This window comes from Mobula hypostoma, chromosome 6 (genome assembly GCF_963921235.1).
Source record: "Mobula hypostoma chromosome 6, sMobHyp1.1, whole genome shotgun sequence".
NCBI lineage: Eukaryota > Metazoa > Chordata > Chondrichthyes > Myliobatiformes > Myliobatidae > Mobula > Mobula hypostoma.
Window position 1 is genome coordinate 167,428,747 of NC_086102.1, and position 121,896 is coordinate 167,550,642.

At 41.0% G+C, this 121,896-nt stretch overlaps 1 protein-coding gene across 1 annotated transcript; it reads left to right on the top strand.

Annotated features, from left to right (window-relative positions):
* Nucleotides 1–17,998: 17,998 nt before the first annotated feature.
* Nucleotides 17,999–121,427, top strand: col28a2a (collagen, type XXVIII, alpha 2a). Its single transcript, XM_063052594.1, has 34 exons — nucleotides 17,999–18,146; nucleotides 18,522–19,090; nucleotides 26,130–26,150; nucleotides 29,464–29,523; nucleotides 32,348–32,401; nucleotides 32,526–32,570; nucleotides 38,503–38,529; nucleotides 39,706–39,750; nucleotides 40,715–40,759; nucleotides 43,928–43,981; nucleotides 53,013–53,081; nucleotides 54,060–54,128; nucleotides 63,505–63,573; nucleotides 68,196–68,264; nucleotides 71,189–71,257; nucleotides 72,770–72,838; nucleotides 77,263–77,331; nucleotides 78,565–78,636; nucleotides 83,345–83,413; nucleotides 89,634–89,705; nucleotides 93,611–93,679; nucleotides 95,586–95,654; nucleotides 98,681–98,749; nucleotides 100,496–100,564; nucleotides 101,885–101,953; nucleotides 103,275–103,343; nucleotides 103,492–103,560; nucleotides 106,117–106,197; nucleotides 110,400–110,435; nucleotides 112,080–112,116; nucleotides 113,937–114,494; nucleotides 117,067–117,326; nucleotides 117,572–117,770; nucleotides 121,231–121,427. Exons 1-34 carry the CDS (start codon nucleotides 17,999–18,001, stop codon nucleotides 121,425–121,427), a joined length of 3,615 nt encoding a protein of 1,204 aa, XP_062908664.1.
* The last annotated feature ends 469 nt before the right edge of the window (nucleotides 121,428–121,896 follow it).

The window sequence follows — 121,896 nt, forward strand, 5'->3', positions numbered from 1 at the left end:
ACAATGAAACAATATTACAAAAAAAAGAGACATTTTGGGAATCAAAGTTGGTGGTGAAAACATCAATAATTTCAGATATGCGGATAACACTGTGTTAATTGCAAGTACTGGGGAAGAACTACAAAACTTAATTGATATGATTGTTGAAGAAAGTGCAAAAATGGGTCTATCTATCAATTGTAAAAAGACAGAATGTATGGTGATATCCAAAAAAAAAGGAGAATCCTATCTGTGGGCTGAGAATAAATGGGGAAGACAGACAAGTAAAGAACTTTTGCTACTTAGGAAGTTGGGTGACATCAGATGGCAGGTGCAACTTGGACATCAAAAGAAGAATAGGGATGGCAAAAGATACCTTTACGAGAATGAAGAGTATACTGACCAATACTAAACTAGGTATGACAACCCACCTCAGAGTACTGAAATGTTATGTTTATACAGTTATGTTATATGGCTCAGAATGTTGGACAATATCTAGTAACATGAGGAAACGTATTGAAGCAGCAGAGATGTGGTTTTTGAGGAGGATGCAAAGAATATCATGGACGAAACGAATATCTAACGAGGATTTCATGAACAGAGCAAACACAAAAAGAGAAATAATGTATGAGATCATGAAAAGGCAACATAACTTCATTGGACATGTGATTAGGAAAGAGGAATTAGGATGCACGGTATTATGGGAAAGATTGAAGGGAAGAAAACAGAAGGACGACAAAGACAAATGATGACGGAGACAGCAGCCAGAAAACTGGAAATGAATACCAATGAATTGGTCCACTTGACCTGAAACAGGAGTGTGTGGGCCATGGCAGTCAAAGCTCAAACTGGGCACGGCACCTGATGACGATGAGGATGTTAGGAGGGGATCTGTGGAGGAACGTTTTCACCCAGAGGGTGATTGGAATCTGGAACTCACTGCCTGAGCAGATGGGATGTTGGAATTCTCACAACATTTACAAAGTAACCAGATGAGTACTTGAACTGCCAGTGCATAGAAGGTTATGGAGCAAATGCTGGTTAATAGGATTAGTACATACTGGTTGGCTTCTACCTGTACCATTAGGTCGTTCTGTTCCAAATCACTTTCCAGAGCCCTAAAGTACATTGTGAGCCATATCGTGGCTTAACTCACTGAAATATAACAACTTTGTTCCATCTGTCATTACTCAGCCTACTTCCCCACTTCAGCTGGATCTTGTTGTAATCCTAGGTAACCTTCTTCACTGTTCACTACACCTCCAATGTTGTTGTCATTTACAAACTTACTAATGATGTTAACAATACCATTATCCAAGTAATTACTATAGATGATAAACAACAGTGGTCCCTGCAGCACACATTAGTTCAGCCATAAGTACTGTGGAGTGCTGTGTCACTGCAGATAGGGAGGATGAGATTGCACTGAGGGGGACGCAGAGAAGATTCATCAAGATGTTGCCTGAGAATGTCACAACTATGGATTGGGCAGCGCAGCAGACACGGCAATCGCGCTTGTGAATTTGCACGTGTCAGCTAATTATTATTTACTCGTGATAGTAATCAACTACATTCTTGTGGTCGTTGTGCTTGTCGAGACTTGGACAGAGCACAGCAAAGCTTCGCTGCTGTTTTGTATTCGGCCTTCCCTGAGCCATTGGACTTTCAAAGTCAACTGACTCTGAAGACTAGCAGTATTCGTTTAATGTTTAGATTTTTTTCAGCCGTAATGTAGGCTTCATTTCCCTTTTGAGAGTTTTAGTTAACAGCCCTATTTGGCCTAGCGTTTATTGTTTTATTTCCCCTTTTTCGAATTAAAGTTTGTGAACCATCGACCTGCTTCAGCGTCTCTCACTCCACACTTGGGCCATATCCGAACCGTGGTGACAGGGAAGGAATGTTTCAGCCATGTGGATCGGCTTAGTCGGATAAACTGTTTGTTTTCCTCAGAGCAGAGAAGGCTGAGGAGGGACTGACTGAGGTATATGAATTTGAGAGCACAGGTCAAGTGGATAATGAGAAGCTTTTCACCTTTACAGTGGTGTGTTTACAGAAAACAATGACTCATACGAATATGTCAATGAAAATACTGTTAATATTGCCATTGCAAGATTTTTCAGATCATTAAAAGTTTCGGCAATGGAATTCCTGAATTTCAGAACCTCATTGTCTGTATTTTTATGCTTTGATCCAGTCACTGACCCGTCCCTTTCAATATTTTCTAGTTCAGCTCTTAAGTCGACAAATTTTTTGCCTCCAAATTGAACTGCTTTGTAAATCAATCAATTACATTTCAAAATTGTCCAAATCAATCCATCGCAACACAATATTTCCGAAATCAGTTTATCTAATGTTATATTCTCCGCACATTTTAAGAATTTTGCAGTTTCTTCAAATGACCCGAATTTCCAATTCAGGATTGTTGGTTGTCCAACACATTATGCAGACAGATTGACGAAACCTGTAACATCCAACGTCATGTGCTCTCACAACTGTGCAGCTGACATTTCCTGTGAAAACTCCCAACGCTCTCGGGTTGTCACAAACCTTTGGCTGCTTCATTTGACAGTAAAGGATCGCTATGTATCTTTTCGTCACGGACAGGATTAAAGAATCAAGGGGCGGCACTGCGTGCCATGTGCCAACAAAAACTTTGCACAGCAACACACATTCCGTTTTGCACGTGCCATTTTGGGCACACGTGCAATAGGCTCGCCACCCCTGACATAGAAAGTTATATGGCAAGTGCTGAAAAATAGGGTTATTATTGACAGGTACAGGATAGATGGGATGGCTAGCACAAAGTGGTGTGCTGAAAGGCCTCTTTCATGTTGCATGATTCTATAACTCTTAAAATGGCGAAGTATTCTTGTACCTTTGGGTCCTGGTTCATTCATTATCATTATCATTATGTGCCATGTCTTTGACCATGATTGCTTTTGGCAATATGTTCTACAGAAGTGGATTACCATTGCCTTCCTCTGGGCAGCGTCTTTACAAGATGGGTGACCCCAGTCATTATCAGTACTCTCCATAGATTGTCTGCCTGGCGTCAACGATTGCAAAATCAGGACTTGTGATATGCACCAGCTGCTCCCATGGCTTCACATAACCCCGATCCAGGGGGTGGGGGTGGTGGGGGGGGTGCTAAGCAGGTGCTACACCTTGCCCAAGGGTGACTTGCCGGCTAATGAAGGCATGGAGTGCCTTACACCTCCTTTAGTAGAGATCTTGCCACCAGACTGGTTCATTAGGAAGATTTTTAAAAATTCTCCTCATGTGTCACTTGTTTTGTATGGTACAGTAAGAATTTGGATTAGTCCACAGATACAAATAAAAGGTTACACGAGGACACAATAATTCTAAAAAGAACTCATTCACGTGTGACACAGCAAAATGACATCTCTCCGAGTTTTCACCTGAATCGCCATGACAGGACAGCCTGCACACTGAAGGCTGCAGACAGCTGCAAGCTATAATGACAAGCATACCACAGCCTGTAGCAACAGGTAATTACAGTCAGTATCACTGACAAAAGAATACAACAGAATAGGCAATACAATTCAGAAAGGAGAGATGCAAGATTATGCTGATAAGTATCATTCGCCTCTTCATATAGTGCTTTGCTTGGTAAAGAAATGAAAATTGATGTGACTAAACATTATTTGATCAATATTGGTGTATGTGGTATTTTTTTCTTTGACTGGAGATTTTACTTGCTCCTCACTTTCAGGCTTTGGATTTTGAAAAAATTATTTATTGGCGTACAGCGAGGAGTAGGTCCTTCACACCCTTTGAGCTGCACCTCCCGGCAATCCGCAGATTTAATGCCAGCCTACTCACAGGACAATTTACAATGACCAATTAACCTACCAACCGGTAGCTCCTTGGACTGGAAACTGGAGCATACAGACTCTTTACAGGCATTGGTGGGAATTGAACCTGGGTCAGTGGTACTGTAAAGCATTGTGCTAGCCACTATGTGACCGTACACACATCAGTTTGCTCAGTTACCTTGCGAGATACCTGCAGGGATGGTTTCCAGTTAATTAATGCCCACCTACAGAATCAAGAACAAGAAAGGCGACTGTCACACTGATTTGAGCAACAGACACAAAATGCTGGAGGAACTCAGGAAGTCAGGCAGCATCTATGGAAAGGATTGAACAATCGAGACCCGTCATTGCGACTGGAAAGGAAGAGGGGGAAGAAGCCAGAATAAGAAGGTGGAAGGAGAGGAAGGAGTACAAGCTGGCAAGTGACAGTTGAAAGCAGGTTGGAAGCTTCAATGTACATTTATTATCAAAGTATGTATGCAGTATACAACCCTCCTGCAGGTGGCCACGAAACACAGAACCATGGAATCAACCCAGTCAAAGAAAAACGTCAAACATCAAACCCCCCTACCCACAAAAAAATGATCGAAAGCACAGAATATAAAACATAGAAGGCATATTTCAGTACAGGTGAGGGGGAAAGAGTGTGCATGGGGGGGTGGGGGATGAAGAAAGAAGTGGAGAGGTGATAGATGAAAAGGGCAAGGAGCTGAAGAAGAAGGAATTTTATAGAAGAGGACAGTGGACCATGGGAGAAAGGAAAGTAGCGATGATTTTGTTCTTTGTTGAAATTAAAATGTAAATAGCTGCAACACACATAAAAAACGCTGGTGAACACAGCAGGCCAGGCAGCATCTATAGGAAGAGGTACAGTCGACGTTTCGGGTCGAGACCCTTCATCAGGACTAACTGAAAGAAGAAATAGTAAGAGATTTGAAAGTGGGAGGGGGAGGGGGAGATCCAAAATGATAGGAGAAGACAGGAGGGGGAGGGATGGAGCTAAGAGCTGGAAAGTTGATTGGCAAAAGGGATATGAGGCTGGAGAAGGGAGAGGATCATGGGATGGGGAGGCCTAGGGAGAAAGAAAGGGGGAGGGGAGCCCAGAGGAAGATGGAGATCAGGCAAGGAGTTATAGTGAAAGGGACAGAGGGAGAAAAATGATAGACAGAGAAAAAATAATAATAAATACATAAGGGATGGGGTACGAAGGGGAGGTGGGGCATTAATGGAAGTTAGACAAGTCAATGTTCATGCCATCAGGTTGGAGGCTACCCAGACAGAATATAAGGTGTTGTTCCTCTAACCTGAGTGTGGCTTCATCTTGACAGTAGAGGAGGCCGTGGATAGACATATCAGAATGGGAATGGGACGTGGAATTAAAATGTGTGGCCACTGGGAGATAGCTGGGCAGTTTTCTGATAAAATGCTCCAAACAGCAATTCCAGTCTGATGACATGTTGAATCTTGCACCGCTTAGCCTTTCAGAGAGTTCCAGGCTTGTAGGCAGTACAGCAGGAACAGTCCTCGACTGAAGGGGATTGGAGAATGGCGTAGAGGGAAGGTCCTCGTCTGAAGGGGATTGGAGAATGGAGTAGAGGATAGGTCCTCGTCTGAAGGGGATTGGAGAATGGAGTAGAGGGTAGCTAAGCTTTAGCAGCTGAAAAAGGAGGGGAATAAGAACACCTAGCAGTAATAGATGTGAAGGATGAGAAAAGAACTCAGTGATTCCAAACACCTGCTCATTCCTTTGCTGTAAAAACTTGCATCAAAATTCCTCTGCATTAATGGACATTGTTACATCCATCAATACATTCATCAAATGCACAAAAGGAATGAGCAACACACACAAGGTGCTGCCTGACCTGCTGAGTTCCTACAGCTTTTTGTGTGTGTTGCTCAAAATTTCCAGCATCTGCAGAATCTTTTGTTTTCATAGAATAATGAAACTGTTTGGCCAAAATCAATAGCGAGGCACTCTAGTGATATAGGCTCAATGCCCCTCATAAATCTCACTGTGAACCAGAATGGCAGATATGATAAAATAACTGAATTTCATTCCCAACAATTTAATTCTCTTCCAAGAGTCAACCCAAAGCACTTCATAAGTAAATTTTCCAACACTATCACTTGTATGATGGCCTCAGCTAATTGGGAAGCTGTTGTTCTTTATGGAAAAAGCCATGAAAAACTCAGTGATTCCTGTAATTACTGAGGATTAACAACCAACGTTAACAATCAACACAACCTAAGGATGTGTTAGAAGCAGCCCACAAGTGTCGTCACGTATGATGGTGCCAACATAACATACCCAGTATGTTCAATAAAACAGCATCAACAAAACAACAGCAAAACAAGCCCCTTTCCCTTTCCCCCTCCCATCCCCCTATCCATTCACACCTGCAATCAGCCTTCCAACCTGGGACAGGCAGACAGGACACCTCTCGGCCTCCAACCTCCATTGGGCTGACAAGACACCCCTGGGCCTCCAACCTCCATTGGACTCACAAACTCACAGTCATTGGGCCTCTGACTTCTCCAGTGGACTTGAAGACTTGCAGACGCAGGGCATCGGCCATTGGGCCTCATCTTCTGGACTTCCAATCAATCTTCAGGCTTCAGTCTTTAATATCAACCCCTGGACTCACCAATGACATGACACCAAACCCCAAGCCTCGAACTCCAGACTCGCTGATAACTGGAACCCAAGCTCTTGGCCTCAAGCTCTGGACCTGCTGACTCACATACCTAGGGGCCCGTCCATCCTTGTGACTCACTGACCTGGGGGGAGGGGTCTCTATCCATTGTCCTCACTACTCTTCATCATCAGTATTTGCTGGGTGAACATCCATCCATGGACTGTCTTTTGTCCATGTTGTCACTGGTTCTTCAAATGCAGATCTTCAAATGGAGGCCTAGACTCTGACCTAACCTCCAACTCCCCACATCCCTATCTCTAAAGTCTAACCCCAAAATCAGAAGAAAAATCAGGTTTATTATCAAGTATGTGTTGTTAAATTTGTTAACTTAGCAGCAGCAGTTCAATGCAATACATAGTATAGAAGAAGAAAAAAAAAGAAATAAATAAATAAATAAATAACACAAAAATAAATAAATAAGAAAATCAATTACAGTTTACGTGTGGTGAATAGATTAAACATTGTGCAAAAACAGAAATAATATATATTAAAAATGAGATAGTGTTCACAGGATCAATGACCATTTAGGAGTCAGATGCAGAGGAGAAGAAGCTGTTCTTGAATCATTGAATGTGTGCCTTCAGGCTTCTGTACCTCCTGCCTGATGGTAACAGTGAGAAAAGGGCATGCCCTGGGTGCTGGAGGTTCTTAATAATGGACGCTGCCTTTCTGAGACACCGCTCCCTGAAGATATCCTGTGTACTTTGTAGGCTAATACCAAAGATGGAGCCAACTAAATTTACAACCCTATGTAGCTTCCTTTGATCATGTGCAGTAGCCCACCCACTCCCACCACCCCCCCATAGCAGACAGCGATGAAGCCTGTCAGCATGCTCTCCGCGGCGCATCTATAGAAATTTTTGAGTGTTTTTGTTGACATACCAATTCTCTTCATACCCCTAATGAAGTATAGACACTGTCTTGCCTTCTTTATAGCTGCATCAATATGTTGGGACCAGGTTAGCTCCTCAGAGATCTGGACACCCAGAAACTTGAAACTGCTCACTCTCTCTACTTCTGATCCCTCTGTGAGGAATGGTATGTGTTCCTTCGTCTTACCCATCCTGAAGTCCACAATCAGGTCTTTTGTCTCACTGACGCTGAGTGCCAGGTTGTTGCTACTACACCACTCCACTAGTTGGCATACCTGATCTCTAACTCCCCAAAGCCTCCCCTATAAACTTAAAAAGCCTAAATCCAAGACACAACCCTGACAGAGACCTCAGCTGAAAGATGCAGCATGTTATAGAGTAGTTGGAAATATGGACAGTGAAATGGAAGATGGTGTTTAACCCAGACCAAAGTGATGTCATATTGTGGTACAGCACAGAAAAAGGCCTTTTGAACCAATGTCAACCAAACTGGCAGTGACATGCTTTCAAAGGTCAGATCCAACAGGAAAGTATTCAGTAAATGGCAGGGCTTTTATACACAGGGTTGATGGGGTACAAGTCTATAGCTCCCTGAAATTGGGCAACAGGAGTGGATACGACAGTAAAGAGTAAAGGAGTAAAGAGGGCTTAAAACATGACTACCTTCATCCAGTAGGGAATTGAGTATAGATGTTGGCAGGTCATGATGAAACTGTATAAAACTTTGGTTAGGCCACATTTGAAGTATTGTTTGCAGTTCTGATTGCCACACTATTGGAACGATGTGGAGGTGCAGAAGATGTGGAGGTTCACTAGGATGATGATTGGATTAGGACGCTCCGTTAACAGGAGAGGTTGTATAAACTATGTCTGTATTTCTACATACTCAGCAAAACATTCAACATCCCAGTTCATAAATGCCTTTTTGGCCAATTTCCAGTATTAATGTTTTCAGTTTCTCTTCACTGAATGGAACTTCTCCAAACATTCTGCTCCGTTAACGAGCCTGGCAAAGAAAACAGAAAGCTGCCTCCTATTGTTCAATTGATGGAAGGATCTGCATTACGTGCAGGCAGAACTCATCAGATGTCAATTGTAGTCAACAGCACAACATTGTGGGCCACAGTGTCTGTTCCCGTGCTATACTGTTTTATGTTTAATGCTGCAGCCACTGAGGCTAATTTCCTTATTGTATGCACTCCAGCTCCTTACCATTCATCAAAACTAGGCAATTTAAGCCGCCCTGCAGACAGAAAAAAAATTATAAAGGCAGATAATTTAAACTGTGTACATTGTGTATTCCAGTGATGACTTCCAGTAAGATGGAGGCACACTCAGCATAATGGCTTCTATGGGGCCTACCAAAGGAGTCCTGCCGAAGAGTTTCAGCCTGAAACGTCAACTGTATACTTTTCCATAGATGTTGCCTGGCCTGCTGAGTTCCTCCAACATCTTGTGTATGTTGCTCGGATTTCCAGCATCTGCAGATTTTCTCGCTTGTCAAAGGTCTTATTGACTTTTTATTAACATATTTTTTTATAAGCACAAGACCCTGGTGGACATTAAGAACTTAAGGTACTGCAGGTCTTTCCCATCAGCAAGTTGCTCATTGACAGAGAAACAGAAGGAGCTGGACTTGGTGTGGATCGTGCTGCTGACTGCGCTAGCGAGGCGTCGGAGGAGTCAGTACGTGAAGGCAGTCTGCAGTCTAACAGCGGAGTGATTGTCTTGGTCACTTTTCTTGTGATCGCAAGGCCATGTTTGGATATTGTTAATGTGGAATTCTGCCAGTCCTATTCACTGGCTTATGGTGGGCAGCAGGGGAACTGTGTGGCCTCGGTTGTAGCGGGGCCATAAGCCGAGGCATCGCCATAGTAGCTGGAGCCCCTGGGGTCGGTGCACTTCACCAGAGTGTGGCGCAGCGTCCATGCTGGAGTCGGTGCTGACCCCTAGTATTCACTCTGCAGAAGACAAGCTGTGTTGAGTTTGACTGCAGACTGCTGCAACATTCAGGAACTCAGGGACTTGGGCTGTATTCTTTTTGTGTGACAGTATTTTATTGTTATCTTATATGTGCTACATGTGCCTTGCGCAGTGTATGACTGATGGTACTGTGTTTTGCACTGTTGCCCTGAAGTAACATTGTTTCATTTGGTTGCATTCATGGGTATTCATATATGGTTGAATAACAATTAAACTTGAACTTGAGCTTGAATTTGCAAACAGACTACCTCTGAGTATGCAGTTAAACATTATTTGGAAAGCATATGACTACCTTCATAAGTCTTTGTTCCCATACTAACCCTCAAGCATGGCCAATGGAAATATGACATTTATAAATTACAGGTTAAAACTGAACTCATGTCCTTGTACCTCGATTCCATTCTGTCTCCCATGGAGCAGTCTATTCCCACTTACATCCACAATACTTCTCATGTTCTCAATCTCCTCAGTAACTTTCAATTCCCACCTCATTTTCACATGTATGTTTAATCCCCAAATACTTCTATCCCCCATCAAGAAGGCCTCAAGGCTCTCCGCTTCTCTCTTAACAAAAGAACCAACCAGTGCCCCTTCAACATCACCCTCCTCCCTCTGCCGGAGCTGGTCCTCACCCTCAACATTTTTCCTTTGGCTCCTCCCACCTTCTCCAGACCCAAGGGACAGCCATGAGCACCCACACGGCCCCAACAATTGCTGCCTCTTTGTTGGCTACGTAAAACAGTCCATGTTGAAGCCTTTCCCAGTAATACTCCCCAACTCTTCCTCCATTACACCGAGGACTGCATTGGTGCTGCTTCATGCACCCATGCTGAACTCATCAATTTCATCAAGTTTCCCTCTAACTTCCACCTTGCCCTTAAATTCACTTGGTCCATTTCTGACATCTCCCTTCCCTTTCTCAATCTCTCGGTCTCTATCTATGGAGCCAAATTACCTACAATGTTAAATATGTTTTGAAGGTGACTTATTAAAAACATGGTGACAATTAATCACTGACAATTCTGTGAATCGTTTCTAATGGAATTTTGTTCAGAGTTCGATCCCAGGTCAAATAACAACCCTGGGGTTATTATAATCTACATACCTCAGATAATTCCAGTTGAAAAAAAATGTGAGAGAAAACGAAAGGAATGCTAGAGACTTTCTGTTGGCATCAATGGTAACAGAAGGACATATGCTTTATCAGTCACACTGGTCTTAGAAGTAAAATTATTAATTCTAATTTCTGCTTGGTAAGAGTCAGATAACAAATATGCTTAACTGCAGAAATATTTTCAAATTTAATTTAAAATATTCCTTCTTGTGCACAGCCTTGTGCTCTGCTACAGTTATTCACCTCGTCTACTCCAACAGCAACTTCCAAACCAGGACTTCAGTCATTGGAAGAACAAAGATAGATGGTGCATGGAAACATATGTGCCTACAGGTTCCCACAATATCCTGACTTGGAAACATCACTAGTCCTTTATTATTGCTGCATCTAAATCTTGGAAGACCCTGTTAGCCACACTGGTGGGTGTACCTTGATCAGAAGTGCTGCAATGGTTGAGGGTGGCAACTCAAAGCCACCTTCTCAAGGACAAAGTCTCCCAAAGTGCAGCTAAAGTTCACAGAATTTGGTATTAATGACCTAATCCCCGTTCTCTGCTGGCAATAATTTTCTGGTACATTCTCAGAATAATCTATAGCCAAAGAAAAGAAGAGGCATGCAGTGAGAAAAATACCCTATTCATAAAAGTATTATTTGACCAATGGAGGCCAAATTCTCCACAATATTATCATGCAGACTATTGCTTAAAACTGCAACCAAGCCCCAATGACCTTCATTACCCAATCAGAAGGATCAATCCAAATGATGCAGATGTCCCTCTTGTCCGTTTGCTGAGTAGGTCAAAGGGTAAATCTATACAATGACAGTCGTATCTTCAACAGATAAGTTGTAATGTTTGCACAGGTAGGGAAGATTAAAATGATCTCTAGATTTTTTTTCATAATTAGTGACGCTGGAGTTGATTAAGTTGCCTTTGAATTAGTATTTCAGTGCAGTGTTGAGGCAATGCCACACACCCAGAGGAGCCATCCATCATGTTAGATGTGGCTGCCTTTGCAGGTGATATTTTGAACAAGTACGAGGTAGTTACTCCTGAAGTCCTGACATTTATCCCTGAATCAATGTCAGAAAAAATCTGCTCAAACAATATCTGTGTGTGGGAATTTGCTGTTTGCAAACTAATTGCTACATTTATATTGGTGACAGCACTTCAAAAGGGCTTATTGACAGTAAGGTACTTTGGGATGACCTGAAGCTATGAAAGCTAACAATAAAATCCAATCTTTCCTTTTTACTTAATACCCTACAATTTTCTTGTCTATTAAAATTAATAATTAGTAAAATCATGTGCTAAAAAGCAAAATTTACAGTGAGTAAATAACCAAAATAAATTCGATCTTAATATTAGAAAATAGACTAAACATTGTGAGGATTGGTCTAAAATGTTTAACTATTGATAAATAATGTTCCTGGAACTTATCCTGAGGGAAAAAATACACTAATTGTGGATGGGATTGCAGCACAGCTCGAGTTATTTGGGTTACTGACATCTGGTGGTGCCTGTGAGGGATTTGCATGATCTCCCTGTGACCACATGGGTTTTCTCTGTATATTGCATGCCTCCCATGACCCAAAGTCATGAAGATTGCAAGCTGATTGGTCATCGTAAGTTACCTGTAATAAGTAGGTGAAGGGTGAGGTCTAAGGGGAGAATAGTTTACAGGGAATAATAATGGGGAATGGGATTGTTCTATAAGATACTATAGATGATGGCTCAAAAGGCAGTCCCTCTATGTCATAAGGAAATATCACATTTTGGTAAAACTACAGAAAATAAATTCCTTTCTTCTTTGTTTTATCCTCTATGCACTTCTTTCAAAGTCTCAGAGCGTAATGTGGTGGGTCCTACCTAACTGGAACTAATACTTACACAACAGGGGCAAGTCGTCACATCTTCCAGCTGCCAATATATATCATGTTTCTTCAGTTAAATGCTTCAACGACTGGAAGGATTAAAACCATTTATTATTACGTCATATTGTTAACGAAGTAGTAACATGAAATTCAGAAAACAGTACAATGTAATAGGATTTATGAAAAGGAAACCATCTTAAAAAATATAATTTTTTAAAGGTTGTAACTCGTAAAATAGATAAAGATTAATCAAATGTGGTGGAGTCTTTGGACTTACAGAAGACTTTGATAAGGAAACAAGAGATTATTTAACAAATATTGGGAGTAATTTGCTGGTATGGATTGAGGGTGTTGAATGGACAGAAAACAGAGAGTAAGGATAAATAGTCCTTTTCCAGATTGAGAGGAGTTGAGTAGTGGTGTGCTGCAGAATTCACTGCAGGGCCTCAGCTATTCAATGATTTGGATAATGAGATCAAATGTAAATTATTTCACAATATAAGGTTAGGGTTTACAGTGGAAGGATGAAAAGGGGCCTCAGCAATATATAGGTTAAACGATCAGGTGAGGTCAGAGCATAAGGGGATATATTGTGGGGAAAAACATGAAGTCATCCAGTTTATTAGAAAAATATAGAGAGATGAAGTATTTTTAAGTGATGTTGGTGTTCAGAGGGACCCAGATGTCCTAGAACATGAATCACTGAAGTGAGTAACAGACAGGTGTGTGAGCAATCAGAAAGGCAAATGGTACGTTGGCTCTTATTGCAAGAAGGTTTGATCAGAATTACTGTATATGGGCCCCCCCCCACCCCGTGACCATAAATGGAATATTAAATTTTGATCTTGTCTCACTTACTAAACAAGGATATTCTTGCAACTGATGTAGTGCAGCACAGGTTCATAGAAACATAGAAAAACTACGGCATAATACAGGCCCTTTGGCCCACAAAGCTGTGCCGAACATGTCCTTACCTGAGAAATTACCTAGGGTTACCCATAGCCCTCTATTTTTCTGAGCTCCATGTACCTGTCCAGGAGTCTCTTAAAAGACTCTATCGCATCTGCCTCTACCATCATCGCTGGCAGCCCATTCCACACACTCTCTGCGTAAAAAAACTTGCCCCAATAGCCCCTCTGTACTTGCTTCCAAGCACCTTAAAACTGTGCCCTTTCATGCTAGCCATTCCAGCCCTGGAAAAAAGCCTCTGACTATCCACACCGTCAATGCCTCTCATCATCTTATATACCTCTATCAGGTCATCTCTCATCCTCCGTCGCTCCAAGGAGAAAAGGCTGTGTTCACTTAACCTGCTTTCATAAGGCATGCTCCTCAATCCTTGTAAATCTCCTCTGCACCCTTTCTATAGGTTCCACATCCTTCCTATAGTGAGGCGATCAGAATTGAGCACAGTACTCCAAGTAGGGTCTGACCAAGGTCATATATAACTGCAACATTACCTCTTGGCCTCTAAACTCAATCCCAGGATTGATGAAAGCCAATTGATGAAGCACTGTATGCACAGAATCAACCTGTGCAGCAGCTTTGAGTGTCCTATGAACTTGGACCCTAAGATCCCTCTGATCCTCCACACTGCCAAGAGTCTTACCATTCTGTCATCATATTTGACCTACCAAAATGAACCACCTCACACTTACCTAGCTTGAACTCCATCTGCCACTTCTCAGCCCAGTTTTGCATCCTATCAATGTCCTGCTGTAACCTCTGACAGCCCTCCACACTATCCACAACACCCCATCAGCAAATTTACTAACCCATCCCTCTACTTCTTCATCCAAATAATTTATAAAAATCATGAAGAGCAACGGTCCCAGAACAGATCCCTGAGGCACACCACTGGTGACCGACCTCCTTGCAGAATATGGCCCATCTACAACCACTCATTGCCTTCTGTGGGCAAGCCACTTCTGGATCCACAAAGCAATGTCCCTTTGGATCCCATGCCTCCTCACCTTCTCAATAAGCCTTGCATGGGGTACCTTGTCAAATACCTTGCTGAAATCTATATACACTGCACCTACTGCTCTATCTTCACCAATGTGTTTAGTTACATCCTCTTTTGAGGATTTGAGGTTCAGTAGATTGATTCCAGGGATTATGGGTCTGTTGTATGAACAGATGCTCAGCAGACTGCTCCAATATTCCCTTGAGTTGGGAGAAATGAGGAAGTAATTGTTGGCAAGGGAGATATTTCCTTGGTTGGTGTGCCTAGAACAGATGTCATAGTATCTGAAAAAGGGTTCAGCCACCTAAGGGTGAGGTAAGATGAAATTTCTTCGCACACCATTTGGTTTGGCTTTAATATTCTCAACCCAAGAGATCCATGGAGGCAGAGCGATTCAGTATGTTCAAGAAAGAGATGAATGGAATGTTTAGATATTAGTTCAAAGATCAAAGCAAACTTATTGTCAAAGTACATATAGGTCACCATATACAACCCAGAGATGCATTTTCCTGTGGAATACTCATTAAATCCATAATAGAATCAATGAAAGATCACACCTACTTGGACATTCAACCAGTGTGCAAAAGACAAAATAATCAATAATAGGCAAAATAATCAAAGTATCTGAGCTTTCAGAAAGACTGCCCACCCTTCAATTTCCTTTAGCTAATATGCACAGCAAGATGTCTCTTCACTCTTACGAACTTGAAGTGCTAAAGTTTACAACTTCCCAACCCCAACAGATGAGTATTGTTTGATACTGGATCTCCTTCATTCAATCACTGTACCAGTGCAGGATTTCTGACAATGGTGTAACCATGCCTGTCATTACACTAAAATTGTTTTAACATTGGTGAACCCTCACAATTGTCCTAAGGTGGATAATTTATGAGACAATATTGTAACAGTGGGTCCTGAGAATCAATACTGTTCCCTCTGGCATATGAAGCTGTCTTCAACACTCCCAATGAATAAATAGTTAGGTGATACTTACAGAATATATCAGCAGAGGCTTTGGATAAATGCCATCATTTGAACGGCTGTTGACAAGTAAATGTTATAAGCAAGTCCACTTCTTATACACAGTAAATTGACCAGAAAATATTGGAAATTATTAGATTTGAAAGGATTGAAAGCAGAAACTGAGTTTCAATCATATCTCTTCAGTTGATCATTCCCATCTGACAACTCCATTACCCTGATTGTTTCAGGCCCATGGGAGGTATTGAAGCTTCACAGATCAGAACACAGCAGTCACAGGCAATAACGATTATCAGGTCTCTGTCAGACAGACAGTAACATTCCAACCATCCTATCATACATATGGCAACAGCCTATATTCAGCTCAACCTCCGACCTAGCAGATGTTCGCTTTAAACAAAATTGCAACCTACTAGCCAGAGCACAGTGCTAAATTCCATGCAGTAAATGGTTTCAGGTAACTGGTTAATAACAACCTCAATTAGAACTGCCTTTTTCAAGTTTAAAGAAGCAAAAGGTGCTGTTAGTGCAGTGAAAGAACAATTGCAATGAAAAATTAGTCTCTATTTTCTCCAGATATACAATTGAGAAAACGTTCTAGGAAGGGTATATTACTTTCTTTGGATCATTTCTTTAATAGAGGTTGAAATTAATCATTTTATAAAATAGGAAAATAAACATCAAGCATCTCAAATTTTACAAGGAAATGAATGTGCTGAAAGAGGCCAAAAACTTCTGAGGAAGTGATGTCTTAAGAAAAGCAAATCATTACAAGTTGCTGGCCGAAAGCATCATCCACCCAGTTGCTCCTCAAGAAGAATTATCATTTCCCAGACTTGCACAAATTTGCAATAGCAGCTCATGAGTTACACTTCAAACTTGTCACAGAAAATTTATTCTAGCAATCCGCAAGTTGGTGCTTGTGATCGTCATTAAAGATTGTCAATCAGCCCCTCTGGTTCGGGCAGAAAACAATTATAAGCCTGATATCTCATTCATCAAGTTACAGTTCAATCTAGGAGACTGTAAAAGCATGCTGTCACATTTTCTTACTCCGGTATTTAATCCCACTCTACATATTTCATTTGATTCGTCCTCTGTTTAAATCCTTTCTCAAATTACTTTTAACTACATAAATCTTACAGCTGAAGGAAACAAACTATGTGCATGGTTGGTCACCAATGACGAACGGCAGGTTGTCCCTCTTCAACCTAAATTTTATAGAAAACATTAACGTTTTAAAAAATAATTGTGCAGGAGCAAGTGTAACAGTGGACTGCGCTACGACTTCTTGCTCTCACACTGTATCTTGTCTCAGCTCAGCTTATCTCACCTGCTGCGTCTGCTTGCTTTTCTCTTCGGAGGCAAGGTAGCATTTGTTATTCATCGATATTTACCCTCCAGAAAGTGGCTGGGAACCACTTCACGTACTTTGGTATACTCTCCAGTGTAGTGGCTAGAAGATCAAAATTAACTTGCATATTACTTACATGCAGTTTGGAGTTCCGGGTAGAACTGCGGTTATTGGGTACCCAAGTACTTAAGGTTCAAAGATTTAACCACTTATTTGTAACAAGAAATGTTGGTTCCTTTGGATGGATGATCTAAAGTAAAAGCCCTTAAGATTCCGATATTGGTATCCATCTTTTTTAATGTCCCGCCAATCAAGCATTGCTTTTTTTTTGGAAAGAGGCACTGGATTTGTACTCTTATTTATAGAGCGCTTTTGCATTTCATGTTGGGACTTTGCTCGTTAATTTGCAGCTGGGCAATAATTTTATTCATTGACTGGGGTTATGCAGGTACCACAAATTCACTTTCACGATACCTACATCTTTTATATTTCAAACATCCAGAACCTTTCCTCTTTTTTACCAAATTAGATTGCAGTTCCTTGCTGTAGCCAATTGTCTTTGCCATTCCGGGACCATCCTCGGGCTGTCCCGCCTACGTTTATGAAGCGAGTTTAAATATTTGAATTGAAAAGCGGCAGAATTCCCAGAGAATAAATTGGACGACCCTCGACACTCGGCGGAACTTACTCGGTTGGTGTTTGCTTTGCATTTCAATCCAGTGGAGACGAAAGTTAATTTGAGGATACTGCCGTGGCAGGTGCTTGCAGCAGAATCTTCCATCTGGTAATATGTAAATCCAACTTTTTGATGTCAAATTTGCAGCAACCCTTCCCACCCACCTGGCTTCAGCTACCACCTTCCAGCTTGCCCTCCTTTGCCTCTCCCCACCTTTTTATTCTGGCATCTTCCCCCTTCCTTTCCTGACTGGGTGAAGCGTCTCGGCCCGAAACATTTCCGTAGATGCTGCCTGACCCGCTGAGCTCCTCCAGCATTTTGTGCGTGTTAACCACTTAGGTTGTCCACTTTCTAAAACTATTGTTCTGCCAGCGTGTTTTCATCAGTCTGTATATTCTATCGTTCCATTTAATATCAGAGAAATGTATGCGATATACATCCTGAAATTCTTGTTCTTCGCAATAATTTTGTTCGTTGTATCAGCTTGATAAAACTCTGTACCCAAAGCAGACAAAGTTTACCTCAGATGTTTAATCCATTATTGTGGCAAACTGTAAATTACCAAAAAAAAAGCCACCATTTTATAAATACTCTGGCAGACATGTGTTCATGAAAATTGTCTATAGTTGTTATAACACGCTTAAATAGAGATATATTCTGACAGGAAGAATGAAAGCGTTCTATCAACTCTGGTGGCTACTAGGCTGGGCAGGATACGTTTTGTCACAAGACTACGAAGAACGTGGCGACGGAAATTTAATCAGAAAACAGAAAATTAAATATCTCTCGGCTAATCCACCTGGCGAAAATGAACAAGGTAATGTTTGATTTTTGTTTTAACTTTGTGCCAATTTGACACATACTTGCTGCTTGTTACCCAACTTTCCTCGTTAGTAACTCCTACTTTATAAGTTTGCCTGTGAAGTAGGTATGGGGTAAATAATGATCAGAGAATTTTGCTTCACAAACCCGCTCCCGACGCAATGCAGACACTAAGCGTGGTTTTCATTATCTGAGGCACTTCAGAATAGAACAACCTGCTGGTGATGCTTTGTCTTAACCTTGCGCACTTTTGTGAGGGAAAATCTTTGGTCGTTGTATCTCTTCACCGCACGCTTATACTTTGTAAATCCAAGAATATGATAACAGCTTTCAAAAATCAATGACTGTCTTCCTCTCCCACCTCATTCAGAGGAGGACTGTACTCTGGAGATCGCGTTTCTTCTGGACAGTTCGGAGAGCGCCAAGGACTATAACCACAACCGCGAGAAGAGCTTCGTGTTGGACTTCGTGGACCGGCTGCAGCAGCTGCGGGTGTCGAGCGGCCGGCGGCTGGTGCCCAGAGTGGCGCTTCTGCAGTACTCCAGCACGGTGCTGATTGAACAGACCTTCCGCGACTGGAGCGGCGCGGCCGCCTTCAGAGCCCGCGTCGTGCCCATTGGGTACATCGGCCATGGCACGTACACCACATATGCCATCACCAACCTGACCCAGCTCTACCTGAACGAGGCAGTCCCGGGCAGCGTCAGGGTGGCCGTGCTTATGACCGACGGCGTGGACCACCCCAGGAACCCCGACATCTACGCAGCCACGGCAGAGGCCAAGAACCAAGGCATAAAGTTCTTCACGGTGGGCATGTCGCCCGTGGCCACCGAGCTGCCCAACGCGGCCAAGCTGCGTCTGCTGGCCAGCGCGCCCGCTTCCCGCTTCGTTCACAACCTGCAAGACCAGAGCGCCTTGGGGAAACTCTTATTGGAAGTGGTAAGGGCGCTGGACTCTAACATATAGCATCTCCATGTCAATCTTACAACTCGATCTCACACACTCGTTTGAATTCAATGTATAAGGATCTTCACTTTTACTCTCCTTCCAATTTCACTGTCTGCTGCCTTCAAATGGAAGCAATACCGTGTCATCCCGAGTGTTTACTATTGGGAGCACTGCGTTGACATTATCCCACGGGTTTAATGGCAACAGCTTGTTACAAAGAATTTTTTTTACCTGGGGTTGAACTCTTACAAAATGGTTCACATTCCTGCTTCCATTTCCAATAGTGGAACGGAGAGCAGTGTCCATCCTGATGTGGTAGGAAGAGTTGTTACACTGTTTCAGACAGGCATTTAAACATAGAAACATAGAAAATAGGTGCAGGAGTAGGCCATTTGGCCCTTCAAGCCTGCACCACCATTCAGTATGATCATGGCTGATCATCCAACTCAGAACCCTGTACCTGCTTTCTCTCCATTCCCCCTGATCCCTTTAATCACAAGGGCCATATCTAACTCCCTCTTAAATATAGCCAATGAACTGGCCTCAACTGTTTCCTGTAGCAGAGAATTCCACAGATTCACCACTCTCTGTGTGAAGAAGTTTTTCCTCATCTGGTCCTAAAAGCCTTCCCCTTTATCCTTAACCTGTGACCCCTCATTCAGGACTTCCCCAACATCGGGAACAATCTTCCTGCATCTAGCCTATCCAATCTCTTTAGAATTTTATACATTTCAATAAGATCCCCCCTCAATCTTCTAAATTCCAGTGAGTATAAGCCTAGTCAATCCAGTCTTTCTTCATATGAAAGTCCTGCCATCCCAGGAATCAATCTGGTGAACCTTCTTTGTACTCCCTCTATGTCAAGAATGTCTTTCCTCAGATTAGGGGACCAAAACTGCACACAATACTCCAGGTGTGGTCTCACCAAGGCCTTGTACAACTGCAGTAGAACCTCCCTGCTCCTGTACTCGAATCCTCTTGCTATCATTGCCAACATACCATTCGCCTTTTTCACCACCTGCCGTACCTGCATGCCCACTTTCAATGACTGGTGTACAATGACACCCAGGTCTTGTTGCACATCCCCTTTTCCTAATCGGCCACCATTCAGATAATAATCTGTTTTCCTGTTCTTGCCACCAAAGTGGATAACCTCACAGCAGTTATAATGGGTGACTTCAATCTACATATAGATTGGGTGAACCAAATTGGTAAGGGTGCTGACGAAGAGGATTTCTTGGAATGTATGCGGGATGGTTTTCTGAACCAACATGTCGAGGAACCAACTAGAGAGCAGGCCATTCTAGACTGGGTATTGAGCAATGAGGAAGGGTTAGTTAGCAATCTTGTCGTGTGAGGCCCCTTGGGTAAGAGTGACCATAATATGGTGGAATTCTTCATTAAGATGGAGAGTGACACAGTTCATTCAGAAACAAAGGTTCTGAACTTAAAGAAGGGTAACTTTGAAGGTATGAGACGTAAATTAGATAAGATAGACTGGCAAATGATACTTAAAGGGTTGATGGTGGATATGCAATGGCAAGCATTTAAAGATCGCGTGGATGAACTACAACAATTGTTCATCCCAGTTTGGCAAACGAATAAACCAGGGAAGGTAGTGCACCCATGGCTGACAAGGGAAATTAGGGATAGCATCAATTCCAAAGAAGAAACATACAAACTAGCCAGAAAAAGCAGCACACCTGAGGACTGGGAGAAATTCAGAGTCCAGCAGAGGAGGACAAAGGGCTTAATTAGGAAAGGGGAAAAAGATTATGAGAGAAAGCTGGTAGGGAACATAAAAACTGACTGTAAAAGCTTTTATAGATATGTGAAAAGATAAAGATTGGTTAAGACAAATGTAGGTCCCTTACAGTCAGAAACAGGTGAATTGATCATGGGGAACAAGGACATGGCAGACCAATTGAATAACTTCTTTGGTTCTGTCGTCACCAAGGAGGACATAACTAATCTTCCAGAAATAGTAGGGGACCGAGTGTCTAGTGAGATGGAGGAACTGAGGAAAATACATGTTAGTAGGGAGGTGGTGTTAGGTAAATTGAAGGGATTAAAGGCAGATAAATCCCCAGGGCCAGATGGACTGCATCCTAGAGTGCTTAAGGAAGTAGCCCAAGAAATAGTGGATGCATTAGTGATAATTTTTCAAAACTCGTTAGATTCCTGAGGATTGGAGGGTGGCTAATGTAACCCCACTTTTTAAAAAAGGAGGGAGAGAGAAACCGGGGAATTATAGACCGGTTAGCCTAACGTCGGTGGTGGGGAAACTGCTAGAGTCAGTTATCAAGGATGTGATAACAGCATATTTGGAAAGCGGTGAAATCATCGGACAAAGTCAGCATGGGTTTGTGAAAGGAAAATCATGTCTGACGAATCTCATAGAATTTTTTGAGGATGTAACTAGTAGAGTGGATAGGGGAGAACCAGTGGATGTGGTATATTTGGATTGTCAAAAGGCTCTTGACAAGGTCCCACACAGGAGATTAGTGTGCAAACTTAAAGCACACGGTATTGGGGGTAAGGTATTGATATGGATAGAGAATCGGTTGGCAGACAGGAAGAAAAAACTGAGAATAAAAGGGACCTTTCCAGAATGGCAGGCAGTGACTAGTGGGGTACCGCAAGGCTCAGTGCTGGGATCCCAATTGTTTACAATATATATTAATGATTTAGACGAGGGAATTAAATGCAGCATCTCCAAGCCTGCGGATGACGCGAAGCTGGGCGGCAGTGTTAGCTGTGAGGAGGATGCTAAGAGGATGCAGGGTGACTTGGATAGGTTGGATGAGTGGGCAAATTTGCATTTAAACTTATTTAGGCTCCCATTCATATATGTTTCCCTGACATGTACAAATCACTTCCTTTGATTTTTAATTTCATTTTGGAAACATTTTGAGATTCCGCGTATCGCCTTTTTAAATATTTTACGTGTGTGTTGGTTTGCAATTTAAGCAATCAGGCTTCGAAATTTTAACATCGCCCAGAAATACATTGCAATTGGGTTAGAGTTCTTTAACGAGGGTGGAGTGCTGTGGGAGGGATGTAGGATAGGTGTCAGAGAAGGAGTGCCAGGGAGAGGGGGTGGAATGGTGTGGGGACAGATGCATCCATCCCTGAAACACCGGACAAAGCCATTTGATACCAAACAATACATTTATTGATCATTACAGAATGTCTCTTTGGTGCTTCCCACTCCATCCTCTTTCCCTTCCACTTTTCCCAACCACGATTCATTTCCCTGCCCCCTTCCCACTCTCAGTACACAATAGACATCCATATCAGAATCAGATTTATCATCATTCATCTATGTTATGAATTGTTTTTGTAGTAGCAGTACAGTGCAATACATAAAATTACTACAGTACTGTGCAGAAGTCTTAGGCACCCTAGCTATATAAATGACTTTTGCACAGTACTGTATCTTGCATCAATCTTCACTGTGGAAGACACTAATAGTATGCTGGAAGTTCAGGAGTGTCGGGGGCAAACGTGAGTGCAGTTACTATTACTAGGGAAAAGCTGCTTGGGAAGCTGAAAGGTTTGAAGGTAGATAAGTCACCTGGATCAGATGGACTACACCCTAGTGTTCTGAAGGAGTACTTGAAGAGATTGTGGGAGCATTAGTAAAGACCTTTCAAGAATCACTAGATTCTGGGAAGGTTCCAGAGGACTGGAAAATTGGAAATGTCACTCCACTCTTCAAGAAGGGAGAGAGGCAGAAGAAAAGAAACTATAGGCCAGTTAATCTGACCTCAGTGGTTGGGAAGATGTTGGAGTCGATTATTAAGGATGAGGTCTCAGGGTACTTGGAGGCACATGATAAACTAGGCCGTAGTCAGCATGGTTTCTTCAAGGGAAAATCTTTACTGACAAACCTGTTGGAATTCTTTGAAGAAATAACAAGCAGGATAGACAAAGGAGAATCAGTGGATGTTGTGTGCTTGGAATTTCAGAAGGCCTTTGACAAGATGCCACGCGTGAGCCTGCGTAGCCAGATAAGAGCCCATGGAATTACTGGAAAGATATTAGCATGGATAGATCATTGGCTGATTGACAGGAGGCAAAGAGTGGGAATAGAGGGAGCCTTTTCTCATTTGCTGCCGGTGAATAGTGGTGTTCCGCAGGGACCAGTGATAGGACCTCTTTTTTTTATGCTGTATGTTGATGATTTGGATGACAGATTTAATGACTTTGTGGCCAAGTTTGCAGATGATACAAAGATAGGTGGAAGGGGCGGATGGTGTTGCGAAAGTGGAACGGCAGATGGTGTTGCGAAGCAGGGAGGTTGCAAAAGGACTTGGACAGATGAGGAGAATTGGCAAAGAAGTGGCAGATGGAATACAGTTTCAGGAAGTGTATGGTCTTGCACTTTGGTAGAAGGAATAAGAGTGCATATTTCCTAAAAGTGGATAAAATTCAAAAATCTGAAATTCTAAGAGACTTGGGAGTCCTTATGCAGAATTTCCTAAAGTTTAACTTTGAGGGTGAGTTGGTGGTGAGGAAGGCAAATGCAATGTTAGCATTCATTTCAAGGGGACTTGAGTCTAAAAGCAAGGGTGTAGTGTTGAGACTTTATAAAGCACTGGAGAGGCATCACTTGGAGTATTGTGAGCAGTTTTGGGCCCCTTGTTAAGTAAGGATGTGCTGACGTTGGAGAGAGTTCAAAAGAAGTTCACAAAAATGCTTCCAGGAATGAAAAGTTTATTTGTATGAGGAGCTTCTGATGGTTCTGGGCTGGTACTAGATGGAGTTTAGAAGAATGACGGGGATCTCATTGAACCTATCGAATGTCATAAGGCCTAGACAGAGTAGATGTGGAGATAGAGAGGATGTTTCCTACAGTGAGAGAGTCTAGATCTAGAGGGCACAATCTCAAAAAAGAGGGATGTTTATTTAGAACAGACATGAGGAAGAATTTCTTTAGCCAGAGCATGGTACGTTTGTGGAATTCATTGTCACAGGTGGCTGTGGAGGAGGCCAGGTCATTGGATATATCTAAAGCGGAGTTGGATAGATTCTTGTTAAGTCAGGGAGTGAAAGGCTATGGAGAGAAGGCAGGAGAATGGGATTGAGAGGGAAATGGATCAGCCTTGATCAAATAGCAGAGAAGACATGATGGGCCAAATGGCCTAATTCTGCACCTATGTCTTGTGGTCTTATACTTAAAGCAGAGGTTTTTGATTAGTAAGGGTACCAAAGGCTATTAGGTAAATACCGAACAGGGTTGAGAGCTAAAAATAAAGTAGCCAAGATTAGATGGTGGAGGAGACTTGATGGGCAGAATAGCCTAATTCTGCTCCTGTGCCTTGTGGTCTAATATTTTCCTTGAAGGGTCAGCAGAGTGGCACTATAAATCAGAAAATTTGAGAAAAATTCCTTCTTAGTCAACATTTCATGCAAAATTATGGCTGCATTCATTTCAATCTGTAGTCTTATTACTGTTCCTCCAACTGGAAGGTCCAAAACTTGAATGGTTGCATAACCAGTACAAGGCATCCTCTTTTTTGGACTCTTCAGTCACTTGCTAATGGCATAGTTTGGAAATACAGTTGGTAAAGATGAAAACAGACATTAGCGCTAGAAGCCATTATCATTACTTAGTAACACTATCTCTATTTCCTCGTCTTCATTTCATTGTACAGAACCGTCAGCAAGATGCCTGTGACATATTGCAACAAATGTTTACAGATTATCCACAGTCCATCAGTAATTGGTCCTCCAAATTGGGGCTTTCAAGTACAAGATAAAATAGGCATGAAACACAGATCATAACAAATAATTCCAAGAGACAGGAGAGAGGTAGGCCCAATTTTCCAGATATTGTCAGTCAGGAATCCATCACAGATTTATTTCCTAAAATGCAATAAATTATTTCATGAATCCTTCCCCTTATATCGTCCAGAATTTTTAAATTTTTATTCTCAGAGAGGACAGTGACCATTTGAAATACAGTCAAGGTTTTAAAATAAAAGCCAGATTAATCTGAGACATTGTTGCTTGATTCAGTCCAGGACTGGTAGGACTGATACCTAGATTTAGAGGCCATAGTCTCCGGGTTTAGGGATTAGCCACTTAGGGGAGAAAAGGAGGAATATCTCCAAGCTGAAGGTACAAAACTTTGGAATTATTTATTTCAATTATTCCACAGGTTTTAAGGTAATGACTTTTTAAATTACACCAAAAACAAGTTTATTCAGTGGGAAGCTCAGATTCGAATGATCTTTAATTGCAGTTTTAGCTATTGGGTTAATTGAGAAGTTTGTTTTAGGCTGAGACTTTATACAAAGTTGCATTAAAATGGAACTACTGTTCTCTTATTTTATTAACAAACGTATAAAAATCCAGACCATCATTCTTGATTCTGAGGATTGATCATATTTTATTGATTGACACTAGTTTACAGTTCCAATCTCCAGTGACACTCTGCTAGCAGTATGTGTTAAATTACATGATGAGAAGTTATGGCAAGTCACAGTGATAATACCCATCACTTTAGAAAAAGTAATGGAATTTATTTTGATTTGGGGTAATAATATTACATTGTAAAATTGAATCAGTTGTCCCTGAAATCAAATGCATTTGTCAAGCAAATCAAAGGAAATGTTGTTTTCTCCTTTCATATTTGTGGGCTCCATAAAGTAAGTTGCTACTAGGCAATGGTTGTGCAGCAAAGTTTAAATCAAGACTAAACCGAATGGGCAGATTAGATCTGGATCTAATGGAAGTTTTCACTGGTGTTACAGACCCTAGCACCTGTCTCACATTCTGCCCACCTGAACCTGCATTCTGGTAAAGGATTGAGAAAAATGCAATGAAAAGTGAAATAAAACATTACAAGCCCAAGAGCCCACTTGTATACAGAGGGAGGACTGATCAGAGATGGAGATACAACATCATAACCTCAATTTGAGCCCCTTAAGCATACCTGCCCACTAGGAGCCAAAGATCTCATGGTAATGTCCTTTGATCCAATACTGTTTAAGAAAGCTAATCTTGTGCTTTATCTTTTCAGGGAGAGCTGATCAACGAAGGGGTAAGTATGATTTATTTCCTAAAGAAGCTTATTTGTGGATGCTGTCAGTAGTATGGTTATGGTTTGGAAAATTGTTTACCAATAGAGAATCTCAAATTAGTCATCCAATTACATCTTTTCATAAGATTTAAATTAGTGTAGGTTGAACTACTGTAATTTTTTCTTCAGTCCTAATTGTACAAGGATTGAAGAAATAATCAATTCAATTTACAGTGATTTAAATAGGGGTGAAAAATGGTCAATGGTACCAGTTCTTACTCTACTCATTCTGCATCCCTCAACCTTTCATGTACCCTATTTTTCTGTTAGAGTCATAGAAAATTACAGCACAGAAATAGGTCCTTTGGCCCATCAAGTCCATGCCAAACCAATTAAACTGCCCACTCCTGTCTACCTGCACCTGGACTATAGCCCTCCGTACCCCTCCCATCCATGTACCTATCCAAACTTCTCCCACATATTGAAATTGAAATTGCATCCACCACTTGCACTGGCAGCTCGCCCCGCACTCTGAGTGAAGAAGTATCCCCTTAAGTATCTCACCTTTCACCCTTAACCCATGACCTCTGGTTGTAGTCTCACCCAACCTCAGTGGAAACAACCTGCTTACATTTACCCCATCTATACCCCTCATAACTTTGTATATCTCCATCAAATCTCCCCTCCATCTTCTACATTCTAGGGAATAAAGTTTTAACTTGTACAATCTTTCCTTATAACTCCGGTCCCCCAGTCCCGGCAACATCCTTGTAAATTTTCTTTGTACTCTTTCAACCTTATATGCATCCTATTCTTTGTTATTTCTGGATTTAATGTAATAATAATAATAATTTAATTTAATAATTCTGGTCACCGAATTATAGGAAAGATGTCAATAAAATTGAGAGAGTACAGAGGAGGTTTGCTAAAATGTTGCCTGGGTTTTATCTCCTAAGTTACAGAGAAAGGTTGAACAAGTTAGGTCTTTATTCTTTGGAGCGTAGAAGGTTGAGGGGGGACTTGATAGAGGTGTTTAAAATTATGAGGGGGATTGATAGAGTTGACGTGGATAGGCTTTTTCCATTGAGAGTGGGGAAGATTCAAACAAGAGGACATGAGTTGAGAGTTAAAGGACAAAAGTTTAGGGGTAACATGAGGGGGAACTTCTTTACTCAGAGAGTGGTAGCTGTGTGGAACGAGCTTCCAGCAGAAGTGGTCGAGGCAGGTTCGATGTTGTCGTTTAAAGTTAAATTGGATAGATATATGGACAGGAAAGGAATAGAGGGTTATGGGCTGAGTGCAGGTCGGTGGGACTAGGTAAGAGTAAGAGTTCAGCACGGACTAGAAGGGCCGAGATGGCCTGTTTCCGTGCTGTAATTGTTATATGGTTATATGGTTATTTCCAGGCCTACCATCTGAAAAATGACAAATAGGAAATCCAGAAACAAATAAAAATTTACTATTGAAATTCCTTGCTGGCCCTACAACGACAATTAGAGTAAGCCTCAAAAAGCTGACACTTTCGGTTCTTAATCAAAACATAATTTTTCCCAAAATATATGTGATGCCTATTTGAACTCTGAAATATTTTTCTAATTAATTTGTTACATTTGGACTTGTCATGCAACTTTGCTTCTATTGATCCTCACCTGAACTAGATTATGAGTGATGATGATAATATCATAAGGTCATACAGCATAGAAACAAGTCCTTCTGCCCAATAACTCACTGCCAACCACCAAGCACCATTTACACTAATCCTACAGTAATCCTATTCTATTATCCCCACATTCCCATTGGCAGGCTGTACCACTTAGGGGTAATAAATAAAGGCTCCAGAATCTATCAACCCATATGTTTGTGATGTGAGAGGTCACCAGAGCACCTAAAGGAAATCGGTGCAGTTACAGGAGGATATGCACACTCACCAGAATTCAGGAATGAGCCTATGTCTCTGGAGCTGTGTGTCGGCCTCTCCACTAGCTACAATTGTACCTATGGGAGGTTGTAAAAAAAATCCTGACAGCTGATTTCTATGATTGATTTCAACAGTTTCTGTTATGCCAAGTCAACCAGGTGCATGTTCAGTGGGTGGATTTCTCAGCTGAGAGCTTGGAAGTATGCGGAAGTTCAGCCTGCCTTGTTAAATTCCTGAACCATGCAGAATTCCTATGGCCAGCTACAGGAAGGTTTCACTACAGACTCTCTTCAGGAATTGCCAATCTATGGGCAACTGTTACAAAGAGGTTATCAGGAATATTTGTCCCAGTATCTTTTGTTGAAGAAAAATCTGTGAATATTAGATACGAATCGGGCATTAGCTGTCACATATATTTGTCTCTTCGCTTTGCTAGCCTTTGAGATATACAAGATACAAATCTAGCATTAGCTGTCACATATATTTGTCTCTTCGCTTTGCTAGCCTTTGAGATATACAAGTGTTTCCTTACATTGCTCCTGAAAGGATTAACTCAAAAATATTTGATTCTTTCTATCACCCCAATCAGCAGAAATATTTTCTCTCCTGATGAAGGGTCTTGGCCAGAAATGTTGACTATTTTTCCCCATCCATAGATGCTGCCTGACCTGCTGAGCTCCTCCAGCACATTGTGTGTATTGCTCTTGAGTTCCAACGTCTACCGTACCTCTTATGTCTATATTTTCTCTCGTTATGTTTGTCAGTTCCCTTAATGTTTTGAAACCTTTAAGCTCACACCCTAACCTAAATTATAGTGAATACAACTCTAGATGTATAATCACCCCTTGCAACTCAACCAATGAATTTTTTTTTAACAAAAATATTTTTGGAATCTGATGCTTCTGGCAAGGCTAGCATTTATTGCTCATCCCTAAAGGTCCAGTTTATGATGCTAATAAATCTATGCAGCATTCTTTTAAAAGGGCAATACATCTTCCCTGAGGCATAGCAGCAAGAACTGCTTGTTGTATTCCAGCTTAGTCTGCCTGTTCAGTTAACCTGGTTGTAAGGTAATGCTTCTATTTACATCTCTTACTATGGTCGCAATCTTTGGGTCATCAGTGCTTGTCCATCTAATTAATTAACTGGTGTATAAAATTCTTGATGTTCCAAAATCGATCCCGTGTAATAGAACTTGTCACTCCCTGCCATACAGAGTTTTTAACTTCAGTAAGAGATTCATAGTTGCCTTCTGGAATTCCATCCATAATACACAAGTTTAGCCACTTCTTCAGAAAGTACATTCTGCATTTATGTTCTTGAATCTTAAATTGATTTTTTTTCTTCATGGATTTCTTTTCTTTTTGCAGGCAGTTACATTGTATCTAATTTACTGATGTCTTTTACTTCTTTCAGTGCCCCAAAACACCAAAATGTTTTTGTGAAAAAGGAGAAAGAGGTCCACCTGGTGCTGCTGTAAGTTTGTTACAATGTATCTTCTAACTTGCTCTGACTTCAATTTTAAAGATTGTTCCCATATCCCTCCCTCTTCTCCTCAGTAAGTTTAACTAATTCCCTTTTTGATTAATTTTTTTTGTAAGTTTCTACAATGCAACAACAAAAAAACAGTAAAAAAAAGTTTATACAGTGTAAAACAAACTTATCAAATGTACAGTTCATAACAGTTAAGGAAAAGCACCCATAGTAGAATCATATAAAGTTAGTTACCACCCCACCCTCCCACTACCCAACTCCAAGCCAACCTTACAATATATAGAAAAGTTGATCAGAACTTTTATCACCACAGAGCTGTATTTATGAAAAGAAGGTATATTGCCTACTATCTGAGCTATAATATGTTTACACACTTTAAAAAAAAACGTAAATCTTAACTGAAAGAAGCTGGAAGTAAGGGATTTAAATGCAAAAGAAAAAAAAGGAGGGATGAACCCTTAATCTAAACGGGAATTATGAAAATATTCAAGAAAAGGTCCCCACACCTTTTGGAACTTTATGTCCGAATTAAGAAGTGAATAATGAATCTTTTCAAGGTCTAAGTAGGACATAATGTCTCTGAGCCATTGAGCATGAGTGGGTGGGGCAACATCTCTCCACCCAAGAAGGACTGCACGTCTGGCCAAAAGAGAGGCAAAAGGCAATGTACAACGTTTAGTCAGACTCAGGTGCGCGTCAGCTTCTCCTGAGGTGCCGAAAAGAGCAATCAGTGGGTTAGGTTCCAAATAGCAATTAAGTATATGGGATAAAGTTAAAAAGACATCTCTCCAGAATTTCTCCAAGCTAGGACAAGCCCAGTACATATGAATAAGGGAAGCCTCGCCCCCTTTACACTTGTCACAACAGGGACTAATATCAGGATAGAACCGCGATAATTTAGTTTTAGACATATGAGCCCTGTATACAACCTTAAACTGTAAAAGGCAGTGGCGAGCACAGAAAGAAGTTGAATTAACTGACTTGAGAATTGAATCCCAAACCTCGTCGGACAGAGGAAAATTTAAATCATGCTCCCAGGCAGTTTTAATTTTGTCAAAGGGGGCTCGCCTCTAAATCGCTAACATATCTCGAATAGTGGATATTAAACCTTTACCCAATGGGTTCATACGAAGAAACAAGTCCACAACATTTCTATCGGGTACCTCAGGAAAGTTTGGTATTTAAATTAATTCCCTTTTTGAAAGTTACCATTGAATCTTTATCTGCCAGAGTGAAATGCAGCTCAAATCCTAATAGTTCAGATATTCTATTCTCCCATCATGTCTTTTTGCTTTTATTACCATCTGTCTGAGTACCAACCTTTTGTCCATTGGAAAATGTTTCTCTTTATTTACTCTAAGCATTTCATTTTTTAAAAATATCTCTGGAAAATCTTCTAATGGTCTTCTACATTGTAAAGAAAACTTCTGCTTCTCCGTTTAGTTCAAGTAGTCTTGAATTGCTGGAACTATTGTCATCTTTTTATAACCTCTTAAAGCTTGTGATTAGTTGTAAGCACCAGACTTGATTGTTTTATATGGATTGTTAAACTAGCATATTCACCTTCCCTTCTCAGAAGTTTTAAACTGAGCACTCCCTTTCAGGAATTTTTGTTAACTATTGGGAATCCCCCTCACAGTATTCCTTCTCTGGAGTTTAACCTCAAAGCCTGAAGTGACTTTTTCCCATGTTTCACTGGTTCCTGATGGAAACGTCTCATTCCTGATCTCTTTCTTTTCTCATCTTTTTATGCTGTCTTTCACTTTCAGGGCAAACTACTCATTTACCCTCCCCCCCTTTGGCTTGCTTTGTACTTCCCCATTCTGGTTCCCGATTAGTCTCACTGCCCAACTGGCCAATATTATTTGAAATTGCCAAGAAATAGTACCCATTCAGTGGGATGTTAATCTGAGATTTATTTTAACTCGTGAAAAAATGTTCTTTTTATTGTTAACTAATTGTGCCTAAAATGTAATTGTAAGGGTAATTGTGGAAACCTCATGTTTCATTGATCTGAGTAATGACAGCAGTTACTCAGTTTGCAACATAATTAAATAATTGACACAAAAGCTGCTCCCTGGCAGCCCTATGAACTCAGGCTGAGACTTGCAGTTTCTTTGAACAATAAATACCGATGTTTCAATTACAAGTCATTCAATAGCTTTGAGTTGACCGATGTTTATGGAGTTAGGCAGCTGCAGTGCCACAAACACGTGCAGAAAGTCAGATTCCTGGCATTCTCTCTGCTGCAATTTAAAAGTTTTTACAAATTCAATATTATGAGCTTTGCAAGGCAGAAAACCAGCAACCACTGCAGAGCACTTCAATCCAGGTTTTTTATTCTTTTTTTTAGTTGTTATTTCATAGTGATGTATGATAGTTCAAGTAGTAAAGCAAAAACCACAGTAGATTCACATTGTGGGTACCATAACAAGCTGCTTCTGTCTAACTGGCCTCCCCCCCCCGGCAAAAAAATGGGACTTACAATGCTGAGGAGTACTTCCTACTAAAGGGGATACAGTTCAAATTTTCATGATTAAAAATAATGACAAGAGTAATCAAAAAGTATTGTAATCTGTCCTCAACTGTTCACCACACAATGAATCATATGGAGGTGTGTACGGTATACGATGCTAGATGATTATTGAATCACCTCACTCAGAAGTAAAAGTTGTGTTACATATTCAGTATTAACAATGTCCCTTTGTTATTCATCTTTATTATTCAGTAATTCTCTTTTATTTATTAGTTGTCACTCACCTATCTGAAACACAATTTGCTTTTTTTAAATGCCTGTGCTTTTCAGGGGAAAAAAGGACGCTCTGGTGATGATGGTGCTCCGGGTCTAAAAGGAAATAAGGTAGCGCTGTTTTAAGTAATTGTTTTAAGCAAATAAATGAATAGTTAGCCTATCACAATGTATTTTATTGTTTTATTCCCTCAGCAACTTCTTAGCTGATAACTTTTAATATTTTGTTCATCAGGGTGAACCAGGTCTGAGTGGAATTCCCGGACGGGATGGACTGGAGGTACCATTTAATTCTGAGAACTTACACCTTGCTGTCTTTTCATAATCTGTCAAGTTTTTGAGTATGAACATAAATTGTTGGGAATAAGCTATTCTTATGTAAAATGCACATCAAAGTGCTTCAGAGATCTATAATCTGCCTGTATGAGGGGAGAGAGTGAGGTGCAGTCATAACAAATTCATCACAAAAGCATGATTTTTAGAGAATGTGAAAGTGGATTTAAATGATAGCACAAGCTTGACAGGTTCATACACTGGGCATGCAAAGTCCCATGCTGGGAGTACAAATTCTTCTGAATCAGCCAATAATTAGATTTCCAACACAGTAATATGAAATATTTCCTTAAATTTCAGTTAAACTTGATGCAATGTTTTATTCATCTAACTTCATCTAAATTGGGAAGGTAAAACCCTCCCAACCATTGAGCACATCTGTGTGAAATGTTGTCATAGAAAAGCAGCATCCATCATCAAAGATCCTCACCACCCAGGCCATGCTCTTTTCTCGTTGCTGCCGTCAGGTAGAAGGTACAGGTGCCTCAGGACTTGGACCACCAGGTTCAAGAACAGTTACTACCCCTCAACCATCAGGCTCTTGAACAAAAGGACATAACTACACTCATTTAAGGACTCTTTTATCTTGTTTTTTTCATATTAGTTATTTATTGCTTTTTATTTATTTTCTGTATTTGCATTGTTCGTTTACAGTTTACAGTTCCTGATGTTTACAGTTTACTGATCCTGTTTACAGTTACAGTTCTATAGATTTGCTAAGTAGGCCCACAGGAAAAGAATCTCAGCGCTGTATGTAGCGACATATATGTACTCCAAAAATAGATTTTTCTTTGACTTTGACATCACTGTTAAATAATAATCTGTCCAAATTTGGGGAAACTGTACAACAAGCATAGAATGGTTAGGAGGTCATTTGTCACATCACATTTATGTCAGATCTACCAAACCAGCTTTCCAGTTCCGCACAATGGTTATTTCTCCACAGTCTCAAAAACAGTTCTCTGCTCTATACTGTATTTATCAAGTTCTTTCTTGACGATCACAACCAATGCTCCCTCAAGTACAGCTTCGAGATTAACCAATTTCCCCCGGGATTAATAAAGTATGACTATGACTATTACAACACACTGCTAAATTTGTTTTACCTCATGTCGCTCTCAATTCCGTTTCCCTTTTAATTTGTATCAGTGACCTCTAATCCTTGACCCCTCCACCAAGGGGAACAGCCTTCCACAATATTCTTGTCCTGAACTCCCATCATGTTATATATTCCCTTCATTCACCTCCTTAGCTTTGCCATAGAGTGATACGGCACAGAAATATGACTTTCAAACCAACCAGTCACAACCAACTAAGACACTCATCCAAGCTCATCCCGTTTGCTTATGTCTAGTCTAGAACCTTCCAAACCTTTCAAATCCATGTACCTGCCCAAGTGTGTTGTACCTACTGTCCATCAACCACTTCCTCTGGCAGGTCTTCCAACAAAGTACCAGCATTTATGTTAAAAAGGTTGCCACTCAAGTTCCTGTTAAATCTTTCCCTTCTAACCATGAACCAATACACTCTAATCCTTGATTCCCCAACCCTGGGAAAAAGACCTAGTGCATTCAGCCTACCTATGCCCCTCATGATTTTATACACCTCTGTAAGATCATCTTGCTATCTCCTATGGTCCAGGGAAGAAGGTCCCAGCCTGCCAAATCTCTTCCTATAATTCAGTCCCTTGTGTCCTGGCAACATCCTCGTAAATCATTTCTGCATTAGTTCAATAACATCTTTCCAACAGGATGGTGACCAAAACTGAACAGTGCTGCCTCACGAATGTCCTGTACAACTGCAGCATCATCTCCCTGCTTCACTATTCACTGTACCACCTGTTTTAGTGTCATCTGCAAGTACACTCACTATGTCTTATACATTCTTATCCATATCACTAAAATAGATGGTGAACGACAGTGGGCTCAGTACTGACACCTGTTAGTAATAGGCCTCCAGACCAAGAAACAATTTTCCACCATCACCCTCTGCTTCTTAATGTTAAGTCAATGTGTACCCAATTTTCCAGCTTTCCCTGGTTTCCATGCAATCTAATCTAGCCTGTGGAATCTTATCAAAGGCCCTACCGAAGCCCATATGGGTCATGCCCTCTTTTACCCTCTTCGTCGCATCATCAAGTTCAGAACTCAGTCAAGTTCAGAAGACGTGATCTCCCACACACAATCCCATGCTGACTATCTCAAATGAACCCCCGTCTCTCCAGATGCTTGTCCTTCAGAATGCTCTCCAGTAACTTACCTACCACAGATATTAGGCTTACTTGTCTGTATTCCACAGGTATTTCTTTGCAGTCCTAATGAAAAGATTCACTCTAATGTAAACAATCTCCATGCTCTCTAATCTCACCTCATAAATCTCATCCCTGATCCTAGTAATCATACTTCTAGCGTTTTCACATACTTCCTATAACATACTAAGCGGAATTGAACTTAATACTCCAAGTAAGTCAGACCAGAGCTTCCTAAAGACTCTGTACACTCTCTGCCTTTGTAAACACAAATTATGTGTGGCCTTTTAAACCACTTTCTCATCCAGCTCCATTCAGTAACTTGTGTGTGCGTAGCTCTGATCCTAATGCCGCCTGGACCCCATTTAGAAATCTGTCCTGTCCTATATTGCTTCCCCTCATTCTTCCAAACAAGTGAAGTACCTCATATTTTTCTGCACTAAGCTTCATCCACCAAGCATCTTCCATTCCACCACCCAACATATGTTGCTACAATTGATTATCGAAACAAAGAAAACCTACAGCACAATACAGGCCCTTCGGCCCACAACGCTGTGCCGAATATGTCCTTACCTTAGAACTACCTAGGCTTACCCATAGCCTGCTATTTTTCGAACCTCCATGTATCCATCCAGGAGCCTCTTAAAAGACCCTATCATTTCCGCCTCCACCACTGCTGCCGGCAGCCCATTCCATGCACTCACCACTCTCTGCGTAAAAAAACTTACCCCTGACATCTCCTCTGTACCTACTTCCAAGCATCTTAAAACTATGCCCTCTTGTGCTAGCCATTTCAGCCCTGGGAAAAAACCTCTGACTATCCACACGATCAATGCCTCTCATCATCCACAGATCCCTGAAAGTTGCCTCACTGGTGGATAGGGTAGTTAAGAAAGCTTATGGGGTGTTAGCTTTCATAAGTCGAGGGACAGAGTTTAAGAGTCACGATGTAACGATGCAGCTCTATAAAACTCTGGTTAGGCCACACTTGGAGTACTGTGTCCAGTTCTGGTCACCGCACTATAGGAAGGATGTTGAAGCATTGGAAAGGGTACAGAGGAGATTTACCAGGATGCTGCCTAGTTTAGAAAGTATGCATTATGATCAGAGATTAAGGGAGCTAGGGCTTTACTCTTTGGAGAGAAGAAGGATGAGAGGAGACATGATAGAGGTGTACAAGATAATAAGAGGAATAGATAGAGTGGATAGCCAGCGCCTCTTCCCCAGGGCACCACTGCTCAATACATGAGGACATGGCTTTAAGGTAAGGGGTGGGAAGTTCAAGGGGGATATTAGAGGAAGGTTTTTTACTCAGAGAGTGGTTGGTGCGTGGAATGCACTGCCTGAGTCAGTGGTGGAGGCAGATACACTAGTGAAGTTTAAGAGACTACTAGACAGGTATATGGAGGAATTTAAGGTGGGGGCTTATATGGGAGGCAGGATTTGAGGGTCGGCACAACATTGTGGGCCGAAGGGCCTGTACTGTGCTGTACTATTCTATGTTCTATGTTCTATTATCTTGTACATTATCAGGTTACCTCTCATCCTCCATCGCTCCAAGGAGAAGAGGCTGAGTTCACTCAACCTGTTTTCATAAGGCATGCTCCCCAATCCAGGCAACATCCTTGTAAATCTCCTCTGCACCCTTTCTATGGTTTCCACATCCTTCCTGTAGTGAGGTGACCAGAATTGACCACAGTACTCCATTATCTGCCTTTTTTTGTTGTTCACATTGCTGCTAAATATAATGTTTTTTTGCATTTTTTAAGGAAATTGTGACCTGCACCCCTGTGTCTAGGTAGTTATCCTTGATCAAATAAAACAATGCTCCAACACAGAGCATTAGCAAGTATCACTATTCTTTTTCCCCAGTGTAGAAGCCAATCATTCACCACAGCCCTCTATTGCCTGTTATTTGACCAACTTCGTCTCCATGCTAATAACGTCCCTCTACTTTGCGGTTTTGTGGCACCTTCTCAAAACTCTTCTGGAAGTCCATGTGTATTGACTTCAACACTGACTGCAATTCTCACCTAAACTCTGTTTCTTAATTGAAAGATTCCATTGAATTAATTAAATATGATTTGCCATTAAATAACTGCAGATGAGGGGTGATTTACCTGTGTGTATTGACACAATAGGTGTTGAGATGTTTCTAACAATTGCAGTGTCAATGGAGAGGCATTAGTATTACTACAGAGAGGATTAACTTTCGAGGTTCCCCTCCCAATTAGCCTTAACTCTGTCTGCAGAGCCTCATCTCCCTGTCTACCCATATTGCTAGTAATAATTTGGGCCACATTTTCTGGCTGTTTACCCTCCCACTTTGAGGTTTTCTGCAGCCATTCAGTGAAATCGTCAACTCTGGTACCAATGAGGTAACATCCTCCAGTCACAGCACAGAAACACCTGTCTGTCCCCCCATAACTAGTGAATCCCTTATCACTATTGCTCCTTGCTTTTTCCTTTGTCCCTTCTTGTGCAGTTGAATCACTTCAAAGTCATTTTAAAAATGCAAACGACAGGAATTCTGCAGATGCTGGAAATTCAAGCAACACACATCAAAGTTGCTGGTGAACGCAGCAGGCCAGGCAGCATCTCTAGGAAGAGGTACAGTCGACGTTTCAGGCCAAGACCCTTCGTCAGTCCTGATGTCAACTTTCATGTGTGTTGCTCAAAGTCATTTTGTTGTTTTTGTTTAAGCATCTGGAAAGTGGGATGGAAGATGCATCTGATTTAGAATATTGCTGAGTTTTTTTTATCCATCAACGAGGTTCAGTCATTTGTGAAATTCAGTACCTGTAAGCTCAAAATACTGAGAGTTGCCCTTGACACAATCAGGTGAAGTATCTGCTGAAGAAAATTGCTGTATGTCAAAATGTGGCTGGTGAATAAAATACTACTGTAGAGGATAGGACTCCATCCCACCTCAACCCTATCCTACAGATATCCTGAAGAATATGAAGCACATGCCTCTAAAAACAAGGTCTCACAACCTTCTTTATGCAATGGATCCTTACCATTACCCAAGGGATCCGTGGACCCCAGGCCAGAAACTCCTGTTCTAAAAGATAGATCTTCACTTGGACAAAGAAAGTTTTATCCAATTGAAGATCTGGAGTGAAGTCAAGTATTTCATATGTTCTCTGCCATGTTGTGCCGGTACAATGTAAAGAATTCCTCAACAATTTTGCAGTTAAGATCAGAATATCTTGTGTCACTGAGATTTTATCTTCTATATGTTGTATTATACTTTTTAATACCAGAGCTCTATTACATTCTTCCTCACTCTCAAATAACACACATTGCATCATGCATCCTGGATTGTGAAAATGCCCCTGACATTTTTTGCTTCAATTTGAACATTATGTAACTGAATAAATTGGGAGCAAGTAAATGCATCCATTATTAAATGATGCAAAATTGCAAGCATAACAAAATGTGCCATTAATATACAATACACTTGTTACAGAAAGCCCAAAACGAATGCAAGTCAACCTACTCATTCCCATCACCCTGGATGACTACACATAACAAGTTTTGACCATTCTGGGGTCATTTTTATTTGATGTAATTTGGTGCTAAGTAATTACATTGCTAAAGATATTGTGTATTTTAATTTTACTTCCAGGGTAGAGCTGGTTACAAAGGTGAACAGGTACGTAAAACAACTGAAACAATTTATTGATGAGGCCTTGGTCCATTTTGCTAGGCAGCGCCACATTGGAAGTTATAAAAGATCAAGGCAAAATCAAGAAATAAAAATATATGTTGTTAAATTCGGGCTACAAAGTTAACTTTTTTAAAACATGGGATATCAGTGTTGTAAGTATGGTTTAAAATATGTTTATTTTCATGGGAGATGGGTGTTAATGGCACAAGTAGCATTGAATATCAATATAATGAAAGCAAATTATGATCATAATAGCAATCATGTTTAATTTCATATATTTGAGAGACTAAATTGGACAGAAAGATGAAGCTTTGTCATAACAGGTGGCAATGTAAGTCTGCTGCTTCTGTCTGATGTCTGTCTAAATTCCCTTCCTTATTTAGACATGAAAATTATTCAATGTAATAACATACATTTATTCATGACAGGGAAAACTGTGATAGCTTACCCTTAAAACACTGCAGTTGTGTTCTGATAATTTTGTTTCATCTTTAAAATACTAATTTTGGTTAAAAAAAAACCAGCAAGAGCTGTCATTTGTCAGATTTAACAGGTGGCGATTCATCAAATATATTAGCTTATCTGATGTCAATCCAGTCATTCCTTCAGCGTTGCCCCAATCTTGACCCTGCCTCTCCCTCAGTAATAAACCTCTACGGGCTCAGTGCTCCTTCTCAAGTGCTGGTTACTGGAGAGTGCCACATGTTTCATGAAAGACGCAAAAATAACCATCTGAAACCTAGAAAAAAAAACAAGCTTGTTAATAAGCTGCTGGTAATTATGCCCAACTTTATTAGAAATAATATTTATCACAATAAATGGAATTTTGGACTATGTAATCAAAGGGTGTAAATAAGAAAGTTAGTGGAATGTTACTTTAAATTTTACAAGTAAATATTTAGAAAAAAATAATAAAAATGTAATAGTCTTCTGAGTGGTGAAGGTAACTTTTTGAAACACGAGAAAAAATTGAGTTGGGACAACTGAATGAATGAATTAAAAGGAGAATTTCTGTAACTTGCAAAACCGTAGTTATCAGGAGAGAAATGTATTTAGTAACTTTATGATTCTGCATTTATTGTAGGAAGTCTGGATAATTGAATAATCCATATTTCTTAAAGTAACAAATACTTTAAATTTAACTTTGCTTTTAATTCTAAGGGGGAAAGAGGTGAATGTGGCCTTCCAGGAACCAAAGGTGACAGGGTATGTACCCTTATTGGTTCTATTTGAAGCTGTTTATAGCAAGATATCACCCCGTGGTGTAAAGTATACAGTATTTCAATGTGGTTGAGGTGAATATTTCCAAGTTTGTTAATGAAGTAGAATGAAGTAGGATTATGAGTAGGAAGAGGGATGTAAAGCAGCCACAGCAAAGTTGAATAAATGAACAAGAACATGGCAGATGTAATGTAATGGGGGAATTGTAAAGTTACCCTCTTTGGTGCACAAAACAGAACACCAAAATTCTGTTCTGCACAAAAAACAGACCTTACAGTGGGTAACATCGATGTTCAAAGGACTTATCGTTGTGCCCAAGTCACTGAAAGTAAACGTGGAGGTGCAGCAAGTGATTCGAAAGCCATATGGCATGCTGACCTTTAATACAAGAGGATTTGGGTACAAAAGTAACGCTGTCTTTCTCAGTGAAACATCCTGTAAACCTTGTCAGGCTAGAAACAGGGAAGATGTTTCTTTTAGCTGAAGAATCTAGAGCTAACATCACTGTGTCAAAATAAGAGTTAGGCTTTTGGAACTGAGATGAGGAGAAATTTGTTCAGGCAGGTATTAATGAATCTTTTAAATTTTATGTCACGGAGGGCTGTGAAAGGACAGTCATGGATTTCAATCAAAAGAGATTGATTAATTTCCAGATATTGATTGATTAAAGGAATATGGGGATAGTGGAAGGAAATGTAATTGAGTTAGAAGATCAGTAATGATTTAAATTTTCTTGAATGGAGAAGTTCAAAGAAATGTATGGCTTATCTGTGCTCCCTGTTTTTTTGTTTTTACAAACGTTTGTAGATAATTGTGTAAAATATTCCTTTTGCCCAATATATTTTAATACATTTTACCACAAAAGTTGAAATATAGGTTATTTATTTGTAGATATAGTATAAATCAGAATGTATATGCCAGAATTTAAAAGTTTTTTTTTCTTGAACAGGGTCCAGAAGGTCCACCAGGCCCCAGGGGGCTAAGAGGAGTACAGGTTAAAAGAAATATTAATCATAATATATAAAGAGTATCTTCATGTGTAGAAATGTTTGGATAAATCTGAGTGACATAAAGAAACTATACACTTAACTGACTGTTCTGAATCTTATCTCAGTGGTATGGGGATAATTCAATAATTCTAGCATTTTGGTTGCATGAATTGCCAATTTGGCTGATACGACCTGTTCACAGTTGCCTTCTTAAGCAGTAGAGAAGAAAACTACCAGAATTACACAAAAGGATGAAAGTGATATAGAAGTTAATAATAAAAAAATCACAAAGCCAAATTTAATCTTGTGGAAATCATTGCAACAAAATCAGTGTCACAGGTATTCTCATTTGCTCTTGTATGTTATGTGGTTACAAACATTCAGCACAGTTAAATGTGCAGTGCTTTCTATTTTTATAATAGTTATCAACTTTTAGGAATCCATGTTTGCCAATTGAAAGTATGTAGCAATCCATTCCTATGATGCAGGTAACTTAATATCTGGAACAAGATGTTTATAGCTATTATTTTCTTTTGATGTTATTTTTGAATGAAAGACCATCTTATTTTGTCATTACATAATTTTTTAGCGTGAGATACCCTAATTATTTGGTTTCATAAATGCCTGAATAGAGGGACATCCTTTTAGAACAACGATGAGGAGGAATTTCTTTGGCCAGAGAATGGTGAATCTGTGGGATTCTGTGCCACAGGCAGCTGTGGAGGCCAAGTCTTTACAGTATGTATATTTAAGGCAGAGGTTGACAGATTCTTGATTGGTCAGGGCATGAAGGGATACAGGGAGAAAGCAGGAGATTGGAACTAAGAGGAAAATTAGATCAACTGTGATGGAATGGTAGAGCACACGATGGGCCAAATGGCTTAATTGTGCTCCTATATTCTATGGTCTTATGGTCTTATAATACAGTGGATTCCAGTTAATTGGACATCTCTTAAAGAACAAAAACTTGAGTGAGAAACTAGCTGGGATTCCCTTCATTTACTTGGGACACAATGTGGCTTAATCACTTAATCAGGCAGGAGTCTGTTGTCAAGCAGTTTCTAACCATGCCTGGCTGTTAGACACTACACTGCAATTAGAGCAAACAGTTTTTAAATACCATCAGTTGTGTTTGTTTGTGTTCTAATGCAGGGAGTTTTGTCACCGATAGCTGGTGAGAAATAAACAATAAGACAATTTGGGTCTGCATTGCTCACTACCGTTTCAAGCATTCAGGCTTAGAGATGCCAGAAACAGCTGGGAGTGAAAATGAAATGATTTGAATAAGTTAGGAATTACGAAGAATTTGAAGGCATTGACAATCATCTTGAACGTTACAATGAAAATGAGTATTTGGAGGATGCAATCACATGAAGGCAGTCCATTATCTGTACTCAGTGTCTGCTGATTTTGTTCATTCCTAGTCAATCTGAAGAGCACAACAGCTGAATTCCCTGCATCGATAACTATTAGGAACCAATATACAAAAAGGGGGGGTGGGACCTACCTTCTCTTAGAGATTACTATTTTGCTGAGCAGTTGAGAGCTGTGATATGCTGGTGCAATCCATTAAATGACGCTCAATGGAAAAACATTGAGGAGAGCATACTTTCCATCCCCATACAGGCAATTTTGGTTGATAACCTACAAAGTTACAGAAATACTATTGCTAACCCATGGGTGAAATGGACTCTTAAAATATGGAGAACTATTATAAAAGAATAAAAACTAGGGAGAGACATTTCAATTCTTAAATGGTGTGCATATGACTCGGATTTTACGCCGAACAAACTGGATGCTAGATTTAAGTACTGGACAGCTAAAGGAATAACAGCTATTTGCAATATAATGAAAGAAGGAACACTGTTCAGTTTTGAAATGCTCAAAGAGAAACACTTATTAGAAAAACAAGACTTTTATTGATATTTACAGATGCACAGTATGTTAATAGGACGGTTAAAAATGTAACCAAGGCAAGTACATATTTGATAGAGCTATTTAGAAAAGCATATAATTCAGACAACGGTAGTAGAACAATTTCAAGCATATATAAGGGTTTGTCAAAGCTTAAAACACATTGGACTTCATACATTAAAACAAATTGGGAGAAGGAAGGAGGGATAATAATATCTGAGGAAGAATGGACAATAATATGGAGGTATCAATAGAAGAGTACAAGTTCACAGAAAAACTTGATAAGATATTTTATTGCACCCTCTCAGAAATCCCATTATGATAGTAACCTCCCAGTTTGCTGGAGAAATTGTGGAAATCAAAATGCAAATCATTATCATATTTTCTGGGTATACCCCCTTATCAAAGACTGTTGGAGTGGGATACACAATGCCCTACAAGACATCTTTAAATGTGAAATACCCTTAGAAAGTAAGAACATATATTTTGGGTATATACCACAAGAATGGTTGAAAAGAGATAAATATTTAATGAATATACTGCTGGTGGCTGGTAAAAAGACCCTTAACAGGAAATGGTTATCACAGGAGAGCCCAACTTTAAATGTATGGATGGAAATTACAATGGACATTCACAAAAGGAGAAGATAACAGCATCTGTTAATCATACGTTGGAACAATTTGATTCATATGTACTGGGAAAAGTGGTTTAACTACATAACACCTCATAGGCCTGATTTTATTCTCACAGGTCAATGAATATGTTGTAAAAAAAATCACTCCCTACTTTGTACATAGTTTTCTTCTTTTGATTGTTCTTTCTTTCCTCTCCTTTCTCTAAGTCTATACCTCAGATAAATATCATGCAGAGATTTGTGACAAATATGACTATATGATATATATGTACAGTATCTGAAATACATCTTACAGAAAGTTTTGTTCGATGATGAACTTTAATAAAAAATAAATTTAAAAAAAGAAACCAATATACGGTTTTATAGCACTGTAAAGGTATTGGTAGAATTTCATTTAAAAGGCATAAGTTGTTACTCAGTTACAGTAAATGGTAGGTTGACTTTTTTATACTTTTGAACTATTTCCTTGAAACTTCGACTAATTGGGGCAGCCCCTTAATTGGGCCAAAATATATTGGTCCCGATGTGTCCCAATTAACTGGAATTCATCGTATTCTCAAATTTTGTACAACACATTCACATTGGCTTTACAAAATTCCATACTTTTATTTTGTGCTACACTTAGGGTTATCCTGGATCCCCTGGAGACCATGGTCCTGAAGGTTCTCAAGGACAAAAGGTAATTAGTTTTTTTAATAGATTTCCTTATTTTGGAATGCAGAAATGAGAAACTGAAAATAAAATTTGTTAAACACTATCACAAAAATGCTGCATCTTAGCTAAGACTTCAAAGTGGGGCAAATAAGTTTATTTTTAACTTTTTTGATTCCAGCTTAAATTGTATGGTTTACAATTTTATGACAGATTAGAACTGTGGCTTTATTTGTATATGTACAATACCTGATTGTTGCCAATGAAGGAATAGAAGAATGTTCAAAATTTTTTCTGGAATTATAGACTGTTTCAGTGTTTTGTGCGAAGTAGTGGTGTAGATGGAGAAAGCCAAAAGGTCAAAGGTTGTTGTGTATATAATCTGTTTTACTTCAATGTTCTTAACTTTAGCAGGCCAATTAAATATTTAACAACACACATAAAAGTTGCTGGTGAACGCAGCAGGCCAGGCAGCATCTCTAGGAAGAGGTGCAGTCGACGTTTCAAGCCGAGACCCTTCGTCAGGACTAACTGAAGGAAGAGTGAGTAAGGGATTTGAAAGTTGGTGGGGGAGGGGGAGATCCAAAATGATAGGAGAAGACAGGAGGGGGAGGGATGGAGCCAAGAGCTGGACAGGTGATAGGCAAAAGGGATACGAGAGGATCATGGGACATGAGGTCTGGGAAGAAAGACAAGGAGGGAGGGGGTACCCAGAGGATGGGCAAGGGGCATATACAGAGGGACAGAGGGAGAAAAAGGAGAGTGAGAGAAAGAATGTGTGTATAAAAATAAGTAACAGATAGGGTACGAGGGGGAGGTGGGGCATCAGCGGAAGCCAGAGAAGTCGATGTTCATGCCATCAGGTTGGAGGCTACCCAGACGGAATATAAGGTGTTGTTCCTCCAACCTGAGTGTGGCTTCATATTTACAGTAGAGGAGGCCGTGGATAGACATGTCAGAACGGGAATGGGATGCGGAATTAAAATGTGTGGCCACTGGGAGATCTTGCTTTCTCTGGCGGACAGAGCGTAGGTGTTCAGCAAAGCGGTCTCCCAGTCTGCGTCGGGTCTCGCCAATATATAATAGGCCACATCGGGAGCACCGGACGCAGTATATCACCTGGAAGGACTGTTTGGGGCCCCGAATGGTGGTAAGGGAAGAAGTGTAAGGGCATGTGTAGCACTTGTTCCACTTACACGGATAAGTGCCAGGTGGGAGATCAGTGGGGAGGGATGGGGGGGACGGATGGACAAGGGAGTTACGTAGGGAGCGATCCCTGCGGAATGCAGAGAGAGGGGGGGAGGGAAAGATGTGCTTAGTTGTGGGATCCCGTTGGAGGTGGCAGAAGTTACGGAGAATAATATGTTGGACCCGGAGGCTGGAGGGGTGGTAGGTGAGGACCAGGGGAACCCTATTCCTAGTGGGGTGGCGGGAGGATGGAGTGAGAGCAGATGTACGTGAAATGGGGGAGATGCGTTTAAGAGCAGAGTTGACAGTGGAGGAAGGGAAGCCCCTTTCTTTAAAAAAGGAAGACAGCTCCCTCATCCTAGAATGAAAAGCCTCATCCTGAGAGCAGATGCGGCAGAGACGGAGGAATTGCGAGAAGGGGATGGCGTTTTTGCAAGGGACAGGGTGAGAAGAGGAATAGCCCAGATAGCTGTGAGAGTCAGTAGGCTTATAGTAGACATCAGTGGATAAGCTGTCTCCAGAGACAGAGACAGAAAGATCTAGAAAGGGGAGGGAGGTGTCGGAAATGGACCAGGTAAACTTGAGGGCAGGGTGAAAGTTGGAGGCAAAGTTAATAAAGTCAACGAGTTCTGCATGCGTGCAGGAAGCAGTGCCAATGTAGTCATCGATGTAGCGAAAGAAAAGTGGGGGACAGATACCAGAATAGGCACGGAACATAGATTGTTCCACAAACCCAACAAAAAGGCAGGCATAGCTAGGACCCATACGGGTGCCCATAGCTACACCTTTAGTTTGGAGGAAGTGGGAGGAGCCAAAGGAGAAATTATTAAGAGTAAGGACAAATTCCGCTAGACAGAGCAGAGTGGTGGTAGAGGGGAACTGATTAGGTCTGGAATCCAAAAAGAAGCGTAGAGCTTTGAGACCTTCCTGATGGGGGATGGAAGTATACAGGGACTGGACATCCATCCATGGGTCGTCCCCCCCATCCCTCCCCACTGATCTCCCTCCTGGCACTTATCTGTGTAAGCGGAACAAGTGCTACACATGCCCTTACACTTCCTCCCTTACCACCAATCAGGGCCCCAAACAGTCCTTCCAGGTGAGGCAACACTTCACCTGTGAGTCGACTGGGGTGATATACTGCGTCCGGTGCTCCCGATGTGGCCTTTTATATATTGGCGAGACCCGACGCAGACTGGGAGACCGCTTTGCTGAACATCTACGCTCTGTCCGCCAGAGAAAGCGGGATCTCCCAGTGGCCACACATTTTGATTCCGCATCCCATTCCCGTTCTGACATGTCTATCCACGGCCTCCTCTACTGTAAAGATGAGGCCACACTCGGGTTGGAGGAACAGCGCCTTGTGTTCCGTCTGGGTGGCCTCCAGCCTGATGGCATGGACGTCAACTTCTCTGGCTTCCGCTGGTGCCCCACCTCCCCCTCGTACCCCATCTGTTACTTGTTTTTATACACACATTCTTTCTCTCACTCTCCTTTTTCTCCCTCTGTCCCTCTGTATATGCTCCTTGCCCATCCTCTGGGTACCCCCCCCCGTCTTTCTTCCCGGACCTCCTGTACCATGATCCTCTCGTATCCCTTTTGCCTATCACCTGTCCAGCTCTTGGCTCCATTCCTCCCCCTCCTGTCTTCTCCTATCATTTTGGATCTCCCCCTCCCCCTCCAACTTTCAAATCCCTTACTCACTCTTCCTTCAGTTAGTCCTGACGAAGGGTCTCGGCCTGAAACGTCGACTGCACCTCTTCCTAGAGATGCTGCCTGGCCTGCTGCGTTCACCAGCAACTTTTATGTGTGTTGCTTGAATTTCCAGCATCTGCAGAATTCCTGTTGTTTGCGTTTAAATATTTAACAATATACCTTTGGGATTAGTCAGGTCAAATTCATCCATTTCTTTTGTGCTACTACTTCAGTCATAATTTTGTAGCATTTGAGACGTGCAGTGTCACCTTCTAATGGGCATTTCTGATGATGCATTAGAACCTTATTTGTATTGATTTTATAAAAAATTATCACAAACAGGAAACCCCACCATCTTCATACACTGTTCCCAAAGAAATTCCTCACTTTGAAAGTATATCAATGAAAATATTCCAAGGAGAATATTGACAACAGGCCCAACATAAGGCTACTTATCAAGAGTCCATGGTATTGAAAGAAAATACTAGCATGGATTGAAGATTGGCTGACTGGCAGGAGGCAATGGGGGGGCCCTGTTCTGGTTGGGGGTCTAAGGGCTCAGGTTTCAACTGTACCTGTAGCCTGGCGCACCATTCCTGCTTCCATTTTCTTAATGGGGAACTGCACTCATGACCCAAGTCTGCTGTCCAAGGTTTATCAAGTTTGAGTATCAACAGTTTTTTAAACATCTTAAAATGATGCTGTTTAATGAAGTAACCATGGCTGTGACAGTAGATTTCATTTGTAGTAGTCCTAAATGGGAATATTTGATGCTTCTCATTTGGAGCTGCATGCAAAGAGCCACTATTTATCGGTGTCATGATGCCGGATGGGTTAATTTGGACAGAAATGTGGAAATGTCTGATTTGACTTTGAGGTTCACGTAATTTCCTTGTAATTCAAGATAGAATTTATTAAACTTTGCAGTTAATTTCAACAAATAAGCAATGTCATGCCTCATCTGCCTGAGTTGATTACTGAATGAAGCATTTGAGTCTTCAAACAATTTTATCACAGCTTCAAAAAGCACATAAAAGCATCTCAGGCAGTTTCCTTTTGAGAGCCATCTGACTTCTATGTGCAACAGCAAGTGTTCAAACTGTTCATCGTTCTCAATACAAAGCTCTTGAAATAATCAAGGATTTTATTTACTGCTGTGATAACAGTATTTAATGATTTGTGCAGCCAATCACTCAGGTATTTTGCAACAAGTTGTTATCTGTGCACTACACAGTGAATGGTAAATTTGTTAGGTACAGCTTTTTTCAAGAAACTATTATCCCCACAGTGGCATTCTGTCATTTATGGTGCCCCATCTGTTGCACAGGCAAGGATGTTGGTGAGCAGAATGTCCTCTTTGAAAAATTGCTCAATAACCCAAAATATTGACTCTCCCTTCATACCTGTTTCTAATCCTCTTGTAAACAACAACTTTTGAACCATGCTTTCATCTTTTATGAAGTGAACATAACAAAGAAGCAAAGATTTGTTGCCTTTCAAAGTTGACTCATCCAACTGCTGAGCAAATTCTGTTTTTCTAAGTGTGTTGCACAATGTGTCTTTCACATTCTCAGACATTTCATTTATTTATCCTTGAACAGAGTTGACACTGAGCGGAATTGCTTTCATTATTTGGTCTGGTGACTATGTAAAACCTTACTTCAGTACTTACCTTACTGCTGGCAGAATCAGTTCTCCAATTGTATGGGGCTTTCCAGATTTGGCAATTAGCAATGTTGTATGAAACACACAAACCATCACTCTTTTGTTGTGAAGTGATGGTAAGCATGTTTTGAAGTGCTTTACATTTCTGAATGTTTTCACAAAGTGACTGAAGGTAGTCCAGGTTCTTGTTTGCTTTATCAGAGTGTATTCTCTTCAAACGTTCAAGGATCCTGGACGGTTTCAATGTCTCATTTGAAATAACCTTTTTACACAACAGACTCATTGGCTGCCGTTGGCTGCTTGGTGCTGGTATGTTTGGACCATGGTCAATTTTTGGCAAGATGCCACACGTGAGGCTGCTTACCAAACTGAGAGCCCATGGTATTACAGAAAATTTATTGGCATGGCTAGAGCATTAGCTGATAGGTAGGAGATAGCAGGTGGGAGTAAAGGGATCCTTTTCTGGTTGGCTGCCAGTGACCAGTGGTGTTTTGCAGAGGTCAGTGTTGGGACCACTTCTTTTTATGCTGTATATCAATGATTTAGATGATGGAATAGATGGCTTTGTTGCCAAGTGTGCAGATGATACGAATATTGATGGAGGGGCAGGTAGTGTTGAGGAAACAGGTAACCTGCAGAAGGTCTTAGACAGATTAGGAGAATGGCAAGAAAGTGGTAAATGAAATACAATGTTGAAAAATTCATGGTGATGCACTCTGGTAGTAGAAATAAATGTGCAGACTATTTTCTGACCAGGGAGAAAATGCAAAAATCTGAGATGCAAAGGGACTTGGGAGTCCTTGTACAGAACACCCTAAAGGTTAACTTGCAGGTAGAGTCAGTGATGAGGAAGGCAAATGGAGTGTTTGCATTCATTTCAAGAGGTCTAGAATACAAGAGCAGGGTTGTGATGCTGAGTCTTTATAAGGCACTGGTAAGGCCTTACCTTGAGTATTGTGAATAGGTTTAAACTCCTCATCTAAGAAAAGATGCGCTGGCATTGGAGAGGGTTCAGAGGAAGTTTACAAGGTTGATTCCGGGAACGAAAGGGTTATCATACGAAGAGCATTTGATAGCTCTGGGTCTGTACTCACTGGAACTTTTAAGGATGAGGGGGGATCTCATTGAAACCCTTTGAATGTTGAAAGGCCTAGACATAGTAGATATGGAAAGGATGTTTCCTATGGTGGGGGACTCTAGGATAGAAGGCACAACCTCAGGTTAGAGGGGCATCCATTTAAAACAGAGATGCAGAGAAATTTCTTTAGCCAGAGGGTGGTGAATTTGTGGAATTTGTTACCATAGGCAGCTGTGGAAGTCAGGTCATTGGATGTATTTAAGGCAGAGATTGATAGGTTCTTAATTGGACACAGAATCAAAGGTTATGGGGAGAAGGCCGGGGAGTGGGGCTGAGGAGGGGAAAAAAAGAATCAGCCATGATTGAAAAGTGGTGCAGATTCGACAGGCCAAATGACCTAATTCTGCTCCTATGTCTTATGGACTCATAGCCTAAACAACCTAAGGCACTGTGATCAATAAAGGAGAAAGTTATCATATGATAATAACTCAAGCAAAACCTGACTCGCTGCCTGAAGATACATAAAGTGGGTCAGCGACATCTCGGTTGGGCTGTGAGCTGGAGAAATGTGGTCAAGACTATTTGAAAGGGCAGATTCAGAATGTTACCCCATTGAATGCCTTACAGTAATTCAAAGAAATTGCATCACTGTGCGATGAGGTTATGGGAGTTGTACTAGCTAACGCTGTACTACAGTAGTGAACAACAATAATGTGCGGGCTGGTCCTGGAAGTAAAACAATTCCTTCAGCCCAGATTTCTCATTATATGCCAAGTACAGAAGAATCACATTGCTTTTCAAAAACTATAACGCATTTCGAACAAAGTCTAAGAGAACAGTGAGTCACCAAGAGATGAGGTGATTACTTGACTATTGTAATCAGTTATGAGGTACTGAGGATCAAATGCTGATAATAAGTCATTCATTTCTTAAGTTAGGTCTTTAATCCCTCAGTTGCCCTCCTTGTCATTAAGCATCTTCTACCGTCCTCTTTATTTTTATCACAACCCCCCCTCTTGGAAACATCCACTGCCCCTGGAAGGGGGGCAATGTTGCCCACCTTGGGAACCATAGAACCATAGAACATTACAGCACAGAAGCAGGCCTTTTGGCCCTTCTTGGCTGTGCCAAACCATTTTTCTGTCTAGTCCCACTGACCTGCACCTGGACCACATCCCTTCATACACCTCTCATCCATGTACCTGTCCAAGTTTTTCTTAAATGTTAAAAGTGAGCCCGCATTTACCACTTCATCTGGCAGCTCATTCCACACTCCCACCACTCTCTGTGTGAAGAAGCCCCCCTAATGTTCCCTTTAAACTTTTCCCCCTTCACCCTTAACCCATGTCCTCTGGTTTTTTTTCTCCCCTTGCCTCAGTGGAAAAAGCCTGTTTGCATTCACTCAATCTATACCCATCATAGTTTTATATACCTCTATCAAATCTCCCCTTATTCTTCTATGCTCCAGGGAATGAAGTCCTAACCTATTCAACCTTTCTCTGTAACTCAGTTTCTCAAGTCCCGGCAACATCCTTGTAAACCTTCTCTGCACTCTTTCAACCTTATTAATACCCTTCCTGTAATTTGGTGACCAAAACTGCACACAATACTCCAAATTCGGCCTCACCAATGCCTTATACAACCTCATCATAACATTCCAACTCTTATACTCAATACTTTGATTTATAATGTACCAAACGCTCTCTTTATGACCCTATCTACCTGTGACGCCACTTTTAGGGAATTTTGTATCTGTATTCCCAGATCCCTCTGTTCTACTGCACTCCTCAGTGCCCTACCGTTTACCTTGTATGTTCTACCTTGGTTTGTCCTTCCAAAGTGCAATGCCTCACACTTATCTATATTAAACTCCATCTGCCATTTTTCAGCCCATTTTTCCAGCTGGTCCAAATCCCTCTGCAAGCTTTGAAAACCTTCCTCTCTGTCCACTACACCTCCAATCTTTGTATCATCAGCAAATTTGCTGATCCAATTTACCACATTATCATCCAGATCATTGATATAGATGACAAATAACAATGGACCCAGCACTGATCCCTGTGGCACACCACTAGTCACAGGCCTCCACTCTGCGAAGCAATTCTCTACTACCACTCTTTAGCTTCTTCCATTGAGCCAATGTCTAATCCAATTTACCACCTCTCCATGTATACCTAGCGACTGAATCTTCCTAACTCACCTCCCATGTGGGACCTTGTCAAAGGCCTTACTGAAGTCCATGTAGACAACATCCACTGCTTTCCCGTCATCCATTTTCCTGGTAACCTCCTCGAAAAACTCCAACAGATTTGCCAAACATGACCTACCATGCACAAAGCCATGTTGACTCTCCCCAATAAGTACCTGTCTATCCAAATACTTATAGATCCTATCTCTTAGTACTCCTTCCAATAATTTACCTACTACCGACGTCAAACTTATCGGACTATAATTTCCCGGGTTACTTTTAGTAAACCATTGACTCTTGACCTATTGCTACCTTGCATCGAACTGGTTTGTCTTTAACAAATTGCCAGCATAGTTTCTGTATAAATTGCCCCTACACTGTATATCTTAAACTAAGGAAACTATTTCAACTCCCTCTACCCTAGTATGTGCCAAAAAGGCAGAGCTAACCTTGAGATTGTCATTGAATTGCTCTCCCCCATCTCTACTGTTTTAACTTGTATACCATGTGGAACAGCCTAGATATCTACCTGAACTAAGTAGAGGCCAAATTTCTTAATGCAAATTGTGATTTAAGAACTGGCTATTTGGAGAAAGCAGGAGTACCACCACCCAGCCAAACTCTGCCAATCATCCATCCCCCTGGCCATCACCACTTCTGAAAGCACCTTCCCTGGGACCTGCATTTTTACTGTGAAATACAACTTTTGAATCACATCAGTATACACCAGCCTAAAGTTCGATGTTCATTCAGTGAGTGGCATCCACCAACAGCATGTTTTTAAGACCTCGACATGGAAGTGGTGTGATCCTCCCACTGGAAACCTGCTGCTCCTGAGTTTAAAACTGCTCTGTAGTATCTTGCTTTCTTTGCTAATTTCCTACCTGCACAGTTCCAAATGATACAGGGAATCCTTAACAGCAAAGAAGTAAATGGAACGTTTCAAGAAGGCAACCGCTTGTCCTTTCATCGTAAGCTATCCATGATTACTTCGGAATTTCATCTGGCCCAAAGGGTTTCCTTTGATTAGGATAATTGAGTATAATTCAAACAATTATTTGTTTTGTTAGTTAATGTAAAAAATCATATTTATTTCTTGTCATTGTACATTTTCCATCACACTGTAAATAGAGTGAAAACAAATAGTTGCCGTAACATGACCAAACGAAATTTGACCTCTTAACATACATCTTTCATTATTGGAGCTAATTTGTTTAAGAACGTTTCTAAATATTTACATTATAGGGTGAACGTGGACTTCCTGGGCCACCTGGCCTAACTGGTGAAACTGGAATTGGTCTTCAAGGCTCAAAGGTAAAGAAGTCCATTTTTAAGCATGAAAATTCTGGTTCCAAGCACAATTTCAGCCATTTATGGGCTGGAATTAATAGAAAACTAAGTAAACAGCAATGGTATCAGAAAAATGAAGAAGCAGTTATAACTGCACATTTTGGACATCCCTGTGGTATGAACTTATTTAGCAGGAACACGAGTATTCTTGCAGAGTCGATCCAATACATCACATGAGAGATGGGGGTAAAGGGCAAGAACAAAGTACTGAAGAAACTGAGTGAGTTCAGCAGCACCAGTGGAAGGAAATGGACTGCTGACAATTCAGGTTGAGACTCTTAAACTGGACTGAAAGTAAAGAGGGGACAGAGCCAGTATAACAATGTAGATGGGAAGAGTGGAGCCAAAGCTGGCAGGTGATAGGTATATCCAGGTGAGGAAGGCAGTAGGCAAGATGAGTACAGTGCTCAGTATGTGGTTGGACATCAACAAAGTTAAATATGCAGTGTTTTCCCTTGGCCAGGCTGCACTTTTAGAATTGGGAAGACATTATGTAGAGTAGATAATCTAATGTTTTAATTTTAGGAATGTTTACAGGTAAATCTACTAATTTGCCTTTTAGTATTAAATTTTTGTGTCCAGGTGTGAGAAATGTACACACTCCAAGCATTTTAATAGGCGTCACTGTGTGCCTGTAAATGAAAATGTTGCAATGTGACTTTTTTTCTTCCAAACGGTACATGCAAAAATCCAGGCTACATTGCAGAAGCTCGGTTTCCTGAATAAGCAAGTATTGAGAATCTGCTGTCTTTAATGCCAGAAAGATTTATAATATGTTAATTTGAAAGTCCAGAGCTTACATTGGGTAATACTATCAAATGCCCATTGATTCCATATTTGGTGGATAATGAAAATACAGTTATATTATTATTGAAAAACTGAACAAGATATTTAAATTTAGCGAAACAGTATTTAGTTTTCAATTTGCCTTTCTTTGTTTAGGGTGACATTGGTTTCCCTGGAAGACCAGGACCTGTTGGGCCACCAGGGACTGGTGAACCTGGATTGCCAGTAAGTCAGTCGTAATGTTTGAAAGACATGCCAAACTTTATTTTCACAGGCAGTCACATAGATAATTTCATAGAGAAAAACAGCACAGACTCAGGCCCTTCGGCCCAACAAGTCCATGCCAACCACGATGCCACCCATCTACTCCCAATTTACTGCACTTGGCCTATATCCTTCTCAGTCCCAGCCCTCCATGTACCTATCACTGAAAATATTTCCAATTACAGAGACTTTGAAGAGAGTGAATATTTAAAAGTAATGGGGTATCTTTTGCAACAAAATATTATATGTAAGCCACCCCGCCGAGTCCCATTTATTTTCTTGTGAATTAAACCTACCATTTTCACCTATGTGAACTTCAATCTTGCTGTCTTCCCAGTTTTCCTAGAGAATTGCCCTGTCTCCGCAATACAGGCAAAACTTTATCCTATTTTGGTTTAATCATTTTGAGGCTTCCATGTTAAGTAATCCTAAAATGCGTTTATGGCTGAAAGTGTAAAGAACTGCCTGTGGACCATTCGGCCCATTGAGTCTGCTCTTGCATTTCATTATAACTGATTTATTATCCCTCTCAGCCGAATTCTCTTTCCTTCTCCCCTTAACCTTTGACGCTCTTACTAATCAAGAACCTATCAAACTCCACTTTAAATATACTCAATGACTTGCTCTGTGCCAATGAATTCTGCAGATTCACTATCCTCATCTCTGTTCTAAATGGATGTTCCTCTATTCTGAAGCTGTACCGTCTGATCCTAGATTCTTCCACTATAGGAAACCTCTCCACATCCACTCTATCCAGTCCTTTCAATATCGGATAGTTTTCAATGAGATTCCACCCCCCCCCCCATTATTTCAAACTCCAGTGTGTACAGGCCCAGAGCCATCAAATGCTCCTAATATGTTAATCCTTTTGTTCCCAGAATCATTCTCATGAACCTCCTCTGAAATCTCTCCAATGCCAGTACATCCTTCCTTAGATAAGGGGCCCAGAACTGCTCACAATACTCCAAGCGCAGTCTGACAAATACCCTATAAAGTCTCAACTTAACATCCTTCCTGTTTCATCCTCTTAAAATGAATGTTAACATTGCATTTGCCTTCCTTGCCACTGACTCCACCTGAAGTTTAACCTTTAGGGAACCATGCCTGAGGACTCCCAAGTCCCTATGCACCTCTGATTTTTGAATTTTCTCCCCGTTTAGAAAATAGTCTATGCCTTTATTCCTTCTACCAAAGAACGTGGCCATACATGTCCCTACACAATATTCCATCTGCCACTTTACCCAGTGTCCTAATCTGTCTCAGTCCTTCTATAGACTTCCTGTTTCCTCAACACTACCTGCCCCTCCACCTATCTTCATATCATCTGCAAACCTGACCACAAAGCCATCAAATCTGTCATCCAAATCATTGACATATAATGTGTAAAGAAACGGTACCAATACCGACCCCTGTGGAACACCACTAGTCACAGGCAGCCAACCAGAAAATCCTCCCCCCTTTATTCTCACTGTTTGCTTCCTGACAGCCAGCCAGTTATCGATCCATCTTTTCTGTAATACCATGGGCTCTTAGTTTGTTAAACAGCCACAGTGTGTCATGTTGCCAAAAGTCTTCTGAAAATCCAAGTAAATTGCATCCACTGACTCTTTGAGAAAAGGAAAGCTTTTACCTTTTTAATAATATTTACTTTGAAATATTTAAATAGAGTTATAGAGGAGTACAGCACAGATATATTTCTTCAGCCCAGTAAGTCCATGGTGACAAAGGTGCCCCTCAGTTATGTTCTGTAAATCCCTGAAAGGCTTGCCCCTCTATGTATCTTTCCAAGTGCTTCTTAAATGATTCTATTGTACCTCCCTCAACCGTTTCCTCTGATAGCTTGTTCCATATACTGATCACCCTCTGTGTGTAAAAGTAGCCCCTCAGGTCCCTTTTTAAATCTTTTCCCTCCCACCCTAAACCTATGACCCCTAGTTATGGTGTCCCCTACCCTGCGGAAACAATTGCTATCAGCAACTTTTACTGTGCCTCTCATAAATTTAAATGAAGTCATCTTTTATTCTCTTACATTCCAGGGAATAAAGACCTAACCAGGCCAACCTCTCCTTGTGACTCAGGCTTCTTGTCCTTTCAACATCCTCGTAAATCTTCTCTGCGTTCTTTTCTTTTTTAACCACTTCTTTCCCCTAACAGGGTGACCGAAATTGTATGTAGTGCTCCAAGTGTGTCCTCACCAGTGTGCTGTACAACTGCAACATAATGTCCCAAGCCCTGTACTCAACACCCTGACTGACGAAAGCCAGTGTGCTAAACGGCTTTTTATCCACTCTGTCTGTCTGTGATGCTACTTTCAATGAACTATGCACCTGTACTCCTATGTGTTTCTGTCTCACTACACTCTCCAGTGCCGTACCATTCATAGAACAATTCTATACAGGTTTGACTTTCCAAAATGCATCACCTCATACTTATCTGTATTAAAATCAATTGTCACTCCTCAGCCCACGACTCGAGCTAATCAAGATCTCCCTGTAACATATAACAACCTTCTTGGCCGTGCTAAAATCCAAGTAGACAAAATTCACTGCCTTACCCTCAGCTACTTTTTTGGTTACTTCTTCAAATCAACATTAAAAGATGCATAAAGCATGACTTTCGATGCGCAAAGTGATCATTCTATCTGTCCAAGTGCTATCCCTCAGAATTCCCTCTAGTAACTTCCTCTGTACTGATGTCAGGCTGACCAGTCTGTAGTTCCCTGGCTTGTCCTTGTTACCCTCCTAAACAAAACAGCATTAGCCACCTTTTAGTCTTTTGAGAACTTCACCACCAGTGGGGAACAATGAAGTAAATATCTCTCCAAGGGCTTCCATAAATTCCTCTCGGGATTTAACCACTTCAATATGCTATAAGGCTGCAAAAACCTCCTGAACACAAGAGATTCCGCTGATGCTGAAAATCCAGAGAAACTCACCAGTCCTGATGAAGGGTTTTGGCCCGAAACCTTGACTGTTTATTCCCAACAATAGATTTTGCCTGGCCTGCTGAGTTCCTCCAGCGTTTTGCATGTGTTACTCTGCAAAAACCTTTGCCCTGTTAGTATGAATGTTCTTCAGAACATCTCCACTTGTTTCCCTTTTTCTTGAGCCACATAATTTTATCCTCAGTCAGAAGAAATGTTCATTAAAAATCCCACCCACATTCTGTGGCTCAAGGCATAAGCCGCTCTGTTGATCTCTAAGGGAAGACTCTCTCACTAAATGCTCTTTTAATATAGCTATAGAAACTCTTCGGATTTTCCTTAACCGTACATTGCAGATCTATCTCATACCTTACTTTGCCCTTCTGATTTTCCCTTTAAACATATTGTTAGTCTTTATATAGTATCAAGGGATTCACTTAACCCAACCTTCTCAACCAATGTTCATTTTCTTTTTTTCCTGACCAGATCCTCAATATTTTCTACCAGGGTTCCTTAAACGTGTTAGATTTACCCTCACCCTAATAGGAATATGTTGACCCTGGACATGATATCTTAAAAGCCTCCTGCTTGCCATCCATTCCTTTCCACTCAAGCAGGCTTATCCAATCAACCTCTGCAAGATCTTGTCTAATTTCCACTGCTCCAGTTTAGGATCCTTATCTGTGGACCTGTCCTAATCTTTTCCATCACTGTCTTAGAAGTAATAAAATCATGGTCACTGGAGCCAAAGTGGTCCCTGACTGGCATTCAGTTTCTTACCCTACCTTGTTCCCAAAGAGAAGGTGCAATAATAAATCCTCCTTAGTAAGGCCCTTTAGGTATTGATTTCAGGAAACGATCCTGGACACACTTCACAAATTCCATCCTGACTGGACCTCTAAGCTCAGAGTAGCCCAGTCAGAGTTCAAAGTAAATTTATTATCAAAGTACATGTATGTCACCACATACCACCTGGAGATTCATTTCTTGTGGGCATAGTCAATAAATCCAATAACCATAATAGAATCAATGAAAGACCGCACCAACTGGGCAGACAACCAGAGTGCAAAAGACAATAAACTGCAATTACAAAAAGAAAGATTAAAAAAAGGAAATAATGATAAATAAACAAGCAAAAAATATCAAGAAGCTAAGGTTAAAAGTCCTTGAAAATGAGTCCATGTGTTGTGGGAACATTTCACTGATGGGACATGTGTGGTTCAGTGAGGGTATCCCCCTTGATTCAACAGCCTGATGGTTGAGGAATAATAACTGTTCCTGAACCTGGTGGTGTGAGTCCTGGGCTCCTGTATTTTCTTCCAGATGTCAGCAGCAAAAAGAGAGCATGATCTGGGCGGTGAGGGTCCTTGATGGTGGACACTGCTTTCCTGTGACAACGCTCCGTGTAGATGTGCTCAATGGAGGGGAGGGCTTTAACTGTGATGGACTAATTAGTGCGAGCTTTTAATTTAAAACACCGTGGAAATTAAAAGCTCCCACTAATACAACCCTATTATTCTTACTGCTATGAGCAATTTCTCTACACACCTGCTCCTCAAATCCTTGTCGCACAATATCCTTGTCACACCTGTAGCACCTGTATTCTGAAATATTGACCTGCCAGTCCTGCACTTCTCTCAGACACATTTCTCATGTAGCTATTACATCCTCGACTCCAGAACCAATCTACGCTCTGAGTTCGCCTGCCTTACCTGTTAACCCTCATGCATTAAAATAAAAGAAATTTCACTGAATATTCATTTCTCTCCCTTTGCTGTGCCCTGGCTATCCTCATTACTAAATTTGTTCTTGCAGTCTACTGGGTTAACCCAAGATTTGCTACCGCTTAGAAATCCCACCTCCTGCCAACCCTGTGTAGTAATAGCAAATTTCCCTGCAAGGACATTGGTCCCTCTCTGGTTCAAATGCAACCTATCCCTCTGTACAGGTCACCCCTGCCTCAAAAGAGATTCTAATGATCCATGGAACCTGAATCTCTGCCACCTGCAACAGGTCCTCAGCCTCACATTCATCAGGCCTGTGTTTCATTTTCTGACATTGCTAGCGCGTGGCACTGGAAGTAATCTGGAGACCACTACCCTTGAGGCCTTGCTCATTAACATTTTACCTCATTTGGAGCTCGCTACATGGAGCTTAGAGAAATAGAGGGCTATGTGGTAGGGTAATTCTGCCCAGATTCTAAAGTAGGTTACATGGTCGGCACAACATTGTGGGCTGAAGGGCCTGTAATGTGCTGTAGATTTCTATGTTTCTTTATTTCTGTGTTTCTATCGAGCCTATTGCTGTTCCTGACTGAATTGAACTTTAGTAGGGTATTGGTTATGGTCTTTCTTTGAAGATCCTATGATAGCTATTAGATTTAAGACAACCTATAAGGTATTTGTGCAGTTACTTTAGTGATAATTGCTCTTAAGTTCCTTCCCCTTTTTTTTTGCTTGATTTTTGTACTATTATTGTGAAGGTCGCTAATGAAGGTAGTGGAAGTGGATACTATAGGGTCTTTTAAGAGACTCTTGGAGCTTAGGAAAATAGAGGGCTATGTGGTAGGGTAATTCTAGGCAGTTTCTAGATTAGATTACATGCTTGGCACAACATTGTGGGCCGAAGGGCCTTTAATGTGCTGTAGATTTCTATGTTCTATATAATAATATCTTATACTCATTCTGCAGGACCTTGTCTCCTGTTCTACCTATGTCATTTGGACTAATGAGTACAACAAACTCTGCTATTTATCCTCCCCCTCAACAACCACTCAGAAACATCGTTGATCCTGGCATCCACAAAGCAACACACTATTTTGGTGTCTCCTCTTCTAATACTTCTAAAATGTCTGTGGTCATCGCCCTTTAAAGGCCTTTTTTGAAGAACAAGCTTTCAGAAGAGCATGTGGGCAGTGTTTGCAGGACAGTGTAGCCACAGTTTGATGGAAATAGCGTAGGAGCGGGTGGTGACAGGGCATGGGGAGTGCACCGAACAGGCTAGATCAAGCGTAGGTAATCTGTTAAATTCTCTTAATTTTGTGTTTTACATTGCATCATTTTAATTTGTAATAATTGTCATCTCTTTATATTAGCTACATAGATCATCTGAATGTCAGTAAAATTTAGCTTGCTTCCTCAAGGTGAAAAACCAGGAGATGAGCAGATATAACAACATACATTCCTAGAGCAGATTTACACCTACAAACATCTGAGCCCTTAAATCTTTAGAGATGCAATACAGATGCTGACCACTGATAGAAGTGTTTAAAAATAAATGACTAAAATCAAGCGTGATGAGTTAAAGAATCCTACACAATTTCAAAAGAGAAATAACGAGAAGGAAAGGATTCATGCTGGAATGTGGGAGGGATAATTGCACAAGAATCTGGAGTTGAAGGGATAAAGGACAAAGACTGATGGAGCTCACCCAAAGAAAAGTTGAATAACATTAGAGATTTGTAGAGTATGAAGACTTTGATATAGCATGGGTGTTGATTGATGTACTCTTGTCAAGAGTTGGCCACATAGATAGGTGAGAACCATTTTACAACTGTGCACAGAGCCTAGGAGCTGTCGAAGGAGAAATCTGGTGGTTTTAGGAGGTGTACTTATAATTTGCATTATTTTTCCCTTATTTTTTCCACATTTCCTTCCAAAATATTATGATACAAGCGCAGATCAAACGGAGGACTTCAGAAATAGAATATATGCCACTAGCAATTATTCTTTCCAGATGCATGGATATCTCTATTTCCCCGAAGAAAATATGTCGTGCTGCCACATTAAAGAAATTTATCTGTGGTCTACTAATTGGGTGAGCAAATAAAACAGTTCATGGCTGACAAAAAGTATAACCTTCAAATTTTTCATATGTTGCCTTTGTGCTCATAACAGTCAGTAGTAAAAAATTGCTTCATTTATGATCTTTGGCTTTTTTTAAAGCAACAGCAAGGTCTTGGAGTAGGTCTCCCTGGGAGCAGATCTTGACTTCAGTGCCTTGTAAATTAAATGATGGTGAATCAACAGACTACTTTGCATCTTCCCATATTTTTGTTTCTGCTGATCTCAACCAACCACAGATAAAGTCACAAATCTAAGAGCAGTTCTAATTGTTAGCCTTCTCTGCAAGCAACAATCTCTACCCCCCCCCCCCAGTTGTGTGTTTTGTTGTGCATCCTTTAATTGGCTGCAGTGTTTCAAATATTACAGAACCATTCAACTAACATTTTACCAAATCTGCTCATCTCTCAAAAACTAGAGTCACTTCAGTCCTCTTTTTTAAAAATGTCTCTTGATCTTCACAAGATCTTTTTTGAACAGAGTCTACTCTCTGAAGATATAACTCTCTAGTTTATGTCCATATTCCCAGAGGTGGATTGCATTCTCTTTCAGGGCAAGGACAGTATTAACAATGAATGTCAAAGAAACTGTGATGCTAAATATTCTTGATACTGTCAACCAAATAGACCAAACTGGTGTGTTGGTGTATAAGACAGGTGGCAAGCATGTGGCTCGGTTTATTTCATTTGATAATGAAGCCACTGTGACGAGGCCATTACTTTTTTAAAGAGTAGTAGGTTTCTCAAAGATTACTGGGGTAATTAAAGTCCCATAAACAACCAGGCAACTGCTATGGAGATGTAGGAGACTGCAGATGCTGTAATCTGGAGCAATACACAAAACGCTGGAGGAACTCAGCAGGTCAGTCAGCATCTATTGAGAGAAATGGACAGAGGAAGGATCTTGATCCACAACATCAGCTACCCATTTTCCTTCACAGATGCTCCCCAACCTGCAGAGTTCCTTCAGCAGTTTGTGTGTTGTTCAAGGAGCTGCTATGATTTGTATATCCTGGGATTACTTGGAATCCCTGATATTGGAAATGAATTCATTGAGTGACTTGCTTTGTACTAATCACTGCTCAAAAGAACAAGTTGTAGGTTGGTGAGGTGGCCTAATAACTTTACTCTGAATACAATTGATTTTTAAATGTTATCTCTGAAGTATTCATCGTAAAACATGTGACATCATCTACCTTAAATTGTCCAAGTAACAAAACTTTAAAACATTGTTGGACAAAATTTGACTCCTGCTCATGTTAAAGGAGAGGAAGCAAACCTAAAGTCAAGTTGGACACTCAGTGTCATTTTCCCAGCAGCCTTGCGTTGGTCACAGTGGAAGACTGCCTAAACCCAGCAATAACCTCATCGGTCTGTGCTAGCCTGCATTTAGTTTCACAGAAACATGCAACAGTTTTAATGGTGTATAACACTATATATGTTCTACTGATACTGCACTCAGTAAAGCCAGCGATGAAGAAGAAAATGATCAAAATGGTGCATAAGAATTTTTTATAATTCCCAATGCACTTTACCACATTTTGTTTCAGCAAGGAAGTTCCTGGGTCCATTAGTCAAACTGGAACCTGTTCAGACTGTTCAGGGTGTGCAATTTCTTAGTGCCAGATTGTTGAGCTTCTACCCTTAAAACAAAGTTGCACACAACACCAGTGGCGGGGGAATACGAGCCATTCATTTCAACTGAATCAATCTTAATGTCCCTGTTGTGGCCTAATGCCTAAGGCGTGGAAATTTTGAGGGATCAATTACAATGTGATATTCACTGAATGACATTGCAGTTTGGTATTTAATTTCTAAGACCAGACCTTCTTTTTAGACTCACTTTGTTTTCTACTGATGTTGAAGATTTGCAATGAGACCTTTCATATTTTTTCCTTTGTAACATCTCCTTTGTACACAATGAATATCATTATGTGCCATGTCATGACAACTATATTACAGAGTTTTTTTCATTTTTCAAATCTATCATAGCTGAAGTTAATTAGAGCAAAATAAACTCCAGATACTGGAAGTGCAAAACAAATCTCCAAGTTCTGGAATATACAGGGGATCAAGCAGTGTCCATCGAGATAAAAAAACATTGGGCTAACATTTTAGATCAATGATTCTTCATCAGGATCAAAGTGGGGATAAGGGAGTTTCAAGTTGCAGAAAGGGGGATATGAAGAAAAGGGAGAGGATTTCTAAGATAGAGTGCAGGCTGCTGTTATCAAGATAACTCTGACTTCAAATGCAGGCCATTAGAGAGATGAGAAAAGCAGAAACAGAAACTGAACCTGTAATAGCCAGCAACATTTATAGAGAGAAGTAAAACATTTGAATCCAATACTGAGATCTGCAAAATAACCATGCAGAAGATGAGGTGCTGTTCCCTGGGAATCTTTGGAATGTTTCAACACGACAAGGACAGGAGTCAAAGTGGAAACTGGACAGGGAAGTAACCATGGCTTCTGACTACCATAGTTGACAAGAATCTCAACCATGTGTCTTCTTTTTCCTGCTCTTTGGCTTATAACATTGTTAATAATTCATTTCCTTTTCACTTTGCACAGGGGTCTCCAGGACCTCAAGGTCTTCCAGGAGGTCGTGGTTTACCTGGTGAGGGTTGGCCAGGAATGAAGGTATATGTAATTCTATACATTAAATATACACATAGAATCTCTCTTTAACTACAAAAGATTCACCTAAAGCTACCCGAAGGTAATGTTAGAACATGTAGAAAAGAAATTCCCCACCAGCAGGATGCACCCAGCATGTTACATTTTTATCAAGGCCAATGTTTCTTTCGATGTTGAACAAGGTTATGCATATGTTAAAACTAATATGTGTGTCTGCTACAGGCTATACAATATGTAGCTGAGGTAGCAAGAATTTTTAAAAGTATGCATAGGCCAGCTTATTATTCAATCTCCCTAGGAACATTTGAGGTGGATGCTAGGTGGGTAAGTACAGGAGTGAGTTCTCAACCACTAGATTATGAAAGCTCAATATGGGATGCCATGATAACATGCTAGTTAGTGCGCGCTGTTACAGTTCCTGAGTTTGGAGTTCAGTTCTGGGGTCGTACTGTAAAATATCTCTGTACATCACCCTCCTCATGGGCTTTCCCCAGGTGCTCTGGTTTCTTCCCTTAGTCCAAAGGCATAACAGGTAGGTTAATTGGTCATTGTAAATTGCCCCACAATTAGATTGTGAAGACACGTAGTCCTCTTTTATTGTTATTTACTAATGCATGCGTTAAGAAATGATACAATATTTCCTCCGATGTGATATCACAAAACACAGGACAGACGAAGACTGAAAAACTGACAAAACCACATAATTATAACATATAGTTACAACAGTACAACAATACCATAACTTGATGAAGAAGTCCACGAGCACAGTAAAAGTTCAAAGTTTCTCAATTGTCCCACATCTCATGCAGACGGGAGAAGGAAGAAAAACTCTCCCTGCCATGCCGACCACAGTTCGACTCTGAGTCATCCGAAAACTTCGAGCTCTGATCAGCTCTCCAACACCGAGTACTGAGCGCCATCTCTGTCCGAACGATTCGACCTCAACCTCGGTCGCTAAAAGCAGGCAAAGCTGGGGATTTTGAGGCCTACCCTCCGAAAGATTCCGGACCACACAGTAATGACAGCAGCGAACGAGCGTTTCAGAAATTTCTCCAGATGTTCCTCTGTGCTTTCACGTCCCTCTCCATCAAATCAGAATTGTCCACGGCCCCTATCATTTTTCACCTGGGGGCTGCACACGCGCAGGTGCGCTGCTCTCTCTCTCCTCCCGCCTTAGGTTAAGGTTAATCGGGTTCGTCGGGGGTTGCTGCTGTAGTGTGGCTCAAAAGGCCGGAGGGGCCTAGTCAGTGTTGTACCACTAAAATAAAAAATATTTATGGCTGAAACATTATCTAACGTACCCAAGGAGGAATTGTTAAAATAAATTGCTAGTTGTTACTTTGTTGCACCCTTAGTTCCCAACCTTGTTGAGTGAAGGGCTGGCTTGTTCATACTTAGTAAAATATGACCTCTCCTGAAATGAGCTTCTTTTGACATAAGGATACAAGAGACATAGATAAGGAAGAAGGTTAAAAATGGTAGGGATATCAAAAACAAGAGAACACAGGTTTAGGATGAGAGGAACCAGCCTCACAGAGGATCTAAGGCAAGGCACACATGCCCAAAATGGCATGCATAAAATATTTTGTTGGCATGTGTCATGTAGTGCCGCACTCAATTCTTTAAACAGCTCACATACTGAAGAGAACAGTAACGATTATCTTAATGCTGAATGAAACAGCAAATGATTCTATTACAACTCGAGAACAGTGACGTGTTTTCATGGGAAATATCTCACACTGGCTTGGCACCAGCTAAATAACTGCAAGAGCACATAGCATTGAATGATACGTTTTAAAACCCTCACAGATCTGGTGTACAGATCAGTATTTGTACAGTAAACAGTTACAATAACAATACTATTTAGAACTGATGTTATTATTCAATTGTCTTTTAAAGAACTTAATATTAATAGTTTTTGAACAGATTTTCCAAAATGTTTAATTTATTTCCATCTGTCTCTGTTATACTTTTATTATCATAAAACATTGAATGCACGTAAATAAACAACAGGATTCACCATTTTCTCTTAAAAGAAGTCCATAATTATTGTTACTAATTTATTAGAGAAATAATCACTAATCAATGATAATCTCTGCTCAAAATTACCATAGCACACAAGAGAATTTTTAAGGGGATTATTGGCAATATGGATGCACACTCTCCAAAAACGTTTGCCAGCCCTGATCTGAGGGGAATATTTTTATACAGAGAGTGTGGTTGATACCTTGAACAAGCTGGAAAGAGAGTGGTCAAATCAGATAATATTACTACATTTATGAGGCATTTAGACACACTTAAACAAGCAAGCATAAAAGGGTGTGGTTCTAATGCAGGCAAATAGGATTAGTGTAGATGGAGAAAAAAAATCACCATATTCTGCTATACATCTCTGTGACTGTAGGACCTACAGACTATTCCTTTTAATGAGATGTGGGTGTCTTAGAGTCTCAGAGACTGCTGGCAGCTCCCATGTGAGGGCAGTTTGTGTGAAGACTGTACTTTACCTGTTGTATAAAGTTTAGTTACTAAGTTATCTCAACATCATTTCATCCTTGTGGACATCATGTCAGTTTTGGTTCCCCACATGTTCCCACCAAACTGCATTCCCCTTCCTCTACCCATCCCTGCCCACCAAGTCCCCATAAGGCAAGGAATTACTGTATTACACAATTAGATTTGGAAGATATAAAATACTTACCCTATAGTGTAAAATAATTTAGATTTTTTAAAATCCAAATTCAGTGGCCACTTTATTAGGTACTGTACCTTCTGTACTTAATAAGGTGAACATCGTGATCTTCGGCTGCTCTAGACCATCCACTTCAAGGTTCAACATGTTGTGCATTCAGAAATGCTCTTCTGAACACCACTGTTGTAACGCCTGGTTATTTGAGTTAACTGTCACCTTCCTGTCAGCTTGAATCAGTCTGGCCATTCTCCTCTAACCTCCCTCATTAACAAGGCATTTTTGCCCATGGAACTACCACTCACTGGATTTTTTTTTTGTTTTTCACACCATTCTCTATAATCTCTAGAGACTGTTCTGCTTGAAAACCCCAGGAGATCAGCAGCTTCTGAGATCTTCAAACCAGCCCATCTGATACCAAAAATCATTCCACGGTCAAAGTCACTTAGATTACGTTTCTTTCCTATTCTGATATTTGGTCTGAACCATTGAACTGAACCTCTTAACTACGCTTGCATGCTTTTATTCATTGAGTTGCTGCCATATGATTGGCTGATTAGATTTTGCATTACTGTAACATGCAGGTGTACAGGTGTACCTAATAAAGTGGCCCTTGTGTGTATATCCACTTGGTTTATTTTGACTGTGTTTTCCAGTCTAATCTGATCTTTTTTTTACACAAATATTATCTTTTGTTTTCATTTGTTCACTTCAATAACCTATTGTTAGGCTAATTGCACTCCCCCAGAGTACTGCTTCATTAATATTTGCTACACCAGGCAGCTAATAGAACTATATTCCATGCATCAATTTGCAAACATGGTTCACCTAATTTGCACAGGGAACAAAATGGAACGTTTCAGTAACTGCCTGAGGGAGTGCAATGCCCCAACTTGTGTCAAAGAATTTGATGATTGTTGAGGCTTGAGTTTTCACTTATGAAAGAGCGAATGGTGGACGGCAGTCAGAGATCATCTGTTTATTACCTTTGGTCCATAAGGATGTTGGCCCATTGAGATGCCACAGGTGAGCTTGAAAAACAAGGTAAAGGCGAATTTTTACAGGAGCAAGTCCAGACCATAGGAGGCTACAGTAAGTAATTTTATGCCCTGAAGTAATGGGAACTGGACCAGAGTGCAGTTGGAGACGATTCCAGGCTCGATGATGGTCAAGTCAGAACAGAATGGAATCTCTGTATTGATATGAAAACCACAATCAATTTCCAAATTTGATTAAAGCAGTCATATTGTAAGGTCACTTTGATTAGTGCTTCTCCTTTAATTGATGAGTGCTGCCTGGGATGTTTATTCTGAATAAACTTCACTTTGTATTTCAGCTTTGTGACACTCTCTGTTATTGGGCACTAACTGTTAAGGCTCTTTGGGCACACAAATTGGAAGCGTAGATCTCTTTACGCAGCAGAGCTTACTTTCTGCAATCTTCCATTACCTTGTCCACTGCTTACAGCATGTGATCAAAAGTTGTCCACTGATAGGAAAATAACATTCCATTTTACACATCTGATCAGCACTGATATTAGAATAGCTGCACCAGATTTTCTCTGAAGAATTTGTGACAGCATGTCAGCCTTCTGTCTGCAGTCCTGAACAAAACTGTTCAGGACTGTACAGTCCTGTACAAAGCTGTACAGTTTGCACTTGTGGAATCTTGCAAGCCTCGGGCATTGCACAGCTGCACAGCTTTTAAGTTTCTAAGGTCACCTCAAGATAGAATTCCACATCAGATCAAGTTTCTTTGAGTTTAATCTACTGTTGCTATCTGACTTATTTTTCTTTATAATTTACTGCACTCTTAGGCATCAATTGGTGATGCCAAAGTTCTCTCAAACAACTCAATGAAGGATTATTTTCCTTTCATTTAAAGATTAGGGACAACAATGGAATGTAGTATGATTGCTGTAACTTTTGTGTGACAGGGCGATCGTGGTTATGAAGGACCAAAGGGATCTCGTGGAGCTCCAGGCGCAGGTATTAAGGGTGAAAAGGTGAGGAGCACATATGTCCAATTTATGATACAGTCTTAATTACAACAGCGGCTGTAGATTGTGTGATTTGAAGTGAACATTTTAAGAACAAATAAGCTAAGTTTGTACAGTAGTAGATTTCTTTATAGTATATTTCTATTTGAAATAATGGAAACTGAATTTACCTTTTCACAAACTAGAGCTATAATATCCTGTATCCAGTATTTGAAACTGGCCTGTGCAATATGATTGTACATTTGGAAGGTGCACTGGATTCTAACCATTTTGGTGAGAATCCAGCATCATAAGTGGCAAGCAGAATTTCTGAAATGCTGATTGGAGTAACATTAGAGATGATTATAGGAAATCAAGAATATTAAAATTAAATATTTACATAAAGGAGACTAAAACCACACAGGCCACCAACACAATCTGAGTGTTTACCCTGATTATTCTGGCTCAGTTACATATCATAGATACCAGCTAAAGTCAACTAAATCTTGATAGTTTAAATTGCTAACTATGATCCTTAGCTGAGTGTTGTTGTCGAGAGGACCATTCAGACTTTAAATCCACTCCTGTCAGGGACTGGGGGAAAATCTAAGTGGTGCGTCCACTCAGCGCTAATAATCCAAAGTACGAAATTCTGAAGTTCCCTGCCGGAAGTAGTGATTTCTGTAAGCCTGAATTTAGAGAGTGTGGGAGAAATAGTCCAGGTGAGCCCCAAGGAAGAGAGTAACTGGGGCATTTGGAATGTGGATCCCAGCCCACTTTAATGGCTGGCTCTTATTTCCATCATTTTTCCTGTTCACCATTAAGCAAGACGTACCATCTGGTCAGCAGGTGGAAGGAGGAAACGAGGTCACAGCTGGAGAAACGTGGGAATCATTGTCTGCATTCAGAGGAGGAATGCGGCGGGTAGTCTGAAATCGACGCAGAAATAGGGGGAGCATATTGGTGAAGGGAGACCCAAGACATCCTCTTCAGTCCCCGAGGAGCACTACACTGCAACTTGCCTCACAAGGAAATCTAAATTTATGTTTTACAACTCACCAGCCCATCTGTTTTGCCAGTCTAGCTGTTCTGATCTGCCTTAATATTTCAGGACTAGCCCTGAACTGCTAATCAAGACCCAGTCTGCCTATTTAAAGGTGGAGGCAACTTCCTTCCTGCAGGTTTCCTGCTCATATGGTCAAAAGTGCAGGCTGCCACTGGGACCCTACAAGAGGTCAGAGGGATTAAGCAGTTAAGCAGCTACCTATAATTTAACCGCACTCTTCACCACTCACACATTAATCACAACCCTGGCTGATGAGATTTAGTCCTGGGTAAACAACCAAAATTTTAGTTATAACAACAAGATCTTCAGGGTCAAATAATACAAGTATCAGATCACTTTATTCAAATGTTCTCTTAGTAGCGAGGGTCTTCCTAGGTAGATATATTCATCTCATGAACTGATTCCAACCTCGGTTTAAAAAAAGCAGAGCATCTTACAACAATGCCGTATACTTTAACCAATAAACTATCTGCTGGATACTTAAACTAATAAACAACCTGCTGGATACTTTAACCAATAAACAATCTGCTGGATATTTTAACCAATAAACAATCTGCTGGAGGAACTCAGTGGGCCAAGCAGTATCAGTAAGAGGCAAGAAATTGTCAACGTTTTGGGTCAAAACACTGCATCAAATTACCTTCTATATATTGGCAAGACCCGATACAGACTGAGAGACCGTTTCGCTGAACACCTACGCTCTGTCCGCCAGAGAAAGCAAGATCTCCCAGTGGCCACACATTTTAATTCCACATCCCATTCCCATTCTGACATGTCTATCCACGGCCTCCTCTACTGTAAAGATGAAGCCACACTCAGGTTGGAGGAACAACACCTTATATTCCGTCTGGGTAGCCTCGAACTTGATGGCATGAACATTGACTTCTCAAACTTCCGCTAATGCCCCACCTCCCCCTCGTACCCCATCCGTTATTTATTTATATACACACATTCTTCCTCTCACTCTCCTTTTTCTCCCTCTGTCCCTCTGACTTTACCCCTTGCCCATCCTCTGGGTACCCCCCCCCCATTGTCTTTCTCCCTGGGCCTCTTGTCCCATGATCCTCTCATATCCCTTTTGCCAATCACCTGTCCAGCTCTTGGCTCCATCCCTTCCCCCTCCTGTCTTCTCCTATCATTTTGGATCTCCCCCTCCCCCTCCCACTTTTAAATCTCTTACTAGCTCTTCCTTCAGTTAGTCCTGACGAAGGGTCCCGGCCTGAAAGGTCGACTGAACTTCTTCCTAGAGATGCTGCCTGACCTGCTGCGTTCACCAGCAACTTTGATATGTGTTGATCAAATTGTTTGTTGCTTCACATTTTAGCGTATGCAGTCTCTTGTGTTCCCCCACTCCACACATATTTATATATCAGTATTGTTTGCATTGGAGCAAATTCAGTGGACTAAGCATCAATGCATTCACCAAATGATGTGACACTTTATAACTTTTAAAAGACAGTTCATGAGGGCTTGGTTATTGCCTCAGATTTCAAAAGCTAAATTGATAGCCTTAGTTCTTTTATTTCGACATGAGTTCCATTTCTGTGAACTACGGATTCAGCCTTCCTCCTGTATTAAAAACTTGCTTCAGTGGTGTGCAATTTTTTATTCTGAACAAAATTCTTAATTTTCCATGTAAGACTAAAGAACGATATCTGGGAATGTGAATGTTGTCAAGGAAGTCAATTCAAAATGGAGATTAGAACAACGTGAATATTTTGTAAATATTTCTCTCTGCAGAACTGAATCTTGAATTCAAGTAATAATTACCTAAACCAACATTTGATATATTGTTTGGTATGCAAAAGTAAGTTCAGATATGGTATCTCTTGTTATTATTACATTTGCTAATGTACCATTTCACTTCTGAAATGTAACTCATCAGGGTGAAATAGGTTTTCCTGGATTACCTGGCCCTGTTGGTCCTCCTGGAGTTGGTCTACAAGGTGAAAAGGTAATTATTTTGCATTTACTCTTAATTAAGCAAGTAACTCCCGTGACTTTTTCAATATTGAGTGCATACCTCCTGAAGAATGTCTCCAATTGCTCCCTACATTGATAAAGTTATTTTGGTGTAGAACTGGCTGAATGAGTTTTGTCTGTTAGATAACAAGCACGTAGTAGAAAATGCTCGCAGATGTTTGCACGTAGTTGTCTAAGATACCAGTTATCTTCTGGTGTTTTAGTGAAAAAGGTATGTACTGTGTCCAGACAGCCTAAACTTTCCACGCGACATGCAACTTCCTTTACATGTACAATTCAAACAATATAATTATTGTAGCAGTTATTTCAGGCATGTATTCTTATCTGTGTGAACTCAATTCGGGCATTGTTGGTGTGCAGAAAGATGTGGCCTTTGTCAGCCATATGTGGAGGTCTTCATTCTATGTTCTGTTGTAAGATGGTGTATTCGGTCAGTAGTTTCTGCAAAATAGATAGCAGGTCCCAATATTTGGCTAAGCTTCATTCATGTGCATGCTGAACCCTTAATACAGGTGTTCCCAAGCTTTTTTATACTGCCATGGACTCCGACTTTAACTGAGCAGTCTGTGGACCCCAAGTTGGGTACCCCTGATCTAAATGCTTTTAAATGTTGTAATCGTTTCCAGCTCCTTCCACTCACTTCCTCTGGCAGCTTGTCTCACACACACACACAAACACACACACACACACACACATCACCATCATGTGAAAAGCTTGCCTTTCCGGACCCTTTTAAATCTTCCTCCACTTTCATCTTAAAATTATGTACTTGTTTAACCTTGGGAAAAGACTGTGGGCATCCATCTTATCTACTGTACATCCCTTGCAATTTTATATGTTTATGTAGGGTCACCACTCAGCAGGAGGCAGGATGAAGTCCCAGCCTATCCAATCTCTCCTTTCAATTTAAGCACCCTCCCTCAACTCCCAACAATGTCCTTGCGAACCCATTCTGCATCCTTTCCAGCTTAATTTCTTTACCACTATTTCCCACCTTAAGCTCCTTCAGCTGCATTATCAATGATCTTCCTTCCATAGGGTAAGAAGTGGCACTATTTGTTGTTGATTCCACAATGTTTAATTCTATTAGCGACTCCTTCGAAAATGAGGCAGTCCCTAGCCACATGGCCATGTGTGGCTGTTGACGGTGTTGCCATGTAAGTGCCAGGCACTAATGAGAACCAGCTACCCTTAACATTCAATGGCAGTAGCGTCACCAAGTCTCTCACTATTAACACTCCAGCTGTTGCCAGACACTCAGCTGGATCACCACATAAAACTGTGACAGCAGGAGCAGGTCAGAGGCTGGGTACCTCACCTCCTGACGGGTTCCTTCCCAGCCAGTGAAAATCTGTCATAATGAATTTCAAAATCTTTCTTGATGACTCCTGTACCTTGCTCTCAACCCTATTTTAGAGTAATGTAGAATTTCACTGGTCAAAATGCATTAAATTGAGGCAATTTATTTTGTATAATCTGATAGGGAGTCCTAGGTCCAAGAGGACCAGCTGGCCTGAGAGGACCTCCAGGTGAGGGCTCGCCTGGATCAAAGGTAAGAGAAGCAAAAAGCTGCTAAAACGATTTATTATTTTCACAAACTTTAACACAAATTCTGAAGTCTGCTAAGGCATTCAAGACCAGTGATCTAGAACTATAAAAGAATTCCAGGTATGACCTATGGTGCAATCTACAGAGGGCTAGTCTAAGAGTGAAAAAAAACAATTTCAATTGAAGTTGGAGATGGAACTGGATGCATGTCCGCTCTGGTAGGGTTCTCAGGTCTTTACTTCCTACAAAGTGAAACCCTAACATCATGAACAGCTGTGATTCTTCACTCCCAGATGAGCTCAATGCCTTTTATGCACACTTTGAAAGAGACAATAAAACCACACCCGTGCGAATCCCTGCAGCATCTGGTGACCCTGTGATCTCTGTCTCGAAGGCTGACGTCAGAACACCTTTCAAGAGGATGAACCCTTGCAAGGTGTCAGGCCTTGATGGTGTACCTCGTTTGCCACTGAAAACCTCTGCCAACCAACTGTCAGGAACGTCAAGGACATCTTCAGTTTCTAACTGCTGCAGTCAGAGGTTCCCTACTGCTTCAAAATCATGCCAGTGCCAAAGATGATCAGGGCGAGCTGCCTCAATGACTATCGCCCAGTTACACTTACATCTACTGTGATGAAGTGCTTTGAGAGGTTGGACATGGCCAGGATCAACTCCTGCCTAAGCAAGGACCTGGACCTGCGGCAAATTAGAATAGGTCTACAGCAGATGCAATCTCTTTCAGCTTTGGATCACCTGGACAATAGCAATATCTATGTCAGGCTGCTGTTTATTGACTACAGCTCAACATTCAACACAGTCATACCCTCAGTTCTAATCAACCAGCTCCAAAACATGGGCCTCTGTACCTCTCTCTGCAACTGGAGCTTTGACTTTGTCACCGGGAGACTAGAGACTGTACGGATCAAAAGTGACTGATAATCAACAGTGCCACACCCCAGGGATACATGCTAAGTCCAGAACTCTATTCTCTCTACATCCATGACTGTGTGGCTAGGCACAGCTCAAACACCATCTTTAAATTTGCTGATGACACCATCTTTAAATTTTCAGATGATGATGAGGAGGAGTACAGGAGCGAGATAGCTGAAAGACAAAAAGCAAATTACCTGAAACTGTAGGGTTGGATATTGAATACTGAAGTCTGCAGTATGATCAAAAGGAAGATGATGTGTTGTTCTTTACTGAAGGGACTAATTGTAACAGTGCAGGAGGCCACCAGATAGATGATTCAGAGTGGGAGTGGGCTGGAGAACTAAAGTGGCAGGCAAACAGAGCTCGAGGTCACTTCAATGTAGGTGCTTTGCGAAGCAATCGCCCAATCTTGTTATAAGGAGGTGGCTAGGAGTGGACCCAAGTGCAAGACACAGACACTGAAGTACTAGGGACAGGACTAGGATACAGGGCGATGGCAAGGACATGGACAGGAAAACCAGGAACCTGGAACAGGACTGGACAAAAGAGCTAGGAGCCCAGGCTTGGACTCCGAGCCAGAGACTGGACAAGGACCCAGTACCTGGGTCTTGCCTCTGGCTCGGACCCCAGAACTAGGCAAGGACGAAGCTTGGCTGGCAGGCAGGCAAGACGAAGCTGGAGTCTTAGAGATTTGAGGCGAGGCTTGGCAGGAGGCAGGAGACGAGACGAGGCTTGGCAGGAGGCAGGAGACTTGAGGCTAGCGACTTGGCAGGAGGCAGGAGGCTGGAGGCTAGAGACCTGAGGCGAGGCTTGGCAGGAGGCAGGAGGCTGGAGGCTAGAGACCTGAGGCGAGGCTTGGCAGGAGGCTAGAGACCTGAGGCGAGGCTCGGCAGGAGGCTGGAGTCTTCAGGCTTGAGGCTCGGCAGGAGGCTGGAGTCTTCAGGCTTGAGGCTAGCTAGGCTCCTCCTGGGCAGGGTGCAGTTCACCCGGGCAGGGCACGGTACTCCTGGGCAGGGCGCGGATCACCCCTCAACAGAGGCAAGGGACAGGAAGGGAGCTAGGTACAGGGTGGCTCCAGGACAAGACTGCAGGTGAGATGAGGCGAGAGTTACCAGCAAGACAAGGCAAGGCTTCAGGCAATGCAAGGCGAGACAAGAGCTTCAGGTGAGGTCAGAGTTACCGGCAAGACAAGGCAGGGCTTCAGGCAAGGAAACAGAAGGCAGAGCAAGGGATACAAGGAGTAAGGACAAGAACAATCCAGCCACCACGCCCTGGTCTCTGGAGGTATTTATGCAGCCAGCCCCAATGAGCATCAGCTTCCTCAATTAGAGCTAAACAAGAACAGAAACAGGGTAAACAGGAAAACCTGGAGCAAGGGTCGATGGACCGGACCATGAACCGGAATACGGATTTCACGGACCGGACCATGACAAATCTGTGTTTGTTTTCACCATTTTTGGGGAAACCACCTTTTGAACAATAAATGCAGTGGACTAGATTGGTGGAAAACACGCGCAGTATGCTGGTGGAACTCAGCAGGTCAAGCAGCATCTATGGGAATGAATAAACGGTGGATGTTTCCAGCCAAGACCCTTCATCAGGACTGGAAAGGAAGGGGGTGGGGGAAGATGCCAGAACAAGAAGGTGGGGGGAGGGGGAGGTGGACAAGCTAGAAGATGATAGGTGAAGCCAGGTGGGGCGGGGGAGGGCATGAGGTAAGAAGCTGAGGGGTGATTAAGTGGAAAAGGCAAAGGGCTGAAGAAGAAGGAATCTGACAGGAAAGGACAGTGGATCGTGGAAGAAAGGGAAGGTCGGGGAGCAGTGTGGGAAGGTGATTGGCAGGTGAGGAGAAGAGGTAAGAAGCCAGAGTGGGGTAATTGAAGAAGAGGGAAGGGGGAGGGGTAGAAATTACCAGAAGTTGGAGAAATCAATGTTCATGCCATCAAGTCAAAGGCTACCTAGACAGATTATGAGCGCTGCTCCTCCAACCTGCATCATCGTGCAGAAGAGGAGGCCATGGACCGACATGTTGGAACGGGAATGGGGATTGGAATTGAAATGGTTGGCCAGTGGGAAATTAGGCCTTTTGCTAATGGAGCTGAGGTGCTCAACAAAGCAGTCCCCCAATGTACTCCCAGATTGGAAGAAATGCAAATGAATTGTTGTGTCACTGGAAAAGGAGTGATATTTCTCAGGGATCAAAAATGTAAAATGACAAGTATTGCATCTCCATGGTTGCATGGGAATGTGCTGTGGGAAGGGAAGAGATCAACGCTGATTTGAAAAGCTTGAAAAGGGAGCTGATAATGTGTCTGATGGTGGAACCTCTTTGGAACTGGTGGAAATTGCAAAGGTTGTGGAGGCTAGTGGGCTGGAAGGTGAGGACCAGAGAAACTACCCTTACTCTGTTCAGGAGGGATGGGATAAGAGCAGTGTTGTGTGGAATAAAGCATTTATTGGACTTCAACAGAGATAGTAAGTGCCAGTCACTGCTTTCCTATTCCCAATGATTTGAATTTACATTTCCTTGATAGGATCTGAACTCATGTCCCTCTACCATTATAAAAACCCTTTATAGAGTAGCCTATCTAAATAAGCTGCCATATCCTTGCATACCAATACATCGGACTAACTTATTAGGGCATTTCATTCAATGTAACAAGGCACCAATATGCTTCTTCGGCCTGATTGGCCCAAAACGATAGCTGTATGATGTGTGATTTATATCCACACCTTTGGACTAAGTGGGTAATTAAAGGTGGCATGTCCTGGTGCCTTCAAAACAAGGGGACTCCTTGCTCTTGGTCGAGGAGAGAGAGAGATCGAGCTGCCAGGAGTTCACATTGGACAAAGTATGGAGCTGCTATTGAGTTTTCTGGTAGATATATTTTTGTAGATATTGGACTTTTCTTTTCACTATTTTCACTATTTGTTGTAAGTTTGATTTTTTGACGCACTGAACATCCTTGCATGAAAGTGCTAAGCGATTCTAGCCATCTTTTCTTTGATCGTAGCTCAAAATCTAACACGGCGCATTTCACAGAGTAAGTGCCTCTTGTCTGCTGCCACAAGCAAAAGACCCATCTCGATTGTTTAATTTATTTTTATCTCCAGAATTTGGGTCAGAATAGTGAATAGAAGAAAATGTTTTGTCCCACTTTACTGACATCAGAAACACCTTTCTTGGCATCCTGTCAAAGTTGAAATTGGTACTACTGCCGCATTGAGTTGTTATAGATTTTTAAGTCTATAGAAAATTCACAATAACCATGATTACCAACCAAAGTGCCATCTACTCCCCTTCCATGTGCTTCATACCTGTGGTGTGAGGCAATCACAACTGCAAGTTAAGTGATTGAGGGCAATTAAAAAATGTCTTGCCTGCTTGGAATTAAATTTAGTTTACTTAGTTATTGTATCATTTTTACTTCAGATTATTTGTATAAAGCATATATTTTAATTAAATTTGAACATAATTCTCAAACCATTCTGCAGGGCGATCAAGGTTTGCCTGGAGAAATTGGAGCTCCAGGAGAGAGAGGAATTGGAGAGCCAGGACCAAAAGTAAGTGAGAGAAAAGTAAGAGAAACATCAAGGAGACTGGTGGATAGTTTTATTAACAGAAGATAAATAATACCTGTGAGAAATGTATTTGAAATGACTTGTCCATTAACTTGAAATCAACAAATGTATTTCAAAATTATTCATAGCCATTTCTCTTGAGGCTGATGTTGCTTTAAAGAGAAGGTAGATGAGATTAGAAATTTTGACTAAATTCTTTTTATCTTCTTTGTATATGCTAAAATTAACATAACAGGTTTCCTGTTAAAAATCTTGCGCTGTTGAGGACTACACAGCTGAGCTGCTGATAAGTTGCTTTTGTCTTTGTGCAGAGTGCCATCTATTGGACATTTACAGGAACTGGACCTCAGTTTTGTCATGTTTAATGGCAACTAACATAAATTATACTTTTAATATTGAAGAATGCTTTATGAATAAAAGGGCTAGCATTAAATTGAATGACCTATGATATTCCAACACAAGTAAGTTTTTTTCAGTTTTGTATTACCCGTCAAAACTGCTACTGAATTTGCGATCTGGCCTAAACCGATGTGGTAGATTGGCAGTGGAAATTCATCCTGTTCTTTATGTTTAAAATCAGGTAATGTCTGATTGAATCTAATTCCTCCTTTGAGGCAGAACAAATGTTAGAGTTATTTTATTTCTGTATAATTTCTTTTATGATCTATTTTCTTTTCTACTTTTTTGCCAAAGTTATTTCTAATTTTCTTGCTTTTTATGTTTAATAAAATAATAGTATGCGAGTTGTTTTGGGTGTTTTGTCCTCAAAGGAAGCACTCCATAAAAATCAAAGCACTATTTCAAGAAACCCACCTAGGATGCCCCTGCTACGTTGATAACTACCCCTCATGATGCTTTCAGTGGTGGTTCCCTCGTCATGTATTCCCTCCCTACATCAAATTAGAAGAAATAGAGCAAAACATGGGTGTTAGACTTTAACTAGATAATCATTGTATATATCCTACAGTCTTCTGGTTTATGGCAGTGTCCTTCGCTCTCAACCAGTGAACGATACTCTGGCAAAGACTTTGGTATATTGTATTCCTATTGTTATATTGTTGTATATCCAGGCAAGGATCGTTGCATTTCTGGTTCTGCCAATGCAAATTTTCCCAATTTTGCCTGCATGATACTGGCCCCAGTGTAACAGTTGGTCAGAATCATCGACTCTAAAACATTTATCTGTGGACTTCCATGAAGCTGTTGTGTTTGTAGGGCGAGCCTGGCTCTTCAGGATTGGCAGGGCTCCCTGGTCTTCCAGGAGAAGATGGTGCACCAGGACAAAAGGTAACTCTAAGGATATAGTAACTTAGTTAAAATGGCTGTGAGGCACTCTAAAGTGGCTATCTGAATTTCACATTTATCCCAACCCTGTTATCTCTGGTAACGTCATTTATTGAAGTTTTCTAGGTCCACAGACATTTTCATCAAGGGGAGTGGGCTTATATTTTGATGTTTATTCCAGCAAAATGACCTATGTAGTTTCAGTTCATATAAACAACCACATTACATTCTTTAGCCTCTGTTACAAGAGCACAGTGTCAATTAAATTCCAGCCATCTAATTTTAAAGAAGATATGTGCTGTTTTTCTTTTTAAAAAAGTTAATATTTTCATGCATTCTGATCATGTCTCTAATTAAGATTCTTTTTCGTCCATGGACGCCATAAATTAAAATTACACTGGTAGACTCATGGAACACTAAGTATAGAAACAGGCCCTTCAGCCCATCTAGTCTATTCCGAACTGTTATTTTGCCTGGTCCAATCAACCCACACCTGGACCATAGCCCTCTGATACCCTTCCCATCCAAGTACTTTTCCAACTCTTCTTAAATGTTGCAGCTGAACCTGTATCCACCACTTCTGCTGGTAGCTCATTCAACACTTGAACCACCTTCTGAGTGAAAAGTATTTCACCTTTCACTCTTAATCTGTGATCTCTAGTTCTAGTTTCTCCCAACCTCAGTGGAAAAAGCTTGTTTGCACTTCCCATATCTATGTCCCTCATGATTTTGTATGCCTCTATCTAAATCAGCCCTCATTCTCTTACTCTCCAGGGAGTAAATTCCTAACCAATTAAACCTTTCCTTATAACTTAGATCCTCAAGTCCTAGCAACATCCTTGTAAAAGTTCTTTGTAATCTTTCAATCTTATACCTTCCTTGTAGGTAGGTAAACAGAACTGCAGACAATCCTCCAGATTAGTCCTTGCTAATGCCTTATATAATTTCAACATAACATCCCTACTCCTGTACTGAATATTCTGATTTATGAAGGCCAATGTGCCAAAAGCTCTCTTTATGACCACCTACCTGTGACTCCACTTTCAAGGAACTATGTATCTGTACTCCCAGATCCCTCTGTTCTACTGCATTTCTCAGTGCCCCACCATTCACTGTGTAAGTCCTTCCCTAGATTGTCCTTTCAAAGTACAACACTGTAGGCTTTAAATCTATCTGCCACTTCTCAGCCTATTTTTCTGGCTGGACCAGATGTGGCTGCAAGCAGTGAAAGCCTTCCTTGCCCCCAATCTTGGTGTCATCGACAAATTTGCTGATCTAGTTTACTACATCATCATCCAATTCATTAATACAGATGACAAATAACTGTTCTCTGTGACACACCACTAGTCACAGGCCTCCAGTCAGAGTAGCAGACATCTATGCCCACCCTCTGGCTTCTCTCACTGGCCAATGTTGAATCCTATTTGCAACTTCATTCTGAATGCCAAGCGACTGAACATTCTGGACCAGTCTCCCATGTGGGGCTAAGTCAAAGTCCTTGCTAAGCCCATGCAGACAACGTCCACTGCCTTTCCTTATCATCTTTCTTGATCTTCTCGAAAAACTCTAAAATGGTATATTTGATGATGACGGTACCCAAATCATCTAAGGTGCAATGATTTTTTTATCCACTCATTCTCAATGCAGGTTTTCAACTGTAGGTTGGCTAACCTGGCGTAATAATGGGATCCAAATGCCAAGAATCTCCACCACTGTCTCTGCTTGAGAATGCAGGATATGGGGAATATACTCAACTTTAAGTATGTGATTTCTGGCTGCTGCCAAGCCCCTCTATCTCTAGTTCAATGTACATGAAGTTCTAAAGTGTGGAAACAGGCCCTTAAACCTGTTGATGCTGACTGAAGCACTTTCCTGAGCTCCTTTCATTTTCCAACCCACTGAGACCTGAGGCTATCCATTGGTTGGGATCAACATGGGTGTCACGTCCTAGCTGTCTACATGATGCACAAGACAATACGTAAGCCAGGGCAGTACGACATGGAGAGCAAGCTGTTGCCCAGATAACATGCTCTCCTCTCCATGCAGCTGATGAATCCAAAGGAACGGCAGAGACCAATACAGTTTGATTCTAGTACCAGATTTTGTAGCCTGGGGAAAAGTACACACTCAGGACAACAAAGACTTTTTTGGGTTTTTCCTTTATCGGTTTTCAATGTTTAAGTGCCAGAAGAGGGTCGCGAAACAAAACGAACGAATTTACAACCAGTTCTTGCCGTTACAATCTCAGTTTAACTTTCGACCCACACCTTCGTGTATGGACAGAATTGCACATGCAGTATAAAAATATCAGAACTAATACAGTACAAATACGGTAGTGGCAATCCTACTTGGATGGTGAGGAACTTGGTATAAGCCATGCTACCCAGCATTGATTTCTTTACTCATGGAAATCTTGCCTCACCATGCCCAGCACACTCTGGTGGAACTCAATTCCAACGCCCCAACGTGTCTTCAGCAGAAAGCAAAATGGTCTCCCCACTATCCCGCACGTGCGTAATGACATCATCGTCTCCCTTAAAGGCACAGACAACTATTCTAGCATTACCCGGATGGATGCCTAAGTACACTTTTAACGACACTGAATAAGATCCGACGGTCACCCGGTTACACTAGCTGCGTTGCAGGAGTTGCCAGTCAGCATTGAACTCAATGTAGGACTGCCTTAGGGACTCCAGCTCTGGATTTTCCTTAGGGTTTACTCCCAAAACCTTCCCCATGAGTGGGTATAGCCACAGGTCAGTGGAGGTATGAGGTCAGAGTTTTCCTTCTCCTAGATGAGCTGCCAATGACAGCTGACAACCCCATTTGCCTGAAGTGACTGGTTTTAAGGCACTTAATTTATTTCCTTCTAAACCTTTTCTATCAATGTACCTGTCCAAATGTCTTTTAAATGTTCTAATGTACCTTCCTTTGCAACTTTCTCTTGTAGCTTGTTCCAATGCCCACCACAGTCTGCGTGGAAAAGCATGTCTCTATATCTTTCCCTTCTTACCTTAATCTAATTCCCTCTAGTTTTATACTCCCTGACCCTGGGAAAGAGACTGTGACTATCCACTCCATCTTATCCTCCTCATGATTTCCTAAAGGTCACTCATCAATCATCTCTGCTCCAAGGATAACAGTCCCGGGCCCTCCAGTCTCAGCAACATCCTTAAGGACCCCCACCACCCTGGACGTGCCCTCTTCACACTGTTACCATGGGGAAGGAGCTACAGAAGCCCGAGGCACACACTCAGCAATTCAGGAACAGCTTCTTCTCCTCTGCCATCCAGTTTCTAAATGGACATTGAACTGATTAACACTACCTCACTACCTTTTTATTTGTTATTTTGCACTTAACTATTTAATAGACATGTATATACATAATGTAACTCTGTTTTTTCTCTATATTTATTTATCATGTATTTCATTGTACTACTGCCTTAAAGTTTCATGACATATACTGGTGATATTAAATCTGATCCTGATTCTGAAATATCATAAGCTATAATTTTGTATTACTGCTGTTGAATTTTGAATACTGTCTAGTGGGAAAAAATTGGTGAAATATAATTTGATTGCATTAATACTCTTGATAATCAATCAATCTTGATAATTCTATGATGCAGATAAAAGTATTGATTTGTCTGTTCAATATTAAAAATATTCCAACACTCTTAATACATCTACTTTGATAGATTGGTGTATTAGTCATGATAAGTTGACACTGATTATTGTTTCCAATTTTTTGGTAACATCTAACTGGTATTAGAACAATCCATTACACTACCTCTAAATTAAATGCTGGTGAGATTATTACTGACATTCGCCAATCACTATTTTCCTTTAATTACCTGTCAGAGGTTACAACGGGACATTGATAGGATGCAAAACTGGGCTGAGAAGTGGCAGATGGAGTTCAACCCAGATAAGTGTGAGGTGGTTCATTTTGGTAGGCCAAATATGATGGCAAAATATAGTATTAATGGTAAGACTCTTGGCAGTGTGGAATATCAAAGGGATCTTGGCGTCCAAGTCCATAGGACACTCAAAGCTGCTACGCAGATTGACTCTGTGGTTAAGAAGGCATACGGTGCATTGGCCTTCATCAGTAGTGGGATTGAGTTTAAGAGCCAAGAGGCAATGTTGCAGCTATATAGGACCCTGGTCAGACCATACTTCGAGTACTGTGCTCAATTCTGGTTGCCTCACTATAGGAAGGATGTGGAAGCCATAGAAAGGGTGCAGAGGAGATTTACAAGGATGTTGCCTGGAATGGGGAGCATGTCTTACGAGAATAGGTTGAGTGAACTCGGCCTTTTCTCCTTGGAGCGATGGAGGATGAGAGGTAATTTGATAGAGGTGTACAAGATAATGGGAGGCATTGATCATGTGGATAGTTAGAGTCTTTTCCCCAGGGCTGAAATGGCTAGCACAAGAGGGCATAGTTCTAAGGTGCTTGGAAGTAGGTACAGAGGAGATGTCAGGTTAAGTTTTTTAATGCAGTAAGTGGTGAGTGCGTGGAATGGCTGCCAGTGGCGGAAACGATAGGGTCTTTTAAGAGACTCCTGGATGGCTACCTGGAGCTTAGAAAAATAGAGGGCTATGGGTAAAGCCCAGGTAGTTCTAAGGTAGGGACATGTTCGGCACAGCTTCGTGGGCTGAAGGGCCTGTATTGCGTCGTATGTTTTCTATGTTTCTACCGTCACAGGGAGAACCTGGATTGCCAGGACCAAGAGGGGCTGAAGGAGCACCTGGCATAGGGATTCAAGGAGAGAAGGTAAATACTTTTCCTCTGAAATATGTGGTGTGATTTCTCCTGTTTTTCCTAGGATATAGGAAGATGTTTGCATTTTCTCCACCTTGGATCTGGAGGACATCTGCCAAATTGTTTGCTTCCAGTCCATTGTGAAAGCAACATTATACATTAACATTGTTCTACTGATTCCCTGACAAACTGCATCACTGCATGGTACAGAAACTGAACTATGGATCTAGCTCTTTTAGAGCAATGACCCCACCCCCTTAACACTACGTATTGACCTGTTGTCCGTGCACGTGCATTGTTCTCTCTCTTGTTGCAATGTGAATACACCAGTTACAGCCCTCTTCCACGTGCATGCTTTTATTTAATCGATACGTTGTTGTGCACAGATACAATAAATTGGTGATGAGTATGAACCTGAATGTCAGAAGATATCAAAACTACCACTAGTTATGGGACAAAACAATGAGAGTTAAGCAGCATGAGAAAGCCATCACGGGTGCAAGCAAATGAATGCATGTGTAAGATTGAAAGATGCACTGAATTTAAAATGAAAATAATGTGATGATGGCTTCAGTCAGGAAAGTTGATGAATTTGACAGTGCTGAGGAAGGCTGGGAATCCTACATCAGGAGGGTTGAACTGTTTTGTAATGCGAACGACATGGAAGAGAAAAAGAAAGTCCTTGTGCTTCTTAGCTTAATAGGGGCAAGAACGTACAGTCTTTTACACAACTTAGTAACCCCTGAAAAACTAGTGAGCAAGACATTCAATGAAATTGTTACAGTTTAACAAAATCACTTGACCCCTAAACCACTGGTTATAACTGAGAGATTTAGATTTTACAAAAGGAACCAGTCAAAGGATGAAAACCTTTCTGAATACTTTGCAGAACTGCACAGATTTTCCCAGTACTGTGACTTTAGAAGTGGATTTTTTGATGCACAGGACAGGATCGTATGTGGCATGCATAGTCAAAGCACTCAAAAGATGCTACTCTCTGAAAGAGACCGAACATTAGAATGGGCATTGACCATTGCAATATTGTTTGAGACTACAGCAAAGGAGGTTAGAATGTGAAATGCGCAAAACATTCCTTAATGGTACAAAAAGCCAAAATGTTATCAATGTGGCAAATCCTCCCATGATGCACATGACTGTTGGTTCAAGGAAAAAGTGTGCAGAAAGTGTCACAGACAAGGTCACAAAGAGTGTGCAAATCAAACAAAAAAGGACAATCAAAAAGAAAAACCACACCAAGTGAAGTGTTTTACACACAAAACTAAGCAAGTGCATAAAGTGAGTGAATGTGAAACAGACAACATAGAGTCTGATGAAGGTGAGCTGTCATGCCTAGAATTGCATAATATTACTGAAGCAGATCACAAAATCATTTGGATCACAATAGATGTGTCTGGTGTAAAACTTAAAATGGAGCTGGATACAGGGTCAGATTTGTCTATGATTTCAGAGGCTGACTACAACAGACTGTTTTCTAAGATACCATTAGAAAAGACCTCAGTAATATTAAAGACCTACACAGGCAAAAATGTGCCTCCCAAAGACAAACTAAAAGTGAACGTAACGTATGGAGGCCAAACACAGCAGTTAGAGGTTTATGTATTGAAAAGTGGAGGGCCAGCACTTTTTGGACGTGAATAGTTGGGGAAAACCAAACTAGACCGGCACTCAAACAAAGCTCTCAGTGTGACATCAACAGGAAATGGCAGCCCAAATGGTAGTACTACCCAGAGACTGGCACAACTGCTTAATGCTAATGAGAAGGTGTTTGAAACGGGCGTTGTTAAACTCAGAGGCATGAAGGCCAGAATTGAACTGGATGAAACAGCAACACCAAGATTCCATAAAGTGCATCCAGTGCCTTACACACTACATCCTAAAGTGGATGCTCTATGGCAGAGCTTGGAGGCATCTAGAATTCTCTCCAAGGTTGAGTGGAGCGATTAGACCACGACCATTGCCCCAGTGATCAAGAAAGGGAAGGCTGGAGTCATTTTCATGTGTGGGGATTTCAAGGTGAACATCATCCCTGTGCTGCGTACTGTGCAGTATCCTTTGCCGTGATTAGAAGACACTTTTGCATCTTTGGCAGGTAGGGAAAGGTTTTTCAAAGATTGACTTGTCACAAAGCTATTTGCAAATGGAAATTCAGGAATCAAGCAGGAAGTTCCTCACAAGGAACTCTTCCAGTATAATCGTCTTGTCTTTGGCGTCGCATCAGCTCCTGCAATTTGGCAAAGAACAATGGACCAAGTGCTCCAAGATAACCCAGGAACACAGTGTGACCTCGATGACATCATTGTGACTGGCAAAAATGATGAAGAGCACCTCCAGAACCTTGGTAGAGTGCTTACCAGGGTGATTGAATATGGTCTGTGCACACAGAGAGAGAAATGTGAGTTTTTCAAGATTGAAATCTCATATTGTGGACATGTCATTAACAAGCAGGGCTTACATAAGTCACAAGTGAAGACTGAAGCAGTGCTATAGGCACCCAAACCAGAAAATGTGTCACAACTCAGATCATACTTGGGCCTTGTAAACTACTATCACTGGTTTCTCCCAAACATCACTACAGTGCTGCATCCATTCAATGCACTGTTACAGATAGGAGCAAAGTGGGAATGGTCAGAAAGATGTGAAAAAGCATTCAAGGAAACAGAGACTAATAACTTCCAATGAACTGCTCACCTATCCTGACTCATCCCTGCCTATCAGACAGGTGTGCGATGCATCCTCGCCCATCAGACAGGTGTGCGATGAGTCCCCCTATGGCATTGAAGCCGTCTGGTCACACACTATGAAAAATAGCTCTGAACGCTCGATTGTGTTTGCTTCAAGATCACTGACAAGTGGAGAATGCAACGACGCACATATTGACCGAGAGACCCTTAGTCTAGTATGGCGAATAAAGAAGTTCCACCACTACCTCTACAGACAAAAGCTTACACTAGTGACAGGTCACCAGTGCCGTATGTCCATTTTCAATCCTTGGAAGGGAATTCCAGTGATGACTGCTACGCAGTTACAATGTTGGGCACTGTTCCTACGATCTCACTCTTATGACATAGAGTTCAAGGGTACCAAACAACACAGCAACACTAATGGCTTGTCTCGTCTTCCACTGTTGGCAGCTGAAGAAGGGAAGTCTTGTACTGTGACCCAGCAGAAGTGATCTGCACCTCATTGCTGGACCAGTTACCGAAATACAAAGAGAAACAAGGAATGACCCGACATTGTCAAAAGTCTATGAAATCACCGTACAAAGATGGCCAGCTCATGGTAACTCTATGTTCCCAGAGTTCTCAGCAAGACGAGATGAACTGTTGGTATGTCCAAGGAAGCTGATGTGTGGATCTCATGTTGTGGTTCCTTCTAAACTGTACACCAAAGTGTTATAAAATACGCATGAAGGACACCTGGGTACAATCAAGGTGAAGAGTCTCACCCAGAGTGACGTGTGGTGGCCAGGAATAGATAAGCAGATTGAAGACGTGGCCAAAAGCCGTTTGGGATGCCAAAACGTTGAAAATGCACGCCCAGAGGCACCATTACACCCGTGGAAGTGGCCGTTGTCATCATGGCAAAGAGTGCAGATTGACTTTGTGGGGCGTTCATGGACTCCATATTTCTGATTGCTGTGGATCCTCATTCAAAGTGGCTGGAGATTATACCAATGAAGTCAACCACCTCAGCAAAGACTGTCTCCATTCTGAAATGGCTTACACAAACAAATTGTGAGTGACAACGGACCACAATACATGTCAGAAGTATTCTGAATGGTCATGAAGAAAAACGGCATCAGACATTTCAAGTCATCTCCTCACTGTCCAGCAACGAATGGGTTAGCTGAAAAATCTATCCAAACCTTCAAGAGGTCCATTAAAGCATGGACAAGGAGGATATTTCTCTACAGCACAAGGTGGACAACTTCCTTTTTGTGTATCAGAACTCTGTTCATGCAATGACAAATCAAATACCTGCACTGCTGTTCATGAACAGGAATCTGAGATCTTGCATTGACCTCCTGAAACCAGATCTACGGAGGGAAGTGCAGAATAAACAGTTCAGCCAGTTGCCAATTTAAGCAGCAAGGAGCTTTGAGATTGGATAGGAAGTCGTAGCGTGTGATTACTGAGAGGAGAAGTGGACACCCGGTAGGACAGCTACAAGAACTGGACCACTGATGCACACAGTGGATGTTGGAGATCAGACATAGAGACGTCATGTGGACCAGATACTGGATGTTCAACTGAAGAACACACCTGAGTTAATTGCATCCAACTAGTTGGACACATTACAAGCACCAGACTTGCCTCTCAGTGATGATCATGGTCAGTGACAGCAATGTGACACTAGAAACTGAGAACGTTGTCTTAGACAAGATACCTGCCAAACCTGATGCCACCCCACAGGACCAGAGGCGCTATCCTGAAAGAAACAGAATTCAAAAGACTGAACTTTTAGAACTGTGAAGTTAGTTATGGACTGTTATTGTGAAAGCATATTTATTTGGAATATGGGTTTATGAAAGGGAAACTGAATGTTTTGTACATAGACAGTTTTATGTCGCATTAATCTAAAGGGGGAGGAAGTGTAATGTATGGATCTGTTTCTTTTAGAGCAATGAACCCCCTACCCCCTTAGCACTATGTATTGATCTGTTGTCTGCACATATGCTGTTGTCCATGCACGTGCATTGTTCTCTCTCTCTCTCTCTCTCGTTGCAATGTAAACACACCAGTTAAAATCATCTCCCGCATGTGTGCATTTATTTAATTGATATGTAACTGTGCACAGACACAACATGCAAGTGCAACGTGTGAAGGTTCTACAACAGGTAGTCAAAACTGCCCAATGTGTCACTGGCACCAACCTACCCACCGTCAAGGACATATATACACATACGGGAGAGGGAGAGAGAGGGAGAGAGAGGGGGAGAGGGAGAGGGAGGGGGAGAGGGAGAGGGAGGGGGAGAGGGAGAGGGAGAGGGAGAGGGAGAGGGAGAGGGAGAGGGAGAGGGAGAGGGAGAGGGAGAGGGAGAGGGAGAGGGAGAGAGAATGAGAATGAATGAATCCTGATTGGTCTCTCTTTGTACTAAGTAGACCTATCAGTTTTGTCTGTGGGCAGGCTTTACAGTCGACCTCCCCCTCTCTTTCATTGTCCATCAGTTCAGTTTAGTGCCCTGCAGCGCCATGGCAGAGTGTTCCAAAAAAAGAAAATATAAAACGTACTTCACCCCAGACTACACTAAAGTGTACCCCTGCCTAATAGGGGTCAAAAATAATGACAGTGTTGCTCGCTGCACTGTTTGCAACAGTGACTTTTCTATTGCCCATGGTGGGTTAAATGACTGTAAAAGACATGTTGAGGTGAGTCCTGGATTATGTCTCAACTAACTTTGAAGGACTGGTGCCAAACTACAAAAGTTTGCCAGTTGATGAGTTCTGGGGGAAGCTGTCCAAAGTAAAATCTGTGAGCACAGGGCAGTTGAGATTCAAAGAGCTCTGCCAGTTGATGAAGCTGCTTTTGGTGCTGCCAAATTCTAATTGTGTAAAGGGCATTCAGCATGGTGCGTCACATTAAGACAGAATTCAGATATCAGCTCTCTGACAAAACACTTGTGAATCTGACGTTTTGCAAAATTAACAAATTCATTGACACAGACTGCTATGAGGTTGAGACCTCCCTGAAATGAGTTTTTGCAGGGTGGGATGTCTGTATACAGAAAAGGGCCAGTAGCATCATGAAGGTTCTCATCCACCCTGCTCATGTACCATAAGGTGGATCAACACTTCCACCCACTAACCCACCCCTCCAGACCCCCAACCACCACTACTTTACCATTTCCTGTCAGTCACATTGTATACAGACACTCTTGGGCCTAGCATCACTTTATGGACGTACAATCAATCTATGTATGTAAGCTCTCTTACATATTTATAATTATTGTGTTTTTTAATTTTTATTACATTCTTTATCCTATTGTATTTTTTGTGCTGCATTGGATCGGGAGTAGCAATTATTTTGTTTGACTTACACTACTGTACTGGAAATGACATTAAACACTCTTGAATCTTAGATCCTGAATTGCCACAGGATGACAAATGTAAATAATTACCTCCCCCCCACCCCGCACCCCCAAGTCCAGAAATGCAAAAGGAAAAAGTTACTGCTCCTTCCTTACCACCTCTTGTCTTTTTATTTCTTACAGGGTGATATAGGTCAGACTGGGCTGCGAGGTTTGATTGGTCCACCTGGAATAACAGGGCCAACAGGACCAAAGGCAAGTTGTAGTCTATATTGGTTGTCGTACACACTGGAATTTTAGAATTTCATCTAATTCTGCTACATGTACCTGTTTAATGCTACATGTACCTGATTAGACAGAAGACTTATCAACTGCAAAGGAGGTGGGTATGAGGATAACAATGGAAATTTAAAGGTCACACTTACCTGGAGAAGGAAGGATGTTTTGGATTCCTAGCCCAACCCAAGATGCTTTGAGCTACATATACTGCCCATAAAAAGTATTCCCCCCCCCCCGGAAGTTTTCATGTTTTATTGTTTTGCAACATTGACTTTAATTTGGCATTTTTGACAGTGGTCAACAGAAAAAGACTAGTGTCAAAGTGAAAACCAATCTCTACAAAGTGATCTAAATTAATTGCAAATATAAAACACAAGACAATTGATTGTGTAAGTATTCACCCCTTTTAATACAACACACCAAACCATCACTGGTGCAGCCAATTGGTTTTAGAAATCACCTAATTAATGAAATGGAGATCAATCTGTGTGTAGTCAAGGTGTTTCAATTGATTGTAGTTAAAGTTCACCTGTATCTGGAAGGCCCAACTGGGATTAGATCAGTTATAGATTATGGTTGTATTGCTTATGGTTCCGCTGCTACGGCAGAGCTTGGAAAACTAGACACTGTGCAGTCCAAAGCACTTAGACTCTGTTGTGGAGCTTTTAGAACAACATCAGTCCCGGCATTATATGTGGAGATGGGAGAAATGCCTCTGCAGTTAAGGCAAATTCAGCTGGCCCTGCAGTATTGGGTAAAACTAAATGGCTTCAATCACAGCTGTCCATCAAAGTGCCTTTTGCAGGGGAAGTAGGAGTGCCAAAGTAAAATTAAAAGATACCCATTTTTAGATTTGGTTAATAACTGGGCTGTGAAATTGAAACTGACTGAGGAAGACATAGTTGACCAAATTTGCTTGCCACCCATCCCTTTTTTCTCCTTTTTCAGCTTAAAGGAAGCAGCGCAATTTCATCAGCGTTGATCACAAATGAATATTTAAATAATAAATGGGGATCTTATCTGAAGATTTTTCCTGATGGCTCAGTGGACCCAGAGAGCAGTAGGGCAGGATTTGGGATGTATGTGTCTCAACTTGAAGTTAAGGTTGGTCACCGGGTTTCAGATGGTGTTTCTGTCTTTGCAACAGAATTATTAGCAATCCTCTGGGCTTTATGGTGGATAGAAGACTCTCGACCACATAGGGTTATCATCTGTTCGGATTCTGCTGCTGTCTTAGAATCTGTAAAAGGGAGTAAATCAAAAGCTCGTCCTGACTTAGTTATTGAGATTCTCTTAGTGTTGTTTAGAGTAGGGAAGATGGGTTGTGCAATTAGACTTTCATGGATACCTGGGCATGCTGGGGTGGAGGGAAATAAAATTGTGGATGGCATTGCAAAGTCTTCCTTACAGAGCAGGCAAGTAGAAATTAGAGTTGCCCTAGGCAGAGCAGAATTGAGAAGTAGGATTAAAAAAGGTATAGAGAAGAAGTGGCAGGAGGATTGGAAAAATGAATTAAGGGGCAGGCATTATTTTTCTAGTCACCCACTAGTTAAAAAGGTCTCAGACTGTTACCTTTTAAGTTGTAGAGATATGGTGAAATTTACAAGACTTAGGTTGGGGCATTGTGGGCTAAACTATTATTTAAATGTAATAGGAAATATCCTGCTGGATTATGTGACCGTGGTAGTCCAGAGACAGTCCAGCTTGTTTTGCTGAGCTGTAATCGATACAAAATTGAAAGAAGCATGTTGTTCAAGAGGCTATCTGGCTTAAATTTATTTTGGTTTTCTATTAAATCTTTGTTTGGCCATCAAGAGAATCAATATCTGATTGAAGAGGCCATTATTCAGTTTATACGTGAGACTAGGTTGTATTCGAGAATTTGAGTTCCTTGAAGTTCTATAATTAATTATACATCCTGCGGAGGGCTGTAATACGCCTAGATGCGTCTAAACAGCCAGAAACAGAAGAAGAAGAAGAAGGCCCAACTGCTGGTGAGCCAGTATCCTGGCAAAAACTACACCACAAAGTCAAAAGAACACTCCAAACAACTCCACAAAAAGGTTATGGAAAAGCACAAGTCGGGAGATGGATGCAAGAAAATTTCCAACATCCCATGGAGTACAGTTAAGTCAATCATCAAGAAATGGAAAGAATACGGCACAGCTGTAAATCTGCCTAGAGCAGACCATCCTCAAAAACTGAGTAACCGTGCAAGAAGGGGACAAATGAGGGAGGCCACCAAGAGACCTATGACAACTTTGAAGGAGTTGTAAGCTTCAGTGGCTGAGATGGGAGAGACTGCACATACAACAACTGTTGCCAGAGAAAGCCACTGTTGAAAAAACACTTACATGAAATGTCAGCCAGAGTTTGCCAGAAGACATGTGGAGTCAACTGGAAGAAGGTTCTGTGGTTTGATGAAACCAAAACTGAGCTTCTTGGCCATCAGACTAAACACTACACATCATCACAAACACACCATCCCTACTGTGAACAATGGTGGCTTCATCGTGCTGTGAGGACATTTCACTGGATCTGGCCCTGGAAGGCTTGTGACGGTAGGAAGTAAAATGAATGCAACAAAATACATGGAAACCCTGGAGGAAAACCTGATGCATTCTGCAAAGGAACTGCGACTCAGGAGAAGATTTGCTTTCCAGCAAGACAATAACCCCAAGCATAAAGCCAAAGCCACACAAGAGTGGCTTAAAAGCAACAAAGTTAATGTCCTGGAGTGGCCAAATCAGAGTGCAGACCTCAATCCAGCTTAGAATTTGTGGCTGAACTTAAAAGGTGCTGTTCACTCATGCCATCTGACAGAGCTTGTGCAGTTTTGTAAAGAATGGGGAAAAATTGCAGTGTCCAGTGCAAAGCTGATAGACTCACGGCTGTAGTTGCTGCCAAAGGTGCATCTACTAAATACTGATCTGAAGGGGGTGAATACTTATGCAGTCAATTATTTTGTGTTTTATATTTGTCATAAATTTAGACCAATTTGTAGAAATTTGTTTTCACTTTGACACGCAAGAGTCTTTACTATTGATCAGTGTCAAAAAAGCCAAACTAAATCCATTGTCATTCAATGTTGTACAATAGAACATGAAAACTTCCAGGTGGGGGGGGGGGTTGAATACTTTTTATCAGCACTGTAATTAATGCCAATGCGGACATCAACACTTTAGTTAGGATTTCCTTCAATATTTTCCCAGACATCATGTGTGGTAGAGATTTGTCATAAATTTCAGAATTTTGAAGAGGCGATAAGATGGCATGTTAATAAACATGTTGAGATCTTTTTGTAAAATCCAGTTCTAAAATTAAATGCACAAATTAACATTCTACTGAATATCAACAAAAGAGCACTAACATCATCAATTTAATGCAACAATCTGCTGGAAGAACTCAGGAGGTCGAGCAGCATCTGTGGGAAGAAAGGAATTATCAGTATTTTGGGTCAAAACTGTGCATCAGTACTTTTGCCCCCAAACATCAACAATTCCTTTCCTCACTCAGACGCTACTCAACCCACCGAATTGCTCCGGAAGATCACCTGTTGCTGCAGGTTCCAGTATTTGCAGTCTCTAGTGTCTCCATTATCAATTTGATGCTGACAGTATAAGATGTTGCCAGGAAAAAATACAAGATCAGGGCTTTAAACCATTGGCAGGAAAGAGGCAACCATGACCACAACTGGTGAGGCTGTTCCACAGTGAAGGCTGACTACAAATACGACTTCAGCAAAAGCAATAATCTGATCTGACTTCATGTCAATCATATTTGAGCTTAACCCATTTTTATTAAAGGAAATGGATCAAGGATTGACAGGTTAAGAATATAAGATCAATGACAGTCTGTTTGGTTTTGATTCATATTGTTAGGGTGAACCAGGTGCTACAGGACGCCTAGGAATGCCAGGCCTTCCAGGACGAGGCATTATCGGATTGAAGGTACACACGGTGTATTTTGGTAGAATATTAATATGTACCTGTGAAAATAAATGGCAAACAATTATAAATATTATAAAAACACTCTTCCAACTATTTATTCATAGCAATGAAAAACTAGTAATTTCTCACAAACTGGCTATTCATAAAACAAGATAAAAGATGTACCGTACACAGATTCCTTCTTTCCAGATCTCATATTAAAGATGAACTTTCTTTGATGACTCCTGCCTTTTTAAATGGATCTGTTAGGATAATTCTGGATGAGTCTCTAGCAATTTTCTTCACTTTGTGACCCAGTGAACAGAATTAAATTACCAAGTATTTCGATTATCTACGTGCTACTGTCACAGAGGCTGTGGTAAGTAACATCGTTTCAAGTTATCTTCAGAACCTGCAGTCTCGAGCCTCCAGACCACCAAGAGTGCAAGTGAAGCTCAGGGGATGTCTCCATTGTCTCAGGGAACGTGGCTGTCAGGGAGGCCAATATGTAAAACTGAAGACTTCAGAGCAAGATTAAAGTACTAGAGGGGCATCAGGAACAGTTGTTTACTCTTCTTCTCAGAGGTCTGGTTCACTCCCAGCACTCCTGACAGTGCTCCAACCCAAGGCTTCACCATCCACTCCATGATAGCAGCATCAGGTAAAGGCAGTGGTATTTGCTTCATGTTGGCTTCATCGTGGTGCAGAGGCATGGCAGTCCTGTCTCAGTTCTGCCCCCATGACTTGTACTACCTGGTGGTCATGTATCACCCTTTCTGTTTGCCAAGGGAATTCACCGCTGCCATCCTGGTTGCGGTGTACGTTCCACCCTGGCAAATGTCAGGCTGGCACTGGAGGAACTGAGCACTGTGATCAACAGTCTCAAGGCAGTGCACCCTGATCCTTCCTGAATATTGTAGGGGACTTCAAACAGGCCAGTTAGAAGAAGTCTCTGACAAACGACCACCAACCAGTCACCTGTGGAGCCAAAGGAGCCAACACACACACTCGATCACTGTTACACCACCACTGAGAACGGTTACCATGTCATCCCATGCCCGCACTTCGGCAAGTCTGATTGCCTGGCTGTACTCCTACTCCCAGCATACAGGCAGAGACCGAGGGCCTCAGCACCATGAAGACTATTTATAGATTGTTTTGATTTGGTAGACAGGACCATATTCAGGCATTCATCTTCAGGAGCCTTGAAAGAATTAGATTTGCAATCTGTTGAGGGTTGCATTTATAGCATTCAAGACAGGCAACCCAGAACCCTACAAGGTCCAGATACAACCTACAGCAGGCTATCATGAGAGTGAAAAGGTAATCCCAGGCAAAGTTAGAGGCACAGTAGCTGTGGTAGGGTTCCGTGCCAGTGGGTCGACTTCTTTAGGAGTTTAAGGAGGTTTGGTATGAACACAAAAGACTCCTGCAAATTTCTACAAATGTACAATGGAGGATATTCTGGTTGCATCACTGCCTTGCATGGATGATCTAAGGCACAGGATCAAACAAGGCTGCAGAGGGCATCTCCATTGCAGGCACAACCCTCCCCACCGAGGAAATCTTCAAGAGGCAATGCCTCAAGAAAACGGCATCCTTCATTAAGGTCTCTCACCGTCCGTGTGTGCCCCCTTCTCATGACTGCCATCAGAAATGAGTTACAGGAGCGGAAGACCCACACTCAGTGTTTTAGGAACAGCTTCTTCCCCTCCACCATCAGATTGCTAAATGGTCCATGAACCCACGAACACAACCTTGATATTCATCTTTTGCACTATTTATCTATTTTTGGAACTTTTAGTTAGTTTTATGTCTTGCACGGTGCTACGGCACAAAGAACGATGTTCACAATATATGTCAGTGATAATAAACCTAATTCTGATTCTGACTCTGATAGTGCTTTATTGATCAATGTTTTGTATAGGGCGATCCAGGTCCCCCAGGTCCCATGGGTCCTGTAGGTGAAACTGGAGTAGGAATCCCAGGTCCTAAGGTAGGAAATAAATACATTTTTAAGGCTATTATAGACAGGACTAATGTCATAATTTTCTGGTTTTCAAAGTAGGACAGCAAATGTGAGAATATAGATAAGATTTCAGGGAATTTCTGATTTCCAGTCATGCCTTCAGGGGATATTGTTACTACTAAAGCCTGCTTTAACGGTTGATCCCTAAAGGTTGTTGGGCTATTTCAGAAGACACTGAAGAGTCTAACCACTATTAAGGGTCCAGAGTCACATTTATGGCAGATAAGGACTGATGAAAGAGTCCCTTCCTTGAAAGACATTAAAGGCTCGATGGGGATAAGCATTACAGAGAATAGCAATGGCTTTCAGCAGGGCAGAGTCTGGAAAAAAACTTGCTGCACCCCTACCTCCAAACACTGTTTTTCTGCATTCAGTGTTTTATTATAAACATACTTTTTTTTATTGTACATCATTTCTTTCTGCAATTCAGCTGTATTTTATAAAGTGAATCCCCAACAAAAGAGTAGACAATAGACAATAGGCAATAGGTGCAGGAGTAGGCCATTCAGCCCTTCGAGCCAACACCGCCATTCACTGTGATCATGGCTGATCATCCACTATCAGTATCCAGTTCCTGCCTTATCCCCATAACCTTTGATTCTGCTATCTTTAAGAGCTCTATCCATCTCTTTCTTGAAAGCATCCAGAGACTTGGCCTCCACAGCCTTCTGGGACAGAGCATTCCTTATATCCACCACTCTCTGGGTGAAAAAGTTTTTCCTCAACTCCGTTCTAAATGGCCTACCCCTAATTCTTAAACTGTGGCCTCTGGTTCTGGACTCACCCATCAGCGGGAACATGCTTCCTGCCTGCAGCGCGTCCAATCCCTTAATAATCTTATATGTTTCAATAAGATCCCATCTCAGCCTTCTAAATTCCAGAGTATTCAAGTCCAGTCGCTCCAATCTTTCGACATATGACAGTCCCGCCATCCCGGGAATTAACCTTGTGAACCTATGCTGCACTCCCTCAATAGCAAGAATGTCCTTCCTGAAATTTGGAGACCAAAACTGCACACAGTACTCCAGGTGTGGTCTCACCAGGGCCCTGTACAGCTGCAGAAGGACCTCTTTGCTCCTATACTCAATTCCCTTTGTTATGAAGGCCAGCATGCCATTAGCTTTCTTCACAGCCTGCTGTACTTGCATGCTTGCTTTCAGTGACTGATGTACAAGAACACCTAGATCTCGTTGTGCTTCCCCTTTTCCTAACTTGACTCCATTTAGATAATAATCTGCCTTCCTGTTCTTACCACCAAAGTGGATAATCTCACATTTATCCACATTAAACTGCATCTGCCATGCATCTGACCACTCACCCAGCCTGTCCAAGTCACCCTGCATTCTCATATCATCCTCCTCACATTTCACACTGCCACCCAGCTTTGTGTCATTGGCAAATCTGCTAATGTTACTTTTAATTCACTCATCTAAATCATTAATATATATTGTAAACAGCTGCAGTCCCAGCACTGAACCCTGCGGTACCCCACTGGTCACTGCCTGCCATTTCGAAAGGGACCCGTTAATCGCTACTCTTTGTTTTCTGTCAGCCAGCCAATTTTCAATCCATGTCAGTACTCTGCCCCCAATACCATGTGCCCTAATTTTGCCCACTAATCTCCAATGTGGGACTTTATCAAAGGCTTTCTGAAAGTCCAGGTACACTACATCCACTGGCTCTCCCTTGTCCATTTTCATAGTTACATCCTCAAAAAATTCCAGAAGATTAGTTAAGCACGATTTCCCCTTTGTAAATCCATGCTGACTCGGACCAATCCTGTTACTACTATTCAGGTGTAGCTTCGTATTTAAATGATTAAAAAAAGAGCTGGCATTTTCTGCAGGTTTGACTGTGTGTGTGTTGAGGAAGGAGCATTTTTGTTCATTATTACTGTTTGATGTGAATTTAATATTTTGTGTACTTGAGTATTGTGGTCCAATAAACAGGCACACAGTGCTGAATTTTCTTAGTAGTGCATAAAACTTGCGGAATTATGAAAAAATTATCTTTTGAAAAGAAACTGGTCAAGATTAAATGTTAGAAGGTAGGGGCAATTCTGACCAAAACAATTGCCACTGCTGGCAACCCCATGTATTTGTTATACTTGCATTACCCTCAGCTCCAATGATTGTTCCAAAGTTGAAGATATGTATTCAATCCTTTATTAGCAATCAGCAAACATGCTATCTTGAAGCGATGAAACTAAGTGAAATTAAGCATAACTGAGTGATCAACAAAAGATACAACATCCATCAGTCCCCAGCTGTAAGCTGCCCTAAACAAAGCATGGATATGTAACTTATTCCCTTCACTTTTACCACGCCCCCCCCACCCATGTGACTAGTTACCATAATAAATCATGATAAACATGCAACACAGAATACAATGCTGATAGAGAACAGATGCAAGGCTCCTACATATAGGTTGTAGGAAGAAATCATGTCCTGGTATTTGGCACAGTTTGTGTAGAGCTAGTCACAATCTCACACACAACTTTACTTTATTAGACCTATTCTCCTGGAAAGTTGTCATCCTCGTTTCTTGCAGAAATGAAGAGAACACCTTTGAAGTGAACACTCCTGTGGGATCTTTTCATTCTATTGTACTTTTAGAGTCATATGATACAAAGCAAATCTCCTGCCCTACTGAGCCCACATTGACCATCAAGCATTAATTCACACTATTCTTACTGTAATCTTCACACTTTCCCCATCAACTCTTCCTACGCTCCAGCACCACTACCCACCCTCCCAGATACTCCCTCTCACGAGCACATTACATCTTGGGGATGAGAAAGAAACCACAATGCGCTGAGGAAGCCACACATTCTCAGAGAAAAAGTGCAAACTCCAATTTTCATTTTAGGCTTGGATCATAAAAGGTTATTTGCTTGTAATAATAAAAAAAAATTTATTTTGCAATGAAGTGTGAGAAAATACATAATCTACAATATGAAGTAATTTTTCCACATGTACGACCTTCAATATTAGGGTGAGCGTGGTCACCCAGGACCAGTTGGACCCATTGGACCTAAAGGAGAGGGCTTTCCAGGCTCACCTGTAAGTTATAATGTTAAGTGTTAATTCACGAAATTTAATTTATCTATGTCTTTTCTCATTTTCCTATGTTTTTATGTTTTCCTATGCTTCCAGCATTTTACTATCTGGCACATTCAAATACCTAGCACTTTGAAAACTGGGCCAATGGAGGGAGCACTAGACTATTTCAAGTTCAAGTTTATTGTCATCTAAATGTACATGTACACAACCAAATGAAACATGGGTCAGTGGAGGGAGCACTAGACTATTTCAAGTTCAAGTTTATTGTCATCTAAATGTACATACACACAACCAAATGAAACAAAAGTTCCTCCGGACATGGTGCACCCACAAAACATATATCACACACAGTAGATAAAACAAATTATGACCATAAATATGTTCATAAAATATAATTCAAAATGCATGTAGTGCACAGGACAGGTAAGTAGTAAACAGTACAGTGAGTGTGTGGCAGAAAGTGACAAGGCCTCGGTGGTAGCAGGGTATTCATTAGTCTCACAGCAAGAGGGAAGAAGCTTTTACCCAGTCTGGCATTTCTAGTCCTGATACTCCTGTATCAATGATGGTAGTAGGTCAAAGAGGTAGTGGGAAGAGTGGTGGGGGTCCTCAAGAATGCTTTATGCTCTTGGTCTACATCAGTGCTGGTAAATGTCACAAGTAGTGTGGTCAGCAACAGGCTGAGTACACAGCCCTGGGGGGCTTCAGTGTTCAGCATGACGGAGCTTGAGATGCTGCTGCCAACCTGAACTGACTGTGGTCTTTCCATCAAAATGTCCAAGATCCAGTTACAGAGAGGGATGTTGAGCCCCAAAAAGAACAGTATCCACCAGCCTCTGAGGAATGATCGTGTAAAACGCTGAGCTGAAGTTGATGAACAACATCCTGGCTTATGAGGCATCATTTTCAAGATGGGACAGGACAGAGTAAAGAGCCAAGGCTATGGCATCTTCAGTGGACCGGTTTGAGTGGAGGGAGAACTGGAAAGGGTCCAATATAGCTGTAAGGTGGGATTTTATATGATCCATTACCAGCCACGCAAAGCAGTTGATGATTGTTGAAATCAGTGTGACTGGGCAGTAATAGCTTAGGTCAGTTACCATCGCTCCCTTGGGCACCAGAAAGATAGTGGCTGTAGGGACAATGGACTGTTTCAAAGAGATATTAAAGGTGTCCATGAAGACCCCTGCTGGCTAGGCCACACAATCCCTCCACACCTGACTAGTGACGTTGTCAGTCCCTGCAGCTTTGCGTGGCTTTACCCTGGCTAGGATCCTCCTCACTTCGGCCGTAGCCAGACAGTGTGCCTGCTCTTCAGGGAGCGAGGGAGATTTCCTCAATGTCACATTATTTATCACGTCCAGCTGTGTGCAGACGGCAATCAGCCTAGAAGATCAGGAGGTGTCACTGTCGTTAATGCACAGGGGGGATTTATAATCTCTTTGATTAACTAGGATGTTTGACTGATTGGCCTCTGTCAATTCTAGCATATGTTGGATCACTGAGTTTTTTCTGCAAAAACCTGAAGGCAACCTGAGAACTACTTTTGAACACATTTCCTTCAAAAAACAGTAAAAGCAATTTCATTCACCTTTAGTGCATTTCAGTAAGCTGGGCTAGTTTTTAATTTATCATCTTAATTAAACAATAACTTCCGTGTGTATCTAATGGAATCATGAGTTCTCAGTGGAAGTTTGTGAATATAGATTGAAGAAAAACTAAATATTATTTTATTTTAATGAAAAGGGTCGACCAGGTCTTCCAGGGCCTCCAGGTGAACAGGGTCATGTAGGAACTGGATTCCCAGGACCAAAGGTATCCTGTTATATTCACAAGAGAAAAAAACATTCCTTGTTCAATTTGTTAGTGTTTTGTTACTGTCTAATGATTTCCACATCATGGGAACACTACCACCTGCAGATTCCCCATCAATTCACTCTCAAGTGAATATTGTTGTCCCATCATCACCATTAGGTATGACTCCTTACCTAACAACACTGTGGAAATATTTTCAGTGGATGGACTGCAATGACTGAAGAAGATGGGTCGCCATTATTTTGCAAGGGCAATAAAGGATGAGCTCGCAACACCCTCATCCGTAAAGTGAATATATTTTTTTTAAGTGGTAGCCTCTCCATTAAATGTTCTGATATGTTTTGCTGTCAGGACTGTGTGACTGTTCAAAACATAATTTATTAAAGTAAATGAATGTAAATTGAAACAAGACTGGAAGTCAGCGATTTTTGCACTATGTATTGTACACTTTGCCCTCCTGGATTCAATTGTGCTGTTATGTCACTGAAGTGAAAATAACAGTTAATCTAGATTCCTATGTATGTCACATGTAATTTTTATCTGGGACTACAATCTCAAAATATTCCTCACCATTTTTATTTTCCACCAACTGGCAGGTGAAATATTGTGAGAAAGGGGTAGTTTAGTTTTACCTGCCTAATTTCCCCATTTCTGCTTGCTGGTCACTTTTTAAATGTGCTGTTCCCACAACTTAAGGAGGGATGAGAATCTTGTACATTGAGATCACCCCCATCACTCTGTCTCCCTCCCTCCATTCCTTTCCACAGTGCCACCCTACTGGATTTCAAACCACTCTCAAGAGGTAGTAACATCGAAACAGTGAGCTGTTGGCCTCCCCTCTTGCTGTGGCAGGAGCGATACCTCTCTCCCTCATTAGTGACAGAGAGAATCTGTGGGATGTTGAAGTGTTGCAGTGGGTGGACAGTGGTTTTTCTGATGGACTCTAGATGGTGGTCTTTTTGGGGGCTTTGCTATTGCTGGTGGGTGGGGGGGGTTGCTGCTTTCGCTGAGGGAGGTGGGGGGGGGAGGGTTGATGCTTGCTCTACTTGTACATGAGAGGGGAGCTTTGGGGTTCTAACATTTTTCCCACCAAAAAAATGAATTTCTCATTCATTCTTTGGGGTTTTTCTTCTGTTTCATGGATGTTTGCAAAGAGCAAGAATTTCAGATTGCATACCATATACATTCTCTGATATTAAATTGAACCATTAAACCATGAAACTAGAGAAGTTGAAGGTCATGGCAAGCTGGTAGTGTTTGGAAGGTCAAAGAGTTTTCCAAGCTGCGTGAAAATCCTCACTAATAATTGTTATGTTTTAGGGAGATCCAGGAGTCAGAGGGCCAAGTGGTTTGGCTGGACCTCCAGGAAAAGGACTTCAAGGTCAGAAGGTACCACAAGTTGCATTTGGATTCCCATTTTCATCTACTCATTAAGCTCTCCCAAATTGACAAGCCCTTCAACTTTGAGATGAGTGGCAGGTCAAGTGTTTGGACAAAATATGACTAAAAGATTGACACAAAAAGAAGAAAATGAAGATAAAACACACCAGAAATGTAAAAATATAGTTGAAGTTTGTATAGATATTTGGAAAAAGAGAGTTATAAGAGTGGTTGGTGGTCTAATAGAAAATGAGCCTGGGAAATTGGTTACGGAAAACAAGAATACAGTATAGCAGAAGAATTCAACAAAAATAATCCTTCTTTATAGATGATACAGGTAATATATTAAAATTAGCTGAAAAATACAAACTGGAAGGAAGGCAAACATTCAGGAAAATTATAATTTCTAGGGAAATTCTGAACAAGCTGCCCTCCAAGTGATTTCCGGATTCTAATGGACTTCATCTTTGAGTATTAAAAGTAAAGGCTAGTGAGATATTTGATACATTACTTTTAATTTCCAAAATTCCCTGCATTCTGAGAATGTTCCATTAAATAAGTGAGTAACAAATGTTAAGGCAACTGGCCAGTAGTTTCTTGTTTTCAACCCCTCTCTTTTGATGTGGAAACCATGAATTTTGGTTGTCAGTATCACATCAGTGCTAAGTGCATGAGGGGTGCAGTGAAGCACTGAATGAAACAGAGATTGACAGTCAATGAGCAAAGAGGACATTTTGAGTAGTGTCTGGGACTGGTAGCGAGACGGTAAGATACGGTATTTGATGTTATATTTCCTGACATTAACCACTCATGTGAGTCATTGAAATTCTTCTGACACCGTGTTCTGATTCTTAAGGCTGCAATCTTGTCTGATAACTTCAAGATTGTCTGTATTTAGTGGCTTCTAAGCATGTTTCTGATGTTCTTTTCATCCACCAAAACTACCCGTACAATGTTCACAAATCTCTCTCTCTCTTTCTCTCTCGCTCACTCTCTCCCTCTCTCCCTCTCCTATCCTTATTATGTTTCCCAGATCACCTTCACTTGAAGAATGCCAGCTAATAACAGCTTTGGTCAGATTGCATTTTCTTTTTATGAAATATAGATCACCTAAGAGCAAAACTGACTTGTCTTAACTGGTGGTGGTGATACTCTATTATCAGACCTCTACTCTTGGCTTTAATGAGCAAAGATTAAAAAGCATTAAACTCTGATAGGTTAATTATACATTATGTTCTCTGTTGCCATTTTCAGGGATTGTTAAATTTAAACACTGCCTTCAGATAATTGTTTTTGTGTGAAACAGATTGAGTCTTCTATTGCATTTTAGGGAGTAGCAGGAAGACCCGGACCACCTGGGCCCCAAGGTCCTCCAGGGGAAGGCATTCAGGGACCTAAGGTAGGTAGAATGAAACATATGCAAAATCAGATGTGTTATGAAAAATTTCAGAATTTCTACTTAACTGCAATACATCTGAATCATTTAAAAAGATAAAGGTTCTTTTTTATTAATGTTGAAAACAAAATTGAAACTATTTGTCTGATAGGGGGATCAAGGTTTTCAAGGACTGATAGGACCTCGTGGACCACCAGGGGAAGGGCTTTTGGGACCTAAGGTACGTGAGCAATTTATGGCTTTGTATTTGTCTTGTGCAATAGATTGATAGATACTTTATTGATCTCAAAGGAAATTACTGTGTCACAGTAGGATTACAAGTGCGCAGATATACAAATAGACCAAAAGTGTCTCCTACCTACTGAGAATGACATCATTCCAATGCAGGTTGGAAGAACTATTGCCAATAGCAGTTAATGCATAGCCAACACTGCTGTTGCACGGTCTTTCTCACAGTGAACCCATGAGTCAAACAGATACAAAATAGTCTTCAAAGTTACCAGTCAGCTGGAGAATTATTACAGAAATTAAAGCTGCCTCGAAGAGCAGAAGCTCTAATTCTCTCACTGATAAGAGTCATGTAGCACAGAAACCGATAATTCAGCACATCCTTTCCAGTCAACAATCCATTACCCTGTACCTGATGGTTGACATGGTTCTTGATCAGTTATTTCAGAAGCAATCAAGTGTAAGTTTATCATGTGTCTTGTCTGTACGGAAGGATTAATGTCGCTTGATTCGAGATCTTTTTCTGTTTACCAAGAAAATTGATACAAGTAATCCCAGGAGTAGAAGAAGTAATAAGGAAGCTGAGGAGAGGCACTGTAAAGCAGAAGTGGTAAACCCTAGTGGGAGTTCCTCACCCTACTCCCATTGTGCTTGTAGACTGTCCAGATGATGCCCTGGTCCCATGAAGTCCTATTTCATTTTTCATTAACTTTTCTGGATATGCATGTTACTTAGAGTTGAAAGTTAATATCCTACTGGCCTTTAAACTGAGAAATAGAATTACTTTCTGTAGCAAACATGAGACCTGATGATGTGAACAAGAAATTTACAAAATTAGAAACTGGGAGTAGTGACTTACTGAAAAATTTGGTTCAATTGGCATTTTTAAGAGAGTCAAATTAATGTTAGCCAGCAAGACTTGAAATGTGACCCTCTATTGTAAAAGTCTATAATTCTAATACAGTGAGTTAATTGACACATTGGTTAATCAGAGCAGCCACTCATTTGGGACAACTCTTAAAGAACAAAAACTAATCGAGAAAATAGCCGGGATTCCCTTCGTATACTTGGGACTCTACTGTTCCGGAACAGTTTTTACCAACGTCAGTCACAGACACTATACTGTGCTTAGATCAAACAGTTTTTAAATAGCTTCATTTGCATGTGTTTGTGTTCAAAAGGCAGTGATTTTTGTCTCTGGTAGTTGGCAAGAAATAAGCAGTAAGCCAATTCAGAACTTTTTTGTTCACTGAGGTTTCAAGCTTGCAGGCTTGGAGATGCCAGATACGGCCAGAAGTGAAAATAAAATGACTTCCCTAAGTTTCCACAAGTTAGGAACTATGAATAATTTGAAGGTATTAACATGAATGTTACAATGAAAATGAAGATATGGAGGATGCAATCATCGAAAGCATTGTATATGAAAGCAGTCCATTATCTGCATTAGGTGTCTGCACGGCAGCGTACACTGGATGAATTCCTCCATCGATGACCATTAGGAACTAATACACAGTTTTATAGTACTGTAGTAGTATTGGCAGTGTTCTAATTTGCACTGTATTTCATTTAAATACATAATTCATTACTCAGTTTGTCTTTTTTTATAAGTCTAACTATTTCCATGAAACTTTGGATAATTGGGGCAGTTGTTTAATGTACTGGTTCTGATGTGTCCCAATTAACTGGAATCCACTGTATACAAGGGGTGATTGATAAGTTTGTAGCCTAAGGTAGAAGGAGATGAGCTATTAACTTCAAACTTTCTGCATAATCACTCATAGAGTTGACCTGCATGTGCATGTAACGAGAGTTGTATAACTCATCTCCTTCTACCTTAGGCCACGAACTTGTCAATCACACATCTGTGGACACTTCCTGGAGGTCCAAGATCCGTATGCTCCACGACCACTGGACTAAGTGTGTAAATGTAGGAGGGGACTATGTTGAAAAATAAATGCGTTAGGTTTTCTAAAATTGATTCCTTCTACCTGAGGCCACGAACATATCAATCACCCCTCATATACAGTAATTAAAGGAAATATAAATTATTTTTAAAATATTGCTGACAGACTTTTTTCAAGGGAAGAAATGACTTTCATTTGACAGCATTGGCCTCCACATGTTCTGTTCAATGGAAGTGAATGGACCAAATGTGTAAAACTAAATACAACTTACGGACATGGCTGTATTTGGTGCCAATGGTAAAGATGAATTTCTCTCCCCATTGTACTTGCTACTGGATTCATTAATGACAAATGTTTAGGGAAGGTAATTATCTGGTTAAATAATCATACAAGAATTGAGGTGGAGTTGGCTCTCTGAGTAAAAGCATCTGATGTTACATCAGACAGTTTATACTCTTATGAGAAAGAGATTTCTCTAGAAAATATTGCAATGTCCAGCTATTTCTAACAATGTAATGTGAAATATATTTTTTTGTTTAAATAAGTAGTTAAATTTATCCACTGTGTTTTAATCCTAGGTGTAGAAATGGAGAGAATAAGTAAATTATTTCAATATTAATACCTCATTTTGCTGTGTACTATAGGGTGACCGTGGATTGACAGGTGAACGAGGTCAGAAGGGAAGTAAAGGAGATGTTGGTGATACTGGTTCTGCTGGTGCAACTGTAAGTTAATAATTCTTCCTGTTTTGAATGAATTATTTTTATTCTTTCTTACTAGTATTTCACTGAAAATAAGTGATTTTGCAAACAGTTATGCAGTTGGAGTATTGTTAAGAGATCTGCCTTCTTCCCCTGTTCACCTTTCTTATATCAATCTGTTCAATATGCCTGATGTCTCTTATTCCTTACCTAATGCCTGTATTAAAGACATTTTCTTCTGAATTCCACTCTCCCTTGAGTATGTGGGTTGCTTGTAAGCCCTATTTGCCTCCGTTCACATTGATTCACCATAGATGAAGCAAAGGTTTTACAATGAGAGGGACTGACTAAAGAATTGGAAGCTGCAAAAAGTTGTGGTGGGTTTTATTCCATTCATTGAGAAGCAGAGGAGTTAACCATATTTCCCAAGGGAATGGAGAAATATCTTGTTTCTTGTGTGCTGGTAGAGTAGGCTTTCACACATTTGGTTTAAATAGTATAAACATAGAGATCCTACAGCACAATACAGGCCCTTCAGCCCACAGAGTTGTGTTGAACATGTCCCTACCTTAGAAATTACTAGGCTTACCTATAGCCCTCTATTTCACTAAGCTCCATGTACCTATCTAAAAGTCTCTTAAAAGACCCTATCATATCTGCTTCCACCACCGTTGCCAGCAGCCCATTCCACACACTCACCACTCTCCGAGTAAAAAACTTACCCCTGACATCTCTTCCGTACCTACTTCCCAGCACCTTAAACCTGTGTCCTCTTGTGGCAACCATTTCAGCCCTGGGAAAAAGCCTCTGACTATCCACACGATCAATGCCTCTCATCATCTCATACACCTCTATCAGGTCACCTCTGATCCTCCATCACTCCAAGGAGAAAAGGCCGAGTTCGCTTAACCTATTCTCATAAGGCATGCTCCCCAATCCAGGCAACATCCTTATAAATCTCCTTTGCCCCCTTTTTATGGCTTCCACATCCTTCCTGTAATATTTCAAATAATAAGTTATTTGAAATATTACAGAAAACTCTAGATCTAGATTCGAAAGACCTCCACCTAGTCAGAAATCTGTACAGTACTGGGAACAAACTGCCACTGTAAAATAGATGGAGAAGTGAGTCAGTTTACAAAAATCAAGATAGGCGTCAGACAAGGGTGTGTTTTCTCCCCTGATTTATGTGTACAGTGCAACAATATTACAAAAAATAAGAGACATCTTGGGAATCAAAGTTGGCAGTGAAAACATCAATATTTTTAGATATGCAGATGACACTGTTAATTGCAAGTACGGAGGAAGAGCTACAAAACTTAAATGATATAATTGTTGAAGAAAGTGCAAAAATGGGTCTATCTATCAATTGCAAGAAGACAATGTATGGTGATATCCAAAAAGAAGGAGAATCCTATCTGCAGGCTGAGAACAAATGGGGAAGACATAAAACAAGCACAGAACTTTTGCTACTTAGGAAGCTGGGTGACATCAGATCGCAGGTGCAACATGGACATCAAAAGAAGAATAGGGATGGCAAAAGACCCCTTTACGAGAATGAAGAGTATACTGACCAGTACTAAACTAGGCATGACAACCCGCCTCAGAGTACTGAAATGTTATGTTTATCCAGTTATGTTATATGGCTGAGAATGTTGGACAATATCTAGTAACATGAGGAAACGAATTGTAGCAGCAGAGATGTGGTTTTTGAGGAAGATGCAAAGAACATCATGGACGAAACGAATATTTAACGAGGATGTCATGAACAGAGCAAACACAAAACGAGGAATAATGTATGAGATCATGAAAAGGCAACGTAACTTCATTGGACATGTGATTAGGAAAGAGGAGTTAGAATGCACGGTAATAATGGGAAAGATTAAAGGGAAGAAAGCAAGAAAAAGACAAAGACAAATGATGATGGAGACAGCAGCCAGAGAACTGGAAATGAATACCAGTGAATTGATCCACTTGACCCGAAACAGGAGTGTGTGGGCCATGGTAGTCAAAGCTCAAACTGGGCATGGCACCTGATGATGATGATGACATCCTTCCTGTAGTGAGGCGACCAGAACTCAGTACTCCATGAGTGGTCTGACCAGGGTCCTATATAGCTGCAACATTACCTCTCGGCTCCTAAATAAATTCCACAATTGATGAAAGCCAATACACCATACGGCTTCTTAACCACAGATTCAACCTGCGCAGCTGCTTTGAGTGTGCTATGGACTTGGACCCCAAGATCACTCTGTTCCTCCACATTGCCGAGAGTCTTACCACTAATACCATATTCTGACATCATATTTGACCTACCAAAATGAACCACTTCACACTTATCTGGGTTGAACTCCATCTGCCACATCTCAGCCCAGTATTGCATCCTATCAATGACCTGCTGTAACCTCTGACAGCCCTCCACACTATCCACAACACCTCCAACCTTTGTATCATTAGCAAACTTACTAACCCATCCCTCCACTTCCTCATCCAGGTCATTTATAAAAATCACAAAGAGTAAGGGTCCCAGAACAGATCCCTGAGGCACTCCGCTGGTGACCGACCTCCATGCAGAATATGACCCGTCTACAACCACTCTTTGCCTTCTGTGGGCAAGCCAGTTCTGGATCCACAAAGCGATGTCCCCTTGGATCCCATGCCTCCTTACTTTCTCAATAAGCCTTGCATGGGGTACCTTATCAAATGCCTTGCTGAAATCCATATACACTACATCTACTGCTCTTCCTTCATCAATGTGTTTAGTCACATCCTCAAAAAATTCAATCAGGCTCGTAAGACATAACCTGCCCTTGACAAAGCCATGCTGACTACTCCTAATCATATTATACCTCTCCAAATGTTCATAAATCCTGCCTCTCAGGATCTTCTCCAGCAACTTACCAACCACTGAGGTAAGACTCACTGGTCTATAATTTCCTGGGCTATCTCTACTCCCTTTCTTGAATAAAGGAACAACATCTAAAACCCTCCAATCCTCCAGAACCTCATCAAAGATCATCGCCAGAGGCTCAGCAATCTCCTCCCTCACCTCCCACAGTGGCCTGGGGTACATCTCATCTGGTCCCAGTGACTTATCCAACTTGATGCTTTCCAAAAGCTCCAGCATATCCTCTTTCTTAATATCTACATGCTCAAGCTATTAAATCTGCTGAAAGTCATCACTACAATCACCAAGATCCTTTTCCATAGTGAATACTGATGTAAAGTATTCATTAAGTACCTCTGCTATTTCCTCTGGTTCCATACACACTTTCCCACTGTCACACTTGATAGGTCCCATTCTTTCGCGCCTTATCCTCTTGCTCTTCACATACTTGTAGAATGCCTTGGGGTTTTCTTTAATCCTGCCCACCAAGGCCTTTCTCATGGCCTCTTCTGGCTCTCCTAATTTCCTTCTTAAACTCCTTCCTATTAGCCTTATAATCTTCTAACTCACTAACATTACCTAGCTCTCTGAACCTTTCGTAATAATTTGAATTATTACAATAATTTGAAGAAAAAGTTGTGACAAGCATTTCAAAGCTGCAAAAGAAAACAAACAAAAGAAAAGAGCTCACCTAGATGAGGCCCATTAAAGTGGTTTCATTGTTTTAAGGTTTCATTATAGCTTGGGAGAAGTAGGGCTTGTCTTCTGAACACCAGCAAGAAATATTCAAGAGACCTCTCTTTTGATTTCACCTTGCAAAATCCTGCCCTTTTTTGTTGATAGCTGTGCTACTACTTAGTATTGAGGCAAATCAACTCTCTTTTGTTTATGTTTTCATTCCTGTCGTTGTTGTTGAGTGCTGTCAGGTTGTTGTCTCACTGCGACCCTAAGGATAATGTATCTATGTCGACCCTAAGGATAGTCTCGTTGTCCATTGGGTTTTCATGGTAGAATACAGAAGTAGATTGCCTGGCCTTTCTTCCTCACAGATACTGCTGCTTCCCAGGTGGATTCAAACTCAGAACCATCGGCCTCGAATTCCATTGCTGATGCCATTACACCATCAGCCACCCCATATTCCTGGTGCACCAAATGCATCATCTGTATCTTCATCTGCAGTATTCCTCACTCACTGTTACTCTTCCAAGTTAAAATTATTACCAGTATTTTATTCATTACAGTGTGAGAAATGTAGTAAAATAGTTCATAGCACTATCCTTTTGTTGCTGCATTTTGTGCTAATTCTGCCTATTGTTTGTACTGACTTCAAATTGTTTAGGGAAGGCCTGGAGCAAAGGGTGATCCTGGCTTAACAGTGAGTTACTAATATTTTTGTGCATGGTTATATTATTATTTACATATCAGAAAGTAAGTTGACAATATATAACATACTAGATGTTAGCAAATTTAAAACCTAGTGGGCAGTGCCACGAACTCTCCAAGATAAATAATTTTCTGACAGTTTTTAGTTTGGGAGAAAACAAAATAGGGGCAGCCCATTAATTGTATACGAGCTCAGCATCTGCCTTTAAATTTTTTGTTAAAATCATAAATAAAAAATTAAATAATGACAGACATACACTTCCTTCTTTTCATTTGGTGAGGGAAGGTGTTGACACTTAATTATTGTTGGTACTGGGATCATAAAGCATTTCCTGGTCTCCACATTTGCTGTCAGCAAAAATAATCACAAATGAACTGTTAATACTGACCAGCTGCAGTCAAAATACACTCTCTGTGCAATTATTATATGGATGAGCAATGAGTTATGTTGCTGGAGGGTTTCCAGGTTATATTAAGAGGTGGTAGAAAAAAGTAGAAGCAGAGTATTTTTTGAAGGTGAGAAATTGAAAGATGTTGCATTTCGGAGTGAACTGGGTGTCCTTGTGCACAAATCAGTGAAAGTTACGATGACAGTTCAGCAAACTATTAGGAAGACAACAGTATGTTGACATTTTAAAACCGGGTTTGAGTACGAGAGTAGAGATGTGTTGCCCCAATTATAGAAAGCCCTAGTATACAGTGTTGAAAGTCTAGTCTTCATTCCTAAGGAAGGGCATAACTTTCAATACAGCGGGAGCAGTGAAGGTTCACCAGACTGATTCCTAGAATGCATGAAGGTCCTCTACTATCTTGAGTTTGCAAAACGAAAAAGGTGATCACATTGAAATGCTCAGAATTCTTTGAGGGCTTAACAATTAGATGCAAGAATGATGCTTCTTTTACCTGGGAAGTTTACAACTAGTAGTCACATCTCAAAGCAAGGAGATGCCATTTGTGATAGATTAATGAAGAAAATTTCATCTGCAGAATACTGACTCATTGTAATTCTCTACCGAGGAGGGCTGTGGTTGCTCAGTCACTGCATGTATTCGGTAAACAGATGAATAGTTTTTTAGAATATAAAGAGATAGCCGTTAGTGCATGAAAATGGAAGAGAGGTTTAAAATTAATTATTTATTTAGAGATACAGCACCAGAACAGGCCCATTGAGTGTGTTGCACACAATTACACCCATGTGACCAATTGCCTACTAACCCATACGTCTTTGGAATCTGGGAGGCAACTGGAGCACCTGGCTACCAGCGGTGTAACAGCTACAGAACCATGCTGCCCCTGAAGGACCTCGCTGAGTGACCAAGTGGGCACAAGGAGCTGAATGGCGTACTCTTGCCACAATTCCAATAAAGAGAAAATAATCTGTTTTGCAGCACTGTCGTTTTTTTCAATTACATTTTCACAATAGCATTTTGTTTAATGTGATTCAAAGATTAACCTGTGAATATTGTCATGTGTTGTAATTTTCCATCTGCTCTATCCCCAGTAATAATGTCATATGTCAATACAGAGACAGCGTCGGAAATAAATCTCTGTTTTCTAGTCATGAGATAAATAATTTACTTTTGACAGTAGAAAATAGTGTGCAAATATATTTCTTTTGTTTTCAAAATATTACTAGAGAGAGGACATCATCAGAATGATAAAAGAGATATGTGGTACGTACCTGTCAATTCCTGGTTTACAAATATTAAATGTTTTCATTGAAATTATTGTTGGTTTATACAATACAACAAGGCTGATCCTTACCAGAAAAAAGATAGAAATTTAAAAATATTATTCCACATGTTATTTCCCTAGATATTTCTTTATATCCAGAAGTAAATTCCATTTTTTGTGTGTAAGAATATATTTTTGAACTTCATTTCTGATGAATTCTCCCAAGGTATGATGACACAGTTGTGTGGGCACATGGCCAAGTGGTTAAGGCATTGAACTGGCGACCTGTAGGTCATGAGTTCGAGTCCCAGCCGAGGCAACGTGTTGTGCCGTTGAGCAAGGCACTTAATCACACATTGCTCTGTGACGACACTGGTACCAAGCTGTATGGGTCCTAATGCCCTTCCCTTGGACAACATTGTGTCGTGGAGAGGGGAGACTTGCAGCATGAGCAACTGCTGGTCTTCCATACAACCTTGCCCAGGCCTGCGCCCTGGAGAGTGAAGACTTTCCAGGCACAGATCCATGGTCTTGCAAGACTAACGGATGCCATAAAATGATGACACGCAGGTTGGTAGAGATGTGGATAGTGTGCAGAGTTGTTGTGGGTTGCAATGGGACATTGGTGGGATGCAGAGCTGGGCTGAAAGTGGCAGACTGAGATCAACCCGGAAAAGTGTGAAATGATTCATTTTGGAAAGCTCAAAGTTCAAAGTGAATTTATTATCAAAGTAGATAAATGTCACCGTATAAAACCCTGAGATTCATTTTCTTGTGGACATACTTAGTAAATCCAATAACCAGAATGGGTGATAGTTTTTGAAGGTAGAATACAAGGCTAATGGCAGGAGCCTTGACAGTGTGGAAAAACACTGGGATCTTGGGGTCCACATTCATAGATCCCTCAAAGTTGCTGCGCAAGGTGATAGGGTTGTTCAGAAGGTGTATGGTGTGTTGGCATTCATTTGTCGGGGAAATCAGTTCAAGAGCCACAGAGCTCTTGAATGTTGCAGCTCTATAAAATCCTGGGTAGACCACACTTGGGAATGTTGTGCTCAGTTCTGGTTTCCACATCATAGGACAGATGGGGCAGTTTTAGGGTGGGCGCAAATGCGATTTACTAGAATGCCGTCTGGACTAGAGGACATGTTTTATGAAGATGGGTTGAATAAACTAGGGCTTTTCCCTTCAGAGAGATAAGAGGTGATTTGATAGGGGTGTACACGATGATAAGAGGCATAGATTGAGTGGCTAGCCAAAGGCTTTTTCCCAGGACTGAAACAGCTAATATAAGGGAGCATATTCGCAAGGCGATTGGAGGAATGTATAGGGGGTATGTTAGAGGTAATTTTTCTTTCCCACAGAGAGTGATGGGTGTGTGGAATGATCTGCCGGGAAGGTGATAGAGGCAAATACATTAGGGCACTTAAGAAAATCTTCAGCACATCGATGATAGAAAAATGGAGGGCAATGTAGGAGGGAAAGGTTAGGTTGATCTTGGAGCAGATTAAAAATTTGGCATAACGTCATAGGCAGAAAGGTCTGTTCTGTGCTGTAATGTTCTACGTATAGTTAGCTCTCCTATCCAAGTTGTTGCTTGTCTTTCATCAATGTCTTAATATTTTTATGAAGTTTAGGAAGATTTTAATGGAAATTATTCATTGAGAATATTAGGTACTTCTAAAAGTAGTGCTCTAGAAATCAATGATTCTAGCTTACCATTTTAGCATTCAAATAGAAATTTGTTATGCTATTTTTGTTTAAACTAATCTGCTCCGATTTAATGAAATCATTTTATCATTCATTTATTTTTTTACAGGTTGTGGAATTAAATGTAAAGAAAGGCCAATGGAGCTTGTCTTTGTGATAGATAGCTCAGAAAGTGTGGGGCCAGACAACTTTGAAATTATAAAAGATTTTGTCACTGCACTTGTCGACAAAGTAACAGTTGGCAGGAATGCCACTCGAATTGGTCTGATCCTCTACAGCTTGGAAGTACGATTAGAGTTTGGTCTAAGTCGATACTTGACACAGCAAGATGTCAAACAGGCAATTAGGAAAATGCTGTACATTGGGGAAGGCACATACACAGGAACGGCTATACGCAAAGCAACTCAGGAAGGATTCTATGGAGCTCGGCCTGGTGTGAAGAAAGTTGCTATAGTGTTGACAGATGGGCAGGCAGACAGAAGGGAGACAGTCAAACTGGATGTTGCTGTTCGTGAAGCTCATGCTGCAAACATTGAGATGTTTGCAATTGGGATTGTAAATACATCTGACCCAACACAAGCTGAATTCTTGCGTGAACTGAACTTAATTGCCTCAGATCCTGATACTGAGCACATGTATCTCATTGATGATTTCAATACTCTTACAGGTTTGTGCTATGTCTGTTTCATCATTTCATGCTTTTTCACAATAATGAAGGTACAAGAAAACTTTAATTGTACACTTAAGGTGAAACCAAGTAAATAGAACAACTACTGCATAGTTTACTAAAAAAAACAATAATTGCCGCACACTAGATCACTCTTAGTCTCTGTTACATTAGAACTGTATTCCAGGACATGAATGCATTGCAAAACCTTGGTGTTTCCTCATGTGTCATACACATTGTTTAATTTGTTAATCACACCGTGACTTCTGGATAGAGATCAAAAGATTGACGTTCTTGATTTGTAACTATTGTTATCTTGGGAATGTGATTGGGCCAGCTGGAATAAGAAATTGAGATGCTGGGGAAATTAGATCTTTATAAAAATATACCTGCCTGGAAATTCAGTTGCAAAATACTGTTCAATGATATAAAATTGAAAATTGTTCTTTACCAGTATAAGAAGTGATGATAGTTATTCTGAGTCATTTCATATTACTCTAGATATGTGTTTGATTGCCTTCAATATGAGTAACCCTGGTGCCCTGAGGTTATTTACATGTCACGTTGATACCATACCCAGTAGAAATCCCCAATTAGCATACTGAGGGAAACTTAGATCACCTTGTCTGGGGCCATCCATGGTGCCAGGATAATGTGGTATTCTTGGGTAAAATGATGATTGAGAATACCAGGGAAGTAAGTGAATTGTTTGCCATCATCCTTTGATCATCTTGCTCTTCACTGCACACGAACCACCTCTCTATCCACCTATTTCTCAGCTGGCTTTTAACCTATAATCACCTGAGTCTTCATTCCAAATCTTCTGCACTTTGACCAAACTTCTTCAACCGTCTGAGGTGAAAGAGGCACTGTTGTGCCTTTATCACCACACAGCCAGTATGTACAGACAACGTGAGATCCTAGGTGATGTGTAAGCTGAGGAACTTAAGGCTGTTCACTCTCTCAATAGGTTTCAATAGGTACATTTAATGTCAGAGAAATGTATACAATATACATCCTGAAATTCTTTTTCTTCGTAAACATCCACGAAAACAGAGGAGTGCCCCAAAGAATGAATGACAGTTAAGTGTTCGGACCTCAAAGCCCCTCCCATGCATAAGCAAGGTAACGACCCCCCATCCCCCACCAGCAAAAAAGCATCGGCACCCCCCACCAAGCACTCAAGCGTGCAGCAAAGCATTAATAAAGACATAGACTTGGTACCCCAAAGACTACTCGCTCGCTCACCCAGTAATTTAACATACCACAGGCTCTCTCTCTCTCTCTCTCTCTCTATCTCTCTAATAAGGAAAAAAGAGGTGTCCCCATTTCACAGCGAGAGGGGAGACATAACAAAACAACTTGCTGATTTATGGTGTTAGAAGTCTGTTGCGTAGCTTTTTCCGAGCTCTGGGCCCAACTTGGGTCTCTGGGCAAACAGCCAGCAGCAAGCTCACTGCTTCTGATCTTCTGTGTACTGCCATTACACATCAGGCAGCACCAGCCTTGAATCAGCCCGCCTCCAGAACCATGAAAATCTGGCACCCTGAAGGTCCGCAAGTCTTCCAGGCTACATCATTGGCATATCGAAAAGCAGCCCGTCATGAGGCCCTGAAAGCAGGTCCCATTTCTGCAAAGAACTAAAGTCAGCATGTAACTCCAGGTCAGAGTCTTTAAAAGAACCCTGAAAGGGAAAAAAAGAGATATCAAACATAGAAATAGAGCTGTTTCTGAAGATGTAAGCAAAGGAGTCGCTGTTAGGTGCCATTATCCTAAGCTCCGCCCCTTCAGGATCTCAACCCCAGATCCATTGATGTCAATAGGGTTAGCCTGTCTCCATTCCTCCTGTAGTCCACAACCAGCTCCTTTGTTTTTGCAGCTCTGTGGTTCCTGGGATGAAGGGCAACAGTTACAAGGATAGATTGGAGAGAATAGGACTGTTTTCTCACAGAAGGGAAGGCTGGGGGGATTTTGATGGAATAATATAAAATTACATCGATTTCTTTTAGCAGAGCCATCAAGTGCTTGAGATATAAAATGAACGATTAAGGAATTCAGAGTGACATGAAGAAAATCTTTTTACATAGAGTGTAGTTAGAATCCGGAATAAAGATATGGTAGATAAAGGTCTTCAAGAGGAGGGTGAATAAATATGGTGAAGAAAAATTGACGATTATATGGAGAAAGGCCTTGGGGTTAGCTACAGTGAATTTAAATTGTAAGTCGGGACACAATAAGATAAATCAACTCTCTTTCTATAATAACTGTCAATGTGTTACCCTTTTTTAAATTATTCCACAATTTTTCATTTTAGAAAGTTGCAAAGTGAGTGAACAGGACTTCAAGTTATGTCATTGAATATGGTAACTCAGCAAATTGTGATTTACTTATAAAAAAAATGTAACATGGTGTTTGTGAATTCTCTAGTTGCCCATCAATGAGTAGCATAGCAGCCAAGGTGATAATGGCTGGGGTTCTGTTCCCTGAAAGGAGCTGCAAAAGGAATGTTTTCATGAAAGTGAGTTTGAATATAATGCAATTTACATATTTTTTCTCTTTCTCTCTTTTTTAGCTCTAGAGCTAAAATTGGTCAGACAGTTCTGTGAAGATGAAAATGGTGCTTTGATTTATAACCAAATTAGAAATGGTAAAATATCAAATAGAAACCCATTATATTCAATAACTTCTACACATACCAGGAACCAAATTGGACCAATTGCTACAAAACCTAGAAAAACAATTGTATCTGAAAAGATGAAAATAAATGCATCAGTGAAGCCTTTTCCATTTAGACCTACCTCAGTTGTAAAACCTCTGAAGTTCAAAGAACAGGTAAAAAATTATCTTAACAGCTGTTTATGACATTTTATTTGCATGTAGCATATATTGTTCATCAATGTACCCCGATTTTTATATGTACCAAGTTATAACTAAACACTTGAGTAATTCAGCTGATAAAAGAAAAGGCAAATACTTTAATAAATAGAATTAATAGCAATGTTAATTTTGATTATAATCGATATTACCTTTTCAAATACAAAATACTTAAATAAATACTGATGACTGGCATTATGCAGGTGAAACAAAACTCAGAAAGAGCTGATGATGATTCTGATGAAGAAAAGGAACTGGAACTTGTAACCCCTTTTGTTCATTCAAAGGGCAGAAACAATCCATCACTTAACAAAAGCTACTCAGGTATACACATGCAGTCTGTTAAGCCTGTGAAAGAATCTGTAGAGTCAGCAATCCTGCCACAAAAAAGTACAGTTCCAGGTAAGATATTAATTTGTTTATGTAGTATAATTGATGAATAACTGAAAAAGGAAATAAGGCCATTACATGTTAAACCTTTTCATTCTGAAATGGGTTCAAATTTCGCACATATTACTAGAATTATTTAAGGGTAGTCTCAAAAACATTTTACTGGATATAACTTCATAACATACTGTAGGATCTCAATGATGCAACATTTAATTACAGTAGGGGGATGAAAGACTATAAGTTCCACAGACTTACTTCACTTACCACCTTCCTTGAAAATATATCAAGCTCAATGCTGGCCACTTACAAGTTAAATTCACTGTAACTAACCCCAGTGCCTTTCTCCATATCCTTGTCAAGTTTTCTTCATGATATTTATTCAAAGTGGCAGGTGGTGAAAGACTGTAAACACAAAATATATCTATCAGTTATATTGTCATAGAATCACAGAGCAATACAACACCTTCAGCTTAGCGAGTCCATGCCCAGCAGGTCCCAGTTTCCTGTGTTCAACCTACATCCCACTAAGCCCCACCCTCTCAATCTACCTACCTTAAATGGTGCTAATGTACCTGCCTCAACCACTTCTTCCGGCAGCTCATTCTAAATACTCACCGACCTCTGCATGATTAAGTTATCCCTGAAGTCCCTTTTCAATCTCTCCCCTCTTACCCTAAATCTCTGCCTCCTAGTTTTGGTCTCCCCTGCCCTGGGGAAAAGCCTATTACCATGCACCTTATCTATGCCTTGCATACTTTCAAATATTTCTATAAAGTCATCCCTCATTCTCCTCTGTTCCAGTGAATAAAGACCGAACCTGGTTAGCCTCTCCCTGTAACTCAGGTCCTCCAGTCCTTGCAACATCCTCATAAATCTTTTCTACACTCTTTGCAGTTTAGCCACATCTTTCCTATAACAGACTGAGCAAAACTGTACACAGTACCTCAAGTGTGGCTTCACCAACAACTTATACAAATGCAACATAATATTGCAACTCAATGACATGACAACTGAAGGTCAGCATGCTAAATGCCTTTTCACCACTCTGTATGTGACGCCACTTTCAACGAATGATACACTTGCATTTTTAGATTGCACTCCCTAGTGCTCTACCATTCATAGTATAAGTGCTATACTGGTTTGACTTTCCAAAATGCACCCTGCCACACTTACCTAGTATTGAAATCCATTTGGCACTCCTTGGCTCATTTCCATGACTGATCAAGATCCCCTTGTAGACTATGATAACTGTATTCATTGTCAACACCTTCTAATTTCATGTCATCCGCAAACTTGTGCATTTGTAACCAAATCATTCATATAAAAAACAAATAACAAGGGTCCCAATACTGACCACCTACTGCACACCACCAGTCACTGGCTTCCATTCTGAGAAACAACTTTCAACCATCATCTTCTATAACCTACCTCAGGGAGAGAATGTCGACTCAGACCATGACACTTGCTATCACAATTATAAAAGCTTTCCGCTTGCCATTTACTTGTTTCCCCTCAAACAGATTACTAAGGCCTCAGTCATTGAAATAAATGCAGTTTAACAGAGTATTCCTTTCCCTGCTTTGACCATGTCCCAACTAACCTGATTCCTAGACTTGCTCTCGCTGGCTACAGCTTTATCCCATGACTTGCTCCTGCCAGTGTAATTTAAACCTTTCTATGTATCACTAGTAAATTTCCCTGCAAAGATATTGGTTGCTGTCCAGCTCAAGTGCACCTGTCCCTCTCTCACAGTTCGCCTCTACCCCAGAAGAGATCCCAATGTTCCAAGAAACCGAATCCCTGAAGAACACCAGCTCTTCAGCCACAGATTCATCTGGCCATTTCCTCACTAGCACCTGGGACCAGGAATTGTCCAGAGATCACTACCAGCATAGCTCTATTGCAGGCACCAGCAAGCCTGGTTTAATACCACCACTGACTACAAGAGTTTATATTTTCTCCCTGTGGCCACATGCGTTTCCTCCCGCATTCCAAAGACATGAGGGTTAGTAGGTTCCACCTCCTTCTACTACCCATTGTGTTTTCCCCTATTCTTTCTTCACCTTTCCTGCCTATCACCTCCCTGCCTCCCCTCCCCCACCCCTTTATCTTTCCCCTTCCTGGTTTTTCACCTGGAACCTACCAGCCTTCTCCTTCCCACCCTCCCTCCACCTTATCTATAGGGCCTCTGCCCCTTCCCTCTTCAGTCCTGACAAAGGGTTCCAGCCCAAAACATTGACCGATCTTTTCCACGGATGCTGCCTGACCTGCTGAGTTCCTCCAGCATGTTGTGAGGGTTAGTAGGTTAATCAGTTACTTGGTATAATTGGGCTGTGCACGCTTATTGGGTTGGAAGGGCCAGTTAGCATGCTGTACCTCGAAATCAACATTTTCGAACCTATCTATAGCACAGGTTCCTGGTTTGAGTGTGCATTCTAAGCTAAGTTTTGGAGGGAAGAATATAATTAAACCTGCTTTGCAAAATTAAATCCTTAATTTACAGATTTCAGAACTATGGTAACCAAAGTATTTAGGGTGTAACTTTTAATAATATAGAATACTCTTTCCTAACACATAAAAAATCTACAAATGCTAGAATCCTTGAAAAATGAAATAATAACAGAAAACCAGAATTAACATGGATTCATGAAAAGAAAATCAGATTGGACTACACTGCTGGAATTATTTGAGAGTGTTGTTAGAAAAATGGATAAAAGAAAACCAGAGGATAATGTGTATTTGGATTTTCACAATGCTTTTGGTGAGTCTACACAGAGTCATTTGAGGACAGAGGTCAAGGACGAAGTATGTGGAGTTGTAGGTACTTTAGTGACAAAGACTGAGAATTAGTCATCTTTGGAAAGAAAGAGTGAGAATATGCAGGTCCTTCTCAGGTTGGTAGCTGTACCCATTGGATGTACCACAGAGATTGTGAATGGCTACACCCCATATACCAATTTATATGAACATATTTGGAATCAATATCAACAATTACTCAGGAACATGTTGAGATCTCACCTGGAGTATTATATAGAGATTTGCTCTCCTTATTTAAGAAAAGATGAACTTGCCATACAGGTAATGCAGCAATAGCTGAATCAGCTGGTTCCAGGAATGGTGGGTTTACATATGAGGAAGACTTGAGTAGACTATAACTAGGTTTGATTTAGGTTTGCATAGAGGATATATCTACAGGCTCTGGTGTCTAAGACCAAAAATAGGAATCTCTCTTTTATGACAGATGAGAAGAAGTCTCTTCAATCAGAAAATAGAGTTCTGAATCCTCTACTCAGGAGGGCAGTGGAGGCTGAATAATTGTGTTCATTCAGAATAAATATTGATAGATACTTCAGTATTTTCATTGCCAAATAATAATTTTCAAATGTATTCCATTTATTTCAGAAGATGAATTCTGAAAGTTGACCCACTTCTCAGCTTATGATACATCTATGTTAATTATATGTTTTCCTAGATCCTCTCTGTCAACTCCAATTAGATCAAGGGACTTGCCGTGACTATATAATTAAATGGTATTATGACATGCAGGCCAATGCTTGTGCACAATTTTGGTACGGTGGCTGTGGAGGAAATGCTAATCGTTTTGACAATGAAGACAAGTGCAGAAAAACCTGTGTAGTGTCCAGTTCTGGTATGGTCTTTAATCTTTAAAAAAATATACAGATATAGATATAATATATATATATTTAAAGCCATTTCTTTTCACAATTCAGAGTTCAATGATAGATTAAAACAATTAAATTCAACATACAATCTCCTTGTTTTAAAAGTGAAAGAAAGTAAATAAACAGTTGCAAATGTATCTGTCAGTTTTTACGTATATTAAGTCACACACATTCTAAAACTATTTCCTTAATTTAAAGCATATTTTCTATTACTCAGTATAGGGATGTTAGAAAAATAATTAGAGACAACTGCAGCAAATTCAGATTTCTAACAAAATGCTAGCAAAATCAATGGGAATATATTGCTGGAAAAGCTGAAGATGCTCTCAAATGAGGAATAAATTCCACAGCTCATGAAAGTGACTCGGACTGATTGGGGATTATGATTTCATCTTTCTGCTTTATAGATGGCCATTATACAAAAAAATGACTGTGCACCAACAAAATAAAAGTTT

Excerpts from the sequence above, each read along its gene's own strand:
- col28a2a (XM_063052594.1), top strand. The coding sequence starts at position 17,999 with ATGAAAGCGTTCTATCAACTCTGGTGGCTACTAGGCTGGGCAGGATAC. Across the intron at positions 32,402-32,525 it reads CGGGTCTAAAAGGAAATAAG|GGTGAACCAGGTCTGAGTGG; the intron begins GTAGCGCTGTTT and ends TTTGTTCATCAG. Across the intron at positions 95,655-98,680 it reads TAGGAATCCCAGGTCCTAAG|GGTGAGCGTGGTCACCCAGG; the intron begins GTAGGAAATAAA and ends CTTCAATATTAG.